The sequence below is a fragment of the Stegostoma tigrinum genome, chromosome 49 (genome assembly GCF_030684315.1).
Source record: "Stegostoma tigrinum isolate sSteTig4 chromosome 49, sSteTig4.hap1, whole genome shotgun sequence".
NCBI lineage: Eukaryota > Metazoa > Chordata > Chondrichthyes > Orectolobiformes > Stegostomatidae > Stegostoma > Stegostoma tigrinum.
Window position 1 is genome coordinate 1,039,432 of NC_081402.1, and position 128,750 is coordinate 1,168,181.

The 128,750-nt window shown below is 46.3% G+C and overlaps 1 protein-coding gene and 1 long non-coding RNA gene across 3 annotated transcripts; one reads left to right on the top strand and one right to left on the bottom strand.

The window, feature by feature from the left end:
- Positions 1–33,508: 33,508 nt before the first annotated feature.
- Positions 33,509–112,639, top strand: LOC125450091 (mucin-2-like). Of its 2 annotated transcripts, none has more exons than XM_059643160.1 (19): positions 33,509–33,585; positions 34,609–34,658; positions 36,052–36,128; positions 36,215–36,379; positions 69,401–69,490; positions 71,078–71,167; positions 71,959–72,054; positions 73,035–73,124; positions 73,910–74,005; positions 74,835–74,930; positions 75,852–75,947; positions 85,952–86,089; positions 87,654–87,743; positions 88,530–88,625; positions 89,455–89,550; positions 90,472–90,567; positions 93,756–93,851; positions 94,785–94,903; positions 112,475–112,639. In XM_059643160.1, exons 4-19 carry the CDS (start codon positions 36,229–36,231, stop codon positions 112,607–112,609), a joined length of 1,671 nt encoding a protein of 556 aa, XP_059499143.1. In that variant the 5' UTR covers positions 33,509–33,585; positions 34,609–34,658; positions 36,052–36,128; positions 36,215–36,228; the 3' UTR covers positions 112,610–112,639. The 2 variants fall into 2 exon arrangements, with proteins under 2 accessions (XP_059499143.1, XP_059499144.1); XM_059643161.1 differs by lacking the exon at positions 112,475–112,639 and adding an exon at positions 96,710–97,942.
- LOC125450092 (uncharacterized) lies at positions 103,181–109,937 on the bottom strand. Its single transcript, XR_007247012.2, has 3 exons — positions 108,655–109,937; positions 108,348–108,473; positions 103,181–107,130 (listed from the first exon to the last, which is right to left on the bottom strand). It is a non-coding gene; the product is annotated as an uncharacterized LOC125450092 (long non-coding RNA).
- Positions 112,640–128,750: the final 16,111 nt, after the last annotated feature.

The following is a 128,750-nucleotide window of genomic DNA, read 5'->3' on the forward strand; positions in this document are numbered from 1 at the left end:
ACAGACACCGTGACACTAATACCGATACCTATATTAACACACAGTTTCACACTGACAGAGACATTGACACTAATACCGATACCAATATTAACATACAGTTTCACACTGACAGAGACTGTGACACTAATACCGATACCAATATTAACACACAGTTTCACACTGTCAGAGACAGTGACACTAATACCGATACCAATAGTAACATACAGTTTCACACTGACAGAGACTGTGACACTAATACCGATACCAATATTAACACACAGTTTCACACTGACAGAGACTGTGACACTAATACCGATACCAATATTAACATACAGTTTCACACTGACAGAGACTGTGACACTAATACCGATACCAATATTAACATACATTTTCACACTGACAGAGACTGTGACACTAATACCGATACCAATATTAACACACAGATTCACACTGACAGAGACTGTGACACTAATACCGATACCAATATTAACATACAGTTTCACACTGACAGAGACTGTGACACTAATACCGATACCAATATTAACACACAGTTTCACACTGACAGAGACTGTGACACTAATACCGACACCAATATTAACACACAGTTTCACACTGACAGAGACAGTGACACTAATACCGATACCAATATTAACATACAGTTTCACACTGTCAAAGACAGTGACACTAATACCGATACCAATTTTAACACACAGTTTCACACTGACAGAGACTGTGACACTAATACCGATACCAATATTAACACACAGTTTCACACTGACAGAGACAGTGACACTAATACCGATACCAGTATTAACATACAGTTTCACACTGACAGAGACAGTGACACTAACACCGATACCAATATTACATTACAGTTTCACACTGACAGAGACCGTGACCCTAATACCGATACCAATATTAACACACAGTTTCACACTGACAGAGACAGTGACACTAACACCGATACCAATATTAACACACAGTTTCACACTGACAGAGACACTGACACTAGTACCGATACCTATATTAACATACAGTTTCACACTGACACAGACACTGACACTAATACCAATACCAATATTAACATACAGTTTCACACTGACAAAGACTGTGACACTAATACCGATACCAATATTAACATACAGTTTCACACTGACAGAGAGTGTGACACTAATACCGATACCAATATTAACACACAGTTTCACACTGACAGAGACTGTGACACTCATACCGATACCAATATTAACATACAGTTTCACACTGACAGAGACAGTGACACTAATACCGATACCAATATTAACACACAGTTTCACACTGACAGAGACTATGACACTAATACCGATACCAATATTTACACACAGTTTCACACTGACAGAGACACTGACACTAATACCGATACCAATATTAACACACAGTTTCACACTGACAGAGACAGTGACACTAATACCGATACCAATATTAACACACAGTTTCACACTGACAGAGACTGTGACACTAATACCGATACCAATATTTACACACAGTTTCACACTGACAGAGACACTGACACTAATACCGATACCAATATTAACATACAGTTTCACACTGACAGAGACCGTGACACTAATACCGATACCTATATTAACACACAGTTTCACACTGACAGAGACATTGATACTAATACCGATACCAATATTAACATACTGTTTCACACTGACAGAGACTGTGACACTAATACCGATACCTATATTAACATACAGTTTCACACTGACAGAGACACTGACACTAATACCGATACCAATATTAACATACAGTTTCACACTGACAGAGACTGTAACACTAATACCGATACCAATATTAACACACAGTTTCACACTGACACAGACACTGACACTAGTACCGATACCAATATTAACATACAGTTTCACACTGACAGAGACTGTGACACTAATACCGATACCAATATTAACATACAGTTTCACACTGACAGAGACTGTGACACTAATACCGATACCAATATTAACATACAGTTTCACACTGACAGAGACAGTGACACTAATACCGATACCAATATTAACACACAGTTTCACACTGACAGAGACTGTGACACTAATACCGATACCAATATTAACACACAGATTCACACTGACAGAGACTGTGACACTAATACCGATACCAATATTAACATACAGTTTCACACTGACAGAGACTGTGACACTAATACCGATACCAATATTAACACACAGTTTCACACTGACAGAGACTGTGACACTAATACCGACACCAATATTAACACACAGTTTCACACTGACAGAGACTGTGACACTAATACCGATACCAATATTAACATACAGTTTCACACTGACAGAGACTGTGACACTAATACCGACACCAATATTAACATACAGTTTCACACTGACAGAGACTGTGACACTAATACCGACACCAATATTAACATACAGTTTCACACTGACAGAGACTGTGACATTAATACCGATACCAATATTAACACACATTTTCACACTGACAGAGACTGTGACACTGATACCGATACCAATATTAACATACAGTTTCACACTGACAGAGACTATGACACTAATACCGCTACCAATATTAACATACAGTTTCACACTGACCGAGACTGTGACACTAATACCGATACCAATATTAACATACAGTTTCACACTGACAGAGACTGTGACACTAATACCGACACCAATATTAACACACAGTTTCACACTGACAGAGACAGTGTCACTAATACCGATACCAATATTAACACACAGTTTCACACTGACAGAGACAGTGACACTAATACCGATACCAATATTAACACACAGTTTCACACTGACAGAGACTGTGACACTAATACCGATACCAATATTTACACACAGTTTCACACTGACAGAGACACTGACACTAATACCGATACCAATATTAACATACAGTTTCACACTGACAGACACCGTGACACTAATACCGATACCTATATTAACACACAGTTTCACACTGACAGAGACATTGACACTAATACCGATACCAATATTAACATACAGTTTCACACTGACAGAGACTGTGACACTAATACCGATACCAATATTAACACACAGTTTCACACTGTCAGAGACAGTGACACTAATACCGATACCAATAGTAACATACAGTTTCACACTGACAGAGACTGTGACACTAATACCGATACCAATATTAACACACAGTTTCACACTGACAGAGACTGTGACACTAATACCGATACCAATATTAACATACAGTTTCACACTGACAGAGACTGTGACACTAATACCGATACCAATATTAACATACATTTTCACACTGACAGAGACTGTGACACTAATACCGATACCAATATTAACACACAGATTCACACTGACAGAGACTGTGACACTAATACCGATACCAATATTAACATACAGTTTCACACTGACAGAGACTGTGACACTAATACCGATACCAATATTAACACACAGTTTCACACTGACAGAGACTGTGACACTAATACCGACACCAATATTAACACACAGTTTCACACTGACAGAGACTGTGACACTAATACCGATACCAATATTAACATACAGTTTCACACTGACAGAGACTGTGACACTAATACCGACACCAATATTAACATACAGTTTCACACTGACAGAGACTGTGACACTAATACCGACACCAATATTAACATACAGTTTCACACTGACAGAGACTGTGACATTAATACCGATACCAATATTAACACACATTTTCACACTGACAGAGACAGTGACACTAATACCGATACCAATATTAACATACAGTTTCACACTGACAGAGACTATGACACTAATACCGACACCAATATTACCATACAGTTTCACACTGACAGAGACTGTGACACTAATACCGATACCAATATTAACATACAGTTTCACACTGACAGAGACTGTGACACTAATACCGATACCAATATTAACATACAGTTTCACACTGACAGAGACTGTGACACTAAAACCGCTACCAATATTAACATACAGTTTCACACTGACAGAGACTGTGACACTAATACCGACACCAATATTAACACACAGTTTCACACTGACAGAGACAGTGTCACTAATACCGATACCAATATTAACACACAGTTTCACACTGACAGAGACTGTGACACTAATACCAACACCAATATTAACATACAGTTTCACACTGACAGAGACTGTGACACTAATACCGACACCAATATTAACACACAGTTTCACACTGACAGAGACACTGACAGTAGTACCGATACCAATATTAACATACAGTTTCACACTGACAGAGACTGTGACACTAATACCGATACCAATATTAACACACAGTTTCACACTGACAGAGACTGTGACACTAATACCGATACCAATATTAACATACAGTTTCACACTGACAGAGACTGTGACACTAATACCGATACCAATATTAACACACAGTTTCACACTGACAGAGACTGTGACACTAATACCGACACCAATATTAACACACAGTTTCACACTGACAGAGACTGTGACACTAATACCGATACCAATATTAACATACAGTTTCACACTGACAGAGACTGTGACACTAATACCGACACCAATATTAACATACAGTTTCACACTGACAGAGACTGTGACACTAATACCGACACCAATATTAACATACAGTTTCACACTGACAGAGACTGTGACATTAATACCGATACCAATATTAACACACATTTTCACACTGACAGAGACTGTGACACTAATACCGATACCAATATTAACATACAGTTTCACACTGACAGAGACTATGACACTAATACCGACACCAATATTACCATACAGTTTCACACTGACAGAGACTGTGACACTAATACCGATACCAATATTAACATACAGTTTCACACTGACAGAGACTGTGACACTAATACCGATACCAATATTAACATACAGTTTCACACTGACAGAGACTGTGACACTAATACCGCTAACAATATTAACATAGAGTTTCACACTGACAGAGACTGTGACACTAATACCGACACCAATATTAACACACAGTTTCACACTGACAGAGACAGTGTCACTAATACCGATACCAATATTAACACACAGTTTCACACTGACAGAGACTGTGACACTAATACCAACACCAATATTAACATACAGTTTCACACTGACAGAGACTGTGACACTAATACCGACACCAATATTAACACACAGTTTCACACTGACAGAGACACTGACAGTAGTACCGATACCAATATTAACATACAGTTTCACACTGACAGAGACTGTGACACTAATACCGATACCAATATTAACACACAGTTTCACACTGACAGAGAATGTGACACTAATACCGATACCAATATTAACATACAGTTTCACACTGACAGAGACTGTGACACTAATACCGACACCAATATTAACACACAGTTTCACACTGACAGAGACTGTGACACTAATACCGATACCAATATTAACATACAGTTTCACACTGACAGAGACTGTGACACTAATACCGACAGCAATATTAACATACAGTTTCACACTGACAGAGACACTGACACTAATACCGATACCAATATTAACACACAGTTTCACACTGACAGAGACACTGACACTAGTACCGATACCAATATTAACATACAGTTTCACACTGACAGAGACAGTGACACTAATACCTATACCAATATTAACATACAGTTTCACACTGTCAGAGACAGTGACACTAATACCGATACCAATATTAACACACAGTTTCACACTGACAGAGACTGTGACACTAATACCGATACCAATATTTACACACAGTTTCACACTGACAGAGACAGTGACACTAATACCGATACCAATATTAACATACAGTTTCACACTGACAGAGACAGTGACACTAATACCGATACCAATATTAACATACAGTTTCACACTGACAGAGACCGTGACCCTAATACCGATACCAATATTAACACACAGTTTCACACTGACAGAGACTGTGACACTAATACCGATACCAATATTAACATACAGTTTCACACTGACAGAGACTGTGACACTAATACCGATACCAATATTAACACACAGTTTCACACTGACAGAGACACTGACACTAATACCAATACCAATATTAACACACTGTTTCACACTGACAGAGACACTGACACTAATACCGATACCAATATTTACATACAGTTTCACACTGACACAGACACTGACACTAATACCGATACCAATATTAACACACAGTTTCACACTGACAGAGACTGCGACACTAATACCGATACCAATATTAACATACAGTTTCACACTGACAGAGACTGTGACACTAATACCGATACCAATATTAACACACAGTTTCACACTGACAGAGGCTGTGACACTAATACCGACACCAATATTAACATACAGTTTCACACTGACAGAGACTGTGACACTAATACCGATACCAATATTAACACACAGTTTCACACTGACAGAGACTGTGACACTAATACCGACACCAATATTAACATACAGTTTCACACTGACAGAGACTGTGACACTAATACCGATACCAATATTAACATACAGTTTCACACTGACAGAGACAGTGACACTAATACCGATACCAATATTAACATACAGTTTCACACTGACACAGACTGTGACACTAATACCGATACCAATATTTTCATACAGTTTCACACTGACAGAGACTGTGACACTAATACCGATACCAATATTAACACATAGTTTCACACTGACAGAGACACTGACACTAATACCGATACCAATATTAACATACAGTTTCACACTGACAGAAACAGTGACACTAATACCGATACCAATATTAACACACAGTTTCACACTGACAGAGACACTGACACTAATACCGACACGAATATTAACACACAGTTTGGCACTGACAGAGACACTGACACTAATACCGACACCAATATTAACATACAGTTTCACACTGACAGAGACTGTGACACTAATACCGATACCAATATTAACACACAGTTTCACACTGACAGAGACTGTGACACTAATACCGACACCAATATTAACATACAGTTTCACACTGACAGAGACTGTGACACTAATACCGATTCCAATATTAACACACAGTTTCACACTGACAGAGACTGTGACACTAATACCGACACCAATATTAATACACAGTTTTGCACTGACAGAGACTGTGACACTAATACCGATACCAATATTAACACACAGTTTCACACTGACAGAGACTGTGACACTAATACCGACACCAATATTAACATACAGTTTCACACTGACAGAGACTGTGACACTAATACCGTCACCAATATTAACATACAGTTTCACACTGACAGAGACTGTGACACTAGTACCGACACCAATATTAACACACAGTTTGGCACTGACAGAGACTGTGACACTAATACCGATACCAATATTAACACACAGTTTCACACTGACACAGACTGTGACACTAATACCGACACCAATATTAACATACAGTTTCACACTGACAGAGACAGTGACACTAATACTGACACCAATATTAACATACAGTTTCACACTGACAGAGACTGTGACACTAATACCGATACCAATATTAACACATAGTTTGGCACTGACAGAGACTGTGACACTAATACCGATACCAATATTAACACACAGTTTCACACTGACAGAGACTGTGACACTAATACCGACACCAAAATTAACACACAGTTTGGCACTGACAGAGACTGTGACACTAATACCGATACCAATATTAACACACAGTTTCACACTGACAGAGACTGTGACACTAATACCGACACCAATATTAACATACAGTTTCACACTGACAGAAACTGTGACACTAATACCGATACCAATATTAACACATAGTTGCACACTGACAGAGACTGTGACACTAATACCGATACCAATATTAACATACAGTTTCACACTGACAGAGACTGTGACACTAATACCGATACCAATCTTAACACACAGTTTCACACTGACAGAGACTGTGACACTAATACCGATAACAATATTAACACACAATTTGACACTGACAGAGACTGTGACACTAATACCGACACCAATATTAACATACAGTTTCACACTGACAGAAGCTGTGACACTAATACCGATACCAATATTAACACACAGTTTCACACTGACAGAGACTGTGACACTAATACCGATACCAATATTAACATACAGATTCACGCTGACAGAGACTGTGACACTAATACCGATACCAACATTAACACACAGTTTCACACTGACAGAGACTGTGACACTAATACCGATACCAATATTAACACACAGTTACACACTGACAGTGACTGTGACACTAATGCCGATACCAATATTTACATACAGTTTCACACTGATAGAGACTGTGACACTAATACTGACACCAATATTAACATACAGTTTCACACTGACAGAGACTGTGACACTAATACCGACACCAATATTAACATACAGTTTCACACTGACAGAGACTGTGACACTAATACCGATACAAATATTAACACACAGTTTCACACTGACAGAGACTGTGACACTAATACCGATACCAATATTAACATACAGTTTCACACTGACAGAGACTGTGACACTAATACCGATACCAATATTAACATACAGTTTCACACTGACAGAGACACTGACACTAAAACCGATACCTATATTAACATACAGTTTCGCACTGACAGAGACTGTGACACTCATATCGATACCTATATTAACACACAGTTTCACACTGACAGAGACTATGACACTAATACCGATAACAATATTAACATACAGTTTCACACTGACAGAGACACTGACACTAATACCGATACCTATATTAACATACAGTTTCACACTGACAGAGACTGTGACACTAATACCGATACCAATATTAACATACAGTTTCACACTGACCGAGACTGTGACACTAATACCGATACCAATCTTAACACAGAGTTTCACACTGACAGAGACTGTGACACAAATACCGATACCAATATTAACACACAGATTCACACTGACAGAGGCTGTGACACTAATACCGATACCAATATTAACATACAGTTTCACACTGACAGAGACACTGACACTAATACCGATACCTATATTAACATACAGTTTCACACTGACAGAGACTGTGACACCAGTACCGACACCAATATTAACACACAGTTTCACACTGACAGAGACTGTGACACTAATACCGATACCAATATTAACACACAGTTTCACACTGACAGAGACTGTGACACTAATACCGATACCAATATTAACATACAGTTTCACACTGACAGAGGCTGTGACACTAATAACGATACCAATGTTAACACAAAGTTTCACACTGACAGAGACTGTGACACTAATACCGACACCAATATTAACATACAGTTTCACACAGGCAGAGGCTGTGGCACTAATAACGATACCAATATTAACACACAGTTTCACACTGACAGAGACTGTTACACTAATACCGACACCAATATTAACACACAGTTTCACACTGACAGAGACTGTGACACTAATACCGATACCAATATTAACATGCAGTTTCACACTGACAGAGACTGTGACACTAATACCGATACCAATATTAACATACAGTTTCACACTGACAGAGGCTGTGACACTAATACCGATACCAATCTTAACACACAGTTTCACACTGACAGAGACTGTGACACTAATACCGATACCAATATTAACACACAGTTTCACACTGACAGAGACTGTGACACTAATACCGATACCAATCTTAACACACAGTTTCACACTGACACAGACACTGACACTAATACCGATACCAATATTAACATACAGTTTCACACTGACAAAGACTGTGACACTAATACCGATACCAATATTAACATACAGTTTCACACTGACACAGACAGTGACACTAATACCGATACCAATATTAACACACAGTTTCACACTGACAGAGACACTGACACTCATACCGATACCAATATTAACACACAGTTTCACACTGACAGAGGCTGTGACACTAATACCGACACCAATATTAACATACAGTTTCACACTGACAGAGACTGTGACACTAATACCGACACCAATATTAACACACAGTTTCACACTGACAGAGACTGTGACACTAATACCGATACCAATATTAACATACAGTTTCACACTGACACAGACTGTGACACTAATACCGATACCAATATTTACATACAGTTTCACACTGACAGAGACACTGACACTAATACCGATACCAATATTAACACACAGTTTCATACTGACAGAGGCTGTGACACTAATACCGATACCAATATTAACACACAGTTTCACACTGACAGTGACTGTGACACTAATACCGATACCAATATTTACATACAGTTTCACACTGATAGAGACTTTGACACTAATACTGACACCAATATTAACATACAGTTTCACACTGACAGAGACTGTGACACTAATACCGACACCAATATTAACATACAGTTTCACACTGACAGAGACTGTGACACTAATACCGATACCAATATTAACACACAGTTTCACACTGACAGAGACTGTGACACTAATACCGATACCAATATTAACATACAGTTTCACACTGACAGAGACTGTGACACTAATACCGATACCAATATTAACATACAGTTTCACACTGACAGAGGCTGTGACACTAATACCGATACCAATATTAACACACAGTTTCACACTGACAGAGACTGTGACACTAATACCGATACCAAACTTAACACACAGTTTCACACTGACACAGACTGTGACACTAATACCGATACCAATATTAACACACAGATTCACACTGACACAGGCTGTGACACTAATACCGATACTAATATTAACATACAGTTTCACACTGACAGATACACTGACACTAATACCGATACCTATATTAACATACAGTTTCACACTGACAGAGACACTGACACTAATACCGATACCTATATTAACACACAGTTTCACACTGACAGAGACTATGACACTAATACCGATACCAATATTAACATACAGTTTCACACTGACAGAGACACTGACACTAATACCGATACCTATATTAACAAACAGTTTCACACTGACAGAGACTGTGACACTCATACCGATACCAATATTAACACACAGTTTCACACTGACAGAGACTGTGACACTAATACCGATACCAATCTTAACACACAGTTTCACACTGACAGAGACTGTGACACTAATACTGATACCAATATTAACACACAGATTCACACTGACAGAGGCTGTGACACTAATACCGATACCAATATTAACATAGAGTTTCACACTGACAGAGACACTGACACTAATACCGATACCTATATTAACATACAGTTTCACACTGACAGAGACTGTGACACTAATACCGACACCAATATTAACACACAGTTTCACACTGACAGAGACTGTGACACTAATACCGATACCAATATTAACACACAGTTTCACACTGACAGAGACTGTGACACTAATACCGATACCAATATTAACATACAGATTCACACTGACAGAGGCTGTGACACTAATGACGAGATGAATGTTAACACACAGTTTCACACTGACAGAGACTGTGACACTAATACCGACACCAATATTAACATACAGTTTCACACTGACAGAGGCTGTGACACTAATAACGATACCAATATTTACATACAGTTTCACACTGACAGAGACTGTGACACTAATACTGACACCAATATTAACACACAGTTTCACACTGACAGAGACTGTGACACTAATACCGATACCAATATTAACATACAGTTTCACACTGACAGAGACTGTGACACTAATACCGATACCAATATTAACATACAGTTTCACACTGACAGAGGCTGTGACACTAATACCGACACCAATCTTAACACACAGTTTCACACTGACAGAGACACTGACACTAATACCGATACCAATATTAACATACAGTTTCACACTGACAGAGGCTGTGACACTAATACCGATACCAATATTAACACACAGTTTCACACTGACAGAGACTGTGACACTAATACCGATACCAATATTAACACACAGTTTCACACTGACAGAGACACTGACACTAATACCGATACCAATCTTAACACACAGTTTCACACTGTCACAGACACTGACACTAATACCGATACCAATATTAACATACAGTTTCACACTGACAGAGACTGTGACACTAATACCGATACCAATATTAACATGCAGTTTCACACTGACACAGACAGTGACACTAATACCGATACCAATATTAACACACAGTTTCACACTGACAGAGACTGTGACACTAATACCGATACCAATATTAACACACAGTTTCACACTGACAGAGGCTGTGACACTAATACCGACACCAATATTAACATACAGTTTCACACTGACAGAGACTGTGACACTAATACCGACACCAATATTAACAAACAGTTTCACACTGACAGAGACTGTGACACTAATACCGATACCAATATTAACACACAGTTTCACACTGACAGAGACACTGACACTAATACCGATACCAATCTTAACACACAGTTTCACACTGACACAGACACTGACACTAATACCGATACCAATATTAACATACAGTTTCACACTGACAGAGACTGTGACACTAATACCGATACCAATATTAACATACAGTTTCACACTGACACAGACAGTGACACTAATACCGATACCAATATTAACACACAGATTCACACTGACAGAGAGTGTGACACTAATACCGATACCAATATTAACACACAGTTTCACACTGACAGAGGCTGTGACACTAATACCGACACCAATATTAACATACAGTTTCACACTGACAGAGACACTGACACTAATACCGATACCTATATTAACATACAGTTACACACTGACAGAGACTGTGACACTAATACCGATACCAATATTAACACACAGTTTCACACTGACAGAGACTATGACACTAATACCGATACTCATATTAACATACAGTTTCACACTGACAGAGACACTGACACTAATACCGATACCTATATTAACATACAGTTTCGCACTGACAGAGACTGTGACACTAATACCGATACCAATATTAACACACAGTTTCACACTGACAGAGACTGTGACACTAATACCGATACCAATCTTAACACACAGTTTCACACTGACAGAGACTGTGACACTAATACCGATACCAATATTAACACACAGATTCACACTGACAGAGGCTGTGACACTAATACCGATACCAATATTAACATTCAGTTTCACACTGACAGAGACACTGACACTAATACCGATACCTATATTAACATACAGTTTCACACTGACAGAGACTGTGACACTAATACCGACACCAATATTAACACACAGTTTCACACTGACAGAGACTGTGACACTAATACCGATACCAATATTAACACACAGTTTCACACTGACAGAGGCTGTGACACTAATAACGAGACCAATGTTAACACACAGTTTCACACTGACAGAGACTGTGACACTAATACCGACACCAATATTAACATACAGTTTCACACTGACAGAGGCTGTGACACTAATAACGATACCAATATTTACATACAGTTTCACACTGACAGAGACTGTGACACTAATACCGACACCAATATTAACACACAGTTTCACACTGACAGAGACTGTGACACTAATACCGATACCAATATTAACATACAGTTTCACACTGACAGAGACTGTGACACTAATACCGATACCAATATTAACATACAGTTTCACACTGACAGAGGCTGTGACACTAATAACGATACCAATCTTAACACACAGTTTCACACTGACAGAGACAGTGACACTAATACCGATACCAATATTAACACACAGTTTCACACTGACAGAGACTGTGACACTAATACTGATACCAATCTTAACACACAGTTTCACACTGACACAGACACTGACACTAATACCGATACCAATATTAACATACAGTTTCACACTGACAGAGACTGTGACACTAATACCGATACCAATATTAACATACAGTTTCACACTGACACAGACAGTGACACTAATACTGATACCAATATTAACACACAGTTTCACACTGACAGAGGCTGTGACACTAATACCGATACCAATATTAACACACAGTTTCACACTGACAGAGGCTGTGACACTAATACCGACACCAATAATAACACACAGTTTCACACTGACAGAGGCTATGACACTAATACCGATACCAATATTACCATACAGTTTCACACTGACAGAGACACTGACACTAATACCGATACCAATATTAACACACAGTTTCACACTGACAGAGGCTGTGACACTAATACCGACACCAATATTAACATACAGTTTCACACTGACAGAGACTGTGACACTAATACCGACACCAATATTAACACAAAGTTTCACACTGACAGAGACAGTGACACTAATACCGATACCAATATTAACACACAGTTTCACACTGACAGAGGCTGTGACACTAATACCGATACCAATATTAACACACAGTTTCACACTGACAGAGACTGTGACACTAATACCGACACCAATAATAACACACAGTTTCACACTGACACAGAAATTGACACTAATACCGATACCAATATTAACACACAGTTTCACACTGACAGAGGCTGTGACACTAATACCGACACCAATATTAACACACAGTTTCACACTGACAGAGACTGTGACACTAATACTGATACCAATATTAACACACAGTTTAACACTGACAGAGACTGTGACACTAATAACGATACCAATATTTACATACAGTTTCACACTGACAGAGACTGTGACACTCATACCGACACAAATATTAACACACAGTTTCACACTGACAGAGACTGTGACACTAATACCGATACCAATATTAACATACAGTTTCACACTGACAGAGACTGTGACACTAATTCGATACCAATATTAACATACAGTTTCACACTGACAGAGGCTGTGACACTAATAACGATACCAATCTTAACACACAGTTGCACACTGACAGAGACACTGACACTAATACCGATACCAATATTAACATACAGTTTCACACTGACAGAGGCTGTGACACTAATACCGATACCAATATTAACACACAGTTTCACACTGACAGAGACTGTGACACTAATACCGATACCAATATTAACACACAGTTTCACACTGACAGAGACTGTGACACTAATACCGATACCAATCTTAACACACAGTTTCACACTGACAGAGACACTGACACTAATACCGATACCAATATTAACATACAGTTTCACACTGACAGAGACTGAGACACTAATACCGACACCAATATTAACATACAGTTTCACACTGACAGAGACTGTGACACTAATACCGATACCAATATTAACACACAGTTTCACACTGACAGAGGCTGTGACACTAATAACGAGACCAATGTTAACACACAGTTTCACACTGACAGAGACTGTGACACTAATACCGACACCAATATTAACATACAGTTTCACACTGACAGAGGCTGTGACACTAATAACGATACCAATATTTACATACAGTTTCACACTGACAGAGACTGTGACACTAATACCGACACCAATATTAACACACAGTTTCACACTGACAGAGACTGTGACACTAATACCGATACCAATATTAACATACAGTTTCACACTGACAGAGACTGTGACACTAATACCGATACCAATATTAACATACAGTTTCACACTGACAGAGGCTGTGACACTAATAACGATACCAATCTTAACACACAGTTTCACACTGACATACACACTGACACTAATACCGATACCAATATTAACTTACAGTTTCACACTGACAGAGGCTGTGACACTAATACCGATACGAATATTAACACACAGTTTCACACTGACAGAGACTGTGACACTAATACCGATACCAATATTAACACACAGTTTCACACTGACAGAGACTGTGACACTAATACTGATACCAATCTTAACACACAGTTTCACACTGACACAGACACTGACACTAATACCGATACCAATATTAACATACAGTTTCACACTGACAGAGACTGTGACACTAATACCGATACCAATATTAACATACAGTTTCACACTGACACAGACAGTGACACTAATACTGATACCAATATTAACACACAGTTTCACACTGACAGAGGCTGTGACACTAATACCGATACCAATATTAACACACAGTTTCACACTGACAGAGGCTGTGACACTAATACCGACACCAATAATAACACACAGTTTCACACTGACAGAGGCTATGACACTAATACCGATACCAATATTACCATACAGTTTCACACTGACAGAGACACTGACACTAATACCGATACCAATATTAACACACAGTTTCACACTGACAGAGGCTGTGACACTAATACCGACACCAATATTAACATACAGTTTCACACTGACAGAGACTGTGACACTAATACCGGCACCAATATTAACACAAAGTTTCACACTGACAGAGACAGTGACACTAATACCGATACCAATATTAACACACAGTTTCACACTGACAGAGGCTGTGACACTAATACCGACACCAATAATAACACACAGTTTCACACTGACACAGAAAGTGACACTAGTACCGATACCAATATTAACACACAGTTTCACACTGACAGAGGCTGTGACACTAATACCGATACCAATATTAACACACAGTTTCACACTGACAGAGACTGTGACACTAATACCGACACCAATATTAACACACAGTTTCACACTGACAGAGACTGTGACACTAATACTGATACCAATATTAACACACAGTTTAACACTGACAGAGACTGTGACACTAATAACGATACCAATATTTACATACAGTTTCACACTGACAGAGACTGTGACACTAATACCGACACAAATATTAACACACAGTTTCACACTGACAGAGACTGTGACACTAATACCGATACCAATATTAACATACAGTTTCACACTGACAGAGACTGTGACACTAATTCGATACCAATATTAACATACAGTTTCACACTGACAGAGGCTGTGACACTAATAACGATACCAATCTTAACACACAGTTGCACACTGACAGAGACACTGACACTAATACCGATACCAATATTAACATACAGTTTCACACTGACAGAGGCTGTGACACTAATACCGATACCAATATTAACACACAGTTTCACACTGACAGAGACTGTGACACTAATACCGATACCAATATTAACACACAGTTTCACACTGACAGAGACTGTGACACTAATACCGATACCAATCTTAACACACAGTTTCACACTGACAGAGACACTGACACTAATACCGATACCAATATTAACATACAGTTTCACACTGACAGAGACTGAGACACTAATACCGACACCAATATTAACATACAGTTTCACACTGACACAGACAGTGACACTAATACCGATACCAATATTAACACACAGTTTCACACTGACAGAGGCTGTGACACTAATACCGATACCAATATTAACACACAGTTTCACACTGACAGAGGCTTTGACACTAATACCGACACCAATATTAACATACAGTTTCACACTGACAGAGACTGTGACACTAATACCGACACCAATATTAACACACAGTTTCACACTGACAGAGACTGTGACACTAATACCGATACCAATATTAACATACAGTTTCACACTGACTCAGACTGTGTCACTAATACCGACACCAATATTTACATACAGTTTCACACTGACAGAGACACTGACACTAATGCCGAGACCAATATTAACACACAGTTTCACACTGACAGAGGCTGTGACACTAATACCGACACCAATATTAACATACAGTTTCACACTGACGGAGGCTGTGACACTAATACCGACACCAATATTAACACACAGTTTCACACTGACAGAGACAGTGACACTAATACCGATACCAATATTAACACACAGTTTCACACTGACAGAGACTGTGACACTAATACCGACACCAATAATAACACACAGTTTCACACTGACACAGAAATTGACACTAATACCGATACCAATATTAACACACAGTTTCACACTGACAGAGGCTGTGACACTAATACCGATACCAATATTAACACACAGTTTCACACTGACAGAGGCTGTGACACTAATACTGACACCAATATTAACACACAGTTTCACACTGACAGAGACTGTGACACTAATACCGATACCAATATTAACACACAGTTTCACACTGACAGAGACTGTGACACTAATACCGACACCAATATTAACATACAGTTTCACACTGACAGAGACTGTGACACTAATACCGACACCAATATTAACATTCAGTTTCACACTGACAGAGACTGTGACACTAATACCGATACCAATATTAACACACAGTTTCACACTGACAGAGACTGTGACACTAATACCGATACCAATATTAACATTCAGTTTCACACTGACAGAGACTGTGACACTAATACCGATACCAATATTAACACACAGTTTCACACTGACAGAGACAGTGACACTAATACCGATACCAATATTAACATACAGTTTCACACTGACAGAGACACTGACACTAATACCGATACCAATCTTAACACACAGTTTCACACTGTCACAGACACTGACACTAATACCGATACAAATATTAACATACAGTTTCACACTGACAGAGACTGTGACACTAATACCGATACCAATATTAACATGCAGTTTCACACTGACACAGACAGTGACACTAATACCGATACCAATATTAACACACAGTTTCACACTGACAGAGACACTGACACGAATACCGATACCAATATTAACACACAGTTTCACACTGACAGAGGCTGTGGCACTAATACCGACACCAATATTAACATACAGTTTCACACTGACAGAGACTGTGACACTAATACCGACACCAATATTAACAAACAGTTTCACACTGACAGAGACTGTGACACTAATACCGATACCAATATTAACACACAGTTTCACACTGACAGAGACACTGACACTGATACCGATACCAATCTTAACACACAGTTTCACACTGACACAGACACTGACACTAATACCGATACCAATATTAACATACAGTTTCACACTGACAGAGACTGTGACACTAATACCGATACCAATATTAACATACAGTTTCACACTGACACAGACAGTGACACTAATACCGATACCAATATTAACACACAGATTCACACTGACAGAGAGTGTGACACTAATACCGATACCAATATTAACACACAGTTTCACACTGACAGAGGCTGTGACACTAATACCGACACCAATATTAACATACAGTTTCACACTGACAGAGACACTGACACTAATACCGATACCTATATTAACATACAGTTTCACACTGACAGAGACTGTGACACTAATACCGATACCAATATTAACATACAGTTTCACACTGACAGAGGGTGTGACACTAATAACGATACCAATCTTAACACACAGTTTCACACTGACATACACACTGACACTAATACCGATACCAATATTAACATACAATTTCTCACTGACAGAGGCTGTGACACTAATACCGATACGAATATTAACACACAGTTTCAAACTGACAGAGACTGTGACACTAATACCGATACCAATATTAACACACAGTTTCACACTGACAGAGACTGTGACACTAATACTGATACCAATCTTAACACACAGTTTCACACTGACACAGACACTGACACTAATACCGATACCAATATTAACATACAGTTTCACACTGACAGAGACTGTGACACTAATACCGATACCAATATTAACATACAGTTTCACACTGACACAGACAGTGACACTAATACTGATACCAATATTAACACACAGTTTCACACTGACAGAGGCTGTGACACTAATACCGATACCAATATTAACACACAGTTTCACACTGACAGAGGCTGTGACACTAATACCGACACCAATAATAACACACAGTTTCACACTGACAGAGTCTATGACACTAATACCGATACCAATATTACCATACAGTTTCACACTGACAGAGACACTGACACTAATACCGATACCAATATTAACACACAGTTTCACACTGACAGAGGCTGTGACACTAATACCGACACCAATATTAACATACAGTTTCACACTGACAGAGACTGTGACACTAATACCGACACCAATATTACAATATTAACACAAAGTTTCACACTGACAGAGACAGTGACACTAATACCGATACCAATATTAACACACAGTTTCACACTGACAGAGGCTGTGACACTAATACCGATACCAATCTTAACACACAGTTTCACACTGACAGAGATTGTGACACTAATACCGATACCAATATTAACACACAGATTCACACTGACAGAGGCTGTGACACTAATACCAATACCAATATTAACATACAGTTTCACACTGACAGAGACACTGACACTAATACCGATACATATATTAACATACAGTTTCACACTGACAGAGACTGTGACACTAATACCGATACCTATATTAACACACAGTTTCACACTGACAGAGACTGTGACACTAATACCGATACCAATATTAACACACAGTTTCACACTGACAGAGACTGTGACACTAATACCGACACCAATATTAACATACAGTTTCACACTGACAGAGACTGTGACACTAATACCGATACCAATATTAACACACAGTTTCACACTGACAGAGACTGTGACACTAATACCGATACCTATATTAACATACAGTTTCACACTGACACAGACTGTGACACTAATACCGATACCAATATTAACATACAGTTTCACACTGACAGAGACTGTGACACTAATACCGACACCAATATTAACATACAGTTTCACACTGACAGAGACTGTGACACTAATACCGATACCAATATTAACATACAGTTTCACACTGACAGAGACTGTGACACTAATACCGATACCAATATTAACACACAGTTTCACACTGACAGAGACTATGACACTAATACCGACACCAATATTAACATACAGTTTCACACTGACAGAGACTGTGACACTAATACCGATACCAATATCAACACACAGTTTCACACTGACAGAGACTGTGACACTAATACCGATATCAATCTTAACACACAGTTTCACACTGACACAGACTGTGACACTAATACCGATACCAATATTAACACACAGATTCACACTGACACAGGCTGTGACACTAATACCGATACTAATATTAACATACAGTTTCACACTGACAGAGACACTGACACTAATACCGATACCTATATTAACATACAGTTTCACACTGACAGAGACTGTGACACTAATACCGATACCTATATTAACACACAGTTTCACACTGACAGAGACTATGACACTAATACCGATACCAATATTAACATACAGTTTCACACTGACAGAGGCACTGACACTTATACCGATACCTATATTAACACACAGTTTCACACTGACAGAGACTGTGACACTAATACCGATACCAATATTAACACACAGTTTCACACTGACAGAGACTGTGACACTAATACCGATACCAATCTTAACACACAGTTTCACACTGACAGAGACTGTGACACTAATACCGATACCAATATTAACACACAGATTCACACTGACAGAGGCTGTGACACTAATACCGATACCAATCTTAACACACAGTTTCACACTGACACAGACTGTGACACTAATACCGATACCAATATTAACACACAGATTCACACTGACACAGGCTGTGACACTAATACCGATACTAATATTAACATACAGTTTCACACTGACAGAGACACTGACACTAATACTTATACCTATATTAACATACAGTTTCACACTGACAGAGACTGTGACACTAATACCGATACCTATATTAACACACAGTTTCACACTGACAGAGACTATCACACTAATACCGATACCAATATTAACATACTGTTTCACACTGACATAGACACTGACACTAATACCGATACCTATATTAACTTACAGTTTCACACTGACAGAGACTGTGACACTAATACCGATACCAATATTAACACACAGTTTCACACTGACAGAGACTGTGACACTAATACCGATACCAATCTTAACACACAGTTTCACACTGACAGAGATTGTGACACTAATACCGATACCAATATTAACACACAGATTCACACTGACAGAGGCTGTGACACTAATACCAATACCAATATTAACATACAGTTTCACACTGACAGAGACACTGACACTAATACCGATACATATATTAACATACAGTTTCACACTGACAGAGACTGTGACACTAATACCGACACCAATATTAACACACAGTTTCACACTGACAGAGACTGTGACACTAATACCGATACCAATATTAACACACAGTTTCACACTGACAGAGACTGTGACACTAATACTGATACCAATATTAACATACAGTTTCACACTGACAGAGGCTGTGACACTAATAACGATACCAATGTTAACACACAGTTTCACACTGACAGAGACTGTGACACTAATACTGATACCAATCTTAACACACAGTTTCACACTGACACAGACACTGACACTAATACCGATACCAATATTAACATACAGTTTCACACTGACAGAGACTGTGACACTAATACCGATACCAATATTAACATACAGTTTCACACTGACACAGACAGTGACACTAATACTGATACCAATATTAACACACAGTTTCACACTGACAGAGGCTGTGACACTAATACCGATACCAATATTAACACACAGTTTCACACTGACAGAGGCTGTGACACTAATACCGACACCAATAATAACACACAGTTTCACACTGACAGAGTCTATGACACTAATACCGATGCCAATATTACCATACAGTTTCACACTGACAGAGACACTGACACTAATACCGATACCAATATTAACACACAGTTTCACACTGACAGAGGCTGTGACACTAATACCGACACCAATATTAACATACAGTTTCACACTGACAGAGACTGTGACACTAATACCGACACCAATATTACAATATTAACACAAAGTTTCACACTGACAGAGACAGTGACACTAATACCGATACCAATATTAACACACAGTTTCACACTGACAGAGGCTGTGACACTAATACCGATACCAATCTTAACACACAGTTTCACACTGACAGAGATTGTGACACTAATACCGATACCAATATTAACACACAGATTCACACTGACAGAGGCTGTGACACTAATACCAATACCAATATTAACATACAGTTTCACACTGACAGAGACACTGACACTAATACCGATACATATATTAACATACAGTTTCACACTGACAGAGACTGTGACACTAATACCGATACCTATATTAACACACAGTTTCACACTGACAGAGACTGTGACACTAATACCGATACCAATATTAACACACAGTTTCACACTGACAGAGACTGTGACACTAATACCGACACCAATATTAACATACAGTTTCACACTGACAGAGACTGTGACACTAATACCGATACCAATATTAACACACAGTTTCACACTGACAGAGACTGTGACACTAATACCGATACCTATATTAACATACAGTTTCACACTGACACAGACTGTGACACTAATACCGATACCAATATTAACATACAGTTTCACACTGACAGAGACTGTGACACTAATACCGACACCAATATTAACATACAGTTTCACACTGACAGAGACTGTGACACTAATACCGATACCAATATTAACATACAGTTTCACACTGACAGAGACTGTGACACTAATACCGATACCAATATTAACACACAGTTTCACACTGACAGAGACTGTGACACTAATACCGACACCAATATTAACATACAGTTTCACACTGACAGAGACTGTGACACTAATACCGATACCAATATCAACACACAGTTTCACACTGACAGAGACTGTGACACTAATACCGATATCAATCTTAACACACAGTTTCACACTGACACAGACTGTGACACTAATACCGATACCAATATTAACACACAGATTCACACTGACACAGGCTGTGACACTAATACCGATACTAATATTAACATACAGTTTCACACTGACAGAGACACTGACACTAATACCGATACCTATATTAACATACAGTTTCACACTGACAGAGACTGTGACACTAATACCGATACCTATATTAACACACAGTTTCACACTGACAGAGACTATGACACTAATACCGATACCAATATTAACATACAGTTTCACACTGACAGAGACACTGACATTTATACCGATACCTATATTAACATACAGTTTCACACTGACAGAGACTGTGACACTAATACCGATACCAATATTAACACACAGTTTCACACTGACAGAGACTGTGACACTAATACCGATACCAATCTTAACACACAGTTTCACACTGACAGAGACTGTGACACTAATACCGATACCAATATTAACACACAGATTCACACTGACAGAGGCTGTGACACTAATACCGATACCAATCTTAACACACAGTTTCACACTGACACAGACTGTGACACTAATACCGATACCAATATTAACACACAGATTCACACTGACACAGGCTGTGACACTAATACCGATACTAATATTAACATACAGTTTCACACTGACAGAGACACTGACACTAATACTTATACCTATATTAACATACAGTTTCACACTGACAGAGACTGTGACACTAATACCGATACCTATATTAACACACAGTTTCACACTGACAGAGACTATGACACTAATACCGATACCAATATTAACATACTGTTTCACACTGACATAGACACTGACACTAATACCGATACCTATATTAACTTACAGTTTCACACTGACAGAGACTGTGACACTAATACCGATACCAATATTAACACACAGTTTCACACTGACAGAGACTGTGACACTAATACCGATACCAATCTTAACACACAGTTTCACACTGACAGAGATTGTGACACTAATACCGATACCAATATTAACACACAGATTCACACTGACAGAGGCTGTGACACTAATACCAATACCAATATTAACATACAGTTTCACACTGACAGAGACACTGACACTAATACCGATACATATATTAACATACAGTTTCACACTGACAGAGACTGTGACACTAATACCGACACCAATATTAACACACAGTTTCACACTGACAGAGACTGTGACACTAATACCGATACCAATATTAACACACAGTTTCACACTGACAGAGACTGTGACACTAATACTGATACCAATATTAACATACAGTTTCACACTGACAGAGGCTGTGACACTAATAACGATACCAATGTTAACACACAGTTTCACACTGACAGAGACTGTGACACTAATACCGACACCAATATTAACATACAGTTTCACACTGACAGAGGCTGTGACACTAATAACGATACCAATGTTAACACACAATTTCACACTGACAGAGACTGTGACACTAATACCGACACCAATATTAACATACAGTTTCACACTGACAGAGACTGTGACACTAATACCGATACCAATATTAACACACAGTTTCACACTGACAGCGACTGTAACACTAATACCGATACCTATATTAACATACAGTTTCACACTGACACAGACTGTGACACTAATACCGATACCAATATTAACATACAGTTTCACACTGACAGAGACTGTGACACTAATACCGATACCAATATTAACATACAGTTTCACACTGACAGAGACTGTGACACTAATACCGATACCAATATTAACATACAGTTTCACACTGACAGAGACTGTGACACTAATACCGATACCAATATTAACACACAGTTTCACACTGACAGAGACTGTGACACTAATACCGACACCAATATTAACATACAGTTTCACACTGACAGAGACTGTGACACTAATACCGATACCAATATCAACACACAGTTTCACACTGACAGAGACTGTGACACTAATACCGATACCAATCTTAACACACAGTTTCACACTGACACAGACTGTGACACTAATACCGATACCAGTATTTACACACAGATTCACACTGACACAGGCTGTGACACTAATACCGATACTAATATTAACATACAGTTTCACACTGACAGAGACACTGACACTAATACCGATACCTATATTAACATACAGTTTCACACTGACAGAGACTGTGACACTAATACCGATACCTATATTAACACACAGTTTCACACTGACAGAGACTATGACACTAATACCGATACCAATATTAACATACAGTTTCACACTGACAGAGACACTGACACTAATACCGATACCTATATTAACATACAGTTTCACACTGACAGAGACTGTGACACTAATACCGATACCAATATTAACACACAGTTTCACACTGACAGAGACTGTGACACTAATACCGATACCAATCTTAACACACAGTTTCACACTGACAGAGACTGTGACACTAATACCGATACAAATATTAACACACAGATTCACACTGACAGAGGCTGTGACACTAATACCGATACCAATATTAACATACAGTTTCACACTGTCAGAGACACTGACACTAATACCGATACCAATATTAACACACAGTTTCACACTGACAGAGACTGTGACACTAATACCGATACCAATCTTAACACACAGTTTCACACTGACACAGACTGTGACACTAATACCGATACCAATATTAACACACAGATTCACACTGACACAGGCTGTGACACTAATACCGATACTAATATTAACATACAGTTTCACACTGACAGAGACACTGACACTAATACCTATACCAATATTAACATACAGTTTCACACTGACAGAGACTGTGACACTAATACCGATACCTATATTAACACACAGTTTCACACTGACAGAGACTATGACACTAATACCGATACCAATATTAACATACAGTTTCACACTGACAGAGACACTGACTCTAATACCGATACCTATATTAACTTACAGTTTCACACTGACAGAGACTGTGACACTAATACCGATACCAATATTAACACACAGTTTCACACTGACAGAGGCTGTGACACTAATACCGATACCAATCTTAACACACAGATTCACACTGACAGAGATTGTGACACTAATACCGATACCAATATTAACACACAGATTCACACTGACAGAGGCTGTGACACTAATACCAATACCAATATTAACATACAGTTTCACACTGACAGAGACACTGACACTAATACCGATACCTATATTAACATACAGTTTCACACTGACAGAGACTGTGACACTAATACCGACACCAATATTAACACACAGTTTCACACTGACAGAGACTGTGACACTAATACCGATACCAATATTAACACACAGTTTCACACTGACAGAGACTGTGACACTAATACTGATACCAATATTAACATACAGTTTCACACTGACAGAGTCTGTGACACTAATAACGATACCAATGTTAACACACAGTTTCACACTGACAGAGACTGTGACACTAATACCGACACCAATATTAACATACAGTTTCACACTGACAGAGGCTGTGACACTAATAACGATACCAATACTTACATACAGTTTCACACTGACAGAGACTGTGACACTAATACCGACACCAATATTAACACACAGTTTCACACTGACAGAGACTGTGACACTAATACCGATACCAATATTAACATACAGTTTCACACTGACAGAGACTGTGACACTAATACAGATATCAATATTAACATACAGTTTCACACTGACAGAGGCTGTGACACTAATAACGATACCAATATTAACACACAGTTTCACACTAACAGAGATACTGACACTAATACTGATACCAATATTAACATACAGTTTCACACTGACAGAGGCTGTGACACTAATACCGATACCAATATTAACACACAGTTTCACACTGACAGAGGCTGTGACACTAATACCGATACCAATATTAACACACAGTTTCACACTGACAGAGACTGTGACACTAATACCGATACCAATCTTAACACACAGTTTCACACTGACACAGACACTGACACTAATACCGATACCAATATTAACATACAGTTTCACACTGACAGAGACTGTGACACTAATACCGATACCAATATTAACATACAGTTTCACACTGACACAGACAGTGACACTAATACCGATACCAATATTAACACACAGTTTCACACTGACAGAGACACTGACACTAATACCGATACCAATATTAACACACAGTTTCACACTGACAGAGGCTGTGACACTAATACCGACACCAATATTAACATACAGTTTCACACTGACAGAGACTGTGACACTAATACCGACACCAATATTAACACACAGTTTCACACTGACAGAGACTGTGACACTAATACCGATACCAATATTAACATACAGTTTCACACTGACACAGACTGTGACACTAATACTGATACCAATATTTACATACAGTTTCACACTGACAGAGACACTGACACTAATACCGATACCAATTTTAACACACAGTTTCACACTGACAGAGGCTGTGACACTAATACCGATACCAATATTAACACACAGTTTGACACTGACAGAGACTGTGACACTAATACCGATACCAATATTAACACACAGTTTCACACTGACAGAGGCTGTGACACTAATACCGACACCAATATTAACATACAGTTTCACACTGACAGAGACTGTGACACTAATACCGACACCAATATTAACATACAGTTTCACACTGACAGAGACTGTGACACTAATACCGATACCAATATTAACATCCAGTTTCACACTGACAGAGACTGTGACACTAATACCGATACCAATATTACCATACAGTTTCACACTGACAGAGACTGTGACACTAATACCGATACCAATATTAACATACAGTTTCACACTGACAGAGACACTGACACTAATACTGATACCAATATTAACATACACTTTCACACTGACAGAGACTGTGACACTAATACCGTTACCAATATTTACATACAGTTTCACACTGACAGAGACTGTGACACTAATACCGATACCAATATTAACATACAGTTTCACACTGACAGAGACTGTGACACTAATACCGATACCTATATTTACATACAGTTTCACACTGACAGAGACAGTGACACTAATACCGATACCAATATTAACACACAGTTTCACACTGACAGAGACTGTGACACTAATACCGACACCAATATTAACATACAGTTTCACACTGACAAAGACTGTGACACTAATCCCGATACCAATATTAACACACAGTTTCACACTGACAGAGACTGTGACACTAATACCGATACCTATATTAACATACAGTTTCACACTGACACAGACTGTGACACTAATACCGACACCAATATTAACATACAGTTTCACACTGACAGAGACTGTGACACTAATACCGACACCAATATTAACATACAGTTTCACACTGACAGAGACTTTGACGCTAATACCGATACCAATATTAACATACAGTTTCACACTGACAGAGACTGTGACACTAATACTGATACCAATATTAACACACAGTTTCACACTGACAGAGACTGTGACACTAATACCGACACCAATATTAACATACAGTTTCACACTGACAGAGACTGTGACACTAATACCGATACCAATATTAACACACAGTTTCACACTGACAGAGACTGTGACACTAATACCGACACCAATATTAACACACAGTTTCACACTGACAGAGACTGTGACACTAATACCGACACCAATATTAACATACAGTTTCACACTGACAGAGGCTGTGACACTAATACCGATACCAATATTTACATACAGTTTCACACTGACAGAGACTGTGACACTAACACCGATACCTATATTAACATACAGTTTCACACTGACAGAGACAGTGACACTAATACCGATACCAATATTAACACACAGTTTGGCACTGACAGAGACACTGACACTAATACCGACACCAATATTAACATACAGTTTCGCACTGACAGAGACTGTGACACTAATACCGATACCAATATTAACATACAGTTTCACACTGACAGAGACTGTGACACTAATACCGACACCAATATTAACACACAGTTTCACACTGACAGAGACTGTGACACTAATACTGACATCAATATGAACATACAGTTTCACACTGACAACGACTGTGACACTCATACCGATACCAATATTAACATACAGTTTCACACTGACAGAGACTGTGACACTAATACCGACACCAATATTAACATACAGTTTCACACTGACAGAGACTGTGACACTAATACCGATACCAATATTAACATACAGTTTCACACTGACAGAGACTGTGACACTAATACCGATACCGATATTAACATACAGTTTCACACTGACAGAGACTGTGACACTAATACCGATACCAATAGTAACACACAGTTTCACACTGACACAGACAGTGACACTAATACCGATACCAATATTAACATACAGTTTCACACTGACAGAGACTGTGTCACTAATACCGATACCAATATTAACATACAGTTTCACACTGACACAGACACTGACACTAATACCGATACCAATATTAACATACAGTTTCACACTGACAGAGACTGTGACACTAATACCGATACCAATATTAACATACAGTTTCACACTGACAGAGACTGTGACACTAATACCGATACCAATATTAACATACAGTTTCACACTGACAGAGACTGTGACACTAATACCGATACCAATATTAACACACAGTTTCACACTGACAGAGACAGTGACACTAATACCGATACCAATATTAACATACAGTTTCACACTGACAGAGACTGTGACACTAATACCGATACCAATATTAACACACAGTTTCACACTGACAGAGACACTGACACTAATACCGATACCAATATTAACATACAGTTTCACACTGACAGAGACTGTGACACTAATACCGATACCAATATTAACACACAGTTTCACACTGTCAGAGACAGTGACACTAATACCGATACCAATATTACCATACAGTTTCACACTGACAGAGACTGTGACACTAATACCGATACCAATATTAACACACAGTTTCACACTGACAGAGACTGTGACACTAATACCGATACCAATATTAACATACAGTTTCACACTGACAGAGACTGTGACACTAATACCGATACCAATATTAACATACAGTTTCACACTGACAGAGACTGTGACACTAATACCGACACCAATATTAACACACAGTTTCACACTGACAGAGACTGTGACACTAATACCGACACTAATATTAACGTACAATTTGACACTGACAGAGACAGTGACACTGATAGCAACACCTATATTAACAGACAGTTTGACACTGTCAGAGACTGTGACACTCATACCAATACAAATATTAACTGCCAGTTTGACTCTGACAGAGACTGTGACCCTAATACCGACACCAATATTAACACACAGTTTCACACTGACAGAGACTGTTACACTAATATTTACACCAATATTAGCATATAGTTTGACACTGACAGAGACTGTGACACTAATACCAATACAAATATTTACAGCCAGTTTGACACTGACAGAGACAGTGACACTAATACCGATACCAATATTAACGTACAGTTTCACTCTGACAGAGACTGTGACACTAATACCGATACCTATATTAACATACAGTTTCACACTGACAGAGACTGTGACACTAATACCGACACCAATATTAACATACAGTTTCACACTGACAGAGACTGTGACACTAATACCGACACCAATATTAACACACAGTTTCACACTGACAGAGACTGTGACACTAATACCGATACCAATATTTACACACAGTTTCACACTGACAGAGACTGTGACACTAATACCGATACCAATATTAACACACAGTTTCACACTGACAGAGACTGTGACACTAATACCGATACCAATATTAACATACATTTGACACTGACAGTGACAGTGACACTAATACTGAGACCAATATTAACGTACAGTTTGACACTGACAGTGACAGTGACAGTAATACTGACACAAATATTAACATACAGTTTGACACTGACATAGACAGTGACACTAATGCCGACACCAATATTAGCATATGGTTTGACACTGACAGAGACAGCGACACTAATTCCAACACCAATATTAACATTCAGTTTGACACTGACACAATGAGAGATGTTGTCAATAATAGAAACAATCACCCCAACGCGGGCAATGATCCTAACACAGCCCTTGCTCCTCACAGAAACTCTGACCCTGACAGTGACAGTGACCCTCACAGAAACTCAGACACTGTCAGAGACAGTCACTCAAATAAATATTCTGATACTGACAGAGTCGCTGACAATAATAGAGACACTAACACTGATAGAGATTCTGTACCTTATAGAGACACTGGCCATGATTGAGACACTGACATGATGCAGAACCTGCGATTTTTGGAGATATTATCACTAACACACACCCGGACTCTAACAGATGCACTGACATTTTTAGATACATCGACACTGATAGCGATTCTGTCTCTGATATAGACCCTGACACTAACAGGCTCACTGGCACTCACACAGACGCTAAAACGAGTAAAGGAGTAAAAGATAAATTGCTGGAAAAGCTCAGCATGTCCAGCCGCATCTGATGAGAGAAATCAGAGACATAAATATGGACACTAACATAAATGGAGAGCTTGACCCAGACAGAGCCATTGATACTAATACAGACCCTGATACTAACAGGCAGACTGACACTGACAAGAAGGGAGATGCTAACAATAACAGAAATCATCTCACTGATACAGACACTGACTCGAATACAGACCCTTCTGTAATATAGACTCTGACACTAAGGGAGATTCAGTTAGTAATAGATAAACACAGCAACAAAGGCTCTGACTCTAGTTTAGGCACTGACACTAACTGAGGATCTGTTGATGAGACTTTCAGCTTTGGGCATTTTTCTTTCCTTTTGATCTGGATGGTTTTCTATCCTTTTGGCCCTGTTTCTTTAATTTCATTACTTGTTTTCGCAATGGTGCTGAAAAATGTTGACTCTGGAAACTTTTCGCTATAATCCTGAATGCCTACACTTGAGTACAAGTGGCAATAAAATCTAATTCTAATCCCAAAATGCAAATAAGACACTGCCACGAGCGCACACTCAAACGCTTGTACATGCTTTGACTTTAATAGAGATCTCTGAGGCTGACAGTGACTCTGACTTCAACAGTGATTCTGACTCCAGTCCAAACACTGACTCTAAGAAACACAGTGTCATTGCTATAAACACTGACTCCAATACAGGCACTGATACTATCACAGTCTCGAACACTAATAAAGACTCTGAAACTAACAGAGACTAATGGAGATGCTGATGCTCATGCAGACTCTGTTACTAATACAGACCTTGACACTGATCCAGACCCTGATACTGATGGAGACACTGATACCAGCAGAGAACCTGTCACTGATACTGATCCTGGCACTTATGGAGAGCCTGTCACTGATACTGATCCTGGCACTTATAGAGAACCTGTCACTGATACTGATCCTGGCACTTATAGAGAAACTGTCACTGATACAGAGGCTGAGTCTAATAGAGACACTGACTCTAACAGAAACTCTGACAATCAGAGAAACTGATCTTTCCACAGAAACTCTTGAATTTGCATTGAAGGCACTTTGTCAATACATGAGAGTATCCAAGCCAACCAGCACCATCATCAGTGTGATGTGTCTCTGATGTACTGGGCAATGCTAGGTGTGTTATTCCTGAGTGTGAAATCTCTCACAGCAGAGTAGAGCAGAGTCTGAAGAGGAAGCAGGTGAACTGTAAATCTCACTGCATCGCACACTGTCAGATCTCTTGCAGAGAGTCCGGTAAGATGCTGGCTATTAACAGCGAGAGCAGGCTGTGAGGGGATTCACTCACAGTGTGTGGGCTCCATTGTGGGGTCCTGCTTTTCTATTCCTGGTTCAGGTCTCTGCAATTGGAGCGGTCTCGAATATTGGCAGGGCGTTGCACACCAGGGAAGGGGAAGGACAAACTGGTAGTCAGTATCAGGTGGGATTTAAAGCAGGTGAGGGGCAGGAACCTGGACAAAAAGAAGGACAACTTTTGAAAACAAGGAATTGATGTTTAGAAAGCAAAGAGAGAGGGACAGATGGATAGACAGAGAGGGAGAGTGAAAGACAATTGGACAGCAGAGTCCAAAGTCTCACAGTTTGGAGATGAGTTTTGTTCAAATTATCCTGCTGAAGACAGAGAGAAAGTTAACAAGTAGGAGCCTCACATCAGTCTGTGTTATCCAGATGATCTGGGGTTGAGCGTAAGGCCAGGGAGATGGTGGATCTCATGGACTTCTTGTCATGGACACAGGTAGCTGGTGGTATGACGTTACAGATGGTCACTCTGTCTGTAAATGTCCAAGTCAGAGAGAGGGGGAACGAGAGAGAGAGAGAAAGCGATGGAGGGGGAAATAGCCCACTATTTAGAAGTCGCAGTGAGAGAGGGAGGAAGAGTAAGTGCTCTTGGTTCTCAGTCTTACTGTAGGTGTCTCAGTAAGAAAGAGAGCGCGAGAGACGGGGGAAGGGAAACAGAGAAAAAGACAGAGACAGAGAGTTCTGTCTCTAGCTGTCTCAGTGAGAGAGAGCGAGGCTTTGTTCTGTGTATAAAGTATCCAACTTATAAATAGAGAGGGAGCTCACTCTGTAGATTTTCCAGAGAGAGAGAAAGGTGACCGTTTTGTCTGTAGGTTTCACAGTGCAGGATGGAATTTGGGCTCATCCACTCTCACTTGACCCTCAATAATCTATTGTCCCCCATTCCCTTCCTTAAAAAATCCCATCCTACCCCTCTCCTTTCAACTCTCTTCAGTAATAATTCTGTGTTTCCATTTCCAGACTCTCCCACAGTGAGATGAGGGCCCTCTTGCTGATTCTCGCCATTCTGAGTAAGTTCCTTGCCCTGAGTTTAATTACACCGCGCCAACCCCCCACTTTATTTGAATCCCACCCTGCAGCACCACCACTTGTGGTGACACTCATTCACAGGATAGGATATCAGGGGATGGTACTATCAAACAGAATCCCTTGCTGCACAGTTTGAATCCAAAACAGGAGCAGTGAATGGCACTCTGAGTGACACTCCTCAGAGAGGCGTCACTATCTTCTACTTTGATTCCAGCACTCTCTGATTTCCAACCCTTCCCCCATTGTTACCGTTTCTACCAGTCGACGCTGCACAGACCCCTCCTGATTTTGAAAACCTCAACCCACTCTCTTCTCTCCCTCCTGCTCCCAAAACCAAACAGCCCCACCTTCTGTTCCCCAAGTCCTTCATCACCCTGCTCTGTTCAGGTGGGTTGAGGTTGGTCGGAGTTTACAGTGAGTCTTAGCAGCAGTGTAAATAAACATGGTGCTTTAATACATCGATATTAAGTGTCTTCATGATATTCAGTCACAGGCAGTGCACTCGCTGACCCGTGTTCGAATCACAAAGTCCTGGACCAGCCTTGGTGGAGCAGCGATTGTTGTGACAATGAATGTTTCCAAACCGATGGGAATCTTCAACAGGGATGGTACAGGTTTAAAGGGTAACATGACTTCACTGTAGTGGAATCAATAACCAGAAGGGTTGGAGAGATGGTAGTACTGTCACTGAAACTGTAATCCTGGGAATTTGATTAATGCTCAGAGAGAGCTACTTGGACCTAAAATCGATCAAGCAGTCATGAATATTAAAGTATTTTCCCCTCAATGGTTACCATGAAACTATCAACTCTCACAAAAAAAAAATCACCAGTCCTTTCAGGAAGGATTTGTGTATCAACAGAAACATAGGGCATAAATGGTACAGTGACTCTGTTCAAACTGATGTATAAACTTATTAATGACACTTTTAGAAAGCTGTGCATTTCTGCTCTACTTATCCCGCTATTAATCACACTCAGAGCGCTTCACTGTATTCTAGACTTCATACATCTTACTTAAGGTGAACTCATAGCACTGTGTTCCATCCTGGCATCCAAACCTCTCAGATAATCACACTCAAAACATTGCGTTCTGTTCTTCTGTCCATATGCTTGGAAACATCTGAGGAGACCAGGACACAGACTGGTCACTTCCTGTTGTCCTACATTCTCCAGAAACTAGGGAACTGCAACAGAGATAGAGAGAGAGAGGACAAATGTATAATGGAGAGAGTGGAGTGAGTGAGTGTGAGAGAAAGAGAGAGAGAGAGACACAGACCGAGCACAGCACTGGGATCTCCCGACCAGTCCCATTCTATTCATTAGGGGATTAATGTGATCAGCTCAGGAGATGACACTGTGATTGCTGTTTCAGTTCCTGCAGATGGAAGATTCCAGAAAGACTTGTCCCGCAGAACTGCTGTTCCACACACAAAACATTCTGGCTAAATGGTAATTCCAGATTTTTGAAAAAATCAGTTTTACAAAGCATTGACCATATCAGGTAAACCCTTCAACATGGATAACCCTCATTGCAGGATCCCATCCTACCATGAGTGAGGGGATCGTCAAAAGGACTGTATGTTTTAACTGGAAGGGGAATCACTGCTACACGAGAAAAGAGATCAAGGTCCGAAACTGCACCTGTTACTTTGTGTACAAGTTGAAACCGCATTCACTATGGAAGGCTGCATGTTGCAAAGGTCAGTAACTGACCATAAATTACTGAAACACGGCACTCTGCCGTGGTATTTATCACAATCAAAGCCGACACAGTGAGAACATCACTTGCCTGAGGAGAAGGTGTGTCTTCTGGTGTAATGGAGGGAGAAAGTCAAGGAACAGAGAGAGAGAGAGACTGAGGGGGAGTGAGATGTAGTGACAGAGGGGATTGGAATCTAGTGACTGAGAGGAGTGGGTGTGGGGACTGAGAGGAGTGAGTGCAGAGAATGACAGGGATTGGTGTGGGAACTGACAGTAGTGTGTGTAGGGGCTTAGAAGAGCGGGTGTGGAGACGGAAAGGGGTTGGTGTGGAGTATGACAAGGGTGGGTGTGGGGACTGACAGGAGTGGGTGTAGGGATTTCGACGAGTGTGTGTGGAGACTGAGAAGAGTGGGTGTGGGGACTGAGAGGAGTGGGTGTAGGGACTGAGAGGAGTGCGTGTGGGCTGAGCAGAGTGGGTATGGAGACTGAGAGAGGAGTGGGTGAGGAGACTGAGAGGAGTGGGTGTGAGAACAGTGCATGTGGACTGAGTGGAGTGAGTGTGGGGTCTGAGGGGAGTGGGTGTGGGGACTGAGGGGAGTGGGTGCAGAGAATGAGAGGAGTTGGTGTGGGAACTGACAGTAGTGTATGTGGGGACTTAGAGGAGTGGGTGTGGAGACTGAGAGAAGTGGGAGTGAGGACTGAGGGGAGTGGGTGCAAAGAACGAGAGGAGTGGGTGTAGAGAATGAGAGGAGTGGGTGTGGGAACTGACAGAAGTGTGTGTGGAGACTGAGAGAAGTGTGAGTGAGGACTGAGAGGACTGGGTGCAGAGACTGAGAGGAGTGGGTGCGGAGACAGAGAGGGGTTGGTGTCAGGACTGACAGTAGTGGGTGTGGGGACTCAGATGAGTGGGTGTGTAGGCTGAGAGAAGTGGGTGAGGACTGAGAAAAGTGGGCATGTAGACTGAGAGAAGTGGGTGAAGACTGAGAGGAGTGGGTGTGGGGAATGAGAGGATTGGGTGAGGAGACTGAGAGGAGTTGGTGTGGGCTGAGCAGAGTGGGTGTGGGGACTGAGAGAAGTAGGTTTGGCATCTGAGAGGAGTGGGTGTGAGCTGAGCAGAGTGGATGTGGGAACTGAGAGGAGTGGGTGTGGTGACGGAGAGTTAGGTAAGTGTGCAGACAGAGAGGAGTGGATGTGGTTGAGCAGAGTGGGTGTGGAGACTGAGAGGAGTGGGTGAGGAGACTGAGAGGAGTGGATGTGAGAACTGAGAGGAGTGGGTGTGGCTTCTCAGAGGAGTGTGTGAGGAGACGGACAGGACCGTGTGAGCGGTCTGACAGTAGTGGGTGTAGGGACTTGGAGGAGTTGGTGTGGGGCCTGAGAGGAGTGGGTTTGGGGCTGATATGCAGTGCAAGTGCGGTGAGCAGAGTGGGCGTGAAGACTGAGAGAATTGGGTGAGGACTGAGAGGAGTGGGTGTGGAGACTGAGAAGAGTGGGTGAGGAGACAGAGGAGTGGGTGTGGGCTGAGCAGAGTGGGTGTGGGGAGTGAACTGAGTGGGTGTGGAGAGTGAGAAGTGGGTGTGGAGACAGAGGGGAGTGGGTGTGCATACTGAGGGGAGCGTGTGTGAATTCTGAGAGGAGACGCTGACGAGACTGAGAGTAGTGGGTGTGGGGCCTGAGAGGATAAGGTGTGGAGAATGAGAGGTGTAGGTGTGAGAACTGAGAGGAGAGGGTATGGTGTCTCGGAGGAGTGGGTGAGGAGACGGAGAGGAGTGGGTGAGGATACTGAGAGGAGTGGGTGTGGGCTGAGCAGAGTGGGTGTGAGGACGGAGAGGAGTGGGTGTAGCGTGGAGAGGAGTTGGTGTGGGGACTGGGAGGAGTGGGTGTGGAGAATGAAAATGGGTTGCTGTGGCAACGAGAGGAGTGGGTGTGTGGACTGAGACGAGTGGCTGTGGGTGCTGAGAGATGTGGGAGTGGGGACTGAGAGGAGTGGGTGTAGGGATTGAGAGGAGTGAGTGTGGGTTCTGAGAGGATTGGGAGCGGGGAATGAGGAATGTAGATATAAGAACTGAGAGGATTGGGTGTGGGGACTAAGAGGACCCTGTGTGGGGACTGAGAAGAGCTGGCGAGGGGACTGAGAGGAGTGGGCATAGGGACTGAGAGGAGTGGGCATGGGGACTGAGCTGAGTGGGTGTGGATACTGAGAGGAGACGGTGAGGAGACTGAGAGGATTGGGTGTAGGGACTGCGAGGAGAGGGTGCTGAGAATGAGATGGGTTGGTGTGGAGAAGGAGAGGTGTTGGTGTGGGGACTGACAGTAGTGGGTGTGGGGACTGAAAGGAGTGGGTGTGTAGCCTGAGAGAAGTGGGTGAGGACTGAGAGGAGTGGCTGTGGGAAATAAGAGGAGTGGGTGAGGAGACTGAGAGGAGTGGGTGTGGGCTGAGCAGAGTGGGTGTGGATACTGAGCGGAGTGTGTGTGCGGTCTGAGAGGAGCGGGTGCAGGGACTGAAGGGAGTGAGTATGGGTAATGAGGGGATTGGGTGTGGGGACTGAGGGGATGGGTGTGGGGTCTGAGAGGAGCGGGTGTGGAGACTGAGGATAGCGGGAGTGGACTGAGCACAGTGGGTGTGCAGAATGAGAGGAGAGGGTGTGGACTGAGAGGAGTGGGTGTGGGGACTGAGAGGGGTTAGAGTGGGGACTGAGAGGAGTTAGTGTGAAGACTGAGCGGAGTGTGTGTGGCGTCTAAGAGGAGTGGGTGTGGACTGAGTGGAGTGAATGTGGGGTCTGAGGGTAGTGGGTGTGGAGATTGTGGGGAGTGGGTGTAGAGAATGAGAGGAGTGGGTGTAGAGAATGAGAGGAGTGGGTGTGGGAACTGACAGAAGTGTGTGTGGAGACTGAGAGAAGTGTGAGTGAGGACTGAGAGGACTGGGTGCAGAGACTGAGTGGAGTGGGTGCGGAGACAGAGAGGGGTTGGTGTCAGGGCTGACAGTAGTGGGTGTGGGGACTCAGATAAGTGGGTGTGTAGGCTGAGAGAAGTGGGTGAGGACTGAGAGAAGTGGGTGTGTAGACTGAGAGAAGTGGGTGAGGACTGAGGAGTGGGTGTGGAGACTGAGAAGAGTGGGTGAGGAGACTGAGAGGAGTAGGTGTGGAGACTGAGGAGACTGGGTGTGGGCTGAGCAGAGTGGGTGTGGATACTGAGAGGAGACGGTGAGGAGACTGAGAGGAGTGGGTGCAGAGACTGTGGAGACTGGGTGTGGGCTGAACAAAGTGGGAGTGCATACTGAGAGGAGACGGTGAGTAGACTGAGAGGAGTGGATGTGGGGACTGAGAGGAGATAATGTGGGGACTGAGAGGAGTGGGTGAGGAGACTGAGAGGAGTGGGTGAGGAGACTGAGAGGAGTGGGTGAGGTTACTGAGAAGAGTGGATGTGGGCTGAGCAGACTGGGCATGGGGACTGAGAGGAGTGGGTGTGGTTTCTGAGAGGAGTGGGTGTGGTGACAAAGAGGAGTGGGTGTGGTGACTGAGGTGTGGGTGTGGGGACTGAGATGGGTGTGTGTGGGGATTTACAGTAGTGGGTGTTGGGACTGAGAGGATTGGGTGTGCGGATTGAGGAATGTAGATATGGGAACTGGAAGGAATGGGTGTGGGGACGAAGAGGAGCTGGTTTGGGGACTGAGAGGAGTGGGCATGGGAACTGAGAGGAGTGGGCATGGGGACTAAGCAGAATGGATGTGGGGGCTGAAATGAGTGGGTGTGTAGGCTGAGAGAAGTTGGTGAGGACTGAGGGGAGTGGGTGTGTGGAATGAAAGGAGTGGGTGTGGGGAATGAGAGGATTGGGTGAGGAGACTGAGAGGAGTGTGTAAGGAGACTGAGAGGAGTGGGTGTGGATACTGAGAGGAGAGGGTTTCGGCTGAGCAGAGAGGGTGTGGAGACTGAGAGGAGTGGGTGAGGAGACCGAGAGGAGTGGGTGTGGGAACTGAGAGGATTGGGTGTGCGGATTGAGAAATGTAGATATGGGAACTGGGAGGATTGGGTGTGGGGACGAAGAGGAGCTGGTTTGGGGACTGAGAGGAGTGGGCATGAGGACTGAGAGGAGTGGGCATGGGGACTAAGCAGAATGGGTGTGGGTGTGGGTGTGGGGACTGAGAGGAGTGAGTGTGGAGACTGAGAGGAGTGGGTGTGGGCTGAGCAGAGTGGGTGTGGGGACTGAATGGAGTGGGTGCGTGGATTGAGGGAAGTGTGTGTGGGGTCTGAGAGAAGCGGGTGTGGGGAATGAGGGGAGTGTGTATGGGGACTGAGAGGCGTGTGTATGGGGACTGAGAGGAGTGTGTGGGGAATGTTGGGAACGGGTGTGGGGACTGAGGTGGGTATGTGTGGGGACTGACAGTGGTGGGTGTTGGGATTGAGAGGAGTGGGTGTGGTGCTGAGAGGAGTTCGTGAGGGGACTGGGAGGAGTGTGGGTGGAGAATGAAAATGGGTTGGTGTGGGGAATGAGAGGAGTGGGTGTGCGGACTGAGAGGAGTGGGTGTGGGGGCTGAGAGGTGTGGGAGTGGTGATTGAGAGGAGTGGGTGTGAGCACTGAGAGGTGTGGGAGTGGTGATTGAGAGGAGTGGGTGTGGGGGCTGAGAGGTGTTGGAGTGGTGATTGAGAGGAGTGGGTGTGGGGACTGAGAGGATTGGGAGTGGGGAATGAGGAATGTAGATATAGGAACTGAGAGGAGTCAGTGTGGGGACTGAGAGGAGTGGGCATGGGGACTGAGCAGATTGGGTGTGGATACTGAGAGGAGACGGTGAGGAGACTGAGACGAGTGGGTGTGGGGACTGAGAGGAGAGGATGTGGGGACTGAGAGGAGTGGGTGTGGGGACTGAGAGGAGAGGGTGCGGAGAATGTGATGGGTTGGTGTGGAGAAGGAGAGGGGTTGGTGTGCGGACTGATAGTAGTGGGTGTGGGGACTAAAAGGAGTGGGTTTGTAGGCTGATAGAAGTGGGTGATGACTGAGAGGAGTGGGTGTGTAGACTGAGAGAAGTGTGTGAGGACTGAGAGGAGTGGGTGAAGGAAATGAGAGGAGTGGGTGAGGAGAGTGAAAGGAGTTGGGGTGGGCTGAGCAGAGTGGGTGTGGATACTGATCGGAGTGTGTGTGTGGTCTGAGAGGAGCGGGTGTAGGGACTGAGAGGAGTGAGTATGGGTACTGAGGGGAGTGGGTGTGGGGACTGAGGGGAAGGGTGTGGGGTCTGAGTGGAGTGGGTGTGGGGCCTGAGAGGAGCGGGTGTGGATACTGAGGAGTGTGGGTGTGGGCTGAGGGGAGCGAGTATGGGTACTGAGGGGAGTGGGTGTTGGAACAGAGGCGAAGGGTGTGGGGTCTGAGAGGAGAGGGTGTGGACTGAGAGGAGTGGGTGTGGGGACTGAGAAGGGTCAGTGTGGGGACTGAGAGGAGTCTGTGTGAAGACTGAGCAGAGTGTGTGTGGCATCTGAGAGGAGCGAATGAAGGGACTGAGGGGAGTGGGTATGGGTACTGGGAGGAGTGGATGTGGGCTGAGCAGAGTGCGTGTGCGGACTAAGAGGATAGGGTGTGGACTGAGCAGAGTGGGTATGGGGGCTAAGAGGATTTAGTGTGAAGACTGAGAGGAAAGGGTTTGGGGACGGAGAGGAGTAGGTGTGGGTACTGAGGGGAGTGGATGTGGAGCCCTGTGGGTGTGGGGATTGAGGGGAGTCAATGTGGAGAATGAGAGGGATTGGTGTGGGGTATGAGAGGAGTGGGCATGGAGACTGAGTAAAGTGGTTGTGGATACTGAGAGGAGTGGGTGTAGGGACTGAGAGGAGTGGATGTGAGAACTGAGAGGAGTGGATGTGGGGAATGAGAGCATTGGCTGAGGAGCCTGAGAGGTGTGGGTGTCGGCTGAGCAGTCTGGGTGTGGAGACTGAGAGGAGTGGGTGAGGAGACTGAGAGGAGTGGGTGAGGAGACTGAGAGGAGTGGGTGTGGGTACTGAGAGGAGAGGGGTGTGGAGAATGAGAGGAGTGGGTGTGAGAACTGAGAGGAGAGGGTGTGGCGTCTCAGAGGAGTTGGTGAGCAGACGTAGACGAATGGATGTGGATACTGAGAGGAGACGGTGAGGAGACTGAAAGGAGTGGTGTGGGGACTGAGAGGAGAGGGTGTGGACTGAGAGGAGTGGGTGTGGGGACTGAGAAGGGTCAGTGTGGGGACTGAGAGGAGTCTGTGTGAAGACTGAGCAGAGTGTGTGTGGCATCTGAGAGGAGCGAATGAAGGGACTGAAGGGAGTGGGTATGGGTACTGGGAGGAGTGGATGTGGGCTGAGCAGAGTACGTGTGCGGACTAAGAGGATAGGGTGTGGACTGAGCAGAGTGGGTATGGGGGCTAAGAGAATTTAGTGTGAAGACTGAGAGGAAAGGGTTTGGGGACGGAGAGGAGTAGGTGTGGGTACTGAGGGGAGTGGATGTGGAGCCCTGTGGGTGTGGGGATTGAGGGGAGTCAATGTGGAGAATGAGAGGGATTGGTGTGGGGTATGAGAGGAGTGGGCATGGAGACTGAGTAAAGTGGTTGTGGATACTGAGAGGAGTGGGTGTAGGGACTGAGAGGAGTGGATGTGAGAACTGAGAGGAGTGGATGTGGGGAATGAGAGCATTGGCTGAGGAGCCTGAGAGGTGTGGGTGTCGGCTGAGCAGTCTGGGTGTGGAGACTGAGAGGAGTGGGTGAGGAGACTGAGAGGAGTGGGTGAGGAGACTGAGAGGAGTGGGTGTGGGTACTGAGAGGAGAGGGGTGTGGCGTCTCAGAGGAGTGGGTGAGCAGACGTAGACGAATGGATGTGGATACTGAGAGGAGACGGTGAGGAGACTGAAAGGAGTGGTGTGGGGACTGAGAGGAGAGGGTGTGGAGAATGAGAGGAGTGGGTGTGAGAACTGAGAGGATAGCGTGTGGCGTCTCAGAGGAGTGGGTGAGCAGACTGAGAGGAGTGGGTGTGGAGATGGAGAGGTGTGGGTGTGGGGACTGATAAGAGTGGGTGCAGAGAATGTGAGGAGTGGGAGTGGGGAATGAGAAATATAGATATAGGAACTGAGAGGAGTGCTTGTGGGGACTAAGAGGAGCTGGTGTGGGGACTGAAAAGAGCTAGTGTGGGGACTGAGAGGAGTGTGCATGGGGACTGAGAGGGGTGGGCATGGGGATTGAGCGGAGTGGGTTTGGATATTGAGAGGACACAGTGAGGAGAAAGACTGGAGTAGGTGTGGGGACTATGAGGAGAGGATTTGGGGACTGAGAGGAGAGGGTGTGGGGACAGAGTAGTGGGTGTGGATAATGAGATGGGTTGGTGTGGAAGAGGAGACGGGTTCGTGTGGGGACTGAGAGGAGTGGGTGTGTAGGTTGAGAGAAGTGAGTGAGGACTGAGAGGAGTGGGTGTGGGGACTGAGAGGTGTGGGTGTGGAGACTGAGAGGAGTGGGATGAAGTGACAGAAGAGGATTTGACATAGTGACTGAAGGGGTATCTAGTGACTGAAGGGGTGTAGGACATAGTGACTGAGGGGGAGTGCGATGTAGTGACTGAGGGGAAGTAGGGTGTAGAAACTGAGGGAGTGGGGGACGTAATGATGGAGGGGGAATGGGAGTGGTGATTGAGGGGTAGTGGGATGTAGTCAGGAAGGGGGAGTGGGATCTAGTGACTGAAGGGGAGTGGGATGTAGTGACTGAAGGGGAGTGGGATGCGGTGAATATGAGGGAGTGGGAAGTCGTGACTGTGGGAGAGTGGGATGTGATAACTGAAGGGGAGTGGGATGCGGTGAATATGAGGCAGTGGGATGTCGTGACTGAGGGGGAGTGAGGTAAAGTGATTCAGAGGGAGTGGGATGTGGTGACTGAAGGGGAGTGTGACAGAGTGACTGAAGGGGCATGTGATGTCATGACTGAGGTCGAGTGTGATAAAGTGATTGAGGGGGAGTGGGATGTAGTGACTGTGGGGGAGTGGGATATGGTGTCTGAATGGGAGTGGGATGTAATGACTGAAGGGTATTGGGATGTAGCGACTAAGGGGAGTGGGACGCAGTGACTGAGAAGGAGTAGGATTTGGTGACTGAGGGGGCAAGAGATGCAGTGACAGGGGAGTGGGATGTAGACAGAAGGGGAGTGGGATGTCGTGACGGATGGGAATTGGGAAGTAGAGACTGAGTGGGAGTGGGATGCGGTGACTGAGGGGTTGTGGGAAGAAGTGATTGAAGGGGAGTGGGATGTGGGACGAAGGGGGAGTGGGATCTGACGATTGAGGGGAAGTGGGATGTTGTCAGGAAGGGGGAGTGGGATCTAATGACTGAAGGGGAGTGGGATGTAGGGACGGAGGGGGAGGGGTAGCAGTGGCTCAGGGAGAGTGGGATGTGGGGATTGATGGGGAGTCAGGTGTAGTGACTGAGGGGAAGTGGGATGCAGTGAATATGAGGGAGTGGGATGTGGTGACTGAAGGGGAGTGTGACATTGTGATTGAAGCGGCATGGGAAGTCGTGAGTGAGGTCGAGTGTGATACAGCGATTGAGCGGGAGTGGGATGTAGTGACTGAATGGGAGTAGGATGCAGCGACTGAATGGGAGTGTGATGTAGTGACTGACCGGGATGGGGAAGTAGTGACTGGTGATGAGTGGGATGCAGTGACTGAGGGGGAGTGGAATGAGGTGACCAGGGCAGAAGTGGGATGTAGTGACTCAGAGGAGTGGGATGTAGTGACTGAGGGAGAGCGTGATGACGTGACTGAATGGTAGTGGGAAGTGGTCACGGAGGGGCATTGGGAAGTAATGATCTAGGGGGTGTGTGTTATGGTGAAGATGAGGGAGTGGGATATGGTGACTGAGGAAAGTGGGATGTAGTGACAGAGGAGGATTGGGATGCAGTGATTCAGAGGGAGTGGTATGTGGAGGCTGAGGCAGAGTGGGATGAAGTGATTGAAGGGGGCGTCTGATGTATTGAATTGGGGGCGTGGAATGTAATGACTGAGGGAGATTAGGATATACTGACTGAAGGGGAGTGGGATGTGGTGACTGAGGGGGAGTGGGATGTGGTGACTGATGGGGACTGGGATGGGGTGACTGAGACTGAGTGGGATGTTGTGACAGAAGGGGAGTGTGACATAGTGAAGGGGCATGGGACTGAGGGAGATTGTATGAAGTTACTGAAGGGGAGTGGGATGTAGTGATTGACGGAGCTTGGGGGAGAGTGATTGAAGTGGAGTGGGATGTATTGACTGGAGGGGAGTAGGAAGTAGTGATTGAAGGGGAGTGGGATGAGGGACGGAGGGTGAGTGGGATGTAGTGACTGAGGGGGAGTGAAATGAAGAGACTGAAAGGGCATGGGATGTAGTGATTGACGGAGCATGGGATATAGTGATTGATGGGGAGTGGGATGTATTGACATGAAGTGAGTAGGATGCAGTGACTGAGGGGGAGTGGAATGAAGAGACTGAAGGGGCATGGGATGTAGTGATTGACGGAGCATGGGATATAGTGATTGATGGGGAGTGGGATGTATTGACATGAAGGGAGTAGGATGCAGTGACTGAGGGGGAGTGGGATGAGGGACCGAGGGGGCATGGGATGTAGTGACAGAAGAGGATTGTGACATAGTGACTGAAGGGGCATGGAATGTCTTGTCAGATGTCGAGTGCGATATAGTGATTGAGGGGCGAGTGGGATGTTGTGAATGTGGGGTAGTTGGATGCAGTGACTGAACAGCATTGGGACGTAGTGATTGAAGGGAAGTGGGATGTATTGACTCAGGGGGAGATGGATGCAGTGACTGATGGGGAGTGGGATGTGGTGACTGAGTGGGACTGGGATGTGGTGACTGAGGGGGAGTGGAATGTGGTAACTGATGGGGAGTGGGATGTGGTGACTGAGACACAGTTGGATGTTGTGTCAGAAGGGGAGAGTGACATAGTGACTGAAGGGGCATGGGATATCTTGAATGAGGGGGAGTGGGATGGAGTGACTGAGGGGGAGTGGTATGTAGTGATTGAAGGGACGTCGGATGTAGTGACTTACGGGGTATCAGATGAACTGACTAATGGTGAGTGTGATGTGATGAATGTGGGAGAGTGGGATGCAGTGACTGTGAGGGAATTGGATGTAGTGACTGAGGGGGAATGAGATGTAGTGACTGAGGGGAGTGGAATGAACTGACAGAAGGTGAGTGGGGTGTAGTGATTGACTGAGCGTGGGAAGTAGTGATTGAAAGTGAGTGGGATATGATGATTGGAGGGGAGTAGGATGTAGTGATTGAAGGGGAGAGCGATGACGGACCGAGGTGGAGTGGGATGTAGTGACTGAAGGGGAGTGGAACGAAGTGACTCAAGGGGAGTGGGAAGTAGTGATTGACGGAACGTGGGATATAGTGATTGAAGTGGAGTGGGATGTATTGACAGGACGGGAGTAGGATGTAGTGACTGAAGAGGAGTGGGATGAGGGACAGAGTGGCAGTGGGATGTAGTGACTGAGGGGGAGTGGAATGAAGCGGCTGAAGGGGAGTGGAATGTAGTGATAGGAGAGCAGGATGGAGTGACTGAAGGGGAGTAGGATGCGGGGAATATGATGGAGTGGGATGTGGTCACAGAGGGGAAGTGGGAGGTAGAGACTGAGGGAAAGTGGGATGTAGTCACTGAGGGGGTGTGGGATGTCATCAATGAGTGTGATTGGAATGCAGTCACTGAGAGGGAGTCTGATGTAATGATGGAGGGGCAGTGGGATGTAGTGACTGAGGGTGAGTGCGATGTATTGACTGCGGGGCAGTGGAATGAAGTAACTGAAGGGGAGCAGGATGTAGTGATTGATGGAGCATGGGATGTAGTGACCGAAGGGAAGGGGGTTGAGGTGACCGACGGGGAGTGGGATGAGTGATTGAAGTGGCATGTCATGACTGAAGGGGAGTGGGATGTAGTGGCTAATGTGGAGTGAGATTAGGGGAGGAGGTGGATTGGGATGCAGTGACTGATGGGGAGTGGGATGCTGTGAATATGAGGGAGTGAGATGTGGTCACAGAGGGGAAGTGGGAAGTAGAGCCTGAGGGGCAGTGGGATGTAGTCACTGATGGGGTGTGGGATGTCATGAATGAGGGGGATTGAAATGCGGTGACTGGGAGGGAGTCTGATGTAATGATGGAGAGGGAGTGGGATGTAGTGACTGAGGAGGCGTGCGATGTATTGACTGAGGTGGAGTGGAATGAAGTGACGGAAGGGGAGCAGGATGTAGTGATTGATGGAGCGTGGGATGAAGTGACTGAAGGGAGTGGGTTGAGGTGACTGATGGGGAGTGGGATGAGTGATTGAAGGAGTGGGATGTATTGACTGGAGGAGAGTGGGATGCGGTGGCTGAGGGGGGCAGTGGGATGTAGTGACAGGAGGGATGCAGTGACTGAACGGGATTGGGATGTAGTGATTGAAGGGGAGTGGGATGTATTGACTGAGGTGGAGTTTGATGCAGTGACTGAGGGGTAGTGGGATGTAATGACTGAGGGGAGTGGAATGAAGTGACTGAAGGGGAGCAGGATGTAGTGATTGATGGAGCATGGGACGTAGTTATTGAAGGGGAGTGGGATGTGTGGACTGGAGGGGAGTGGGATGCCGTGACTGAAGGGGAGAGGGATGAGGAATGGAGGTGTAGTGGGATGTACTGACAGAATCGGAGTCTGTCATTGTGACTGAAGGGGCATGGAATGTCTTGACTGAGGTTGAGTGTGATATAGTGATTAAGGGCGCGTGGGATGGAGTGACTGAGGGAGAGATGCATGCAGTGACTGAGGGGGAGTTCGATGTAGTGACTGAAGGGAGTGGAATGAGGTGACTGAAGGCTAGTAGGATGGAGTGATTGACGGAGCGTGGGATGTTGTGATTGAATGGGAGTGGGATGTATTGACAGGACCGGAGTAGGATGCAGTGCCTGAAGAGGAGTGGGATGAGGGACGGAGGGGGAGTGGGAAGTATTGACTGACGTGGAGTGAACAAAGTGCCTGAAGTGGAGTGGGATGTAGTGATTGATGGAGCATGGGATATAGTGATTGAAGGGGAGTGGGTTGTATTGACAGGATGGAAGTAGGATGCAGTTACTGAAGAGGAGTGGGATGAGGGATGGAGGGGGATTGGGATGTAGCGACAGAAGAGGAATGTGACATAGTGGCTGAAGGGGCATGGGATGTCTTGTCAGAGTTTGAGTGTGACATAGTGATTGAGCGTAAGTAGATATACTGACTGTGGAGGAGTGGGATGCAGTGAGTGAATGGGATTGGGATGTGTTGAATGATGGGGAGTGGGATGTGGTGTCTGAGGGGGCATGGGATGTGGTGACTGAGGGTCCGTGGGATGTTGTGTCAGAAGGGGAGTGTGACATAGTGACTGCAGGGGCATGGGATGTCTTGACTGAGGTGGAGTGGGATGTTGTGACTGAGGGGGAGTGGGGTGTTGTGACTGAGGGGGAGTGGGATGTAGTGATTGAAGGGACGTCAGATGTAGTGACTGAGGGGGTGTGGGATTAACTGACGAAAGGGACTGTGATGTGGTGAATGTGGGAGAGTGGGATGCAGTGACCGTGAGGGAATGGGATGTAGTGACTGACATGGAGTGGGATGTAGTGACTGAGGAGTGTGGGATGTCGTGATTGACGGAGTGCGGGAAGTAGTGATTGAAGAGGAGTCGGTGGTGTTGACTGGAGGGGAGAAGGATGTAGTGACTGAAGGTGAGAGGGTTGATGGATGGAGGTGGAGTGGGATGTAGTGATTGAAGGGGAGTGGAACGAAGTGACTGAAGGGGAGTGGGATGTAGTGATTGACGGAGCATGGGATATAGTGATGGAAGTGGCGTGAGATGTAATGACAGGAGGGGAGTAGGATGTAGTGACTGAGGGAGATTGCATGAAGTGACTGAAGGGGAGTGGGTTGTAGTGATTGACAGAGCGTCAGGTATAGTGATTCAAGTGGAGTGGGATGTATTGACTGACGGGGAGTAGGAAGTAGTGATTGAAGGGGAGTGGGATGAGGGACGGAGGGGGAGTGGGGTGTAGTGACTGAGGGAGAGTGAAATGAAGAGACTGAATTGGAGTTGGATGTAGTGATTGACGGAGCGTGGGATATAGTGATTGAAGGGGAGTTGGATGTATTGACATGATGGGAGTAGGATGTAGTGACTGAAGGGGAGTGGAATGAGGGACGGAGGGGGAGTGGGATGTAGTGACAGAAGAGGAGTGTGACATAGTGACTGAAGGGGCAAGGGATGTCTTGTCAGAGGTCGAACGCGATAAAGTGATTGCGGGGCGAGTGGGTTGTGCATGTGGGGAGTTGGATGCAGTCACAGAACAGCATTGGGACGTAGTGATTGAAGGGAAGTGGGATGTATTGACTGAGGGGGAGATGGATGCAGTGACTGATGGGGAGTGGGATGTGGTGACTGAGTGGTACTGGGATGTGGAGGCTGAGGGGGAGTGGAATGTGGTAACTGATGGGGAGTGGGATGTGGTGACTGAGATGCAGTGGATGTTGTGTCAGAAGGGGAGTGTGACATAGTGACTGAGGGGCATGGGATGTGACTGAGAGGGAGTGGTATGTAGTGATTGAAGAGAAGTTGGATGTCGTGACTGAGGGGGCATGGGATGAACTGACTATTGGGGAGTGTGATGTGATGAATGTGGGAGAGTGGGATGCAGTGACTGTGAGGGAATGCGATATAGTGACTGAGGGGGAGTGAGATGCAATGACTGAGGGGAGTGGAATGAACTGACTGAAGGTGAGTGGGATGTAGTGATTAAAGGGGAGTGGGATCTATTGACTGAGGGGGAGTTCGATACAGTGACTGAGGGGGAGTGGGATGTAGTGATTGACGGAGCATGGGATGTAGTTATTGAAGGGGAGTGGGATGTGTGGACTGGAGGGGAGTGGGATGCCATGACTGAAGGGGAGAGGGATGAGGGATGGAGGTGTAGTGGGATGCACTGACAGAATCGGAGTGTGTCATAGTGACTGAAGGGGCATGGAATGTCTTGAGTGAGGTCGAGTGTGATATAGTGATTGAGGGCGAGTGGGATGGAGTGACTAAGAGGGAGATGTATGCAGTGACTGAGGGGGAGTTCGATGTCGTGACTGAAGGGAGTGGAATGACGTGACTGAAGGCTAGTAGGATGCATTGATTGACGGAGCGTGGGATATTGTGATTGAAGGGGAGTGGGATGTATTGACAGGACGGGAGTAGGATGCAGTGACTGAAGAGGAGTGGGATGAGGGAAGGAGGGGGTGTGGGATGTATTTACTGAAGTGGAGTGGAACGAAGTGCCTGAAGTGGAGTGGGATGTAGTGATTGACAGAGCATAGGATATAGTGATTGAAGGGGAGTGGGATATATTGACAAGACGGGAGTAGGATGCAGTGACTGAAGAGGAGTGGGGTGAGGGACGGAGGGGGATTGGGATGTAGCGACAGAAGAGGAGTGTGACATAGTGACTGAAGGGGCATGGGATGTCTTGTCAGAGTTTGAGTGTGACATAGTGATTGAGCGGAAGTGGATGCACTGACTGTGGAGGAGTGGGATGCAGTGACTTAATGGGATTACGATGTGTAGAATGGTGGGGAATGGGATGTGGTGACTGACGGGGAGTGAGATGTGGTGACTCAGGGGGATTGGAATGTTGTGACTGAGTAGGAGTGGGTTGTGGTAACTGAGGGGGCGTGGGATGTGGTGACTGTGACGGAGTTGGATGTTGTGTCAGAAGGGGAGTGTGACATAGTGACTGAAGGGGCATGGGATGTCTTGACTGAGAGGGAGTGGGGTGTTGTGACTGAGGGGGAGTGGGTTGTTGTGACTGAGGGGAGTGGGGTGTTGTGACTGAGGGGGAGTAGGATATTGTGGCTGAGGGGGAGTGGGATGTTGTGACTGAGGGGGAGTGGGTTGTTGTGACTGAGGGGGAGTGGGTTGTTGTGACTGAGGGGGAGTGGGATGTTGTGACTGAGGGGGAGTGGGATGTTGTGACTGAGGGGGAGTAGGATATTGTGACTGAGGGGGAGTGGGGTGTTGTGACTGAGGGGGAGTGGGGTGTTGTGACTGAGGGGGAGTGGGATGTTGTGACTGAGGGGGAGTGGGATGTTGTGACTGAGGGGGAGTGGGGTGTTGTGACTGAGGGGGAGTGGGATGTGGTGACTGAGGGGGAGTAGGTTGTTGTGACTGAGGGGGAGTGGGGTGTTGTGACTGAGGGGGAGTGGGGTGTTGTGACTGAGGGGGAGTGGGATGTTGTGACTGAGGGGGAGTGGGATGTTGTGACTGAGGGGGAGTGGGATGTTGTGACTGAGGGGGAGTGGGATGTTGTGACTGAGGGGGAGTGGGGTGTTGTGACTGAGGGGGAGTGGGATGTTGTGGCTGAGGGGGAGTGGGATGTTGTGACTGAGGGGGAGTGGGTTGTTGTGACTGAGGGGGAGTGGGTTGTTGTGACTGAGGGGGAGTGGGATGTTGTGGCTGAGGGGGAGTGGGTTGTTGTGACTGAGGGGGAGTGGGATGTTGTGGCTGAGGGGGAGTGGGGTGTTGTGACTGAGGGGGAGTGGGTTGTTGTGACTGAGGGGGAGTGGGATGTTGTGGCTGAGGGGGAGTGGGTTGTTGTGACTGAGGGGAGTAGGATGTTGTGACTGAGGGGGAGTGGGATGTTGTGACTGAGGGGGAGTGGGATGTTGTGACTGAGGGGGAGTGGGGTGTTGTGACTGAGGGGGAGTGGGGTGTTGTGACTGAGGGGAGTGGGTTGTTGTGACTGAGGGGGAGTGGGGTGTAGTGACTGAGGGGGAGTGGGGTGTTGTGACTGAGGGGGAGTGGGGTGTAGTGACTGAGGGGGAGTGGGGTGTTGTGACTGAGGGGGAGTGGGTTGTTGTGACTGAGGGGGAGTGGGGTGTTGTGACTGAGGGGGAGTGGGATGTTGTGACTGAGGGGGAGTGGGATGTTGTGACTGAGGGGGAGTGGGTTGTTGTGACTGAGGGGGAGTGGGATGTTGTGACTGAGGGGGAGTGGGATGTTGTGACTGAGGGGGAGTGGGGTGTTGTGACTGAGGGGGAGTAGGATATTGTGACTGAGGGGGAGTGGGTTGTTGTGACTGAGGGGGAGTAGGATATTGTGACTGAGGGGGAGTGGGATGTTGTGACTGAGGGGGAGTGGGATGTTGTGACTGAGGGGGAGTGGGATGTTGTGACTGAGGGGGAGTGGGGTGTTGTGACTGAGGGGGAGTAGGATATTGTGACTGAGGGGGAGTGGGGTGTTGTGACTGAGGGGGAGTGGGGTGTTGTGACTGAGGGGGAGTAGGATATTGTGACTGAGGGGGAGTGGGATGTTGTGACTGAGGGGGAGTAGGATATTGTGACTGAGGGGGAGTGGGGTGTTGTGACTGAGGGGGAGTGGGATGTAGTGATTGAAGGGACGTCAGATGTAGTGACTGAGGGGGAGTGGGATTAACTGATGAAAGGGACTGTGATGTGGTGAATGTGGGAGAGTGGGATGCAGTGACCGTGAGGGAATGGGATGTAGTGACTGACATGGAGTGGGATGTAGTGACTGAGGAGTGTGGGATGTCGTGATTGACGGAGTGCGGGAAGTAGTGATTGAAGAGGAGTCGGTGGTGTTGACTGGAGGGGAGAAGGATGTAGTGACTGAAGGTGAGAGGGTTGATGGATGGAGGTGGAGTGGGATGTAGTGATTGAAGGGGAGTGGAACGAAGTGACTGAAGGGGAGTGGGATGTAGTGATTGACGGAGCATGGGATATAGTGATGGAAGTGGCGTGAGATGTATTGACAGGAGGGGAGTAGGATGTAGTGACTGAGGGAGATTGCATGAAGTGACTGAAGGGGAGTGGGTTGTAGTGATTGACAGAGCGTCAGGTATAGTGATTCAAGTGAAGTGGGATGTATTGACTGACGGGGAGCAGGAAGTAGTGATTGAAGGGGAGTGGGATGAGGGACGGAGGGGGAGTGGGGTGTAGTGACTGAGGGAGAGTGAAATGAAGAGACTGAAGTGGAGTTGTATGTAGTGATTGACGGAGCGTGGGATATAGTGATTGAAGGGGAGTTGGATGTATTGACATGATGGGAGTAGGATGTAGTGACTGAAGGGGAGTGGAATGAGGGACGGAGGGGGAGTGGGATGTAGTGACAGAAGAGGAGTGTGACATAGTGACTGAAGGGGCAAGGGATGTCTTGTCAGAGGTCGAACGCGATAAAGTGATTGCGGGGCGAGTGGGTTGTGCATGTGGGGAGTTGGATGCAGTCACAGAACAGCATTGGGACGTAGTGATTGAAGGGAAGTGGGATGTATTGACTGAGGGGGAGATGGATGCAGTGACTGATGGGGAGTGGGATGTGGTGACTGAGATGCAGTGGATGTTGTGTCAGAAGGGGAGTGTGACATAGTGACTGAGGGGCATGGGATGTGACTGAGAGGGAGTGGTATGTAGTGATTGAAGAGAAGTTGGATGTAGTAACTGAGGGGGCATGGGATGAACTGACTATTGGGGAGTGTGATGTGATGAATGTGGGAGAGTGGGATGCAGTGACTGTGAGGGAATGCGATATAGTGACTGAGGGGGAGTGAGATGCAATGACTGAGGGGAGTGGAATGAACTGACTGAAGGTGAGTGGGATGTAGTGATTAAAGGGGAGTGGGATGTATTGACTGAGGGGGAGTTCGATACAGTGTCTGAGTGGGAGTGGGATGTAGTGATTGACGGAGCATGGGATGTAGTTATTGAAGGGGAGTGGGATGTGTGGACTGGAGGGGAGTGGGATGCCATGACTGAAGGGGAGAGGGATGAGGGATGGAGGTGTAGTGGGATGCACTGACAGAATCGGAGTGTGTCATAGTGACTGAAGGAGCATGGAATGTCTTGAGTGAGGTCGAAGTGTGATATAGTGATTGAGGGCGAGTGGGATGGAGTGACTAAGAGGGAGATGTATGCAGTGACTGAGGGGGAGTTCGATGTCGTGACTGAAGGGAGTGGAATGACGTGACTGAAGGCTAGTAGGATGCATTGATTGACGGAGCGTGGGATATTGTGATTGAAGGGGAGTGGGATGTATTGACAGGACGGGAGTAGGATGCAGTGACTGAAGAGGAGTGGGGTGAGGGAAGGAGGGGGTGTGGGATGTATTTACTGAAGTGGAGTGGAACGAAGTGCCTGAAGTGGAGTGGGATGTAGTGATTGACAGAGCATAGGATATAGTGATTGAAGGGGAGTGGGATATATTGACAAGACGGGAGTAGGATGCAGTGACTGAAGAGGAGTGGGGTGAGGGACGGAGGGGGATTGGGATGTAGCGACAGAAGAGGAGTGTGACATAGTGACTGAAGGGGCATGGGATGTCTTGTCAGAGTTTGAGTGTGACATAGTGATTGAGCGGAGGTGGATGCACTGACTGTGGAGGAGTGGGATGCAGTGACTTAATGGGATTACGATGTGTAGAATGGTGGGGAATGGGATGTGGTGACTGACGGGGAGTGAGATGTGGTGACTCAGGGGGATTGGAATGTTGTGACTGAGTAGGAGTGGGTTGTGGTAACTGAGGGGGCGTGGGATGTGGTGACTGTGACGGAGTTGGATGTTGTGTCAGAAGGGGAGTGTGACATAGTGACTGAAGGGGCATGGGATGTCTTGACTGAGAGGGAGTGGGTTGTTGTGACTGAGGGGGAGTGGGTTGTTGTGACTGAGGGGGAGTGGGATGTTGTGACTGAGAGGGAGTGGGATGTTGTGACTGAGGGGGAGTGGGATGTTGTGGCTGAGGGGGAGTGGGTTGTTGTGACTGAGGGGGAGTGGGTTGTTGTGACTGAGGGGGAGTGGGATGTTGTGACTGAGGGGGAGTGGGTTGTTGTGACTGAGGGGGAGTGGGGTGTTGTGACTGAGGGGGAGTGGGTTGTTGTGACTGAGGGGGAGTGGGGTGTTGTGACTGAGGGGGAGTGGGATGTTGTGACTGAGGGGGAGTGGGATGTTGTGACTGAGGGGGAGTGGGTTGTTGTGACTGAGGGGGAGTGGGATGTTGTGACTGAGGGGGAGTGGGGTGTTGTGACTGAGGGGGAGTGGGGTGTTGTGACTGAGGGGGAGTGGGATGTTGTGAATGAGGGGGAGTAGGATATTGTGACTGAGGGGGAGTGGGATGTTGTGACTGAGGGGGAGTGGGGTGTTGTGACTGAGGGGAGTGGGGTGTTGTGACTGAGGGGGAGTGGGTTGTTGTGACTGAGGGGGAGTGGGATGTTGTGACTGAGGGGGAGTGGGATGTTGTGACTGAGGGGGAGTGGGGTGTTGTGACTGAGGGGGAGTGGGATATTGTGACTGAGGGGGAGTGGGATGTTGTGACTGAGGGGGAGTGGGGTGTTGTGACTGAGGGGGAGTGGGGTGTTGTGACTGAGGGGGAGTGGGATGTTGTGAATGAGGGGGAGTAGGATATTGTGACTGAGGGGGAGTGGGATGTTGTGACTGAGGGGGAGTGGGATGTTGTGACTGAGGGGGAGTGGGATGTTGTGACTGAGGGGGAGTGGGATGTTGTGACTGAGGGGGAGTGGGGTGTTGTGACTGAGGGGGAGTGGGATGTTGTGACTGAGGGGGAGTGGGTTGTTGTGACTGAGGGGGAGTGGGGTGTTGTGACTGAGGGGGAGTGGGATGTTGTGACTGAGGGGGAGTGGGTTGTTGTGACTGAGGGGGAGTGGGATGTTGTGACTGAGGGGGAGTGGGGTGTTGTGAATGAGGGGGAGTAGGATATTGTGACTGAGGGGGAGTGGGATGTTGTGACTGAGGGGGAGTGGGATGTTGTGACTGAGGGGGAGTGGGATGTTGTGACTGAGGGGGAGTGGGATGTTGTGACTGAGGGGGAGTGGGGTGTTGTGACTGAGGGGGAGTGGGATGTTGTGACTGAGGGGGAGTGGGTTGTTGTGACTGAGGGGGAGTGGGGTGTTGTGACTGAGGGGGAGTGGGATGTTGTGACTGAGGGGAGTGGGATGTTGTGACTGAGGGGGAGTAGGATATTGTGACTGTGGGGGAGTGGGTTGTTGTGACTGAGGGGGAGTGGGATGTTGTGACTGAGGGGGAGTGGGTTGTTGTGACTGAGGGGAGTGGGGTGTTGTGACTGAGGGGGAGTGGGTTGTTGTGGCTGAGGGGGAGTAGGATATTGTGACTGAGGGGGAGTGGGGTGTTGTGACTGAGGGGGAGTGGGATGTTGTGACTGAGGGGGAGTGGGTTGTTGTGACTGAGGGGGAGTGGGATGTTGTGACTGAGGGGAGTGGGGTGTTGTGACTGAGGGGGAGTGGGTTGTTGTGGCTGAGGGGGAGTGGGGTGTTGTGACTGAGGGGGAGTGGGTTGTTGTGACTGAGGGGGAGTGGGATATTGTGACTGAGGGGGAGTGGGTTGTTGTGACTGAGAGGGAGTGGGATGTTGTGACTGAGGGGGAGTGGGATGTTGTGACTGAGGGGGAGTGGGTTGTTGTGGCTGAGGGGGAGTAGGATATTGTGACTGAGGGGGAGTGGGGTGTTGTGACTGAGGGGGAGTGGGTTGTTGTGACTGAGGGGGAGTGGGATGTTGTGACTGAGGGGGAGTGGGTTGTTGTGACTGAGGGGGAGTGGGATGTTGTGACTGAGGGGGAGTGGGGTGTTGTGACTGAGGGGGAGTGGGATGTTGTGACTGAGGGGGAGTGGGATGTTGTGACTGAGGGGGAGTAGGATGTTGTGACTGAGGGGGAGTGGGTTGTTGTGGCTGAGGGGGAGTGGGGTGTTGTGACTGAGGGGGAGTAGGATGTTGTGACTGAGGGGGAGTGGGATGTTGTGAATGAGGGGGAGTGGGTTGTTGTGACTGAGGGGGAGTGGGATGTTGTGACTGAGGGGGAGTAGGATGTTGTGACTGAGGGGGAGTGGGATGTTGTGACTGAGGGGGAGTGGGGTATTGTGACTGAGAGGAAGTAGGATGTAGTGATTGCAGGGGTTTCGGATGTAGTGACTGAGGGGGTGTGGGATGAACTGACTAAAGGGAGTGTGATGTGGTGAATGTGGGAGAGTGGGATGCAGTGACTGTGAGGGAATGGGATGTGGTGACTGAGGGTGAGTGGGATGTAGTGAATGAGGGGATTGGGATGTAGTGATTGACAGAGGGTGGGAAGTAGTGATTGAAGTGGAGTGGGATGTATTGACTGAAGGGGAGTAGGAAGTAGCGAGTGAAGGGGAGTGGGATGAGGGACGGAGGGGGAGTGGGATGTAGTGACTGAAGGGGAGTGGAACAAAGTGACTGAAGGGGAGTGGGATGTGGTGATTGTCGGAGCGAGGGATGTAGTGATGGAAGTGGCATGGGATGTATTGACAGGAGGGGATTAGGATGTAGTGACTGAAGGGGTGTGGGACGAGGGACATACGGGGAGTGGGATGTAGTGACTGAGTGAGATTGTTTGAAGTTACTGAAGGGGAGTGGGATGTCGTGATTGACAGAGCGTCAGGTATAGTGATTGAAGTGGCGTGGAATGTATTGACTGGAGGGGAGTAGGAAGTAATGATTGAAGGGGAGTGGGACAAGGGACGGAGGGGGAGTGGGATGTAGTGACTGAGTGAGATTGTTTGAAGTTACTGAAGGGGAGTGGGATGTAGTGATTGACGAAGCTTGGGGTATAGTGATTGAAGGGGAGTGGGTTGTATTGACTGGAGGGGAGGCGGAAGTAGTGATTGAAGGGGAGTGGGAAGAGGGACAGAGTGCGAGTGGGGTGCAGTGACTGAGGGGGAGTGGAATGAAGTGACTGAAGGGGAGTGGGATTGAGGAATGTAGGGGGAGTGGGATGTAGTGACAGAAGAGAAGTGTGACGTAGTGATTGAAGTGTCATGCGATGTCTTGTCAGAGGTCGAGTGTGACATCGTGATTGAGCGGAAGTGGATGTACTGACTGTGGGGGAGCGGGAGGCAGTGACTGAACGGGATTTTGATGTGGTGACTGAGGGGCAGTGAGGTGTTGTGACTGAGCAGGAGTGGGATGTAGTGATTGAAAGGGCGTGGGATGTAGTGACTGAGGGGGAGAGGGATGTGTTTACTGATGGGGAGTGAGATGTGGTGACTGAGACGGAGTGGGATGTTGTGACAGAAGGGAAGTGTGTCAAGGGGCATGGGATGACTTGATTGAGGTCAAGTGTGATGTAGTGATTGAGGGAGAGTTGGATGTAGTGACTGTGGGGGTGTGGGATGAAGTGGCTGAACGGGTTTGGGATGTAGTGATTGAAGGTGAGTGGGATATATTGACAAAGGGGCAGTGGAATGTCATGACTGAGGGGAGTGGAATGAAGTGACTTAAGGGGAGTGGGATGCAGTGATTGACGGAGCGTGGGAAATAGCGGTTGAAGGGCAGTGGGATATGTTGACTGGAGCCGAGTAGGATGCGGTGTCTGAGGGGCAGTGGGATGAGGGATGGAGGTGGAGTGGGATGTAGTGACTGAGGGGTAGTGGGATGCAGTGAACATAAGGGAGTGGGATGTGGTCACTGAGGGGAAGTGGGAGGTAGAGATTGAGGAGCAGTGGGATGTAGTCACTGAGGGGGTGTGGGATGTCATCAATGAGGTGGATTGGAATGCGGTGACTGAGAGGGAGTCTCATGTAATGATGGAGGGGCAGTGGGATGTCGTGACTGAAGGGAAGTAGAGTGTAGTGAAAGAGGGGAAGTGGGATGTCATGACTGAGGAGGTGTGGGATGCAGCGACTGAGCAGGAGAGGGATGCAGTGATTCAAGGGGAGTTGGATGAATTGACAGGTGGAGAGTCGGCTGCGGTGACTGCGGGGCAGTGGGATGAGGGACGGAGAGGGAGTGGGATGTAGTGACTGAGGGGAGTGGGATGTATTGACTGAGGGGGAGTGGGATGTTGTGACTGATGGGGAGTCGGTTGTAATAACTGAGGGGGAGTGGGATGTGTTGACTGGAGGGGAGTCGGATGTAGTGACTGAAGTGGAGAGGGATTAGGGACGGAGGGGGGAGTGGGATGTAGACTGAGGGGGAGTGGGATGATGTGACTCAAGGGGAGTGGGATGTAGTGATTGACGGAGCGTGGGATATAGTGATTGAAGTGGAGTGGGATGTATTGACAGGAGGGGAGTAGGACGTAATGATTGAAGGGGAGTGGGATGAGGGATGGAGGGGGAGTGGGATGTAGTGACAAAAGAAGTGTGTGACATAGTGACTGAAGAGGCATGGGATTTCTTGTCAGAGGTCGAGTGTGATATAGTGATTGAGGGCTTATGGGATGTTGTGAATGTGGGGAAGTTAGATGCAGTGACTGAACAGCATTGGGATGTAGTGATTGAAGGGAAGTAGGATGTATTGACTGAGTGGGAGATGAATGCATTGACTGACAGGGAGTGGGAAGTGGTGACTGAGCGGAAGTGAAATGTGGTAACTGAGGGGGAGTGGGATGTGGTAACTTAGACGCAGTTGGACGTTGTGTCAGAAGGGGAGAGTGACATAGTGACTGAAGGGGCATGGAATGTCTTGACTGAGGGGGAGTGGGATGGAGTGACTGAGGGGGAGTGGTACGTAGTGATTGAAGGGACGTCGGATGTAGTGATGGGGCGTCGGATGAACTGACTAATGGTGAGTGTGATGTGATGAATGTGGGAGAGTGGGATGCAGTGACTGTGAGGGAATGGGATGTAGTGACTGAGGGGGAGTGAGATGTAGTGACTGAGGGGAGTGGAATGAAGTGACTGAAGGCGAGTGGGATGTAATGATTGATGGAGCGTGGGAAGTAGTGATTGAACAGGAGTGGGATATGATGACTGGACGGGAGTAGGATGTAGTGACTGAAGGGGAGAGCGATGACGGACTGAGGTTGAGTGGGATGTAGTGACTGAATGGGAGTGGGTAGTAGTGATGGACGGAGCGTGGGATATAGTGATTGAAGGCGTGTGGGATGTATTGACAGGAGGGGAGTAGGATGTATTGACTGAAGAGGAGTGGGATGAGGGAGGGAGTGAGAGTGGTATGTAGTGACAGAAGAGGTGTGTGATATAGTGACTGAAGTGGCATGGGATGTCTTGTCAGAGGTCGAGTGTGACGGAGTGATTGAGCAGAAGTCAATGCACTGACTGTGGGGGAGTGGGATGCAGTGACTGTGAGGGAATGGGATGCAGTGACTGATGGTGAGTGGGATGTGGTGACTGTGATGGAGTGGGATGTTGTGACAGAAGGGGAGTGTGACATAGGAAAGGGGCATGGGATGACTTGATTGAGGTCAAGTGTGATGTAGTGATTGATGGAGAGTTGGATGTACTGACTGTGGGGGAGTGGGTTGCAGTGGCTGAACGCGATTGGGATGTAGTGATTGAAGGCGAGTGGAATATATTGACAAAGCGGGAGTGGGATGCAGTGACTGATTGGGAGTGGGATGTCATGACTGAGGGGAGTGGGATGAAGTGACGTAAGGGGAGAGGGATGAAGTGATTGACGGAGCGAGTGATGTAGCGGTTGAAGGGTAGTGGGATGATGTACGGAGGGGAAGTGGGATGTAGTGACAGAAGGGGAGTGTAACATTGTGACTGAAGGTCCATGGCATGTAGTGATTGATGGAGCATGGGAAGTGGTGATTGAAGTGGAGTGGGATGTGTTGACTGGAGGGGAGTAGGTTGCAGTGACTGAAGGGGAGAGGGAGGGACGGAGAGGGTGTGGAATGTAGTGACTGAATGAGAGTAGAATAATGTGACTGAAGGTGACTGGGATATCATGACTGATGGAGCGTGGGATAAAGTGATTGAAGTGGAGTGGGGTGTATTGACAGGAGGGGAGTAGAATGTAGTGACTGAAGGGGAGTGGCATGAGGGACGGAGCGGGAGTGGGATGTCGTGACTGAGGGAGGTTGTATGAAGTGACTGAAGTGAAATGAGATGTAGTGATTGACGGAGCGTGGGATATCATGATTGAAGTGGAGTCGGATGTATTAACAGGAGGGGAGCAGGATGTCGTGACTGAAGGGGATTGGGATGTTGTGACTGATGGGGAGTGGGATGTGGTGGCTGAAGGGGAGTGGGACCTATTTCCTGAAGGAGTGTGGGTTGGGGTGACTGAAGGGAAGTGGGAAGCCGTGACTGTGGGGAATGGGATGTAGAGACTGAGGGTGCGTGGGATGTATTGACTGAGAGGGAGTGGGATGCGGTAAATATGAGGGAGTGGAATGTCATGACTGAGAGGGAGTGGGATGTGGTGGCTGAGTGGGACTGGAATGTGGTGACTGAGGGGGAGTGAGATGTGATGGCTGAAGGGGAGTGTGATATAATGACTGAATGGGCATGGGATGTCGTGACTGAGGTGGAGTGTGATATAGTGATAGTGGGGGAGAGGGATGCGGTGACTGAGGAGGAGTCGGATGCAGTGACTGAGGGGGAGTGGGATATAGTGATTGAAGGGTCATGGGATGTAGTGACTGAGGGGGAGTGGGATGCGGTGACTGGGAGTGGGATGTCATGAATGATGGGGAGTACAATGCTGTGACTGAGAGGGAGTGGGATATAATGACTGAAGGGGAATGGGACGTAGTGACTGAGAAGAAGTAGGTGCAGTGACTGAGGGGGAGTGCGATGTAGTGATTGAAGGGGAGTGGGATGTAAGGACTGGGGGTAGTGGCATGTAATGACTGAGGGGTAGTGGGATGTTGTGACTGAGAGGCAGTGGGATGTGGTGACTGTGGGGGAGTGGGAAGTAGTGACTGAAGTGGAGTGTGATGTGCTGACTGAGCGAGTGTGGGATGTAGTGACTGAGGTGAAGTAGAGTGTCGTAAATGAGGGGGAGAGGGATGTTATGATGGAGGTGGAGTGTGATAGAGTGACTGAGGGGGAGTGGGATGCAGTGATTCTGAGGGACTGGGATGTCGTGACTGAGACGGAGAGGGATGTGATGACTGAAGGGGAGTGTGATATGTATGACTGAAGGGGCATGGGATGTCGTCACTGAGGTGGAGTGTGATATCGTGATTGAGGGGTGGTGGGAGGTAGTGACTGAGGAGGACTGGGAGGCAGTGACTGTGGGGAGTGGGATGTCATAAATGAGCGGAAGTACGATGCGGTGAATGAGAGGGAGTCCGATGTGATGCCTGAGCGGGAGTGAGATATAGTGACTGAAGCGGAGTGCAATGTGGTCACTGCGGAGCAGTGGGATGTAATGACTGAAGCGGAGTGTGATGTGGTGACTGCGGGGCAGTGGGATGTAGTGACGGAGGAGTTTAGGGTGCAATGACTGAGGGGGAGTGGGATGTGTTGACTGAGATGGTGTTTGATATAGTGACTCAGAGGGAGTGGAAGTGGTGAATATGAGGGAGTGGGATGTTGTGACTGAGGGGGAGTGGGATGTAGCAACTGAGTGGGAGTGGGGGATCGATGTATTGGTTGAGGTGGCAGTGGGAGGTATTGATTGAGTGGGTGTGCGTTGTAGTGACTTTGGGGGGAGTGGGATGTAGTGACTGAGGAGGAGTGGAATGGAGTGAATCAGGTGGAGTGGGATGCGGTGACTGAGGGGGAGTGGGACGTGGTGACGTGGGGGAGTGGGATGTAGTGACGAGGGGGAGTGGGGTGTAGTGGCTGAGGGGGAGAGGGATGCAGTGACTGAGGGGGAGTGAAATTTAGTGACTGATGAGTGGAATGGAGTGAATAAGGGGGAGAGGAATGGAGTGAATAAGGGGGAGTGGGATGCGGTGACTGAGGGTGAGTGGGACGTGGTGATGTGAGGGAGTGGGATGGAGTGACTGAGGGGGAGTGTGTTGTAGTGACTGAGGTGGAGTGGGATCTGGTGACTGAGGGGGAGTGAAATGCAGTGACTGAGAGGGAATAGGATGTAGTGACTGAGGGGAAGTGGGTTGCAGTGACGGAGGGGAATGGAATGTCATGAATGATGGCAAGTACAATGCTGTGACTGAGGGAGTGGGATATAGTGACTGAGAAGAAATAGGGTGTAGTGACTGAGCGGCAGTGCAATGTAGTGACTGATGGGGAGTGGGATGCATTGACTGATGGGGAGTGGGATGCAGTGACTGAGGGGCCTGGGATGTAGTGACTGAGGGAGAGTGGGATGCAGTGACTAAGGGGAATGGGATGTCATGAATGATGGCGAGTACACTGCTGTGACTGAGAGGGAGTGGGATATAGTGACTGAAGGGGAGTGGGATGTAGTGACAGAAGAAGTAGGGTGTAAGGGCTGAGTAGGAGTGGCATGTTGTGACTGAGGGGTAGTGGGATGTTGTGACTGAGAGGCAATGGGATGTGGTGACTGAGGGGGAGAGGGAAGTGGTGACTGAGGTGAAGTAGGGTGTCGCAAATGAGGGGGCGAGGGATGTATTGACGGAGGGGAGTGTGATATAGTGACTGAGGGGGAGTGGGATGCAGTGATTCAGAGGGACTGGGATGTCACGACTGTGGCGGAGATGGATGTGATGACTGAAGGGGAATAGAACATAGAACATAGAACATAGAACAGTACAGCACAGAACAGGCCCTTCAGCCCACAATGTTGTGCCGACCATTGATCCTCATGGATGCACCCTCAAATTTCTGTGACCATATGCATGTCCAGCAGTCTCTTAAATGACCCCAATGACCTTGCTTCCACAACTGCTGCTGGCAACGCATTCCATGCTCTCACAACTCTCTGCGTAAAGAACCTGCCTCTGACATCCCCTCTATACTTTCCACCAACCAGCTTAAAACTATGACCCCTCGTGCTAGCCATTTCTGCCCTGGGAAATAGTCTCTGGCTATCGACTCTATCTATGCCTCTCATTATCTTGTATACCTCAATTAGGTCCCCTCTCCTCCTCCTTTTCTCCAATGAAAAGAGACCGAGCTCAGTCAACCTCTCTTCATAAGATAAGCCCTCCAGTCCAGGCAGCATCCTGGTAAACCTCCTCTGAACCCTCTCCAAAGCATCCACATCTTTCCTATAATAGGGCGCCCAGAACTGGACGCAGTATTCCAAGTGCGGTCTAACCAAAGTTTTATAGAGCTGCAACAAGATCTCACGACTCTTAAACTCAATCCCCCTGTTAATGAAAGCCAAAACACCATATGCTTTCTTAACAACCCTGTCCACTTGGGTGGCCATTTTAAGGGATCTATGTATCTGCACACCAAGATCCCTCTGTTCCTCCACGCTGCCAAGAATCCTATCCTTAATCCTGTACTCAGCTTTCAAATTCGACCTTCCAAAATGCATCACCTCGCATTTATCCAGGTTGAACTCCATCTGCCACCTCTCAGCCCATCTCTGCATCCTGTCAATGTCCCGCTGCAGCCTACAACAGCCCTCTACACTGTCAACGACACCTCCGACCTTTGTGTCGTCTGCAAACTTGCTGACCCATCCTTCAATTCCCTCGTCCAAGTCATTAATAAAAATTACAAACAGTAGAGGCCCAAGGACAGAGCCCTGTGGAACCCCAGAGTGGGAATGTGATATATATGACTGAAGGGGTATGGGATGTCGTCACTGAGATTAGATTAGATTTCCTACAGTGTGGAAACAGGCCCTTCAGCCCAACAAGCCCACACCGCCCCTTGCAGCATCCCACCCAGACCCATCCCGCTATAACCCACACCCACCCCTCCCCCCAAACACTATGGGCAATTTAGCATGGCCAATCCACGTAGTCAGCACATCTTGGACTGTGGGAGGAAACCGGAGCACCCGGAGGAAACCCATGCAGACACGGGGAGAATGTGCAAACTCCAGACAGAGATTTACCTGTGGATGGGATCGAACCCAGGTACCTGGTGCTGTGAGGCTGCAGTGCTAACCACTGAGCCACTGTGCCGCCCCAGGTGAGGCTGAGGTGGAATGTGATATCGTGGTTGAGGGATGGTGGGAGGTAGTGAGAGTTGGGGAGTGGGATGCAGTGACTGAAGTGGAGTGGGATACCGTGACTGAGCAGGATGGGGAAGTAGTGACTGAGGGGGAGTGGGAGGTAGTGACTGAGCGGGAGTGGGAGGTAGTGACTGAGCGGGAGTGGGATGCAGTGACTGAGGGGGAGTGGGATGTAGTGACTGAGCGGGAGTGGGATGTAGTGACTGAAGCAGAGTGGGATGTTGTGGCTGTGGGGCAGTGGGATGTATTGACTGAGGAGAGTAGGGTATAGTTACTGTGGGAGAGTGGGATGTAGTGACTGAGGGGGAGAGGGATGTAGTAACTGTGTGGGAGTGGGAGATAGAGACTGAGGGGGAGTGGGATGTGATGACTGAGGGGGAGTGGGACACACTGACTGAAAGGGCTTGGGATGTGGTGACTGAGATGGAGTTTGATGCAGTGATTGAGAGGCAATGGGAAGGGCTGAATATGAGGGAGTGGGATGTGGTGACTGAGGGGGAGTGACATGCAATGACTGATAGGGACTGCGATGCAGTGACTGAGGTGGAGTGGGATGCAGTGACTGATAGGGAGTGGGATGAAGTGAGTGAGGTGGAGTGGGATGTAATGAATGAGGGGGAGTGAGATGCAGTGACTGATAGGGACTGCAATGCAGTGACTGAGGGAGAGAGGGATGTAGTAACTGAGTGGGAGTGTGATATAGAGACTGAGGGGGCGTGTGATGTGATGACTGAGTGGGAATGGTCAGTCGAGACTGAGGGCAAGAGAGATGCAGTGACTGAGAGGGAGTGGGATGTAGTGACTGAGAGGGAGTGAGATGAAGTGAGTGAGGTGGAGTGGGATATAATGAATGAGGGGGAGTGGGACGCAATGAATATGAGGGAGTTGGATGTGGTGACTGACGGGGAGTGGGGTTTTGTGACTGAGCGGGAGATAGAGACTGAGGGGCTTGGGAAGTGATGACTGAGGCGGAGTGGTCGGTAGAGACTGAGGAGTAGTGGGATCTCATGACCGAGAGGGAGTGCGATGTAGTGAGTGAGGTGGAGTGGGATGTAATGAATGAGCAGGAGTGGGACGCAATGAATATGAGAGAGTGGGATGTTGTGACTGAGGGGGAGTGGGATGTATTGACTGAAGGGGAGTGGGATGCAGTGACTGAGGTGGAGTGGGATGCGGTGACTGAGTGGCTTTGGGATGTATTGTCTGGAGGGGAGTGGGATGCGGTGACTGAGGGTGAGGGGAATGTAGTTACTTGGTAAGGGGGGTTAGGAAGTGTTTGAGTTGGTATGGGACGTAGTGACTGTGGGGGAAGTGGATGCAATCCCTGAAGGGGAGTGGGATGTATTGATTGAGGTGGCAGTGGGATGTGGTGACTCGGGGAGTGGGATACGGTGACTGAGTGGCTTTGGGATGTATTGTCTGGAGGGGAGTGGGATGCGGTGACTGAGGGTGAGGGGAATGTAGTTACTTGGTTAGGGGGGTTGGGAAGTGTTTGAGTGGGTATGGGACGTAGTGACTGTGGGGGAAGTGGATGCAATCCCTGAAGGGGAGTGGGATGTATTGATTGAGGTGGCAGTGGGATGTGGTGACTCGGGGAGTGGAATGCGGTGACTGAGGGGGAGTGGGATGGGGTGGCTGAGTGTGAGTGGGATCTGGTGACTGATGGGGAGTGGAATGGAGTGAATAAGGGAGAGTGGGATGTCGTGACTGAGGAAGAGTGGGATGTAGTGACTGAAGGGTAGTGGAATGTAGTTCCTGAATGGTAGTGGGAAGTGGTGACTGAGGGGGAGTGGAATGGAGTGAATAAGGGAGAGTGGGATGTCGAGACTGAGGAAGAGTGGGATGTAGTGACTGAGGGGGAGTGGAATGGAGTGAATAAGGGGGAGTGGGATATGGTGACTGAGGGGGAGTGGGATCTGGTGACTGAGGGGTAGTGGAATGGAGTGAATAAGGGAGAGTGGGATGTCGTGACTGAAGAAGAGTGGGATGTAGTGACTGAAGGATAGTGGAATGTAGTTACTGAATGGTAGTGGGAAGTGGTGACTGAGGGGGAGTGGAATGGAGTGAATAAGGCGGAGTGGGATCTGGTGACTGAGGGGATGTGGAATGGAGTGAATAAGGGAGAGTGGGATGTCGTGACTGAGGAAGAGTGGGATGTAGTGACTGAGGGGGAGTGGAATGGAGTGAAGAAGGGGGAGTGGGATATGGTGACTGAGGGGGAGTGGAATGGAGTGAATAAGGGGGAGTGGGATATTGTGACTGAGGGGGAGTGGGATCTGGTGACTGATGGGGAGTGGAATGCAGTGACTGAAAGGGAATGGCATGTGGTGACTGAGGGGGAATGGGACTTAGTGACTCACTGGGAGCTAGATGGGATGACTGAGGGGTAGTGGGATGTGGTGACTGAGGGGGCTATGGATGTATTGACTGAGGGGCATTGGGATGTAATGTTTGGTGGGGAATGGGATGTAGTGCCTGTGGGGGAATGGGATGCAGTGACTGAAGGGGAGTGGGATGTAGTGATGGAGGGCGAGTGGGATGTCGTGACTGAGGGGGAGTGGGATGCAGTGTCTGAAGGGTAGTGGTGATAGTGACTGAGGGTGAGAGGGATGCAGTGACTGATGGGGAGTGGGATGTAGTGATTGAGTGGACGTGGGGTGTATTGACTGAGGGGGGAGTGGGATGGGGTGACTGAGGGTGAGTGGGATGTGGTGACTGAAGGGGAGTGTGATGTATTGACTGAAGGAGCATGGGATGTAGTGACTGGCAGGGAGTGTGATATAGTGTTGACCGGGCGTGGAATGTAGTGAATGAAGGGGAGTGGGATGTGGTGATGAGGTGTAGTGGGATTTAGTGACTCAGGGGGAGAGGGATGTAGTAATTGAAGGCGAGTGGGATGTATTGACTGATGGTGAAGTGGGATTTGGTGACTGAAAGGGAGCGGGATGTTGTGATTGACAGAGCGTGGGATGTAGTGACTGAGGGAAATGGAACACTGTGGCTGATGGAAATGGGAGGCAGTGTCCGAGGGAAATGGCATGTTGTGACTGAGGAGAATGTAATGTAGTGACTGAGGATAATAGGATGTCGTGACGAAGGGAAATGGGATGCTGTGAGTGGGAGGCATGGGATGCCATCACTGAGGGAAACTGAATCCATTGACTGTGAGAAACAGGATGCAGTGACTGAGGAAATGTGGTGGAGTGACTGAGATAAAAGGGATGCAGTGCCTGAGGGAAATGGAATGCAGTGACTGAGGGAAATGGTATGCAGTGACTGAGGGGACTGGGATGCAGTGACTGAGGGGACTGGGATGCAGTGACTGAGGGGACTGGGATGCAGTGACTGACGGGAATGGGATGCAGTGACTGAGAGAAATGGGTTGCAGGGACTAAGGGAATTGGGATTCAGTGACTATGGGAAATGGGAGGCAATCACTGTTTGAATTGGGATTCAGTGAGACAGGGAAATGGGATGCAATGACAGAGGGAAATGGGATGCAGTGACTGAGGGAAATGGGATAGAATATCAGAGGGAAACTGAACACAGTGACTGAGGAAAATGGCATGCCGTGACTGAGAGAATAGGGATGCAGTGACTGAATGAAATTGAATGCAGTGACTGTGAGAAATGGGATACAATGAGTGAGTGAAATGGGATGCAGTGACTGAGGGAATAGGGATGCAGTGACTGAAGGCGCTCGGGATGCAGTGACTGAGGGGAATGGGAGAGAGCTACTGAGGGAAATGTGATACAGTGATTTTGGGGGCTTGGGACTCAGTGACTGAGGGAATAAGGTTGCAGTGACTATGAGAAATGGGATACAGTGACTGAGGAAATGGGATGGAGTGACTGAGTTAATAGGGATGCTTTGTGTGAGGGAAATGGGACGAAGTGTCTGAGAGCAATGGGATGTAGTGATTGAGCGGGCTTGGGATAAAGTGACTGAGGAAATGAGATGCAGTCACTGAGACAAACGGGAAGCAGTGACTGAGGGAAATGGGATATAGTGACTGAGGGTAGTGTGATACAGTGACTTTGGGGGCTTGGGATTCAGTGACTGAGGAGTGTGAGATGCAGTCACAGACGGTCACTCGGATTTCATATCTCATGGGAGTCATAGTGCCTGAGAGGAGTGAGATGGAGAGTACACAGGAGTTATGGTGACGGAGATTCCTTTTTTTGCCTGAACCAGAGGAAACGCCAGCTATTGAACACACTCAACAAACATCTGGAGTAACTACTGACCCTGCAACATCTGCTGGAACAGTGTCTGAACTTACAGGTATCAGCAAAACACAGAGACCTTTTAAGGAAATCTTTCGACACAGACGTATGTTATCTTCTTATTAATGAGAGAGACAGAGAGCGTGAGACTGACTGAGGGCAGAGTGAAGCAGTGAGTCAGGGTGTGCATGCGGTGACTGAGACAAGTGAGGTGCTGTGACTCAGGGCAGGTGGTTGTGGAGGCGGATCAGATGTGGGGGATAGACACTGATGGGAGTGTGTTGCAGTGGTGCAAAGTAGTGACAGATGGGACAGTGATGATGTTACTGAAGTGGGTGGGTTGAGTAAATTAGGCGTTAAATTGGGGCAGTAGTTACTCAACGTGATTGTCGGTAGAATTATTTTGGGAATAGGGATGTGATGCATGGTAGTGGAATATAGCAACTGTGGGCACGTGATGCGCTCACTGAGGAGATTGAGATGCAGTGTCCATGTTTGCAGTGATAATTCGAAAGGAAGTAAGGGGCATTTCACTAACTGAGACACAAGCTGCCCCAGTCGTGCTGAGGGAATATAAGAATGAGGGAAAGCTGTGCCGTCAACATTTTCAAATCAAGTGCAGAGCTGTTGAGTGAAACGCTTTCTTCAAACTAAACGGAATGGAATACAGTGAGTGAGATGAATTGTGATGTAAAATCTGAGGGGAGTGGAGTAAGTGGGTTTAATGACTGAGGAGAGAAGAATGTCGAATTGGTGGAAATAGGATTCAGTGATCGATAGAAATGAGATTCAGTACCTGAGGGAGGTATTCTGCAATATCTGAGTGAAATGGGCGTGCAGCAACGAGGGAAAATCAATGTAGCAACGGAGGGAAACGGGATGCCGTGACTGAGGGAAATTTGATGCCAGTGACTGAGGTAAATGGGATGATGTAACTGAGGGAAATGTGCATCAGTGACTGAGGGGAGTGGGATGCAGTGACTGAGGGGAGTGGGATGCACTGACTGAGGGAAACGGGATGCAGTGATTGAGGGGGCTTGGGATAAAGTGACGGAGGGAAATAGGATGCATTTACATAGGGAAATGGAATGCAGTTCCTCAGCGAAATGGAATGCAGTGACTGAGTGAAATTGAATGAAATAACTGAGGGAAGCAGGATGCCAGGACTGAGGGAAATCTGATGCAGTGTCTGATGGGAATGGGATGCAGTGACTAAAGGAAATAGGTTACAGTAACTGAGGCAAATGGATGCCATGACTGAGGGACGTGGGATGCAGTGACGGATGAAAATGGGATGCAGTGACTGAGTGAAATAGGATGCAGTGTCTGAGGGAAATGGGAAGCAGAGACTGAGGGAAATGGGATGCAGTAACTGAAGGGAATGCGGTGCAAGGACTGACGGGAAAGTATGCGGTGACGGAGCAGATTGAAGTACACTGACCTCGTGTTGAGTGATAGACCACTAAATCAGAAAGGTTTTGTTGAAATGAACTGTCATACAATCTGTCCCTGCCAGGCCGAAGGCTTGTTCAGCAGTATGAATATGAGGTAAATCTCCATTTCCTAAACTTTCCTGGCAAATTGGGAACTATTACGAGAGGCCTTCTCTCATCTCTGTTACTACCAAATTTTGTTTCAAACATAGAGACAACATCAACACATGAGCCCGATCAACAAAATTCCAAGGAATCTACTCGACCTGAAACATCAGCTCAAAGAGAATCAGTAGGCACATGTAAGAACAACGTATGGGCTTTTTAAACTTATCTATTTCAAACAGCGTCACATGTTATGTGTTACATTAACAGGACTGAGAGAGAATAAGAGAGATTTATTGATGGCAGAGAGATACAGTGACTGAAGGGGAATGTGATGGAGTGGCCTAGAGGTGCGGGGTGCAGTGTTTGTCGAGAGTGGGATACAGTTACAGAAGGCTCGTTCGATATTGTTACTCAGGGGAATGGGAACGTAGTGGCTCTGTGGAGTGCAATGTTCCGGACGGAGCGGTATGGTGTCTGACATTTTATGGGACGTAGTGAAGATTTGCGAGATTTGTATTGACAGAGGGAATGGGTCGCAGTGAAAAAGGACATTGCAATGCAGTGACTGAGGGGATTGTGATGTACAGCTGACGGGGGGAGGATCGTTGTGTCTGAGGGGCGTGTAGTGCCTGATTGGATGAGCAAGTAACTGACTTAGTGGGAGAGGATACTGAGACCGAGAGGATTGGGATACGATGACAGCGGGTGAATGTCATGTAGTGCCTGTGGGAGTGAGATGTATTGACTGAGGATAGTGGGATCAAGTGTTTGAGACGATTGAGACACAGGATCCTTGTCCCGTGTGATAAATCACCAAGGTGGAAGAGCTGTATTTGCAAACGGCTTCTCTCTCTCTCTCTCCCTCTCTTTCCCTTTCATGCTGATGACATGTTTGGAACTTTGATGCCTGTCGAAAAGCACTATTTTCTGAACGTTCCTCGGAAGTGGTCTGATCAACCTCCTTTATCAACATCTTTTGTTCCAGACCAAGAGAAAACACCGACTACTGAACCCCCTCCACCAACATCTGGAGTAACCACTGACCGTGCACCATCTTCTCAAATAGTGTCTGAAGTTACAGGTATCTGCTAAACACAGGGACTTTTAACAGATACAGCGCCAGAGGGAAATGCAATGCAGTGACTGAGTGAAATGGGATGCTGTGACTGCGGGAAATAGGATGCCGTAACTGTGAGAAATGCGACGCAATGAGTAAGGAAAATGGAATGCAGTGAGTGATGGAAATGGGATGCCGTGACTGAGGGAAATTTGCTAAAGTGACTCAAGGAAATGGGATGCAGTGCCTGATGGAATGGGACGCAGTGACTGAGGGAAATTTGACGCAGTGACTGAGGGAAATTTGACGCAGTGACTGAGGGAGAAGGGATGCAGTGACTGAGGGAGAAGGGATGCACTGACTGAGGGAAATGGGATGCAGTGATTGAGGGGGCTTGGGATAAAGTGACGGAGGCAAATGGGATGCATTTACTGATGGAAATGGAATGCAGTTCCTCAGCGAAATGGAATGCAGTGACTGAGTGAAATTGAATGAAATAACTGAGGGAAGCAGGATGCCACGACTGAGGGAAATCTGATGCAGTGACTGATGGGAATGGGATGCAGTGACTAAAGGAAATAGGTTACAGTAACTGAGGCAAATTGAAGCCATGACTGAGGGACGTGTGATGCAGTGACGGATGAAAATGGGATGCAGTGACTGAGTGAAATAGGATGCAGTGTCTGAGGGAAATGGGAAGCAGAGACTGAGGGAAATGGGATGCAGTAACTGAAGGGAATGTGGTGCAAGGACTGACGGGAAAGTATGCGGTGACGGAGCAGATTGAAGTACACTGACCTCGTGTTGAGTGATAGACCACTAAATCAGAAAGGTTTTGTTGAAATGAACTGTCATTCAATCTGTCCCTGCCAGGCCGAAGGCATGTTCAGCAGTGGGAATATGAGTAAAATTTCCATTCACTGAACCTTCCTGGCGAATTGGGAACGATTGCGTGAGAGGCCTTCTCTCATCTCTGTTACTACCAACTTTTGTTTCACACATAGAGACAATATCAACATATGAACCCGATCAACAAAATTCCAGGGAATCCACTCGACCTGCAACATCAGCTCAAAGAGAATCAGTAGGCACAGGTAACAGCAAACTATGGTTTTTTTTAACTCATCTATTTCAAACAGCGTCAGATGTTATGTGTTGTATTAACAGGACTAAGAGAGAATAAGAGAGATTTATTGATGGCAGAGAGATGCAGTGACTGAAGGGGAATGTGATGGAGTGGCTGAGGGGTGCGGGGTGCAGTGTTTGTCGAGAGTGGGATACAGTTACAGAAGGCTCGTTGGATATTGTTACTCAGGGGAATGGGAACATAGTGGCTCTGTGGAGTGTAATGTGCCATACGGAGCGGTATGGTGTCTGACATTTTATGGGATGTAGTGAAGATTTGCGAGATTTGTATTGACAGAGGGAATGGGTCGCAGTGTAAAAGGACATTGCAAAACAGTGACTGAGGGGATTGTGATATACAGCTGCAGGGGGCGGATCGTTGTGTCTGAGGGGCTTGTAGTGACTGATTGGATGAGCAAGTAACTGACTTAGTGGGAGAGGATACTGAGACCGAGAGGATTGGGATATGATGACAGCGGGTGAATGTCATGTAGTGCCTGTGGGAGTGAGAATTAACTGAGGATAGTGGGATCAAGTGTTTGAGACGATTGAGACACAGGATCCTTGTCCCGTGTGATAAATCACGAAGGTGGACGAGCTGTATTTGCAAGCGGTGTCTCTCTCTCTTTCTCTCTCTCTCTGTCACATGCTGATGACATGTTTCGAAATGTGATGCCTGTCGAAAAGCACTATTTTCTGAACGATCCTAGGAAGTGGTCTGATCAATCTCCTTTATCAACATCTTTTGTTCCAGACCAAGAGACAACACCGACTACTGAACCCCCTCCACCTACGTCTGGAGTAACCACTGACTCTGCACCATATTCTCAAATGGTGTCTGAAGTTACAGGTATCTGCTAAACACAGGGACTTTTAACAGATACAGTGCCAGAGGGAATTGCAATGCAGTGTCTGAGGGAAATGGGATGCAGTGTCTGAGGGAAATGGGATGCAGTGTCTGATGGAAATGGGATGCAGTGATTGACGGAAAGGAGTTGCAGTGTCTGAGGGAAATGGGACGCAGTGACTGACAGGAATGGAATGCAGTGCGTGAGGGAAATGGAATGCAATGACTGACGGGAATGGGCTGCAGTGACGAAGGGAAAAGGGCTGCAGTGACTGAGGGAAAAGGGATGCAGTGACTGAAGGAAATGGAATGCAGTGAGTGTGTGAAATTGAATTCGCTGAGAGAGGGAAATGGGATGCAGTGACTGAGTGAAATGGGATGCAGTGACTGGGTGAAATGGGATGCAGTGACTGAGTGAAATGGGATGCAGTGACTGAGTGAAATGGGATGCAGTGACTGAGTGAAATGGGATGCAGTGACTGAGTGAAATGGGATGCAGTGACTGAGGGAAAAAGGGATTCAGTGACTGAGGGAAATGGAATGCAGTGACTGAGTGAAATGGGATGCAGTGACTGAGGGAAATGGTGTGTAAGGACTGATGGGAAGGTATGCGGTGACGTTGAGATTGAGGTACACTGACCTCGTGTTCTGTGAACGACCACTAAATCAGAATGGTTTTCTTCAAACAAACTGCCATACAATCTGTCCCTGCCAGGCCGATGGTAGCAGTATGAATGAGGTAAATCTCCATTTCCTAAACATTCCTGGCATATTGGGAACTATTGCGTGAGAGGCCTTCTATAATCTCTGTTACTGCCAACGTTTGTTTCAGACATAGAGACACCATCAACACATGAACCCGATCAACAAAATTCCAGGGAATCCACTCAACCTGCAACATCTGCTCAAAGAGAATCAGGAGACACAGGTAACAGCAAACTATGGGCTTTTTAAAGTAATCTATTTCAAACAGATGAAGGGTCTAGGCCCGAAACGTCAGCTTTTGTGCTCCTGAGATGCTGCTTGGCCTGCTGTGTTCATCCAGCCTCACATTTTATTATCTTGGAATCTCCAGCATCTGCAGTTCCCATTATCTCTCACATATTATGTGTTGTATTAACAGGACTGAGAGTGAATAAGAGAGAGATTTATCGATGGCAGAGAGATGCAGTGACTGAAGTGGAATGTGATGGAGTGGCTGAGGGGTGTGGGGTGCAGTGTTTGACGAGAGTGGGATACAGTTACAGAAGGCTCGTTGGATATTGTTACTCAGGGGAATGGGAACATAGTGGCTCTGTGGAGTGTAATGTTCCAAACGGAGCGGTATGGTGTCTGACATTTTATGGGATGTAGTGATGATTTGAGAGATTTGTATTGACAGAGGGAATGTCGCAGTGAAAAAGGACATTGCAATGTAGTGACTGAGGGGATTGTGATGTACAGCTGACGGGGGTGGGGTGGGGGGCGGTGGGGAGCGTTGTGTCCGAGGGGCGTGTAGTGACTGATTGGATGAGCAAGTAACTGACTTCGTGGGAGAGGATACTGAGACCGAGAGGATTGGGATATGATGACAGCGGGTGAATGTCATGCAGTGCCTCTGGGAGTGAGATGTATTGACTGAGGATAGTTGGATCACGTGTTTGAGACGATTGTGACTCAAGATCCTTGTCCTGTGTGATAAATCACGAAGGTGGAAGAGCTGTAATTGCAAACGGCTCGTCTCTCTCGCTCTGTCTCTCTCATGCTGATGACATGTTTGGAAATGTGATGCCTGGCGAAAAGCACTATTTTCTGAATGTTCCAGGGAAGTGATCTGAACAATATCCTTTATCAACATCTTTTGTTCCAGACCAAGAGACAACACCGACTACTGAACCCCCTCCACCATCATCTGGAGTAACCACTGACTCTGCACCATCTTCTCAAATAGTGTCTGAAGTTACAGGTATCAGCTAAACACAGGGACTTTTAACAGATCTCTTCAGACATTGGTGCATGTTAAGCTCTTATTCATGAGAGAGAGACTTACTAAAAGCAGAGTGATGCAGTGAGTGAAGGTGAGTGCCATGCGGTGACTGAGGTGAGTGTGTTGCAGGATCAGGATGTTGTAATGATGGAGGGGCAGTGGGATGTCGTGACTGAAGGGAAGTAGAGTGCAGTGAAAGAGGGGAAGTGGGATGTCATGACTGAGGAGGTGTGGGATGCAGCGACTGAGCAGGAGAGGGATGCAGTGATTGAAGGGGAGTTGGATGAATTGACAGGTGGAGAGTCGGCTGCGGTGACTGCGGGGCAGTGGGATGAGGGACGGAGAGGGAGTGGGTAGTGACTGAGGGGAGTGGGATGTATTGACTGAGGGGGAGTGGGATGTTGTGACTGATGGGGAGTCGGTTGTAATAACTGAGGGGGAGTGGGATGTGTTGACTGGAGGGGAGTCGGATGTAGTGACTGAAGTGGAGAGGGATTAGGGACGGAGGGGGGAGTGGGATGTAGACTGAGGTTGGAGTGGAATGATGTGACTCAAGGGGAGTGGGATGTAGTGATTGACGGAGCGTCGGATATAGTGATTGAAGTGGAGTGGGATGTATTGACAGGAGGGGTGTAGGACGTAGTGATTGAAGGGGAGTGGGATCAGGGATGGAGGGGGAGTGGGATGTAGTGACAAAAGAGGTGTGTGACATAGTGACTGAAGAGGCATGGGATGTCTTGTCAGAGGTCGAGTGTGATACAGTGATTGAGGGCTTATGGGATGTTGTGAATGTGGGGAAGTTAGATGCAGTGACTGAACAGCATTGGGATGTAGTGATTGAAGGGAAGTAGGATGTATTGACTGAGTGGGAGATGAATGCATTGACTGACAGGGAGTGGGAAGTGGTGACTGAGCGGAAGTGAAATGTGGTAACTTAGACGCAGTTGGACGTTGTGTCAGAAGGGGAGAGTGACATAGTGACTGAAGGGGCATGGAATGTCTTGACTGAGGGGGAGTGGGATGGAGTGACTGAGGGGGAGTGGTACGTAGTGATTGAAAGGACGTCGGATGTAGTGACGGGGCTTCGGATGAACTGACTAATGGTGAGTGTGATGTGATGAATGTGGGAGAGTGGGATGCAGTGACTGTGAGGGAATGGGATGTAGTGACTGAGGGGGAGTGAGATGTAGTGACTGAGGGGAGTGGAATGAAGTGACTGAAGGCGAGTGGGATGCAATGATTGATGGAGCGTGGGAAGTAGTGATTGAACAGGAGTGGGATATGATGACTGGACGGGAGTAGGATGTAGTGACTGAAGGGGAGAGCGATGACGGACTGAGGTTGAGTGGGATGTAGTGACTGAATGGGAGTGGGTAGTAGTGATGGACGGAGCGTGAGATATAGTGATTGAAGGCGAGTGGGATGTATTGACAGGAGGGGAGTAGGATGTAGTGACTGAAGAGGAGTGGGATGAGGGACGGAGTGAGAGTGGTATGTAGTGACAGAAGAGGTGTGTGATATAGTGACTGAAGTGGCATGGGATGTCTTGTCAGAGGTCGAGTGTGACGGAGTGATTGAGCAGAAGTCGATGCACTGACTGTGGGGGAGTGGGATGCAGTGACTGAACGGGATTTGGATGTTGTGACTGAGGGGGAGTCGGGTGATGTGACTGAGCGGGAGTGGGATGCAGTGACTGTGAGGGAATGGGATGCAGTGACTGATGGTGAGTGGGATGTGGTGACTGTGATGGAGTGGGATGTTGTGACAGAAGGGGAGTGTGACATAGGGAAGGGGCATGGGATGACTTGATTGAGGTCAAGTGTGATGTAGTGATTGAGTAAGAGTTGGATGTACTGACTGTGGGGGAGTGGGTTGAAGTGGCTGAACGCGATTGGAATGTAGTAATTGAAGGCGAGTGGAATATATTGACAAAGCGGGAGTGGGATGCAGTGACTGATTGGGAGTGGGATGTCATGACTGAGGGGAGTGGGATGAAGTGACGTAAGGGGAGTGGGATGAAGTGATTGACGGAGCGAGTGATGTAGCGGTTGAAGGGTAGTGGGATGATGGATGGAGGGGAAGTGGAATGTAGTGACAGAAGGGGAGTGTAACATTGTGACTGAAGGGCCATGGGATGTAGTGATTGACGGAGCATGGGAAGTGGTGATTGAAGTGGAGTGGGATGTGTTGACTGGAGGGGAGTAGGTTGTAGTGACTGAAGGGGAGAGGGAGGGATGGAGAGGGTGTGGAATGTAGTGACTGAACGAGAGTGGAATAATGTGACTGAAGGAGACTGGGATATCATGACTGATGGAGCGTGGGATAAAGTGATTGAAGTGGAGTGGGGTGTATTGACAGGAGGGGAGTAGAATGTAGTGACTGAAGGGGAGTGGCATGAGGGACGGAGCGGGAGTGGGATGTCGTTACTGATGGAGGTTGTATGATGTGACTGAAGTGGAATGAGATGTAGTGATTGATGGAGTGTGGGATATCGTGATTGAAGTGGAGTCGGATGTATTAACAGGAGGGGAGCAGGATGTAGTGACTGAAGGGGATTGGGATGTTGTGACTGACGGGGAGTGGGATGTGGTGGCTGAAGGGGAGTGGGACCTAGTTCCTGAGGGAGTGTGGGTTGGGGTGACTGAAGGGAAGTGGGAAGCCGTGACTGTGGGGAATGGGATGTAGAGACTGAGGGTGCGTGGGATGTATTGACTGAGAGGGAGTGGGATGCGGTAAATATGCGGGACTGGAATGTCATGACTGAGAGGGAGTGGGATGTGGTGGCTGAGTGGGACTGGAATGTGGTGACTGAGGGGGAGTGAGATGTGATGACTGAAGGGGAGTGTGATATAATGACTGAATGGGCATGGGATGTCGTGACTGACGTGGAGTGTGATATAGTGATAGTGGGGGAGAGGGATGCGGTGACTGAGGGGGAGTGGGATATAGTGATTGAAGGGTCATGGGATGTAGTGACTGACGGGGAGTGGGATGTGGTGACTGTGGGAGTGGGATGTCATGAATGATGGGGAGTACAATGCTGTGACTGAGAGGCAGTGGGATATAATGACTGAAGGGGAATGGGACGTAGTGACTGAGAAGAAGTAGGTGCAGTGACTGAGCGGGAGTGCGATGTAGTGATTGAAGGGGAGTGGGATGTCAGGACTGGGGGGCAGTGGCATGTATTGACTGAGGGGTAGTGGGATGTTGTGACTGAGAGGCAGTGGGATGTGGTGACTGTGGGGGTGTGGGAAGTAGTGACTGAAGTGGAGTGGGATGTGCTGACTGAGCGAGTGTGGGATGTAGTGACTGAGGTGAAGTGGAGTGTCGTAAATGAGGGGGAGAGGGATGTTATGATGGAGGTGGAGTGTGATATAGTGACTGAGGGGGAGTGGGATGCAGTGATTATGAGGGACTGGGATGTCGTGACTGAGACGGAGAGGGATGTGATGACTGAAGGGGAGTGTGATATGTATGACTGAAGGGGCATGGGATGTCGTCACTGAGGTGGAGTGTGATATCGTGATTGAGGGGTGGTGGGAGGTAGTGACTGAGGAGGACTGGGAGGCAGTGACTGTGGTGAGTGGGATGTCATAAATGAGTGGAAGTACGATGCGGTGAATGAGAGGGAGTCCGATGTGATGCCTGAGCGGGAGTGAGATATAGTGACTGAAGCGGAGTGCAATGTGGTCACTGCGGAGCAGTGGGATGTAGTGACTGAAGCGAAGTGTGATGTGTTGACTGCGGGGCAGTGGGATGTAGTGACGGAGGAGTTTAGGGTGTAATGACTGAGGGGGAGTGGGATGTATTGACTGAGATAGTGTTTGATATAGTGACTCAGAGGGAGTGGAAGTGGTGAATATGAGGGAGTGGGATGTTGTGACTGAGGGGGAGTGGGATGTAGCAACTGAGTGGGAGTGGGGGATCGATGTATTGGTTGAGGTGGCAGTGGGAGGTATTGATTGAGTGGGTGTGCGTTGTAGTGACTTCGGGGGGAGTGGGATGTAGTGACTGAGGAGGAGTGGAATGGAGTGAATAAGGGGGAGTGGGATGCGGTGACTGAGGGGGAGTGGGACGTGGTGACGTCGGGGAGTGGGATGTAGTGACTGAGGGGGAGTGGGGTGTAATGGTTGAGGGGGAGAGGGATGCAGTGACTGAGGGGGAGTGAAATGTAGTGACTGATGAGTGGAATGGAGTGAATAAGGGGGAGTGGGATGCGGTGACTGAGGGTGAGTGGGACGTGGTGATGTGAGGGAGTGGGATGTAGTGACTGAGGGTAGAGGGATGCAGTGACTGAGGGGGAGTGTGTTGTAGTGACTGAGGTGGAGTGGGATCTGGTGACTGACGGGGAGTGAAATGCAGTGACTGAGAGGGAATAGGATGTAGTGACTGAGGGGAAGTGGGTTGCGGTGACGGAGGGGAATGGAATGTCATGAATGATGGCAAGTACAATGCTGTGACTGAGGGAGTGGGATATAGTGACTGAGAAGAAATAGGGTGTAGTGACTGAGCGGCAGTGCAATGCATTGACTGATGGGGAGTGGGATGCAGTGACTGAGGGGCCTGGGATGTAGTGACTGAGGGAGAGTGGGATGCAGTGAGTAAGGGGAATGGGATGTCATGAATGATGGCGAGTACACTGCTGTGACTGAGAGGGAGTGGGATATAGTGACTGAAGGGGAGTGGGATGTAGTGACAGAAGAAGTAGGGTGTAAGGGCTGAGTAGGAGTGGCATGTTGTGACTGAGGGGTAGTGGGATGTTGTGACTGAGAGGCAGTGGGATGTGGTGACTGAGGGGGAGAGGGAAGTGGTGACTGAGGTGAAGTAGGGTGTCGCAAATGAGGGGGCGAGGGATGTATTGTCGGAGGGGAGTGTGATATAGTGACTGAGGGGGAGTGGGATGTAGTGACTGAGGGGGAGTGGGATGTAGTGACTGAGGGGGAGTGGGGTGTAGTGACTGAGTGGGAGTGGGATGTTGTGGCTGTGGGGTAGTGGGATGTATTGACTGAGGAGAGTACAGTGTAGTTACTGTGGGAGAGTGGGATGTAGTGACTGAGGGGGAGAGGGATGTAGTAACTGTGTGGGAGTGGGAGATGGAGTCTGAGGGGGAGTGGGATGTGATGACTGAGGGGGAGTGGGACACACTGACTGAAAGGGCTTGGGATGTGGTGACTGAGATGGAGTTTGTTGCAGTGATTGAGAGGCAATGGGAAGGGCTGAATATGAGGGAGTGGGATGTGGTGACTGAGGGGGAGTGACATGCAATGACTGATAGGGACTGCGATGCAGTGACTGAGGGGGAGTGGGATGTAATAATTGAAGGGGCGTGGGATGTAGTGACTGAGGGGGCATGGAATTTATTGATTGAGGTGGAGTGGGATGCAGTGATTGATAGGGAGTGGGATGAAGTGAGTGAGGTGGAGTGGGATGTAATGAATGAGGGGGAGTGGGATGCAGTGACTGATAGGGACTGCAATGCAGTGACTGAGGGAGAGAGGGATGTAGTAACTGAGTGGGAGTGTGATATAGAGACTGAGGGGGCGTGTGATGTGATGACTGAGTGGGAATGGTCGGTCGAGACTGAGGGCAAGAGAGATGCAGTGACTGGGAGGGAGTGGGATGTAGTGACTGAGGGGGCATGGAATTTATTGACTGAGGTGGAGTGGGATGCAGTGACTGAGGTGGAGTGGGATGCGGTGACTGAGTGGCTTTGGGATGTATTGTCTGGAGGGGAGTGGGATGCGGTGACTGAGTGGCTTTGGGATGTATTGTCTGGAGGGGAGTGGGATGCGGTGACTGAGGGTGAGTGGGACGTGGTGATGTGAGGGAGTGGGATGTAGTGACTGAGGGTAGAGGGATGCAGTGACTGAGGGGGAGTGTGTTGTAGTGACTGAGGTGGAGTGGGATCTGGTGACTGACGGGGAGTGAAATGCAGTGACTGAGAGGGAATAGGATGTAGTGACTGAGGGGAAGTGGGTTGCGGTGACGGAGGGGAATGGAATGTCATGAATGATGGCAAGTACAATGCTGTGACTGAGGGAGTGGGGTATAGTGACTGAGAAGAAATAGGGTGTAGTGACTGAGCGACAGTGCAATGCATTGACTGATGGGGAGTGGGATGCAGTGACTGAGGGGCCTGGGATGTAGTGACTGAGGGAGAGTGGGATGCAGTGAGTAAGGGGAATAGGATGTCATGAATGATGGCGAGTACACTGCTGTGACTGAGAGGGAGTGGGATATAGTGACTGAAGGGGAGTGGGATGTAGTGACAGAAGAAGTAGGGTGTAAGGGCTGAGTAGGAGTGGCATGTTGTGACTGAGGGGTAGTGGGATGTTGTGACTGAGAGGCAGTGGGATGTGGTGACTGAGGGGGAGAGGGAAGTGGTGACTGTGGTAAAGTAGGGTGTCGCAAATGAGGGGGCGAGGGATGTATTGTCGGAGGGGAGTGTGATATAGTGACTGAGGGGGAGTGGGATGTAGTGACTGAGGGGGAGTGGGATGTAGTGACTGAGGGGGAGTGGGGTGTAGTGACTGAGTGGGAGTGGGATGTTGTGGCTGTGGGGTAGTGGGATGTATTGACTGAGGAGAGTACGGTGTAGTTACTGTGGGAGAGTGGGATGTAGTGACTGAGGGGGAGAGGGATGTAGTAACTGTGTGGGAGTGGGAGATGGAGTCTGAGGGGGAGTGGGATGTGATGACTGAGGGGGAGTGGGACACACTGACTGAAAGGGCTTGGGATGTGGTGACTGAGATGGAGTTTGTTGCAGTGATTGAGAGGCAATGGGAAGGGCTGAATATGAGGGAGTGGGATGTGGTGACTGAGGGGGAGTGACATGCAATGACTGATAGGGACTGCGATGCAGTGACTGAGGGGGAGTGGGATGTAATGATTGAAGGGGCGTGGGATGTAGTGACTGAGGGGGCATGGAATTTATTGATTGAGGTGGAGTGGGATGCAGTGATTGATAGGGAGTGGGATGAAGTGAGTGAGGTGGAGTGGGATGTAATGAATGAGGGGGAGTGGGATGCAGTGACTGATAGGGACTGCAATGCAGTGACTGAGGGAGAGAGGGATGTAGTAACTGAGTGGGAGTGTGATATAGAGACTGAGGGGGCGTGTGATGTGATGACTGAGTGGGAATGGTCGGTCGAGACTGAGGGCAAGAGAGATGCAGTGACTGAGAGGGAGTGGGATGTAGTGACTGAGGGGGCATGGAATTTATTGACTGAGGTGGAGTGGGATGCAGTGACTGAGGTGGAGTGGGATGCGGTGACTGAGTGGCTTTGGGATGTATTGTCTGGAGGGGAGTGGGATGCGGTGACTGAGGGTGAGGGGAATGTAGTTACTTGGTAAGGGGGGTTGGGAAGTGATTGAGTGGGTATGGGACGTAGTGACTGTGGGGGAAGTGGATGCAATCCCTGAAGGGGAGTGGGATGTATTGATTGAGGTGGCAGTGGGATGTGGTGACTCGGGGAGTGGGATGCGGTGACTGAGGGGGAGTGGGATCTGGTGACTGATGGGGAGTGGAATGGAGTGAATAAGGGAGAGTGGGATGTCGTGACTGAGGAAGAGTGGGATGTAGTGACTGAAGGGTAATGGAATGTAGTTACTGAATGGCAGTGGGAAGTGGTAACTGAGCGGGGGTGGAATGGAGTGAATAAGGGGGAGTGAGATGTACTGACTGAAGGGTAGTGGAATGTAGTTACTGAATGGTAGTGGGAAGTGGTGACTGAGGGGGAGTGGAATGGAGTGAATAAGGGAGAGTGGGATGTCGTGACTGAGGAAGAGTGGGATGTAGTGACTGAGGGGGAGTGGAATGGAGTGAATAAGGGGGAGTGGGATATGGTGACTGAGGGGGAGTGGGATCTGGTGACTGAGGGGGAGTGGAATGGAGTGAATAAGGGAGAGTGGGATGTCGTGACTGAGGAAGAGTGGGATGTAGTGACTGAGGGGGAGTGGAATGGAGTGAATAAGGGGGAGTGGGATATGGTGACTGAGGGGGAGTGGGATCTGGTGACTGATGGGGAGTGGAATACAGTGGCTGAAAGGGAATGGCATGTGGTGACTGAGGGGGAATGGGACTTAGTGACTCACTGGGAGCTAGATGGGATAACTGAGGGGTAGTGGGATGTGGTGACTGAGGGGGCTATGGATGTATTGACTGAGGGGCATTGGGATGTAATGTTTGGTGGGGAATGGGATGTAGTGCCTGTGGGGGAATGGGATGCAGTGACTGAAGTGGAGTGGGATGTAGTGATGGAGGGCGAGTGGGATGTCGTGACTGAGGGGGAGTGGGATGCAGTGTCTGAAGGGTAGTGGTGATAGTAACTGAGGGTGAGAGGGATGCAGTGACTGATGGGGAGTGGGATGTAGTGATTGAGTGGACGTGGGGTGTATTGACTGAGGGGGGAGTGGGATGGGGTGACTGAGGGTGAGTGGGATGTGGTGACTGAAGGGGAGTGTGATGTAGCGACTGAAGGAGCATGGGATGTAGTGACTGGCAGGGAGTGTGATATAGTGTTGACCGGGCGTGGAATGTAGTGAATGAAGGGGAGTGGGATGTGGTGATGAGGTGTAGTGGGATTTAGTGACTCAGGGGGAGAGGGATGTAGTAATTGAAGGCGAGTGGGATGTATTGACTGATGGTGAAGTGGGATTTGGTGACTGAAAGGGAGCGGGATGTTGTGATTGACAGAGCGTGGGATGTAGTGACTGAGGGAAATGGAACACTGTGGCTGATGGAAATGGGAGGCAGTGTCCGAGGGAAATGGCATGTTGTGACTGAGGAGAATGTAATGTAGTGACTGAGGATAATAGGATGTCGTGACGAAGGGAAATGGGATGCTGTGAGTGGGAGGCATGGGATGCCATCACTGAGGGAAACTGAATCCATTGACTGTGAGAAACAGGATGCAGTGACTGAGGAAATGTGGTGGAGTGACTGAGTTAAAAGGGATGCAGTGCCTGAGGGAAATGGAATGCAGTGACTGAGGGAAATGGAATGCAGTGACTGAGGGAAATGGTATGCAGTGACTGAGGGGACTGGGATGCAGTGACTGAGGGGACTGGGATGCAGTGACTGACGGGAATGGGATGCAGTGACTGAGAGAAATGGGTTGCAGGGACTAAGGGAATTGGGATACAGTGACTATGGGAAATGGGCTGCAGTCGCTGTGTGAATTGGGATTCAGTGAGACAGGGAAATGGGATGCAATGACAGAGGGAAATGGGATGCAATGACAGAGGGGAATGGGATGCAGTGACTGAGGGAAATGGGATGCAGTGACTGAGGGAAATGGGATAAAGTGACTGAGGGAAATGGGATGGAATAACAGAGGGAAACTGAACGCAGTGACTGAGGAAAATGGGATGCCGTGACTGAGGGAATAGGGATGCAGTGACTGAATGAAATTGAATGCAGTGACTGTGAGAAATGGGATACAAAGAGTGAGTGAAATGGGATGCAGTGACTGAGGGAATAGGGATGCAGTGACTGAAGGCGCTAGGGATGCAGTGACTGAGGGGAATAGGACAGAGCGACTGAGGGAAATGTGATACAGTGATTTTGGGGGCTTGGGATTCAGTGACTGAGGGAATAAGGTTGCAGTGACTGTGAGAAATGGGATACAGTGACTGAGGAAATGGGATGTAGTGACTGAGTTAATCGGGATGCAGTGTGTGAGGGAAATGAGACGAAGTGTCTGAGAGCAATGGGATGTAGTGATTGAGCGGGCTTGGGATAAAGTGACTGAGGAAATGAGATGCAGTCACTGAGACAAACGGGAAGCAGTGACTGAGGGAAATGGGATATAGTGACTGAGGGTAATGTGATACAGTGACTTTGGGGGCTTGGGATTCAGTGACTGAGGAGTGTGAGATGCAGTCACAGAAGGTCACTCGGATTTCATATCTCAAGGGAGTCATAGTGCCTGAGAGGAGTGAGATGTTATGGTGACAGAGATTCCTTTTTTTGCCTGAACCAGAGGAAACGCCAGCTATTGAACACACTCAACAAACATCTGGAGTAACTACTGACCCTGCAACATCTGCTGGAACAGTGTCTGAACTTACAGGTATCAGCAAAACACAGAGACCTTTTAAGGAAATCTTTCGACACAGACGTAAGTTCTCTTCTTATTAATGAGAGAGACAGAGAGCGTGAGACTGACTGAGGGCAGAGTGAAGCAGTGAGTCAGGGTGTGCATGCGGTGACTGAGACAAGTGAGGTGTTGTGACTCAGGGCAGGTGGTTGTGGAGGCGGATCAGATGTGGGGGATAGACACTGTTGGGAGTGTGTTGCAGTGGTGCAAAGTAGTGACAGATGGGACAGTGATGATGTTACTGAAGTGGGTGGGTTGAGTAAATTAGGCGTTAAATTGGGGCTGTAGTTACTCAACGTGATTGTCGGTAGAATTATTTTGGGAATAGGGATGTGATGCATGGTAGTGGAATATAGCAACTGTGGGCACGTGATGCGCTAACTGAGGAGATTGAGATGCAGTGTCCATGTTTGCAGTGATAATTCGAAAGGAAGTAAGGGGCATTTCACTAACTGAGACACAAGCTGCCCCAGTCGTGCTGAGGGAATATAAGAATGAGGGCAAGCTGTGCCGTCAACATTTTCAAATCAAGTGCAGAGCTGTTGAGTGAAACGCTTTCTTCAAACTAAACGGAATGGAATACAGTGAGTGAGATGAATTGTGATGTAAAATCTGAGGGGAGTGGAGTAAGTGGGTTTAATGACTGAGGAGAGAAGAATGTTGAATTGGTGGAAATAGGATTCAGTGATCGATAGAAATGAGATTCAGTACCTGAGGGAGGTATGCTGCAATATCTGAGTGAAATGGGCGTGCAGCAACGAGGGAAAATCAATGTAGCAACGGAGGGAAACGGGATGCCGTGACTGAGGGAAATTTGATGCCAGTGACTGAGGTAAATGGGATGATGTAACTGAGGGAAATGTGCATCAGTGACTGAGGGAAATTTGACGCAGCGACTGAGGAGAGTGGGATGCAGTGACTGAGGGGAGTGGGATGCACTGACTGAGGGAAACAGGATGCAGTGATTGAGGGGGCTTGGGATAAAGTGACGGAGGGAAATAGGATGCATTTACATAGGGAAATGGAATGCAGTTCCTCAGCGAAATGGAATGCAGTGACTGAGTGAAATTGAATGAAATAACTGAGGGAAGCAGGATGCCAGGACTGAGGGAAATCTGATGCAGTGACTGATGGGAATGGGATGCAGTGACTAAAGGAAATAGGTTACAGTAACTGAGGCAAATGGATGCCATGACTGAGGGACGTGGGATGCAGTAACGGATGAAAATGGGATAGAGTGACTGAGTGAAATAGGATGCAGTGTCTGAGGGAAATGGGAAGCAGAGACTGGGGGAAATGGGATGCAGTAACTGAAGGGAATGTGTTGCAAGGACTGACGGGAAAGTATGCGGTGACGGAGCAGATTGAAGTACACTGACCTCGTGTTGAGTGAATGACCACTAAATCAGAAAGGTTTTGTTGAAATGAACTGTCATACAATCTGTCCCTGGCAGGCCGAAGGCATGTTCAGCAGTGGGAATATGAGTAAAATTTCCATTCACTGAACCTTCCTGGCAAATTGGGAACTATTGCGTGAGAGGCCTTCTGTAATATCTGTTACTACCAACTTTTTTTTCACACATAGAGACAATATCAACATATGAACCCGATCAACAAAATTCCAGGGAATCCACTCGACCTGCAACATCAGCTCAAAGAGAATCAGTAGGCACAGGTAACAGCAAACGATGTTTTTTTTTTAACTCATCTATTTCAAACAGCGTCACATGTTATGTGTTGTATTAACAGGACTAAGAGAGAATAAGAGAGATTTATTGATGGCAGAGAGATGCAGTGACTGAAGGGGAATGTGATGGAGTGGCTGAGGGGTGCGGGGTGCAGTGTTTGTCGAGAGTGGGATACAGTTACAGAAGGCTCGTTGGATATTGTTACTCAGGGGAATGGGAACATAGTGGCTCTGTGGAGTGTAATGTGCCATACGGAGCGGTATGGTGTCTGACATTTTATGGGATGTAGTGAAGATTTGCGAGATTTGTATTGACAGAGGGAATGGGTCACAGTGAAAAAGGACATTGCAAAGCAGTGACTGAGGGGATTGTGATATACAGCTGCAGTGGGAGGATCATTGTGTCTGAGGTGCGTGTAATGACTGATTGGATGAGCAAGTAACTGACTTAGTGGGAGAGGATACTGAGACCGAGAGGATTGGGATATGATGACAGCGGGTGAATGTCATGTAGTGCCTGTGGGAGTGAGAATTAACTGAGGATAGTGGGATCAAGTGTTTGAGACGATTGAGACACAGGATCCTTGTCCCGTGTGATAAATCACGAAGGTGGACGAGCTGTATTTGCAAACGGTGTCTCTCTCTCTTTCTCTCTCTCTCTGTCACATGCTGATGACATGTTTCGAAATGTGATGCCTGTCGAAAAGCACTATTTTCTGAACGATCCTAGGAAGTGGTCTGATCAATCTCCTTTATCAACATCTTTTGTTCCAGACCAAGAGACAACACCGACTACTGAACCCCCTCCACCAACATCTGGAGTAACCACTGACTCTGCACCATCTTCTCAAATGGTGTCTGAAGTTACAGGTATCTGCTAAACACAGGGACTTTTAACAGATACAGTGCCTGAGGGAATTGCAATGCAGTGTCTGAGGGAAATGGGATGCAGTGTCTGAGGGAAATAGGATGCAGTGTCTGAGGGAAATGGAATGCAGTGCGTGAGGGAAATGGAATGCAGTGCGTGAGGGAAATGGGATGCAGTGTCTGAGGGAAATGGGATGCAGTGTCTGAGGGAAATGGGATGCAGTGATTGACGGAAAGGAGTTGCAGTGTCTGACGGAAATGGGACGCAGTGACTGACAGGAATGGAATGCAGTGCCTGAGGGAAATGGGATGCAGTGTCTGAGGGAAATGGGATTCAGTGATTGACGGAAAGGAGTTGCAGTGTCTGAGGGAAATAGGACGCAGTGACTGACAGGAATGGAATGCAGTGCGTGAGGGAAATGGAATGCAATGACTGACGGAAATGGGCTGCAGTGACGAAGGGAAAAGGGATGCAGTGACTGAGGGAAAAGGGATGCAGTGACTGAAGGAAAAAGGGATTCAGTGACTGAGGGAAATGGAATGCAGTGACTGAGTGAAATGGGATGCAGTGACTGAGGGAAATGGTGTGTAAGGACTGATGGGAAGGTATGCGGTGACGTTGAGATTGAGGTACACTGACCTCGTGTTCTGTGAACGACCACTAAATCAGAATGGTTTTCTTCAAACAAACTGCCATACAATCTGTCCCTGCCAGGCCGATGGTAGCAGTATGAATGAGGTAAATCTCCATTTCCTAAACATTCCTGGCATATTGGGAACTATTGCGTGAGAGGCCTTCTATAATCTCTGTTACTGCCAACGTTTGTTTCAGACGTAGAGACACCATCAACACATGAACCCGACCAACAAAATTCCAGGGAATCCACTCAACCTGCAACATCTGCTCAAAGAGAATCAGGAGACACAGGTAACAGCAAACTATGGGCTTTTTAAAGTAATCTATTTCAAACAGATGAAGGGTCTAGGCCCGAAACGTCAGCTTTTGTGCTCCTGAGATGCTGCTTGGCCTGCTGTGTTCATCCAGCCTCACATTTTATTATCTTGGAATCTCCAGCATCTGCAGTTCCCATTATCTCTCACATATTATGTGTTGTATTAACAGGACTGAGAGTGAATAAGAGAGAGATTTATCGATGGCAGAGAGATGCAGTGACTGAAGTGGAATGTGATGGAGTGGCTGAGGGGTGTGGGGTGCAGTGTTTGACGAGAGTGGGATACAGTTACAGAAGGCTCGTTGGATATTGTTACTCAGGGGAATGGGAACATAATGGCTCTGTGGAGTGTAATGTTCCAAACGGAGCGGTATGGTGTCTGACATTTTATGGGATGTAGTGATGATTTGAGAGATTTGTATTGACAGAGGGAATGTCGCAGTGAAAAAGGACATTGCAATGTAGTGACTGAGGGGATTGTGATGTACAGCTGTCGGGGGTGGGGTGGGGGGCGGTGGGGAGCGTTGTGTCCGAGGGGCGTGTAGTGACTGATTGGATGAGCAAGTAACTGACTTAGTGGGAGAGGATACTGAGACCGAGAGGATTGGGATATGATGACAGCGGGTGAATGTCATGCAGTGCCTCTGGGAGTGAGATGTATTGACTGAGGATAGTTGGATCAAGTGTTTGAGACGATTGTGACTCAAGATCCTTGTCCTGTGTGATAAATCACGAAGGTGGAAGAGCTGTAATTGCAAACGGCTCGTCTCTCTCGCTCTGTCTCTCTCATGCTGATGACATGTTTGGAAATGTGATGCCTGGCGAAAAGCACTATTTTCTGAATGTTCCTGGGAAGTGACCTGAACAATCTCCTTTATCAACATCTTTTGTTCCAGACCAAGAGACAACACCGACTACTGAACCCCCTCCACCATCATCTGGAGTAACCACTGACCGTGCACCATCTTCTCAAATAGTGTCTGAAGTTACAGGTATCAGCTAAACACAGGGACTTTTAACAGATCTCTTCAGACATTGGTGCATGTTAAGCTCTTATTCATGAGAGAGAGACTTACTAAAAGCAGAGTGATGCAGTGAGTGAAGGTGAGTGCCATGCGGTGACTGAGGTGAGTGTGTTGCAGGATCAGGATTTTGTAATAACTAAACGGGTGTGTGTTATCGATCCTGATGGGAGTGCAATGCAGCGATAGAAGGGAATGTAATGTAGCGACTGAGGGGAGTGGGTTGTTGTGACTTCGGCAGATTGGGATGTTGTGTAAAATGGTGCTGTAGTTTTCAAGGAGTTTTGCGATGTAGTGATTGAGGGAATTTAATCGTTCTGTAAGGAAGGGGATGTAGTGACTGAGGAGATTGGGATGCAGTGTCCACTTTCTGAGTGATAAATCAACAAGAAGGAAGGGGTATTTTAACTAACTGTCCCTTAACAAGCTGTCCCTGTCATGCTGACGGTATGTCAGGAAGCATCGTAAATGAGGAAAACTGTATTGTCTACATTTCCCCCACTAGTGAGGGACGATTGAGTGAGATTTTTGCTTCAATCTCCTTTACCACCATCTTCTGTTCCATGCCAAGAGGTAACATCAACTACTGAACCCACTCAGTAACAGCCCGCAGTATCCACTGACCCTGCAACATCTACTCCAACAGGATCTGAAGTTACAACTAACATCAAAACACCGGGACTCTTAAAGGAACTCTTCAGATACTGTTGTATGGGGGAGAGAAAGACTGTGTTTGCGAGACATGGGGAGAGATACTGAGGGCATCTGGGTCTCTGGATTAACAGTCCAACAATTATTACCCAGGATAGGTAATGGACTAGTCGTATTATAGGACTGTCAACCCAGAGATCCGGATAATGTTCTGGGGAGTCAGGCTCTAATCCCGCCACGGCAGATGGTGGAATTTGAATTCATTAAGTATCTGGAATTCAGAATCTAATGATGCCCATGAATCCATGACTGATTGTTGGGAAAATTCCATCCAGGTCCCTGCTTTAGGGAAGGATACTGCCGTGCCAACCTGGTTTGGCCTACATGTGACTCAAACCAAAAACAATGTTTTTGACTCAGAAATGTCCTATGGGCAATAAACGCTGACCTAGCCAGCGATGCCCTCATCCCATAAATGCATTAAATAAAAGAGATGTGATGACTGACGAAATGGGGTTTATTCACAGAGGAGAGTGAGATGTAGTGACCATTCGGAGTTGATTGGAGTGACTGAGGACAGTGAGATGTACTAACAGATTGGAGTGGGGTGTAGTATTGGGGGAAGTGGGGCTTGGGGCAGAGATGTTGAATGGGAGTGGTTTGTCTGTGAATTCTGATGAATGGCAGCATCCTCAGGGACGTTTTGAACATAGAACAGAGCACAGGACAGGCTCTTTGGCCCACGATGTTGTGTGGATTTTTTACCCTCAACCTAAGAAACGTCAGGCTTTTCTGCTCCTCTGATGCTGCTTGGCCTGCTGTGCTCATCCAGCTTCACACCATGTTATCTCAGATTCTCCAGCATCAGCAGTTTCTACTTTATCTATATATCTAACCTCCACCCATACCTCATACTATCATCCATATGCCTATCTAATTGCTGCTTAAATGCTCTAATGAGGCTGACTCCACTACCCTCTCTGGCAATGCATTCCAATCTCTGAGTAAAGAACCTATCTCTGATGTCTCCCCGAGATCTACCTCCACTCACTTTAAAACCATGCCCCCTCATAACAGCTACCTCCACCCTAGGAAAAAGTCTCTGGTGTCCACTCTATCTATACCTCTGATCATTTTGTACATCTCTATCAAGTCACCTCTCATTCTTGGTCATTCTAAAGAGAAAAGCCTGAGCTCTCTCAACCTTTCCTCGTAATATCTTCCCCCCATTCCAGGCAACATCCTGATAAATCTCCTGTGCGCCTTTTCACGGCTGTTGAAATCAATCCCCGTATTAATGAAAGCTAACACACCATACGCTTTCTTAACAACTCTATCCACCTGGGTGGCTGCTCTCAGGGAACTGTGGACATGAACCCCAGGATCCCTCTGCTCCTCCACACTTGCAAGAACCTTTCCCTTAACTCTGTATTCTGCTTTCAAGTTTGTCCTTCCAAAAGCAATCACCTCACACTTTTCAGAGTTGAACTCCATCTGCCACTTCTCAGCCCAGCTCTGCATCCTATCAACGTCCCTTCCTTTCCTAGAACAGCACTTCACACTATCCACAACTCAACCCACCTTTGTGCCATCCGCCAACTTGCTAACCCACCCTTCCGCTCCTTCATCCAAATCATTTACAAAATCACAAATAGAAGATGACCCAGGACAGACCTTTGTGGTACACCACTCGTAACTGAGCAACATGTTGAATATTTTCCGACCCTTTTAAGGGTCAACCAATTCTGAATCCAATCTGCCACATTCCCCCCTATCCCATGCCTCCTTACCTTCTGCATGAGCCTACCATGAGGAACCTTATCAAACACCTTACTTAAATCCATGTATACCACATCCACTGCTCTATATTCATCCATGTATTTGGTCACTTGTTCAAAAAATTCACTAAGGTTTGTGAGGCATGATCAACCCCTCACAAATCTAGGCTGATATCACAAATAAAACGGTGCCTTTCAAAGTGATCACAAATCCTATCACTCAGAGCCCTTTCCAATAATTTTCCCACCACTGAAGTAAGACGAACTGGCCTGTAATTTCTGGGGTTATCCCTGTTCCCTTTTTTGAATAAAGGAATGACATTTGCCTGTCTCCAATATCAGTGGACAGTGAAGAAGAAAAGATCATCGCCAAAGGCCCTGCAATCTCTTACCTCACTTCCCATAGAATCCTTGGATAAATCCCATCAGGCCCCGGGAACTTATCTATCTTCAACTTCCTCAAAATTCCTCGTACATATTCCTTACCAACATTGACCTCATCGAGCCTACCAGCCTGTTTCACACTGTCCTCCTCTACAACTAGGCCCCTCTCAATTGTGAATATAGAAGAAAAGTACTCTTGATATTTTGGGGGCACTGTAGCTGCTCAACTGTTGCAATGAGCTCAGGGTGTTTATATCAGCTTGTCAGTGTCTCTCTGATATAGAGACCGTAGCAGGTCAATTTTTCACAATAACTCTGAACTAACTTTAAATTCCTCTTTTCCAGATACTGAGGCTCAGACGAGTCAGACACAGAAAGATTCAACAACTCCGAATTCCTGGGAGGAACAGTGTTCTGAGTCCACGAACTTTCCTTCAACAGGTAGTGCTCCTGTATGCTTAAATCAAGCAGACTGCAATTCCCCCTCTCCAACTGATCCTCCTCAAAACATCTGCTCAGTCAGAATCCTTCACTCTCCATAATGTCACCTACTTAGGATGTCATATTTGGCAGGAGACATTTCTACAGGCTCACCCTTTCCACTTCTCTCTGGGTGAATATGTTTCTCATTAACTCAGTCCAATCCCGTCTCCTTTGACGAGGAGCCCCACATGCCATCCCTGGGTTCTGGACTCTAACCCTCTCGCTGGTTATCGGGAACAAGCCTCCCATCTTGTATTTTTGTAAGTGATATCCTTTCCTCTCCTCCCCTCGTTCTTCCAAAACCCCAGGGAAGCAAATCCAAGCCAAAACAGTCTTCACACAGCTGCCAGCCCAGGAATCAGTCTCCGTCCATTGCTATTCCTCTGATCAGGAATACCCCAAAACTCCACACAACACTCCAGGCATGGTCTCAACACAATTAGACATCCCAGTCCCTGTACTCCAAGCCTCTTGAAACGAATGTCAAAGGCCATTCGCCAGGCCATCCTGCGATGCTGGTTTTTATGATTGGTGTTCCAGTGTCACCCAGGTCTCACACTCCTCCGTTTCCCCAAATGGCAGATAATCTGCCCTGTGCTGGTTCTCAAACCGGGTAACCTCACCTTGCTCCACATTAGGCTGTACCTTCCCTGCATTCAACCATCACACTCAGGGCTACTGCGTATCCCTCCCCTCACATTTCATGGTCCCTCAGCCAGTCACCTGTAAGCTTGGGAGATAGCACCTGGCCCTCGGATTAATAGCACTGAGTTTGGAATTAGTCTGAGCTGCTCGCCCTGCTCGATGGGGCGGGGGTTCGGGGGTGACTTCGAGTAGGTGTGGGGAAGTGAGGAGTGTGTCCTTCAGCTGATCCTCACCGTCTCAATGTAGCAGAGATTCTGGAACTGTTGGAGGAGGATTGTCAGCATATCGAAACGCATGTCGAAGTCCTGTCCTTCAGCAGGCACAAACTGGACACTCACAAGAAGCAGGAGGCTTACCTTCATCAGGTGAGGGATCTCTTCTACCTTTTGCCCTGAGGGTTCGGTTGCAGCGGGGGGTTTGAGGCTATCCCCCGTTTAATGTCCAGAGTCAGTGTGAGCTGACAGTGTTCAGATGGGAGGAGATTGACCCAGCTCAAGTTCCAGCATGCTTTGGGGAAGAATAGAGTGACAAATCTTCCCTTCCTCTCCCTCACTCTGTATGTCTCAGTCTTTCTCCTGCTCACTGCTCACACTGTCTTTGTCTCTCACACTCTCTTTTTGCATCTCAGTCCCTCTCCCTATCGCTCTGAGTGCCTGCATTTCAACACCTCTCTTCTTACTTTCCCTGTCTTTCTGTCTCTCTCTTTCACTCTTTCTCTCACTATCTCCCCCACCCCATCCTTGTCTGTATGTTTCTGATTCTCTCCTTTCTGTCTCTGCTTCCCTCTGCCTCTCTTACTCTTTAACTCCTCCAGCTCTCCCTCTCTCTCTCTTCTTGTCTCATTCTCTGGTTCTGTCTCTCTCACGCACACGTACAATCTTTTTCTATCTCTATCTCTGTCTTTGCCTTTTTGCTCCCTCCATCTCTCTTTCTCTATCTCCCTCTGTCTCACTCTGTCTCTTCCCCTACCTCTCTCTTTGTCTCTCTCTCTCTCTTTCTCTGTCTCTCTCTGCTTCTTCTCTCCCACCATCTCTCAATTTCCGTCTCCTATTTGTCTGTCTGTTTCTCTCTTGATCTCTTTGGAGTACTTTGGGTCTCTCTCTCTCTCTCTGTCGCTCCATTTTTCTCACACAATTTCTCTCTCTCGCGCAGTTTCCATATCTCTCTCTGTCTCTCCCTGTGTTTTGTTTCTCTCACACACTCTCACACTCTCTGCCCATCTCCCTCATTCTATTTATGACTTTGTCTTGCCACTTCTCTCTCTCTCTCCATCTCTTTCTGTTTCTTTCTCACTCTCTCCCTTTGTCTCATCTCTCACTCTGTCTTTCTTCCTCTCTCTTTTTTCTTTTCCTCTATCTCAATATCCCTCTCTCTCACTTTTACTGTTTCTTTCTTTCTGTCTTTGTCTCTTCTCTCCCTCTGTCTCTGTTTCTCTACTTTCCTGTGTATCTCTCTGTTTCTCGCTAAGTCTTTGGGTCTCTCTCTCTCTCTCTCTCTCTCCTTTTGTCTCTGTCTCGATCTCTCTGTCACTGCCACTCTTTCTATGTCTCTCTCAAATTATGTTTCTCTCTCTTCCTCTCTTTGTCTCTGTCTTTCTGTCTAACTCTGTCACTCTCTATCTCTCTCTCTCTGACACGCAGACACACAGTCTGTTTCTCTCTCTTTTCCTTTACTGTCTCTCACTGTGTTTGTCTGTCTCTGCGTGTCTCTATCTCTCTCTCTCTGTCACTTTTTCTCTGAATTTCTCGTTGTATCTCTCTCTCTCTTTCTCTCTCTCTGTCTCTTCATCTTGGACTCTCTCTCTGTCTCTGTTTGTCTCTCACTCTTTCTGTCTCTCTCTGTCTGTCTTGCTGCCTCTCTCTTTTTGTTTCATTTTTCCTCACTCTTAACACCCTTCCCCCTCTTTCTCATCACCTGTCTCTCTCCCACTTTTTCAGTCTCCTGCTCTCTTGGATTTTCCATTGTTTGGATCAACAGTACATTCATTAGACATAAGAAATCTTATTTCCAGTGGGCAGGGAGGGTTTGGGAATTGTGGGGATAAGGAGACTCCAACCTCCTTTTCTCGGGATATGGACCCCCAACACCAATGCCCAGCCCTCTGCGATAGTCACTTGATCAATTACAGTCACCTCCAACTCCTGACTGGCTGGATCTACTTGTCCCCTAAGGTACAAGAGATGTTGAGAGACCATCTCCCATGCAAGAAACTGAAGGTGAACATCTGGCCAGAATTGTGAGAAGGACGTGATGGTGAACTATAAATGTACACAATCTGAGATGTGTTGGAGGATGGACACAAACTGGAACAATAGACAAGATCCAGGAGAAAATTGTTTGATGAAGTGGAGGGCTGTGTGTTATTGTGTAGCGAATGGGCTGTATGTGAGATGCAGTGTGGGTTATTGTATCAGGGCAGGGTTCTGCTTTTGACAAAGGGTGATGTGCTATATGACGCACAGTGTGCATGTGAGATAGTGTGTGGGTCATTGCAATGGGGAGAGGGCGTGAGTGAGATGAAGTGTTTGTTCCTGTATTGGGTACAGGATGTGGGAGATATAAAGTTGTTTTTTTTGTGCATGGGAGCACAGATTGTGTGTGAGATGGGGTGTGGGCTTTTGCATTGGAGACATGATGCACGTGGGATGGGGTTTTGGTTTTTGGGGTCACGGTGTGTGTGTGAGATGGCGTGTCGCTTACTGTACTGTGAACAGTTGTGTATGATGGGGTGTGGTTTATTGGATTGTAGATAGTGTATGTGTGTGATAGCTGGCGTGGTTTACTGTATTGGAGATAGGATGTATGTGAGATGGTGTGGGTTATTGGATTGGGGATAGGGTATATGAGAGATGGTGTCGTTTTATTGAAATGGGGATAGGGTGTATGATAACAGGTTTTTTGTGGATTGTGGATAGGGTGTGTGAGAGATGGTGTGGTTTATTGGGTTGGAGATAGGGTGTATGAGAGATGGTGTGTTTGATTGGATTGAGGATAGGGTAGATGAGAGATGGTGTGGTTTATTCGATTGGGAAAAGGGTGATGAGAGACGGTGTGGTTTATTGTATTGGAGATAGGGTGTATGTGATATTGGATGTGGTTTATTGGGTTGGGAATAGGGTGTATGTGAGATGGTGCAGTTTATTGGATTGGAGATAGGGTATATGAGAGACGGTGTGGTTTATTGGATTGGGGATAGAGTGCATGAGCAATGGTATATACTATGCTGTGTAATTAACGTGTTTGGAATGAACAGGGCCAGATCTGAGAATGAGAGAATCTGTACCAAGATGAATTCAATGCATTCTGACCTTGTGATCCAAACTCCTTCGAACTTTCAATTTAAATGTCAAATGCTGCCCACCCCCCCTACCAAAGCTTCAACCCTTCGCCTGTCTCATGGATATTTGCTGAATAAATATGTCACAATTTACTCTTTTTTTTCAAGAAATTTCTATTTTGAGATCTGCATAGAATAGGGAGCCCTCTGTGACTCCTGTCTCACACACCCCCATTGCTGTGCAATGTGCGACGACAATGGAATTCACAAACAACACAAACAACCCATTCCCTCAACATTAAACCTCCAACAGTGCCCGCCCCCTTTGCACTGAACCTCTTACAGTGCCTGCTCCCTCAGCGCTGACTGTGACAGTGCCCGCTCCCTCAGTGTTGACTGTCTGACAGTGCCTGCTCCCTCAGCACTGACTGTCTGACAGTGCCTGTTCCCTCAGTGCTGATGCTCCGACAGCACCGATCTCCTCAACACTGACTTTTGATAGTGCCCATTCCCTCAGTGTTGATCCTCCAACAATGCCCATTTCTTCAGCACTGATCCTCCATCTGTGCATGCTCCCTCATCACTGATCCTCTGACACAAACCGCTCCCTCAGCACTGACCCACCCAGTACAGTTCTGTCTCAGCACAGGTCATCTGACAGTGTCCATTCCTCAGCACTGACCCTCCAACATTGCTGAGCTCCCTCAGCATTGGCCCTCTGGCAATCCCCACTCCCTTGATACTGCACCCCTGATAGTGTCTGCACCCTCAGTACTGACCCTCTGACAATGCCTGGTCCCTCAGCACTAACAGTCCAACGTGACAATCTCTCAGCAATGAACATCTGACAGTGCAGTGCTCCCTCTGCACTAACCCTCTGACACTGCAATGCTTCCTCACACTGACCTTGTGACGGTGCAGTGCTCCCTTAGCGCTGACCTTCTGATAGTGTGGTGCTCCCTCAGCGCAGACTGTCTGACAGTGCTGTGCTACCTCAATACTGAACCTGTGACAGTGCATTGCTCCCTCAGTGCTGACTCTCCTTCAGTGTAGCACTACCTCAATACAGACCCACCGACAGAGCGGCACTCCCTCAGCACCGACCCTCCAACAGTGCGGCGCTCTCTCAGTACTGACCCTCTGTCAGAGCAGCACTCCCTTAGCACTGACTCTCCAACAGCCCCTGTTCCTTCAGCACTGACCCTCCTACAGTCCCCGCTCCCTCAGTGCTGACCCACTGCAGCACCTGGTCTCTCACACTGAACCTCCGACAGTACAGTGATCCATCAGCACAGATCTCCAACAGGACACGCTTCCCTCACAGTGATGCTACATAGATTGTTGCTCCTTCAGGCATTGAATGAGGGCGAGTCTGTTTGATAGAAATGCAACATATTTATTTGGGAAAAAAAGCAAGGCCGGCGCATGAGGCTCGTTGACGCCTGACCTGGTGTAAGGATTGTGAAAGAACAACGCAGGACTGTGGGGTGAAAAGACTGGGGGCGTGGAGAGGAGACGGGGGAGTGCATGTCTTCTGAGACGTGAGAACTGAAACTGCCTTCAGAGCTCGTTGCATCACATGCTGATATTTAGTGTGATCTTCTTTAAATCTTTAAGTCTTCTTTAATCACCCCAACCTCTCACGTTCTGTACCTACCCATTGCAACAAAAGCATTCTTTTACCCTAACGATGCTCTGTGCCACAACTGCCCCCCCTCCCCCACCACCAGTATCTGATCTCAAAGAGTGAGTCCATGGTGTGGTGTCTCACTGAGCAGGGAGGAGCTATAGGCGAGTCATTGCAGAGGAGCTGCTGTGCTCTGTGTGAGTCAGAGTTCGCACAACAATCGGGTATTATTTATGAGACTCACACTTTTGTTTATTCATCAGCTGACGCCACGATCGAAGGGAGATAAGGGAGTGGGAGAGACAGTGGATTGTGAAAATGGCTTGTGGTTAACTCGAGCTTGTTTGTTTGAGTGTACATGTGTGCGCAAGTCTGTGTTGATATGTGTGCATCTGAGAATGTTTGTAAATGTGTGCATGACTGTATGTTGTGTGTGGAGTGTGCGTGAGAGTGCATTAGTGCGTGTATAGACTTTGCATGCATATGTGTGTGTTTGTGTGTCCGAGTGTGAGTGTACCAGCTTCACACTCTGTCTACCCGTGACACAGTTTTCATGGAACTAGCTACCTGAACCCCTTGGTCTGTCTGTTCCAACTACCCAGGGCCCTACCATTAACTGTGAAAGTCGTGCCCCTGGTTTGTCTTTCCAAAACACACTGCTCTCATTTATCTCTATTAAATTTCATCTGCCACATCTCAGGCCATTGGCGCAATTGTACTCTTAGGTAACCTGCTTCACTACGCACATAATCCCCTAATTTTGGTGCCATCCACAAATTTACTCACCGTGCTTCCTATATTCACATGCAAATCATTTATATGAATGACAAGCGACAGTGGACGCAGCACTGATCCCTGCAGAACGCCCCTGAGTACAGGCCTCCATTCAAACAAACAATATTTTGCCACTGCATTCTGTCTCCTACCATCATGCCAACTTGGAATCCATTTGGCTGGCTTTTCCTGCATCACAAGTGGCCTAACGTTACGAACCAGGCTACCGTGTGGATCCTTATTGAAAGCCTTGCTTAATTCCATGTCAACAAAGTCTACCTTTCTGTCTTCATCTGCCTGCTTGGTAATGTCTTCAAATAAAACATTCCATCAAGGCTTTGAGGCACGAATTCCCAGTTCTCACCCCTGCAAATGCCTGCCAATTCTGTCTCTCAGAATCACTTCCAATAACGTATCCTCCATGGACCTCAGAGTCACCGGTCTGTAGTTTCCAGGCATTTCCTTGCAGCCGTTCTTAACAAAAATCAGGCGCAACATTAGTCACTGTCCTGTCTTCCAGCACCTCATCTGCATCTGTTGATGACACTAATATTTTGCTAGGGTTCTCACAATTTCTTTCTTAGCTTCCCACAATGTCCTGGGATGCACTTGATCAGATTGTGGGGACTAATCTTAAGGTTTTTTTTTGCTTTCTAAACCCTCTAGACCTCTTTTTTTGTGATGTGGACTAATTTTGAAACAGCACGTTTTATTTAGCCAAACTACCGAGCTTCAATGTCTTTCTGTGCAGTAAATTTCAATGCAAAATATTTGTTTATTTCTCTGTGGTTCCACTCATAGACAGCCAAGCTGAGCTTTAAGAGGGTGTTCTTTTGCCACTCATGTACTTGTAGAATCCCTTTGATTTCTCCTGAAACTTACCTGCCGAGGCCGTCCCCTTTTTGCCCTCCTTATTTCTCTCTTAATTATACCCCTGCTCACCTTATACTGTTCAAGGGAGACCCCACTTCTACTGGCCTTGCCCATCACATTAATGGAAACATACAGTCTCGTAACTCTCGCCCTCTCACATTTGAAAGCCTCCCAGAATGACAGGGAAAGTCAAGTAAGGAGTGGGAGAGAGAGAGAGAGTTACATTTATATATAAATGAGAGAGAGAGAGAGATTGAGAAATAGAGAAAGAGGGAGACAGCGGGAGAGAAAGACAGAAAGCGATGAAAGAAGCTGCCAGTGAGAGAAAAGGAATGAATAAGACAGAGGGAAAGAAAGAAACAAAAGCAGGGGGAGAAAGGATAAAGATGCACAGACAAAGAGAGAGAGACAGTCAAAGATACAGAGAGAAACAGAGAGAACAAGAGATAAAAGAGGTTGCCAGAAAGACTGAGGAGGAGGTGTGCATGGGTAGGGGAGACAGAGGAAGAGAGAGAACATAGAACATAGAACATAGAACAATACAACGCAGAACAGGCCCTTCGGCCCTCGATGTTGCGCCGACCTGTGAACTAATCTAAGCCCCTCCCCCTACACTATCCCATCACTATCCATAGGCTTATCCAAGGACTGTTTAAATGCCCCTAATGTGGCTGAGTTAACTACATTGACAGGCAGGGCGTTCCACGCCCGTACCACTCTCTGAGTAAAGAACCTGCCTCTGACATCTGTAAATCTATCACCTCGCAATTTGTAGCTATGCCCCCTTGTACAAGCTGAAGTCATCATCCTCGGAAAAAGACTCTCACTGTCCACCCTATCTAATCCTCTGATCATCTTGTACGTCTCTGTCAAATCCCCTCTTAGCCTCCTTCTCTCCAATGAGAGCAGACCCAAGTCCCTCAGCTTTTCTTCATAGGGCCTGCGCTCCAGACCAGGCAATAGTCTGGTAAATCTCCTCTGCACCTTTTCCAATGCTTCCACATCCTTCCTGAAATGGGGCGACCAGAACTGTACGCAATATTCCAAGTGAGGCCGCACTAGCGTTTTGTACAGTTGCAGCTTGACATCACGGTTCCGGAACTCAATCCCTCTACCAATAAAACTTAAAACACCATAAGCCTTCTTAATAGCACTATCAACCTGGGTGGCAACTTTCAGGGATCTATGTACATGGACACCAAGATCACTCTGCACGTCTACATGACCAAGAATCTTTCCATTGACCCAGTCTTCTGCCTTCCTACTATTCCTCCCAAAGTGAATCACCTCACATTTATCTGTATTAAACTCCATTTGCCACCTTTCAGCCCAGTTCTGCAGTTTATCCAAGTGTCACTGCAACCTGCAACATTCTTCCACACTGTCCACCACTCCACCGACTTTAGTGTCATCTGCAAACTTACTAACCATCCACCTATGCCTGCGTCCAAGTCATTTATAAAAATGACAAACAGTAGTGGTCCCATAACAGATCCTTGAGGTATACCACTAGTAACCGCTACTCATATTCTTCACCTCCTTCACACAACTCACATTTCAACATTGCGCATCATCCTTGATCTCGGAATTGTTACATTTGATCCCCACATTCAAAACATTGATGTCGATTATGAGCAGCTGAAATCTAAGACTACCTGGTACACCACTTGTCACAGACTATCAAGTCGACAATGCCCCATTTGTTTCTATTTTTTTCAATGAATCAATCCTTAATACATCCCAGTATATTAGTCCCAAAACCTATTTGTTCTAATTTCTTTTACTCAGGTCCTGTTTAAAGAGGGGGGATGGAGGATAGAGGAGCGGGAATAAAAATAAGGAGAGGGACAAATAAGAGAAATAGAGAGGGAGGTGAGGATAAAATAGGCGATTAATAAATGGGAGAAATAAGGGGGGAGAAAAGGGAACAGTCAGACAGAGATAACCACGAGTTAAGGAAAGGCAGAGAGAGACTGAAGAGTTGATACTCATCGTTCCAATTAGTGCCAGCTCACTCCCGATCGTTTCTCTTGTTGCCTCACTCAAACGAGGAGCAGAACATGCTCCTGGAATTTTGTTCAGTGTGGCTTGTTTTTGGATGGGGTGAAGTTAAAAGACCAAAACTGAACACAGGATTCTGCAGCCAGGGAACACACCTTTAATCCCACAAGGGAACACAGGATTTTCTCACAGAAGAACACAATGCGTAAGCAGGACCGGAATGAACAGGTGAAGTCAGCAAGTTAACTTTTAATGAGGTTGAACAGGGACATTAATCCAATTTGCCAATGAAAATCAAGTGATCACATGGATCCCTTGTACGAGTGACATTAGTCTATCATACAAAATTTACAGAAGTTGATTAAACATATGAACCCATTTCCTGGCATAACACCGGAGAAATTACGTGACTGTTCCCCACATTTCAACTTTTAGGACTGCAAAGTAACTGATTTAACACAGTTTGCGTTTATTCTCAGACTAATGCACAGGGAGTAAATATGCGCGTGTGTGTCTCTCTGTATTTAAGTGTAAATATAGTGTGGAAGCAGGCCATCCGGACCATCAAGTCAATGCCAACCCAGCAAAGATCATCCCACACAGACCAACCCCCTTTTCTAACCCTGCTCTACCTAGCCTGCACATCCCTGGATGCTATGGAGAATCTGCCTCGACCAATGCACCTAATCTTCATTTCGTTGGACTGTGCAAGGAAATAACAGACAGAAAGAATGAGCAAACTCCACAAAGACAGTCCCCAGGGTTAAAATTGAACCTGTGCCCTTGGCACTGCAAGGCGGCAGTGCTAACCACTGAGCCACAGTATCACTCTATGTATGTGTGTTTGCCTCTATGTCTGTATATATGAGCACGTCTGTATCTTTGTAAGTGTGTGAGTGTGCGCATCTGTACATGTGCATGGGTGTCTCTGTATCTGGATGTATGTGTGTCACTCTAGCTGTGTGTTCGGGTGTTTCTCTATCTGCATATGTGTGTCTGTGTCTTTGTGTTATTATATGTGTATGGATGTGTGTTTCTACATTATAAACTGTGGATGAATGTCTGTATTTGCACATGGCTATGTGTCCCTGTCCTCTGCATTTCCACATGTTTCTGTATCTTTGTATTCGTGAGTGTCTGTCTGTATCTGCATATAGGTGTGCCTCTGTTTTTGCGTGTTTGTCTCTGCAGCTGTGTATGTGTGTGGCAGTATCAGTGTGTCTGTGTGTGTTTGTGTGTTTATACGTGTCTATCTAAGTGAACTTCTATCTCCACATCTATGACTGACTGTGCCTCTGTCTTCTTCAATGTGTTTGTAGGCTTCTGTGTATCTGTGCTTATGTATTAGTGTATCTGTGTTTGTGGGATTCCGTCTGTTGTGTGTTAGTATGTTGTAGCTTGTGCGTTAGCATGCGTTTGAAAGTGTGTGTATAAATGTGTCTGTACCTTTGTGAAATGGGGTATCAGTTGTTTGAGCGGGTTGTGTGTGAATCCAATGGGATATGCTTAAAGCCCTCTTTGCCTGTCCCTGTTGTGTTTAAAATGATGCGATCTGTTGCTGGCCACCATATGCCCTGCATGAGCGGGAGATTATTTTGGCGAGTGTGTAGGGGGAAGAATCCATGAAAACCTGGGAATTTCTGCAGTTACAATGATGGGTAATTCATCAATAAGTGTTGGATGATAGGAAATCACTCCCTCCAGTGACACAAGAACCAATGTCTCCCACTGTCTCTTTCTCAGACATACTAATGGTGAGGCACAGCGAGAGAAGAGTTCACAGTTATAGGAGCTAGGTGCAGGAGTGGGCCATTTAGTGTGGGTCACCATTTCATTTGACCTTGGCTGTTTTTGACCTCCGTCAATTTTACAATTTCCATGGAAAAACACAAGAGCTCGGAGCAGTAGTCGGCCATCTGGTCCCGCGAGCCTGCCCTGCCATTTAATAAGATCATGGCTGATCTTTTTGAGGCTCAGCTCCACTTACCCACCCACTCACCATAAACCATAATTCCTTTACTTTTCAAAACATTACCTAGCCTTGCCTTAAAAACATTCAGTGAAGTCATTTCAACCGTTTCACTAGGCAGGGAATTCCACAGTCTCACAACCCTTTGGGTGAAGAAGTTTCTCCTGTCCTCAGTCCTCCACCTGTTTCCCTTTACTTTGAGGCGATGCCCTCTAGTCCTAGTTTCACCTGCCAGCAGAAACAACCTCCCTGCCTCCACTTTATCTATTCCCTTCATAACCTGATATGTTTCCATAAGATCGGCCCTCATTCTTCTGAATTCCAATGAGTATCACCCCAGTCTACTCAGTCTCTCCTCATAATGCAACCCTCTCAACTCTGGGATGAACCGAGTGAATCTCCTCTGTGCCCCCTCCAGTGTGAGTCTATCCCTTCTCAAGTAAGGAGACCAAAACTGCACACAGTACTCCAGGTGTGGCCTCACCAGGACCCTGGACAGCTGCAGCATAGCCTCCCTGTTTTTAAACTCCATCCGTCTTGTAATGGCAGACAAAATTCAATTTGCCTTTTTAATCACCTGCTGCACTACAATCCCAACTTCAGTGATTCATGCACAAGGACACCCAAGTCCCTCTGCACAGCAGTGTGCTGCAATATTTTAGCATTTAAAATGTAGTCCATATCACGTTGAGTTCTGTCATGGCTGTGGCTTGGGTTTAGCTCCCTCAGCACTGACCCTGTATGTGTTGTTGTTGTTGCTGCTGTTTTGTGTGTGTGTGTGTGTGTGTGTGCGCGCGCATGCGCGTGTGTGCGCTTGTTTGTGCGTGTGTTTGTGCATGTGTGTGCGTGTGCGTGAAAGATAGGGTGTGTCTGTGCGTGAGTGTGTACGTGACTGCATGTGTGTATGTGTGTCTGTGCTTATGTGTGTTTGCATACATGTGTGTGTGTGAAACACAGACAGTATGTGTCTGTGTGTGTGGGTGGTTCTAGAGTGTATGTGTGTGTATGTGTGTTGGCATGTGTGAGCATGTAACCGTACATGTATGGTTGAGAATGCATTGAGGTTGCGTGCCTGTTGGGTGTGTGAGTGTGAGTATGCATGTATGAGTTTGTGTGAGATGTGGAGTGTGCAAGTGTGAGTAAGTGGGAGTGCGAAAGTGTGTGTGAGTGAGTATGAATTTGTGTGAGGTGTGGAGTGTATGACTGTGAGTGTGTGTATGTGAGTGTGTATGTACATGACTGTGAGTGACCTTGGTGACAGACAGTGGTTGTGGAGGAGAGGCCTTGGCAGTTTTCCCCTTTCCTCCCGCGCTCCTCCCCTTCTCCATCGTGTGCTGGAAGATGAAGTGCAGTCAAATCCCTGTGTCTTTGCAGATCGCTCTGTAACTGTTTCCACGCATTTCATTCAACCAGCACCTCATCTTAATCAGGCCACAGTTATTCCAGAGCCCAGATGTGCTGCCATCATCTCTGGAATTGAGCAGAGTTAACTTTTCTCTTTAAACAGAACTGTTCTGAAGAAGTTTCACTGGATCCGAAACGTTAACTCTGTTTCTGTCTCCACAGATACCACCAGAGCCGCTGAGCTTTATGTTCATCCTTCATCTTATGTCCTCTATCACATTTTCTCCTCTTATCTGCTCCAGCTTTCAGTTCTGAGGAAGGGTCACTGGAGCCGAAATGTTAACTCCGTTTCTTCCTTCACAGATGCTGCCAGACCTGCTGAGCTTTTCCAGCAACTTTGTTTTTGTTCCTGATAAACAGCATCCTCAATTCTTTCAGTTTTTTTTCTTCCCCTATCGGATGGCTTGGCTGAAATGCTCGCGAAGGAAATGCGGTTTGGTGCTGTTAGCATTCTACCAGGGATATCGGCTTGTGAGGTGTTGTCTGATGTCAGCAGATGTTTTTTCTTTGAGCAGAGCATGAGGTTCGAAAGTAAATTCATTCGATCCATGGCTTAAGATTGAGTTGGCCGGGATATATGTCGAGATGCTTCCTCACAGTCACCAATTGCACTCTGATGTGTCTTTCAAGGCAGTCCAATTGACAAGTGTCAAGTTGACATTCAGCTCTAGAAAATAATTCAAAGACATTTCCATAGGGAACATATCTGACAATTGTGAGCGAATTGAGTACCACTTGCATGTTTGGTCATCATGGTCTGCATGCACTCTTGAGCTCTGAATTGACATTTCCTGAATTTAGGCACAAATATTACAAACTCTCTCATCATTCAGAATATGGTAATAGGTCACAAGTGAAAGCATTGATCACAGCCTCCCATAGGGCTGCCATTGGTAGCGCTTGGTCCTATCAATGATGTACAACTTAAAATTAGCACAAAGGTAAAATTGGTCCCAGCGCTGTTCTTGGAATTGTTCCAGCTCACAACCCATATTTGGTTCTATTTGATGGCCAACTGCAGCCAGAAACAATCCTGGGACGCCACAGCCACCTCCCCTCTACAGAGGGGCATAAAGGAATGCTGAGCAAGTCAGAGAGAACAGTCATTCGATTGTTTGGAGATGTTTGCCTGGATGGAGACACAAACACTGTGTGTTTCCTCCCTTGACCTGGGATTAAGAATGTCATGGAATCAAATCCGAGCACTTGAAGAGATGGTAAAGAGACCACCATCACAGTAAATGTTCGCTATAATCAACTTAGTTAGGAAAAGGGATCCCTCCAGTCAAAATTTGAGGAGAGACAGAAGATTTATCTTTTGTCAGCAGGATATTGAATAGAATAATTTCCACGTGGATTTTAGTACAGAAACTGAAGGGTAAAGCCAATGACTGCACGGTTGGAGTAATGTCGGTAACCTTCATGTTCTTTGGTGTTTTAAACTGGCTCTGGGAGAGATGGGACCTGTGGGGGCCTGAGGTCTTTCAACTGAAAAGAGACAGGTTATGTCCCTGCAGATGCCTATCTATGGCTGGTTGTGTCGTAGGGTTTAAGTGCCCAAACAGTGAGTTATGCCAATGTACAATTACCAATGGAGCATGTTGGTGCAGGAACAATGATTTTGCTTTTAAAACAAAAAAGCTGGTTGGAATGGTCAGAGGAAGAGACAAGGTTGTGCACTATTAAAAATTGAAAGTGTGCCAATATTCGGGCCATTGCAGTCTGGCAGATAGAGGTGATGAAGTGCACGCAAAGACTACCCTTTGGAAATATCAATAATCTGTTCTTCCAGAAAACTGGCTTAAGGAGGGTCAAGAATGAGGCTGAGACAGAGGGAATAGCAAATAAAACCAAACCAACCTTGTTTTTAATCTTTGCACTTACAATAGAATAAAATTTAAAAGATTGAATGATGCTCAAAATCGCTCGATTGTTCCGAAACGGACTTTAAAAAGGTATCTTACAGTCGGCATTGGAGGAGATATCAGACATCAGACACCAAGTTTATTACTGAAACATAAAATTAACAAGTTTTTTCAAACATGGTAACTTCGGTAGAAATTGTATGTACAAAAGGGAAACTACTTGACACGTATGATCTCAGCCCAATCGCCGTTAACCAGAACCCCAACGACAGACATGCATAGGTAAGATAAACTCATAGGAAAAACAAAGAAATATTGTAGATTACCAGTTCAACATCTTTACGGTGTGCTGCAGGCCTTCAGAAATTCTTCATTAATACAATTGTTCATAGGCTTGAATTTCGAAATCAATGCTTGATGCAAACAGGCCATGGTAAATCACTCATTATTTACAGACAGTTTGTCTTCTGATTAGAGCAACCAATAAGGCTGCAAGTGCAATCAAGCTGATTTCTACGGAAATGCAAAACATAGCAAAGCCGTCGAGAAGTTGGTTTTTACAACATGCGCCCGTGACCTCAAATCAGCAGTCAGAACTGGTTCACGCTTTCACATTTCCTCCCTATTCCACATTATACATGATTTGCTGGCAGCAAACTGGCAACACTTGTTTGACTTACTCAACATTCAATATGGTGCTAGTCCAGAGCCAATTTCAACCAAGGAGCCAAAATGTCCGCTATTGTTTTCATGCGAATAATTAGCCTGCAATTGTCTCTCTCCAGGCCAGCTCCCACAAACAAACCCCAAAGTGTTTGCTCTTACCTCCTTTAGAAGACACGCTGCTGCCCAATGTTCAACACCACTTTGCCAGCTGCATTTCACAGTTGCAAACTAAAAATAAGCTGAATAAAATAAGTTTATGAAATTTTCAACGATTCTTGTCATATATTGCTGAATTCAAAGTTTGCAGAAAGGAAATGCAAGATTGAATGCTTGCAGGGATGTGACCATTTAAGAGCAAAAGTAGGTCATCCGTCTCACTACCCTGGTCCACCATTGGTGAAAATCATGGATGACTTGATTACGAACATAATTCCACATTTCCGCCTACTTCTGACAACCAATCAACACATTCTTCATATGCATGTTTTTCTTGAAAATGTCCCAACACTCGACTCTAATAATCTTTTAGGGAAGGAACCGCTAGAGACTCAACCTGACACAGCCGAGGATAGAGTTACACTTCACCAACACAAGTAGTGGCTTTCTAAGCATCCTGTTCAGAGATTTGTGACACACTTCAGGAGGAAGGAGAACTCGGGCTCAGCTGCTCTGGCTGTGAGGGACGAACATCACCAATTTAACACCTGAGGCATCACCAATCAAAGTGTACATTTTCTGACATACCTCTGAAATATTCGACACGATTCTAAATAGGTATCTTTTTCTAATCCCATCCAAACCTGTTGTGACTTATGAGGAGTCCAGATAACAAAGAGTGAAGCTGGATGAACACAGCAGGCCAAGCAGCATCTCAGGACCACAAAAGCTGACGTTTCAGGCCTAGACCCTTCATCAGAGAGGGGGATGGGGGGAGGGAACTGGAATAAATAGGGAGAGAGGGGGAGGCGGACCGAAGATGGATAGAGGAGAAGATAGGTAGAGAGGAGAGCATAGGTGGGGAGGTAGGGAGGGGATAGGTCAGTCCGGGGAGAACGGACAGGTCAAGGGGGTGGGATGAGGTGAGTAGGTTAGGAAATGGAAGTGCGGCTTGAGGTGGGAGGAGGGGATAGGTGAGAGGAAGAACAGGTTAGGGAGGCGGGGACGGGCTTGGCTTATGAGGAGTGTTGGATATGAAATAGGGCCTCCACTGACAGAGTTAGGGACATTGTCATGCTGGTAGAAAAGCAGACAGAATCAACATGACTATTTTCTAATTATCTTGTTCAGGTTTACAATGCAGTTGAACTCTGGATTGCTAGCTCAGACATGGGTGTATCACCAATGCGTGACAAGAGATTCACAGACAAACTTCACTGATGATTTACCTGTTACGTACAGCAAGCTTTATGTAGCACCTCAGTGTACAAATAAACTGTTGTGTTTAAAACTGAAGATCAAAGACTTTTGTATCAGTGATAATGGGAACTGCAGATGCTGGAGAATCCAAGATAACAAAGTGTTAAGCTGGATGAACACAGCAGGCCAAGCAGTGTGCTCCTGAGCTGCTGCTTGGCCTGCTGTGTTCATCCAGCTTCACACTTTGTTATCAAAGACTTTTGTGCAGCTGGAAGCAGAATATCACACAGTTGAAGAAAAGAGAGAAATACATCTATCGCCTTCTGCCCTTGGCTGAATCCCGGAACAGACCCACCTCGTAAGCTGGTGAAACAAGAGTGCCTTATATTTTCCTGTAAGGGTATATCTTTGAATCTTGATGCATGCTTTGCATAGATAAACTGCCTGCCTTCCTGCATTTGCCTCATCGTAAGCTCATGAAAACAAAATCCCAACTTACCTTCTGAAAGGGAATACCTGAAGGGATGTGGGATCATTCCGAATTCACCAATGATGTAGACACTTTCAAAGATGACAGAGAAAATGAAGATTTTTCCTTTAGATTTCTCCCAATGGAAAGTTAGACAAGATGACCTAAAAACGAAGGAAGGCTTGTAGGTCAGATTGTATTCTTCCATTATTCGTGGACTTTTCATTGGTGGACATGTCCATATTGGAAACCGCCACAAGAATTTTCAGCTGTCAAAGGAATAGTTAAGATGACTTCTTTACACAGAACACATCAATTCACACTGACAATTAGCACTGAGTAGGGACTTCTGAGCTCAGATGAGAAGTGCTCCCCTTTCATGGTCACCGAAATTTAAATGGTGATGCATCCCACAACAAAAGAAAAAAAAAGGAAAAGTAAATTAAGAAACAAATCAATTACAAAGAAAAACTGGTGCAGAATGTCCAGGGGATGCTGGATGTCAAGGGCATTGAGAATTTGATTATGAAAATAAGAGAACATAAGTTTGGTAGAGGTCATTAGAACAGAGGATCTCCTTCAAATTATAGACAATGTAGGAGCTTAGGCACTGCTTACTTAGGAAACTAGGAGGGTAAGAAAAGTCAATAAATATCTTCCTTATGTAAGATTGAAGAAAGCCCAGGGTATTGACGTGAATGCCAAGACAAAAAGTTGTACCAGAGGAAGCACAAGGATTATTAGTGTCGAAAGGGGGCATTTGTTGGACGGTCCAGGGGATGTGAGTAAGATCTTAAATGGATCATTCTCAACGGGTAAAGTTATTGCCGCTGCAGCTTTCATATCAGGTCATCAGGGTCTCGAACATGTTGAGTTTGGTAAGGAGAGGGCACCGGATCTATTTGTGGGCACCGGATCTATTTGTGGGCACGTACGTATGCACACCCCCGGGGCATGAAGACTTATTAAAGCATCATCAAACCCCTATAGCATGGGATCAGGGCCGTTGGCCTAGCAAGTCCACACTGACCCCCAAAGCATTGCACCTCGACTCATCTGCCTCTAACCCACTGAATCGACACATCCCTGAACATGACGGGTAATTTAACACAGCCAAACCACCGAACTTGCACACCTTTAAATTATGGGAGGAAACTGGAACACCCAAAGGAAACTCATGCAGATATGGGGAGAACGTGCAAACAGTCGGCCCAGGCTGGAATCGAACCCGGCTCCCTCGTGCTGTGAGACAGCAGTGCTAACAACTGTACCACTGTAGAGGCCTAACGGAGGTTTCCATAATTATGAGGGGTATAGATATGGTGGATGGCAAGTGGGGGGTTTCAAGACAGGGGGAGATATGTTAAAGGTGACATGAAAAATGTTTTAAAAACGACATGAAGGACATTTTGTTTTACACAATAGGTGGTTCATGTGTGGAAGGAATTTCCAGGGCAAGTGGTGGATGTGAGTGCAGTTAGAAAGTTTAATAAACATTTAGATCAGTACAAGAAATGCTTCGAAGTATATGGGGCATGGGCAGGGAGGTGGAACTGCTTTAACTTGGGATTATGACCCTCATAATTTGATCGTACAATCAGGTCAGTTTCTGTGCTCTTTGACTCTTTGACTCTATGTCTCAATTTGTTTTACAGACAGAGTGTGGCAGAATCATGGAACACGCTGTGTCCGTGAGTGTTGGAGGTAGACACTCCCAAAAAATACCTGGACGGGCCCTTAAAGTGCAAGGGGCAGAGTCAATCAACGATTATGTGAACTTGGATAGCTAAATTTTAGCATTTTCGGGCGGCCCACACATGACCGACCATGAGGTTTATTTCTGTAGTCTACGACTCTATGACATGTATTTTGCAAGGTTCAAGACAATGAAATGCATTTTATGAAAGAAAAGAGAAACGGCAAACTTATTCATGCTTGTGAGAATTTGAATTCATTATTTATATGAGACTAAATCATTTCTGCTTAAATTTGTGTTTTCATGTCATTAATATTGGAATTGTCTACATTACAACAATAACATTTGTTGATTTTCACATGTTCTTCGATGTAGTTTTTAGTTTGTTTGTCTTTGGTGACAGTTATATGGCTAATAAATCGATAGTCAGGTGGATAAATACATACATGGTCAGACAAATAGTATAAGCGTCCTGTTTTGTTTTCTTCCTCCAAATACTTGTATTCTACGCCTGTTTTCCAATATTCCAAGCTTTGCTTTCTTTGCCTCTGTAAGAAGAAACACCTTCATCGGAGGAACATATACAGAGGGTTATTTTCATAATGTTAAGTTCAGATGGAAGGTAATTAAAAGTACAGGGTAGATGCAGGGATTTGTTCCCGATGGTGGGTGTGTCAAGAATCAGTATGAGCCACAGTATGAGGATTCGGGGGAGATGATTTCAGCTGAAAATGAGGAGACATTTCTTCACCCAAAGAGTTGTGAGCCTCTGGAACTCATTACCACAGGAAGTAGTTGATGCCAAAACATTGAATGTATTCAAGAGGCAAATAAAACCAAACCAACCTTGTTTTTAATCTTTGCACTTACAATAGAATAAAATTTAAAAGATTGAATGATGCTCAAAATCGCTCGATTGTTCCGAAACGGACTTTAAAAAGGTATCTTACAGTCGGCATTGGAGGAGATATCAGACATCAGACACCAAGTTTATTACTGAAACATAAAATTAACAAGTTTTTTCAAACATGGTAACTTCGGTAGAAATTGTATGTACAAAAGGGAAACTACTTGACACGTATGATCTCAGCCCAATCGCCGTTAACCAGAACCCCAACGACAGACATGCATAGGTAAGATAAACTCATAGGAAAAACAAAGAAATATTGTAGATTACCAGTTCAACATCTTTACGGTGTGCTGCAGGCCTTCAGAAATTCTTCATTAATACAATTGTTCATAGGCTTGAATTTCGAAATCAATGCTTGATGCAAACAGGCCATGGTAAATCACTCATTATTTACAGACAGTTTGTCTTCTGATTAGAGCAACCAATAAGGCTGCAAGTGCAATCAAGCTGATTTCTACGGAAATGCAAAACATAGCAAAGCCGTCGAGAAGTTGGTTTTTACAACATGCGCCCGTGACCTCAAATCAGCAGTCAGAACTGGTTCACGCTTTCACATTTCCTCCCTATTCCACATTATACATGATTTGCTGGCAGCAAACTGGCAACACTTGTTTGACTTACTCAACATTCAATATGGTGCTAGTCCAGAGCCAATTTCAACCAAGGAGCCAAAATGTCCGCTATTGTTTTCATGCGAATAATTAGCCTGCAATTGTCTCTCTCCAGGCCAGCTCCCACAAACAAACCCCAAAGTGTTTGCTCTTACCTCCTTTAGAAGACACGCTGCTGCCCAATGTTCAACACCACTTTGCCAGCTGCATTTCACAGTTGCAAACTAAAAATAAGCTGAATAAAATAAGTTTATGAAATTTTCAACGATTCTTGTCATATATTGCTGAATTCAAAGTTTGCAGAAAGGAAATGCAAGATTGAATGCTTGCAGGGATGTGACCATTTAAGAGCAAAAGTAGGTCATCCGTCTCACTACCCTGGTCCACCATTGGTGAAAATCATGGATGACTTGATTACGAACATAATTCCACATTTCCGCCTACTTCTGACAACCAATCAACACATTCTTCATATGCATGTTTTTCTTGAAAATGTCCCAACACTCGACTCTAATAATCTTTTAGGGAAGGAACCGCTAGAGACTCAACCTGACACAGCCGAGGATAGAGTTACACTTCACCAACACAAGTAGTGGCTTTCTAAGCATCCTGTTCAGAGATTTGTGACACACTTCAGGAGGAAGGAGAACTCGGGCTCAGCTGCTCTGGCTGTGAGGGACGAACATCACCAATTTAACACCTGAGGCATCACCAATCAAAGTGTACATTTTCTGACATACCTCTGAAATATTCGACACGATTCTAAATAGGTATCTTTTTCTAATCCCATCCAAACCTGTTGTGACTTATGAGGAGTCCAGATAACAAAGAGTGAAGCTGGATGAACACAGCAGGCCAAGCAGCATCTCAGGACCACAAAAGCTGACGTTTCAGGCCTAGACCCTTCATCAGAGAGGGGGATGGGGGGAGGGAACTGGAATAAATAGGGAGAGAGGGGGAGGCGGACCGAAGATGGATAGAGGAGAAGATAGGTAGAGAGGAGAGCATAGGTGGGGAGGTAGGGAGGGGATAGGTCAGTCCGGGGAGAACGGACAGGTCAAGGGGGTGGGATGAGGTGAGTAGGTTAGGAAATGGAAGTGCGGCTTGAGGTGGGAGGAGGGGATAGGTGAGAGGAAGAACAGGTTAGGGAGGCGGGGACGGGCTTGGCTTATGAGGAGTGTTGGATATGAAATAGGGCCTCCACTGACAGAGTTAGGGACATTGTCATGCTGGTAGAAAAGCAGACAGAATCAACATGACTATTTTCTAATTATCTTGTTCAGGTTTACAATGCAGTTGAACTCTGGATTGCTAGCTCAGACATGGGTGTATCACCAATGCGTGACAAGAGATTCACAGACAAACTTCACTGATGATTTACCTGTTACGTACAGCAAGCTTTATGTAGCACCTCAGTGTACAAATAAACTGTTGTGTTTAAAACTGAAGATCAAAGACTTTTGTATCAGTGATAATGGGAACTGCAGATGCTGGAGAATCCAAGATAACAAAGTGTTAAGCTGGATGAACACAGCAGGCCAAGCAGTGTGCTCCTGAGCTGCTGCTTGGCCTGCTGTGTTCATCCAGCTTCACACTTTGTTATCAAAGACTTTTGTGCAGCTGGAAGCAGAATATCACACAGTTGAAGAAAAGAGAGAAATACATCTATCGCCTTCTGCCCTTGGCTGAATCCCGGAACAGACCCACCTCGTAAGCTGGTGAAACAAGAGTGCCTTATATTTTCCTGTAAGGGTATATCTTTGAATCTTGATGCATGCTTTGCATAGATAAACTGCCTGCCTTCCTGCATTTGCCTCATCGTAAGCTCATGAAAACAAAATCCCAACTTACCTTCTGAAAGGGAATACCTGAAGGGATGTGGGATCATTCCGAATTCACCAATGATGTAGACACTTTCAAAGATGACAGAGAAAATGAAGATTTTTCCTTTAGATTTCTCCCAATGGAAAGTTAGACAAGATGACCTAAAAACGAAGGAAGGCTTGTAGGTCAGATTGTATTCTTCCATTATTCGTGGACTTTTCATTGGTGGACATGTCCATATTGGAAACCGCCACAAGAATTTTCAGCTGTCAAAGGAATAGTTAAGATGACTTCTTTACACAGAACACATCAATTCACACTGACAATTAGCACTGAGTAGGGACTTCTGAGCTCAGATGAGAAGTGCTCCCCTTTCATGGTCACCGAAATTTAAATGGTGATGCATCCCACAACAAAAGAAAAAAAAAGGAAAAGTAAATTAAGAAACAAATCAATTACAAAGAAAAACTGGTGCAGAATGTCCAGGGGATGCTGGATGTCAAGGGCATTGAGAATTTGATTATGAAAATAAGAGAACATAAGTTTGGTAGAGGTCATTAGAACAGAGGATCTCCTTCAAATTATAGACAATGTAGGAGCTTAGGCACTGCTTACTTAGGAAACTAGGAGGGTAAGAAAAGTCAATAAATATCTTCCTTATGTAAGATTGAAGAAAGCCCAGGGTATTGACGTGAATGCCAAGACAAAAAGTTGTACCAGAGGAAGCACAAGGATTATTAGTGTCGAAAGGGGGCATTTGTTGGACGGTCCAGGGGATGTGAGTAAGATCTTAAATGGATCATTCTCAACGGGTAAAGTTATTGCCGCTGCAGCTTTCATATCAGGTCATCAGGGTCTCGAACATGTTGAGTTTGGTAAGGAGAGGGCACCGGATCTATTTGTGGGCACCGGATCTATTTGTGGGCACGTACGTATGCACACCCCCGGGGCATGAAGACTTATTAAAGCATCATCAAACCCCTATAGCATGGGATCAGGGCCGTTGGCCTAGCAAGTCCACACTGACCCCCAAAGCATTGCACCTCGACTCATCTGCCTCTAACCCACTGAATCGACACATCCCTGAACATGACGGGTAATTTAACACAGCCAAACCACCGAACTTGCACACCTTTAAATTATGGGAGGAAACTGGAACACCCAAAGGAAACTCATGCAGATATGGGGAGAACGTGCAAACAGTCGGCCCAGGCTGGAATCGAACCCGGCTCCCTCGTGCTGTGAGACAGCAGTGCTAACAACTGTACCACTGTAGAGGCCTAACGGAGGTTTCCATAATTATGAGGGGTATAGATATGGTGGATGGCAAGTGGGGGGTTTCAAGACAGGGGGAGATATGTTAAAGGTGACATGAAAAATGTTTTAAAAACGACATGAAGGACATTTTGTTTTACACAATAGGTGGTTCATGTGTGGAAGGAATTTCCAGGGCAAGTGGTGGATGTGAGTGCAGTTAGAAAGTTTAATAAACATTTAGATCAGTACAAGAAATGCTTCGAAGTATATGGGGCATGGGCAGGGAGGTGGAACTGCTTTAACTTGGGATTATGACCCTCATAATTTGATCGTACAATCAGGTCAGTTTCTGTGCTCTTTGACTCTTTGACTCTATGTCTCAATTTGTTTTACAGACAGAGTGTGGCAGAATCATGGAACACGCTGTGTCCGTGAGTGTTGGAGGTAGACACTCCCAAAAAATACCTGGACGGGCCCTTAAAGTGCAAGGGGCAGAGTCAATCAACGATTATGTGAACTTGGATAGCTAAATTTTAGCATTTTCGGGCGGCCCACACATGACCGACCATGAGGTTTATTTCTGTAGTCTACGACTCTATGACATGTATTTTGCAAGGTTCAAGACAATGAAATGCATTTTATGAAAGAAAAGAGAAACGGCAAACTTATTCATGCTTGTGAGAATTTGAATTCATTATTTATATGAGACTAAATCATTTCTGCTTAAATTTGTGTTTTCATGTCATTAATATTGGAATTGTCTACATTACAACAATAACATTTGTTGATTTTCACATGTTCTTCGATGTAGTTTTTAGTTTGTTTGTCTTTGGTGACAGTTATATGGCTAATAAATCGATAGTCAGGTGGATAAATACATACATGGTCAGACAAATAGTATAAGCGTCCTGTTTTGTTTTCTTCCTCCAAATACTTGTATTCTACGCCTGTTTTCCAATATTCCAAGCTTTGCTTTCTTTGCCTCTGTAAGAAGAAACACCTTCATCGGAGGAACATATACAGAGGGTTATTTTCATAATGTTAAGTTCAGATGGAAGGTAATTAAAAGTACAGGGTAGATGCAGGGATTTGTTCCCGATGGTGGGTGTGTCAAGAATCAGTATGAGCCACAGTATGAGGATTCGGGGGAGATGATTTCAGCTGAAAATGAGGAGACATTTCTTCACCCAAAGAGTTGTGAGCCTCTGGAACTCATTACCACAGGAAGTAGTTGATGCCAAAACATTGAATGTATTCAAGAGGCGATTAGGTACAGCACTTGGGGCAAATGGAATCGAAGGTTATGGAGAGGAAGCAGGATTAGGGTATTGAGTTGTACAATCAGTCCTGATTGCGAAGAAAGGCAGAGCAGGCTCGAAGGCAGCATGGCCTCCTCCTGCTCCTATCTGCTGTGTCTCTGTGTTTCTAAAAATGACTTGAGTTCTTTTATCATAAACACATTACCAAAGCCATGCTGCAATGTTTCGATCTCTTTCTGTTTAAATAAAATGCATTTGCTTCATTGTTCCAAAATAGTTTATAGTTGTAATGCGAGGAACACCTTACAGCAAAAAGATCAATGTTTTAGAATCAAGATTTGATTGAGGGTTATAAAATGCAGAAAGGGGATTGGTAAAGAGGACGTCACACAGATGTTTGCCCTTATGGGACAGTCTTGAGCAAGAGATCATCGATATCGAGTGAGAGGAGCTAGGTTCAAAACTAAGATGAGGGGACACCACTTCTGTCTGATTGTCATGAATCTGTGGAACTCACCACCTCAGTGCACAATGGAGACAACATCAGTCAATTCATTCAAGAAAAAATGATATTTTTATCTAACGAATAGCGAGAGAAAGGGCTGTAGGGGAAATCAGGAGAATGGACTCGAGAGCAGGATAAGATCTGAGTTGATCATGTTATATGGTGGAGAGGTTAGAAGGAGCATATTGCCTACTCCCGTTCCTACTGTTAGGTTCGTTTTCGGAGACGCTCACAGACTTGATGTAATATCAAGACACTGACCTGTTTAGAAAAAAAAACACAAATCATTTTATTACAAAGCAAGTACAAGCTGTGGAGAATCATTGTAATTAACCCGGCACAGAGTGCAGAGTCTCGCAAGTAATTCTCCCCGAGCGACGGACAGTCTCCACTTTTTATACTTTACCAAGTGCGTAATACATGAAGCAATTTTACATCTCATAATGACATGATACATGAAACAATTACTACAACAGACAATGACATGATACAAAACAATTACTACATTGAAAACATCAAGAGAGCAGGATACAGTATCGCTCATTCGCGAAGTGATTGCGAACAGCAGGAGGCGATTTCAAGTTGCTGAAGTGATAGAATGTAATTTCAAGTTGCTGAAGGGTCTGGCTTGAAGTAAAGTCAGTGCCGTGGCCCCTTTGTCAGATACAGAAGTTACATACTTCAGAAGTCTCACACCTTTACAAATGCTGCTCACTTAACCTTACTTGAGACAGTTTCCACATACGCCTGTGCAGGAAGATAAAGATTTGCTCAGTTTATCTCAAATTCTATTCAGGCAGGAAGTTTAAGGCAGTGTCTGCATACCTATGTTTTAGGAAGATAAGGATTTATAAAGTTTTACATCTAATTTCTAGTTGGGCAGGAAGTTTTAAGGCAGTGCCTGCATACCAATGTGCAGGCAGATAAATGGCATTAATTTATAGAAATATGGAAATCATTGGGATGTTATCTCAATTACATCTCATTCTGTCCTTTTATCATTTCATGATAACCTATATCGGGGCCGAGAAGGGACCTGCCAGCCTGTCAAACACAAATCTGCAGCAAGGGTTCAGGCATGCCATGAATGTACAGCAGACAGCTATGATAACTACAAGAACAACTAGCCCATGTAGCAGGTATGAGCCCCAAGAACCGTCCATAAAGCCATCCCAACAAGCCCTCCCCACAAGCCCTCCCCAGGCCGGGGTCCCTCTCTGTACTGTTCCAACTGCCCCTGTATGGCTTGGATAGCCTGGGTAATGTTATAAGACTTGTTGGTGACGTGGGTAATGCACTTCTCTCCTATAATAGTGCATACTCTTCCTTGCTGAGCCAGCTGATAGCCCACTGCATTTTGGGTTTGCTGAGCATAGAGCCGAAGTTCAGCCAATTCTTGGTTGACTGCCTCCAAAGCCATCATTGTGCTGTTTCCCAGGGCGGTGAGTCCACATACAAGGTAATTCCATTTTTTTTGCGACCACCACCCCAGGGGAGCCTTCCAAGCCAACAGTTCCCAGGAAGCCATATCCCAACTGGGTTCTGCCATGCAGCGCAAAACTCCCGGCTCAGGAAGCATGTGACCATTCGCCATTGAGTTCATGCTTGTTGGGGACAAGGGACCATGAGGGGCCCAATGATCCCAACAGCAAACAGCACCAACAGAGTTGGAGTGGCAGTAGTGAAGGCCCCATTAAGGAGGAAAACGAATCCCTTTTTAGCCCGGTAGCAGGTAACAGACTCATGTATTTCTTGACAGCTATGCCAGGAGGACTGACCCTTATGTGGATGGGAATTTGCAGAGTTAAATAGAAATGACCCATCGTCCGTTTCTACATGAGTGCCATTGCAATCCCCACAAGTCCACTGTATGCCCGGGGTCACAGTTATTGGCTTAGATTCCAAGCAGGGGAAGTTCAACAATCCACCTCTAGAGGTGCAATTTCTCTTTACGCACTGATGGGGCCAAGAAACATTATGGGGGTGATTAGTGACTAGAGCATGCACACAACAAGTCCCAGTTCCATTAAAGCAAAACGGATAGATGTAGGGATTTGTACAGTTAGCCCCTTCCTTCCCATGCCTAGGTCTAGTGTCCCCACAACCAGGGAGGCCATTAACTACCAATTCCACACACTTAACCTGCACACCTCTCAGCAAGGCTTACCGGAATATTCTACTTCATAAAGCTGACTAGGGTTCCAGGCAGGTGTCGCCACAAATAATGCCTTGACAGACCGTGCTAGTGGGTGACATGCTGTCTGAGTCCCGTGCAGCTGGATGTGTGTTCTATAAAACAGATTGTCCTGCTGGCCATGTATGGGCAGAATAACACTCAGTCCAGTGCTTAACTGCATGCTGATGAGAAAATTCATCGTTTACAGTCACTTACGTGGATCCAGCGATTCTGTCCTTTAACTTTTAGGGCTGTCAGAGTCTGAAAAATCACTTGGTACAGTCCTTTCCACCTTGGTCCAAGCTTGGGGCATCCCAGTCCTGGACAAGTACAAAATCTCCAATCTGCGGCCACGACGATCGATCCTGAATCTCGAGGTCTTGTTCCGGTGTCTGCGGCAGTGGTCTGAAGGCGCATTTCACCTGCAAATGGAGAAACTTTAAAGATGATGTTAGTTGTCGGAAATACCTTTGCATTTCTTCTCCCATCACATATAGGTCAGTTTTGGTGGGTGGGCTGGTATTGGCATCCCGTGGTGTACTGCTGGGTCGGCCATAGACTACTTCCGCTGCTGAGAGCCCAGTAGTAAAATGGGGTGTTATTCACATGTGATACAAGGCTAGTGGCAAAACCTTTAACCAATTAAGCCCATTCTCCAATGTCAACTTGGTTAGTTTAGTTTTAAGTGTTCCATTAACTCTCTCTACTATCCCTGCTGCCCGAGGGTGGTAGGCACAGTGGAATTGTTGTTGGATGTGTAATGTAGAACACAGTTCCTTATTAATTTTCCCTACAAAGTGAGGGCCGTTGTCTGAACTAATTGTCGCGGCACTCCAAACCTTGGTATTATTTCGGTTAATAACAGTTTTACTACTGTTGAGGCTTTGTTGTTTGTCGTTGGGAAAGCCTCTGCCCACCTACTGAATACATCTACAATGACAAGACAAGATTTATAACAGTTTACGCGTGGTAATTCAATAAGATCTAGCTGAATGCATTCAAACGGTCCACCTGGCAAGGGTGTTTTTCCTGGTGAGCATCTCACTCCCTAACCCACATTGTTTTGCTGGCATGTGAGACATGATGCTACACAAGACTGGGCTGCCTCAGTCAGTCTGGGGTGCCACCAGGTACGGAACATAATACCACTCATTCCCTCCTTGCCAAGGTGGGCGTCAGAATGCAGACAGTCAACAAGCATAGGCAACAAAGTATCAGGGACACACACTTGGCCGATTCGGGTAACCCAAAGGCCTGAGGACGCAGAATGCAAACATCCATGCACCTTCCAAATATTCTTTTCAGAAGCAGGGGCGTCCCCCTGTAAGTGCCGAACAGTGACCATACCTGTCACGTCCGTCTTGTCTGAAGGCATTCGATTTACCACCTGCTTGTTCATAGAGGGTATAACAAAAATTTGGTCTGCAGCAGCCTGTTTAGCAGCCAGATCAACCCGAGCATTGCCCCGGCTAACTGTAGAATCATCAGAGGTATGGGCAGCGCATTTGATAATAGCCAATTGTTTAGGGAGGAGGTTTGCCTGAAGAAGGTTTTTAACAGACAGGGAATCCTGAATGGGTGTACCTGAGGACGTTAAAAATCCACACTTGGTCCGGAGAAGTGAGTGCACTATCAGTAAGGTCCGGGCGGGCAGAGGTTAGAAACTGGTTCCTTCACAGGCAGTCATGTGGGAGTTTGCTCAGAAATGTGACTAGGTTAATAGTGGAGATAAGGAAGAGATAAGGAACAAATCGCAGGGAGAATCTGGGAATAAGCGGGGTAATCCCTGAGCTACAGTGTCTAGCCGAGTGGAATAGTAGGCAACCGGTCGTTATAATTCAAGTTCAAAGGGCCTACTGTAAACCTGTCAGTTTCAGTCTGATGTCTGTGCGTGCGTAAGTGATGTAGTACCAAAAGGGGTAGGACAGCTTCAATAGTGTCTTCCATTGCACCTTCCAGTCCCTGCTGGCAGTCATCTGCTTTATGTGTACATTTACAACAGAAACAAGGAACAAGGAAAGGCCACTCAGGCCTTTAAGCTGCTCCATGGCTTGTCAGATTTCAGTCTCAGCTCCGTTTTATGAGCAAAGCAAACTCAAATTGGGCGTCTGTCCTCTGGAGTTTAACAGTGACTTAATTGAAACATTTAAGGTCTCCAGGGGATGTGACCGGGTGGATGCAGAGTGGATATACTGCTTTGTGGAATCAACTAGAATGAAGTGATCATTCTTTCTAAAAATGGGAAGCATCGATTTCAGATCACGACGAGGAAATTTTACTCTTTCTTTCAGTCAGCTGTGAATCTTCCGAATTCGTTTTGTCAAAAATCAATGAATGTAGAATATGTCAAAATTTTGAAGGTAGACAACATTTTGTACATGACAATAAGATTGGTGGAGTAGCAGACAGTGAATGGGATTGTCGGAGAATGCAGCAGAATATAGATATATTGCAGAGTTGGGCGGAGAAATGTCAGATGAAGTCCAATCCAGGCAAATGCGAGGTGATGCATTTTGGAAGATCCAATTCAAGAGCAAATTATATGATAAATGGAAAAGCCCTGGGGAAAATTGATACACTCCCAATAAAGTGACAGCTCCTTTTCTGTTTCTCACTTACACCCATACTGACTCATTGGAGAAACCCTCGTCTGCGATCTCCCTTTCTGCAGCTGTGATACCACCCCTGATTAGCAATGCCACTCCTCAATCTCTTTGATCTACCTCCTTATTTATTTTGAATCATTTAAACTCCGGAACATCCAACAACCATTCCTGCCCCCGAGTTATCCAAGTCGCAGTAGTGGCCACAACATCATAGTTCCAAGTACTGATCCATGCTCTATTTCGTCACCCTTATTCCTATCACTTCTTGCATTGAAATAGACTCACGTCAAACCATTGCACACACTGCCACTTTGCCCTATCACCTGCTTATCCTTCCTCATAGATTCTCTGCTTGCCCTAACTGTCTGTACACTGGCTCCCCCATCTTCTGATCCGTAGCTCCGATTCTCATTCCACTGTCAAACCGGTTTAAACCCTCCTGAAGAGCTCCAGCAAACCTCGCACCCAGGACGTTGATGCCCAGGATATGGGTTAATGTACAACAGCTGCTGGATTGTCCCTTAGGCCTGACCACTTTCTGAATCATAACGCAAGCTCTTGGACCTCATACTACCAGATGTCAAACAGCCATTCACCAAGACCACCTCTCCAAAGCATTTTCCCTTTCCATCAGAGGTGGCATTGGTTGTGAATGGCAGGTCTGCAAAGTCAGTGAACACAACGTGTCATCTCTATTTTGTTTTTTGAGCAGAGGTAAGGTGCGGAGTGTCAAATTGACTGAATGGAAGCGTCTGCCGCTGATTTGCTGCTGTTCCCCAGCCCGGTGGCCTGCTCAGCACAGCACCACCCCCACCCCGGTTCACACACCATTCCTACCGTCACTTTCTCTCTCTTTGTTCTGGATGCATTGTTCAGGTCTAAAACCAGTCCTTACTTCGATTGGTTGATGGAGTGGAAACACAGGGGCAGGCAGCTGGCTATTTACAATATGGTGTCTTTATTAATTTTTCGAATAATTGCTGTGAGTGGATACTTCACCACACTTTTGGCCTGTTTTTTGAACTGTGACTGAGTCACCCCAGAAATAAATGTATTTGTGCAGCAATTTAAGTTCTGCAGCATCCAGCCGACTTCTTTAAATATATACCAAAAGAGAACCAAATCAAAACCTGTGAATATGTCAGATATGAAATATATAACATTGGTCAGCCACAGCAGTATGAAACTGCCAGATATGGTGAAGAGTAAAACCACAGATCTCCTTCTGCTCTCCAACTCTGGGTCTCTGAGACACCCCCTCTTACTCTGCCCCTTCAGTTCCTTGCGAACCCAACCTGCCAATAAAATATGTCTTATTGTAAGAGCGTTAAGGAGTAGAATGAGAACAAATTGGTGTTAAGATCGTATCGAGCCAGTTAAAGACCAACCATTTAGGATCAATATAAAAGCTTGGTTTTGTGTCAAAGAACCATGGTACGTTATCAACAATCTCTCTAGGTTCATACACAAAATAGAAGGGAATATTCTTTAAAAAGAGAAGACTGAGAGAACCACAACTGCAGTGGTCTTGGTGCAATATTTAGGCTTCAGTTTCTGACAACAAATGGCTATAAACCGATCGATGGTAAAGGTGATGGTGAACCAGACGGAACAGCCTGCTGCTTCACGAGCCAGGAAATATGTCATGCTGCACATGGGAGTGTTGTCGAGGAAGCATAATGGGTAATAAAAATATTGGAACTGTATCAGTATGACCTCAGTGATGACGACCATTAGCTCCGCCGCTGCCATAGCCACCAGGTAATAAGTCATGCAAGTGGAGAGGCCGCAGTTTCCTTGGGAAAGGATCAAAATGGCCACCAGATTAACTGCAAGACATGGATGAGGAAAGAGCAAGAAAATTGCTGACCAAAGATAATAAAATGTGAGGCTGGATGAACACAGCAGGCCCAGCAGCATCTCAGGAGCATAAAAGCTGACGTTTCGGGCCTAGACCCTTCATCAGAGAGAGGGATGGGGTGAGGGTTCTGGAATAAATAGGGAGAGAGGGGGAGGCGGACCGAAGATGGAGAGAAAAGAACACAGGTGGAGAGAGTATAGGTTGGGAGGTAGGAAGGGGATAGGTCAGTCCAGGGAAGACGGACAGGTCAAGGAGGTGGGATGAGGTTAGTAGGTAGGAGATGGAGGTGCGGCTTGGAGTGGGAGGAAGGGATGGGTGAGAGGAAGAACAGGTTAGGAGGCAGTGACAGGTTGGACTGGTTTTGGGATGCAGTGGGTGGAGGGGAAGAGCTGGGTTGGTTGTGTGGTGCAGTGGAGGGAGGGGACGAACTGGGCTGGTTTTGGGATGCGGTGGGGGAAGGGAAGATTTTGAAGCTGGTGAAGTCCACATTGATACCATTGGGCTGTAGGGTTCCCAAGCGGAATATAAGTTGCTGTTCCTGCAACCTTCGGGTGGCATCATTGTGGCACTGCAGGAGGCCCATGATGGGCATGTCATCTAAAGAATGGGAGGAGGAGTGGAAATGGTTTGCGACTGGGAGGTGCAGTTGTTTATTGCGAACCGAGCGGAGGTGTTCTGCAAAGCGGTCTCCAAGCCTCCGCTTGGTTTCCCCAATGTAGAGGGAGTCACACCGGGTATAGTGGATGCAGTATACCACATTGGCAGATGTGCAGGTGAACCTCTGCTTAATGTGGAATGTCATCTTGGGGCCTGGGATAGGGGTGAGGGAGGAGGTGTGGGGGCAAGTGCAGCATTTCCTGCGGTTGCAGGGGAAGGTGCTGTGTGTGGTGGGGTTGGAGGGCAGTGTGGAGCGAACAAGGGAGTCACGGAGAAAGTGGTCTCTCCGGAAAGCAGACAGGGGTGGGGATGGAAAAATGTCTTGGGTGGTGGGGTCAGATTGTAAATGGCGGAAGTGTCGGAGGATGATGCGTTGTATCCGGAGGTTGGTAGGGTGGTGTGTGAGAATGAGGGTGATCCTCTTTGGGCGGTTGTGGCAGGGGTGGGGTGTGAGGGATGTGTTGCGGGAAATACGGGAGACGCGGTCAAGGGCGGTCTCGATCACTGTGGGGGGAAAGTTGCGGTCCTTTTTTGGGGAAACCAAACGGAGGCTTGGAGACCGCTTTGCAGAACACCTCCGCTCAGTTCGCAACAAACAACTGCACCCCCCAGTCGCAAACCATTTCCACTCCCCCTCCCATTCTCTAGATGACATGTCCATCATGGGCCTCCTGCAGTGCCACAATGATGCCACCCGAAGGTTGCAGGAACAGCAACTCATATTCCGCCTGGGAACCCTGCAGCCATATGGTATCAATGTGGACTTCACCAGTTTCAAAATATCCCCTTCCCCTACTGCATCCCTAAACCAGCCCAGCTCGTCCCCTCCCCCCACTGCACCACACAACCAGCCCAGCTCTTCCCCCCGACCCACTGCATCCCAAAACCAGTCCCAACCTGTCTCTGCCTTCCTAACCGGTTCTTCCTCTCACCCATTCCTTCCTCCCACTCCAAGCCGCACCCCCATCTACCTACTAACCTCATCCCACCTCCTTGACCTGTCCGTCTTCCCTGGACTGACCTATCCCCTCCCTACCTCCCCACCTATACTCTCTCCACCTATCTTCTTTTCTCTCCATCTTCGGTCCGCCTCCCCCTCTCTCCCTAATTATTCCAGTTCCCTCTCCCCAACCCCCTCTCTGATGAAGGGTCTAGGCCCGAAACGTCAGCTTTTGTGCTCCTGAGATGCTGCTTGGCCTGCTGTGTTCATCCAGCCTCACATTTTATTATCTTGGAATTCTCCAGCATCTGCAGTTCCCATTATTTCTGACATGAAAACAATTTGTGGAAAGCCGACATTACTCTTCAGGCCTGGAGATTCAGAAAACTTTTGAATTCAGTAAAGTGGAATGAAGAATATAATGCATTAAGAAAGAAAACAGCATGAAATTAAACTAGGAAGAGACATAAAAGCTTTCCCCTGTATTCCAAGATTAGATGTTGTCAGACTTTTGATCATGATTAAAACATAAATTTGTCACAAATGATAAAACAATTAAAACCTTTGATTTCAAAGCGAGCTGTGCAGACACAGAGTACACAGACTGTCACATTACCAGGAGCAGTGGTGAGGCAATGCTTCACTGTCAGGTTCCCCACTTCGCAGATTTCAGGTGGCATGGCCCAAATGCACATGACTGGTGATCTTATGAGGGAAGGACATTGCTTCAAGTGGAGAGATCAACATAAGAGCATTTCTTCAGATGACGTGCTTCTAACAGTTGCATTGCACGTGAAATTAATCACCTTGCTGAAAAAAAGTTGAGTTTTTTGAAAACATGTTGAATTGTTGGATGCTGAAGTAATGTCTCACCTTGAGGAGAGTCTGGATCCAGCCACCAGCAAATCATCATCAAATTAGTCTGAAGCAAAGGAACATGCAAACGCAATCCAATGTTTTGATTTGCATTTTGCATTCTATCCCTGTTGGTGGATGAGATGGATGGACATTCTGTGGTGAAAATCGTTTGGCCAAGAGGCTGTTTTGCAAGATGAACTTGCTTGGAGGATGTCAAATTTTGACATTGTGAGGCAAGAACATTCAAAAGCTGACGGTGTATATTAGCTGGTAAAGGGACAGCTGGAAAATGGGACGGCTTCAAAAGTAAGATCGTGAGAATCCGGAAACAGTATGTCGCTGTTAGGGTGAAAGACAAGGATGGCAGGAATAGGGAATGTTGGATGACTGCAGAAATTGATGGTATTTCTGAAACAAAGAAGGATACATAGGTCAGGAATAGACAGCAGGGAGCAAGTAAATCCCGAGGAGAGTATAAAGCCACCAGAAGTATACGTAAGGAGGAAAACAAGAGGGCACAAATGTGACATGGGATAGCTTTGGCAAATGAGAGTAAGGAGAATCCAAAGGGATTCTAAAAGTACATAAGTATAATAAAGTAACGATGGAGAGAATACAGCTCATTAAAGATCAACTTACGTGTGGAATCGCCAGAGAGGGGGGTAAATACGAAATGAGTAGTTTGCTTCAGTTTTTTTATTGTGCAGAAGGTTATCGAAGCTAGAAAACTTGGAGAAATAAAGAGTGATATGTTTAAATCATCGATGTCAC

Excerpts from the sequence above, each read along its gene's own strand:
- LOC125450091 (XM_059643160.1), top strand. The coding sequence starts at position 36,229 with ATGAGTGAGGGGATCGTCAAAAGGACTGTATGTTTTAACTGGAAGGGG. Across the intron at positions 36,380-69,400 it reads GAAGGCTGCATGTTGCAAAG|AGGAAACGCCAGCTATTGAA; the intron begins GTCAGTAACTGA and ends TGCCTGAACCAG. Across the intron at positions 93,852-94,784 it reads CACGAACTTTCCTTCAACAG|CAGAGATTCTGGAACTGTTG; the intron begins GTAGTGCTCCTG and ends GTCTCAATGTAG.